This window comes from Onychomys torridus, chromosome 6, assembly GCF_903995425.1.
Source record: "Onychomys torridus chromosome 6, mOncTor1.1, whole genome shotgun sequence".
Taxonomy (NCBI): Eukaryota; Metazoa; Chordata; class Mammalia; order Rodentia; family Cricetidae; genus Onychomys; species Onychomys torridus.
The window spans coordinates 65,052,712-65,162,838 of record NC_050448.1 but is presented as its reverse complement, the minus strand read 5'-3'; the positions used below and the strand labels follow the sequence as shown (position 1 = coordinate 65,162,838).

Sequence of the window (110,127 nt, the reverse complement as noted above, 5' to 3'; positions counted from 1 at the left end):
AATAAATAAATAAATCTTAAAAAAAGAAAAGAAAGACATCAGGTGACTCAAAATCACCTGGGACTCCAGCTCCAAGGGATCCCATGCCTTCTACCAACTCTGAGGACATATACACATGCACACACATACACAAATAATAAATATATTTCATTTAAAAGTAATATTTTATGTCTATATGTGTATGCCTTCATGAATGCCATGCATGCAGGAGTCCACAGAGGTCAGGAGAGGCATCTGATCTCCCACCCCTGGAGTTACAGGCAGTTGTTAGTCACCATGTAGGTGGTGGGAACCAAACCCAAGTCCTCTGCAGAAGTACTAAGAGCTCTAAACTGCTGAGCCATCTCTTTGGCCTCTAAATAATAAATCTTAAAAGAAGAAATGAAGGCTGGGCAGTAGTGGTGCATGCCTTTAATCCCAGCACTCGGGAGGCAGAGGCAGGTGGATCTCTGTGAGTTTGAGGCCAGCCTGGGCTACAAAGTGAGATCCAGGACAGCCAGGGCTACACAGAGAAACCCGGTCTCAAAAAACAAAAACAAAGACAAAACAAACAAAAAACAAGAAAGAAAGAAATGAAGAATGCACACACACACACACACACACACATACACACACACACACATACACACACATACACACACACACACATACACACACACACACATACACACACATACACACACACACATACACACACACACATACACACACACATACACACACACACACATACACACACACACATACACACACATACACACACACACATACACACACACACACATACACACATACACACACACACACACACACACACACACATACACACACACACACACACACACACACACACACACACACACACACACACACATCCTGTCTCCTGCTTCTCTAAGGCAGATGGAGAGAAAACTCAGAGAAACTCTAAGTTCTAGAAGGATGAGGATGGAATCTACAACCCCATTAGCTCCATGACTTCCTGGTCCCACCCTGTGCAGTTCACCGCATACAGTGAGGGACCCATACAGGCGGCCAAGTTGGCAAGCTGTCCTCTGCTCTCCTCTCCTCTCCTCTGCTCTCCTCTCCTCTCCTCCCCTCTCCTCTCCTCCCCTCCCCTCCCCTCTCCTCTCCTCTCCTCTCCTCTCCTCTCCTCTCCTCTGCTCTCCCCTTCCCTTTCTCTACCCTCCTTCCTTCTACCTTCTTCCTCTACCTTTCCTACCCCTCCTCTCCCTTTTCCCTTTCTCTCTCTCTCCACTTAATTGAGATTTTCTTTCCTTTGTGTGTGTGGCACTGGGAATGGAACCCAGAGTCTTGTGTATGCTAAGCAAATGCTTGACCACTGAGCTATAGATCTCCAGCAGGTATTTTTTGTTTGTCTGTTTGTTTTTCCAGACAGTGTTTCTGTGTAATTCTAGCTGTCCTGAAACTCACTCTGTAGACCACACTGGCCTTGAGCTCAGATTCTTCATCTGTGTCTGCCTCCCAAATGCTGGATTGAAGGCACTGTGCCTAGCACAGGGTTTTGTTAATTCATTTTCTCTTTAAAAATGTGTGCAGTGGGGGGTGGGGATCTAGCTTAGTGGTAGAGTGCTTGCTTAGCAAGCGCAAGGCCCTGGGTTCAATCCTCAGCTTAAAAAAAAAAAAAAAAGTGTGCAGTGCTGGGCACAGTGGCATATACCTTTTACCCCAGAACTCAGGAGGCAGAGGCAAGTGGGTCTCTGAGTTTGAGGCTAGCTTGTTCTGCACAGTAAGTTCCAGGACAGCCAGAGCTATATAGAGAGACCCTGCCTCAGTTTTTTTTAAATTTATGTGTATGGGAGTTTTGTCCACGTGTATGTCTGTGTACCACATGAGGGTCTGGTGCCCAGGAGTCCGGAAGATGGCCTCAGATCCCCTGAGGCTAGAGCTACAGAGAGTTGTGGGTTGTCCTGTGGGTGCTGGGAATCAACCCGTTCTCTTAACAGCTGAGCCATCTCTCCAGACCCTTGTTGTGTGACAATTCGGACTGGCCTGGAGCATCTGACTTCTTGTCCCAACAGCTTTTCTCAGTAGCCAGATTATAGGACTCAATCACTAGTCCTGCCTTCAATTTTACTTTAATATTTAAAACTTGTTTGTTGTTTTTTGAGACAGAGTTTCTCTGTGTAGCTTTGGAGCCTGTCCTGGGTCTCACGTTGTAAACCAGGCTGGCCTCGAACTCGAACTCACTGAGATTCACCTGCCGCGTCCCCCCCCCCCCCCCCCCCCCGTGCTGGGATTAAAGGCATGCACCACCACCGCCTGGCCAAAATTTTTTATTTTATGTGCATGGGTGTTTTTCCTGCATGTATGCATGTATGTATGTGCTACATGTGCATGCAGTGCCCTCAGGGGCCAGAAGTGGATCTTCTGGTTGTGAGCTGTCCCGTGGGAGCTGGAAATTGAACCCTGGTCCTCTGGAAGAGCAGCCGGAGTTCTTAACTCAGCATTTTGTTGTTTGTTTTTGTTTTTTTCAAGGGTAGCCCTGGCTGTCCTGGAACTCACTCTGTAACCCAGGCTGGCCTTGAACTCAGAGAGGCTCACCAGCCTCTGCCTCCCAGGTCCTGAGATTAAAGGCTTGTGCCACTGTGGCCAGCACTAAACACATTTTTAAAGAGAAGATTTAATTTAGAACGCTCGTGCATTCTTAACGTTCTCTAGCTCCTCAGGGTTGCTTTTGATGACGGCATCAGCCTGTTTTCTGTTGCTAATAACACAATATCAACGGGACATAGTGACTCACTCCTGTAAGCCCAGCACTTGGGAAGAAGCCAAGGCAAGGGGCACAGTGAGTTTCAGGCCAGCTTGATCTTCATGGTGAGAACTTGTCAAAAATACAAACAAGACGATGACACAATTCCACAAGACTGTAATTCGTAAACAATAACAGCCCTGTTGGTTTTCAGCTCACAGTTTTGGACATCTTGGCCACATTTCATGGTAGTCTTCTTGCTAGGGAAGTCCCAACATAGCCCAGGGCATCAGATGGCAATAATAGGAACTCTGCATTTGTGTCTCCTGGAAAGTCACTCCTGGGGCTCCACTCAAGTGTCCCTCTCTAACCCTAGTTACTTCCCAAAGGCTCACCCCAAAATCCACGGTCATTGTAAATTCTGCCCTCTTCTCTGTTTCTTTGGGGGCCTTGGATTGAACCCAGGGCCTCACATTCTTCCTATCACTGAGCTATGCTTCCAGTGTCCACCCTTTTAACACCACACAGGAGGGTTAAATTGGGGCACAGAAACCCTAGCAGGATGCAGACCAGATCTAAACCACAGCAATGACTGGCCTTGGGGGACATAGCATTACCAGGTCCTACTGTAGCTAAGGGAAACATAGTGGGTACTAGGCTGTCTAGCTTCTCGAGTGGAGGCCAGAGCCACTGCCTCAAGCAGAAGGTATGAGCCGGTAAAAGAAAAAATAGTCATTTGGGAACTACAGTTAGCCACGATCTGAGCATGCACATGAAGGAAGGCCTTGAAAAGTTCGTCCCAGGCTGCCAACAGTGTCACCTGTGAGGGAGGTGGGGGCAGGCAGATTGAACTTTACTTCTGTATGAATTGCTGGAGTTCTCGATGCTGAGGCAGCATATGTACTAGCTCTTTTGTTTGAAGTGAAACAAAAGAGAAGAACCCTGGAAGCCTTTACAACAGAAGGGTTGGAGGGGCTGGGGACGGCTGCTCAGCCAGAGACGGCATGCTCAGCGAGCAGGAATTGTGGGAGCCTCAGAACACGGAAATGTAAGAATAAAAGGGTGCCGGGCAGTGGTGGCGCACGCCTTTAATCCCAGCACTCGGGAGGCAGAGGCAGGAGGATCTTTGTGAGTTCGAGGCCAGCCTGGGCTACAGAGTGAGATCCAGGAAAGGCTCCAAAGCTGCACAGAGGAAAAAAAAAGAATAAAAGGGTGTCCTACTTCTAGGGCCAGTATTTCTGGGAAATGCTGCATGATGCATCTGAATTTAATAAAAGCATTAAAATAGGTTTGAGTGTGATATCTTTGTTTTATATCTTTTGAGAGAGGGTCTCACTAGGTAGCTGGTGAGATGGCTCAGTGGGTAGCCACCTGAGCTGCATCCCCGGAATCCACATCATGGGAGAAAAGAACTGGAAGTTTTCCCTTAACTTCCAAGTGATCACCATAGCATGCACATGCCCCCCCCCCCCAAATAAATAAATATAGAAAGAAGTGCTTTGGGGGGTGGGGGACAGAGCCCCAATGTGTAGTCCTGGCTGTCCTGGAACTTACCATGTAGACCATGCTGGCCTCAAATTCTCAGAGATCCGTCTGCCTCTGCCTCCTGAGTGCTGGGATTAAAGGTGTGCGCCAACACCATTTGGTGCTTATTTTTATGTATTTTTTACATATGGAATGTTTCATGAATTTGCGTATCATCCTTGCACAAGGGCCATGCTAATCTTCTCTGTGTCGTTCCAATTTTAGTATATGTGCTGCCAAAGTGAGCACTTTATTTTTTTAATTAAAAGAAAAAAAATTTTTTTGAGACAGATATCTCTGTGTAGCCTGAACTGTCCTGGAGTTCTCTCTGTAGACCATTCTGACCTTAAACTCAATGATTTGCCTGCCTCTTTCTCCTAAGTGCTGGAATTAAAGGCATGTGTGCCAGCCTGTTGTCAAGCTTTGTCTGTATTTCAGGACCCTGCTGCTTTTAATGGCCAATACCCCACTGTGTGGACAGCCCACCTTGAGTTTATCCATTTACCAGTTGGTGGCTTTACAAATAATGCTGACATTAATACTTATGGAAGACTTTTGAAACATACATGAAAATACATGTTTTCAATATTCTTTTTAAATTTTTTTTTTCTTTTTATCTTCTGGAACTGAGGACCGAACCCAGGGCCTTGCACTTGCTAGGCAAGCACTCTACCACTGAGCTAAATCCCCAACCCTTCAATATTCTTTTTTAAAGGTTTATATGTTTTTACGTGTTCAAGTGTTTTGCCTGCATGTATTTATGTGCCTGGTAGCTGTGCAGGCCAGAAGAGGGCACCAGATCTGGAACTGGAGCTACTGATGGTTGTGAGCCACCATGTGGGCGCTGGAAGAGAACGGCTCCTCCAGATGAGCAGCCAGTGCTTCTGGCTTGTTTTCAACATACACTTTCAGTTTTCGGAGACGGGGTTTCTTTGTGTAGCCCTGGCTGTTCTGGAACTCGCTTTTTTAGACCCGGCTGACCCCAAACTCAGAGATCTGCCTGTCCTGGTCTCCTGAGTACTGGCATTAAAAACGTGCGCTACTCTGCCTGGCCTTGAGTTTTCCCGAGTGGATTTGCTGGGCTACTCTCCTATGTTTTGAGCAGTTATCAACATGACTCCCAGGAGCAGCGCACACACTGCAGCTCCTCTACACCCGCCCCCTACCCTGTGTTAGCCGTCCCCGCAGGGACCGGTGTCCTTCATCATAAGTTTGGGGTAACAGGACACTGTGGCAGGGAGAACACAGGAATAGGAGTGTCAGGTGCTGGTCACATGGTATTTGCAGTCTGGACGCAGAGAGACAAATGCTGTGTCCCTCTGTCCCTCTGCGATGGTTTTGAGCTGCGCATGCTTGGTGATTCCCGATGAACACCTCGGAAGGTACCTCCTTCCTTGCCGATGCTCTTTGGGAGTGATGTCGTTTTGTTTGCTGTTCCCCCTTTCGACACATCTCACTCTGGTCTGGAATTCACTGTGCAGCCTTGGCTGAGCACCCACAAGGAGCAATCCTCCTGCTTCTCAGGTGTTGGGGTTACAAGTGCGCCTCACTACATGGCTTTTCATTATCTTGAAAATGTCCTTCAAAGTGCCATTTTTCAGGCTGGTAAAGCCAGCTTGCCTAACCTGCCTTGCTTTTTATTTCCTAAGAAAAATTGTCATGTCAAAGTAAGGAAAATTTGTTTGTGTGTGTGAGTTTGTTCACGTGCGTGCCTGCACGCATGTCAGGGTCTCGTGTATATCAGGGTATGTAGTTAGAGTTTTCCTGCCTGGCCCAGTCAGGACAAATCTCTCTTACCCACCAGTCCCACAGTCGCTCAGACCCAACCAAGAAAGCACACAGAGACTTACATTGTTTAGAAACTGTATGGCCGTGGCAGGCTGCTTGTTATCTGCTTCTTCTCTCTTAAATTAACCCATTTCTGTTAGTCTATACTTTGCCACATGGCTTGTGGCTTACCAGTGTCTTTACATGTTGCTTTTCATGGCGGCGGCTGGCGGTGTCTCTCCCTCCGCCCTTCTACTTCCCAGAATTCTCTTCTCTCTTGTCCCGCCTATACTTCCTGCCTGGCCACTGGCCAATCAGAACTTTATTTACACAGAGCGATATCCACAGCACTTCCCCTTTTTCTTTTTTTTTAAGAAAGGTTTTAACTTTTACATAGTATAATTACATATAACAAAACAATTATCAAGCAAGAATTACAGTTACAATATTACAGAAGATATCCTATCTATCTTATATTTGTGAGTCTAAGGTTTTATATCTAACTTATCTTTTATCATAACTGAGGAAATTGTAACTATCTAGTCTTCAACCACATCAAAGACCTCAGAAGGAGGTCTGAGAACTGGGAGAAGGATATAAGCATTTTTCAGGAGTCTTGCAAGAGTAGACAGAGACAGCTGGCAGCCTAGACAGTCACCTAATGTTCCTTTGTAAAGTTGGGGCATTTGTCTTCAGCCCACAGGGCTAGAGTCTCTTGGTCACTTCTTTCAGTGTCCTGTAGAATGTCTGGCAGTTTCCTCTGTGAAGCAGGAACCTGAAGGACCATTTTGTCAAGCAAAGTTTAGTGGTCACCTTTCTATGGGTCTTGCATGTCCAGTCGATCAAGCAGTCCAGGCAAGAACAGTTTCTTGTCCAAATGGCTATTTTTGCCAAAGTGAAGATAAACTCCGTATGAAGTGTCTTCAATGCCCATCCTCCTCTCTGAAGTAAATCAGTGCTGCCAGGAGCAGACATGTCTCACTGTCCAGAAAGTCTAAATTTTAAAAATATTTTAAATGCCATATTCTGAAGGTCTTTGAAGTATTTGAAGATTACCTATCTATCTGAAATATCTCTTTGTATACCTAGAAGACTTAACTAACATGGCTATGAGTATGATTATCATAGATGATTAATTATTAATCTATTTTTATCCATTACAATTTTAAATGAGCTATACAAACACAATACCTTAAACACGAGTAGAAATATATACATAGTATAACAAAATTAACTTTAACTTTGTATCAATAGACTAAAATCTATACCAATGTAAAACATTTTAAACAAGTTGTTGCTCTTTAGAAATAAGTTCCTTCCTTAATCTACCCTTTCATCCTATTATATCTATATCATATCCCCTTTTCTTCTTTAGAAAGAGATCGCATTTATAATCAACCTGCTTTAAAGAAAAATATTGTTTTTTCTTGTCCCACACCAGAGGGCTCTTCTGATTTGGGACATAAGAATCTCTTAACCTTTTCTTTTAACAATACGTCTGGGTTTAGAGAAGGAGTGAGCCAATTCCATCTCTAAAGCCAGCTTGATAATTTTGGGAATGTGGGTGTAGTTCTTCTTACTACTTCCTGCTGGAGGGGGGCGCTGTATCTTATGGGGATACAAAGAAAATTTTAGGATTATGGAGTAGTCCATTAGGGTGAACCTCTGAGCCAGTTGCCTTGAAACCATTCTGGATGGCAGATCATCTGGGCCATGGTGTCATCGGAGACCTTTCAGGTGGTCTTGGCTGATCAAACCTGATGTATCTTAATCTGGAACAAACCCATAGCCTCTGGTTTTCTGTGGAAACAAAAGCAGAGACTCTTTTCCAAAGCAATATATCCTTATATCCAAATTTTGAAGTCAAGCTATCTTTAAAATTTACATATTTGTTTAACTCAACAGCTTTTATGATCAAATCTTTTTCTGTAGTTAAAAATCCCAAAGACAACATAAACCAGATTCTCTGTGTAATATCCATCTTTGTAAGATTGAAACACCACTGTGGCTGCTGGCTCCGCCCACCTCAGCTTCCCAACATGGCAGTGGTACAGTTTACGGCCAGCTTTGGGTCTGGAGCCATGTGTACCATCAACTCTCAGAAGCAGTTCTATCAAAGCAGTGCATAGCCCAGAAACTTTTTTTTTTTTTTTAACTAGCAAAGGCTAAATCCACCACGCAGCAGAGTACAGTGTCTCTTGTAGATTCCTCATTCCCGCCACACTGCAGGTCAGACGCACACGCCAGGAACCCGCCACAGTAGCTCAAACCTGTAGGCTGCCGCTAACTTGAGAGAGACAACTAGGAAGCTGTTTTTAGCTCTGTTTTAGAATCTTTTTTTCTCAGGTTTTAGGTGGAAATTCTTGCCAACACATTGGGCGCCATTTGTAGTTAGAGTTTTCCTGCCTGGCCCAGTCAGGACAAATCTCTCTTACCCACCAGTCCCACAGTCGCTCAGACCCAACCAAGAAAGCACACAGAGACTTACATTGTTTAGAAACTGTATGGCCGTGGCAGGCTGCTTGTTATCTACTTATTCTCTCTTAAATTAACCCATTTCTGTTAGTCTATACTTTGCCACATGGCTTGTGGCTTACCAGTGTCTTTACATGTTGCTTCTCATGGCGGCGGCTGGCGGTGTCCCCCTCCGCCCTTCTACTTCCCAGAATTCTCTTCTCTCTTGTCCCGCCTATACTTCCTGCCTGGCCACTGGCCAATCAGAATTTTATTTACACAGAGCGATATCCACAGCAAGGGTAGCTTTGCACTTGGTATGTAGTTAACACAAACTTTTGATTCTCCTGCTTGCCTAGCAAGCACAAGGCCCTGGGTTCGGTCCTCAGTTCCAGAAGATAAAAAGAAAAAAATTTTTTAAAAAGAATATTGAAAACATGTATTTTCATGTATGTTTCAAAAGTCTTCCATAAGTATTAATGTCAGCATTATTTGAACACCTGGTTTTATGCAGTGCAGGGAATCAAACCCAGAGCTTTGTGTTTCCTAGGCAGGCTCCCTACTGAGCCCATGCCCAGTCTGTTTTCTTCTAGAGTTTCTTTCTTTCTTTATTCATTTAGATTTCATGAACCTTTGAGTGAATCCCCCCACCCCAACACTGGGGTGGCTAAGGCAGGAAGACCACAAGTTCAAGGCCAGTATCTGCATATGGTATAAGACAGGGGCCATTTTTAGAAAAGTGTGAATTTCTGGTTTTTCTCAGGACCACCTACTGAAGTCACCCACCTTTCCCCATTAGTGCTGAGGATTCAGCCCAAGACCTTGGGTATAGTAGACAATGCCCCTCTGAGTTACGTCCTTAGCCACTGGGGCTTGAATGTGGTGTGTAGCCAGGGCTGACTTTGAATATACTGCCTCTACTGTCCTGTGCTGAGATGCCTGGATTAGAATACTTTTTCTGCTTGCTAGCACTTTATATTTAAATTTCTGATATTCCCACCCAGAGGCTCAGCCCCTGTATCTCAAATTGGGCCTTGGAAGTTGGAAAGGACATTGATTAACTTGAGTTTATTAGGGATTGTTACCAGGTGAAGGAGTGTGGGGTGAGTGACATGTCTCAAGGACAGATGCAAGGGACTGCCCTGATGGAGTCCTGTGATGACCTTTACAGCTTAGCTACTGTGACATTTCTCCATGTGGTATGTGTGGCTGAGCTTGTGACTGTGTGTGTGTGTGTGCACGCACACACACACAAGCTCACTGGTCCTGCAGCAGGATAACATCAGAGCAACTTGGTGAGTGTGAGATTTTTAATGACTGTGCATGCATAGAAACTAGGATCCTGGTATATGTCACTGTCACCCAGCAGCACTTGAAGTTTTTACTGTGACATGTTAAGGGGGAAGAGGCTCTGAGTGAGATTGAATGTGACAGCAAGACAGATACTGAGTGACAGAATGGGATGGAGTAGAAGCAGGCAGGCCGTGCCAGGAAAATGTGGGGGCCCAAGAGATGCTGTGGAATGTCAGGCAGGTGTCTGCTGTCCCCCTCCCCCATTGCTTCCTGAAAGCAGAGACGCTTTCTCCATGGCAAGGGGACTTGTGGCTCAGATGTTATGTCCAGGCTTAGGCACAGCACCAGTGGGAGCTGTGTAAATGGGTGGATGGAGTCTGGACTGGGCTCGTCTCAGCCTGAGCTGCTAGAGTAGCCAATGGAAACAGAATCAACCTAAGCATTTTTCCTTCTCTCTGTCCCCCAGGGTGAGAAGAAAGAAATGCCACATCCTCCACTTGTACAAGCCTGGGCAGGCAGGCATAATGGGCATGTGCCCACGGCAGGTAGAAGGCTGCCGAGGGATACACCCCCAAGTTCTCTGAAACTGCACCCCGGAACTTGAGGGCTGTACCACAGGAGATGACACAGGGGTTAACAGATGTGGGTTAACAGCTGGCTTTATTGAGAGGAAGTTTAGAGGGCAGAAAGGGCAAGAAGCTGGAAAGTGTGGGGTGGACAGAGAGTGGCCAAGGCAGGCCTGCAGATCTATGGGAACCACCTGGAAGTCAGCTCTGAGGTGACAAGATGGTAAGACTGCCTTTGTCCTGCAGAAAGCCGAGACAATGAGCTCTCCCCTGCAGCCAGGAGCCTCCCTGCTCAAACCCCAAGAGACTTGAATATAAGGGAGAAGAAAATGGAATGGACATTAGCCTGGAGGTGGAAAGGAGAACTCTGAGTTCAAAAGTCAGAATTAAAACCATGATTAAGGCTACACAACAATCAGGCTAGAATAAATACCCCACTGACACATACATATAAGAAACAGACCATAAATGAAGGAATGAGATTTGAGGTGTGCATCTAGCTGCCATGAAAGACACCAGCAAATGCTGCACTCGAGTCAGAGATGTGAAGAGGAGAGCTTGTGGGGAGCACAGCACAGAGGCCCTGGGCTGTACGGACAGCAATGCCCAGGGCTATTAACGGGAGGCAGGGCACACAGCCTGACCCTGGCTTGGGAAGTCTGTGGAAAGGAAGGGAGACAGGTTGTTCGGCAGTGCTGCAGGGACTTGAAATACTGGGATGAGCACTCAAAGGCTTTTCCAGGCTTCTGGGTCACAGAAAAGGGGCCAGATGTGTGGGAAAAGCCACACAGCTGGACCTGGAAGCAAGGCCCACTTCACCTGGGTAGAAACACTAGTGTTTGTAGCCAAGCAGGACAAGTCCTCTTGGGCAGGAAGGGTGGAGAACCGTGAGTCACGAGCAGGCCTGAGCCTGGTCTGCAGGAGCACAGCAGGTTAATGTTAGGGCCTAGCAGCAGCCTGTCAGCTAAGAGGCCGGGCCAGGCAGCGCCACCGCTGCCGCCATCACTTCCGAAGGAACTTCTTGTTGAGGAGGAAGATGAGGAGGTTGACATTGACTTTGGCTTTGTTAAAGAGCTTCATGACAGCCACACCCTCATACTGCAGCTGCAGGAGGTCCTAGGAGGGAAGGGACAGGGAGGGGGTATGAGCTTCTGGGAGTGGCCCAGCCAGCCTATGAAACATTGTCGTGAAGCTGTGCAGCTGCCAGGAGCACTGGCCACTGGGGCAGGCCGTGGAAAGAAAGCCCACTCTGCAAATGAGAAAAACAGGCCCACTGACTTGACCAAATGCCAAGCCAAGGGAGCCAGGACTTGAAACCAGGTTTCTCGTTCACAGGGCAAACAACAGAGATCTGTACTGAGAATCACTGCTCTGAATCAGGTTGTGCTGGCACACACCTGTAACTCCAGCTCATGGGACAATGAGGCAAGGGGATAGTGACAAATCCCTGGCCAGCCTGGGCTATAGAATAGGACCCTTTCTCAGAAACAAACAGGCAGAAAAACAATAACAAGGTCTGGACAGATGGCTCCTGGTGAAGAGCACCTGCTGCTCTTGTAGAGAATCTAGGTTTGATCCCGGCAGCCACATCCAGGTGGCTCACAACCATCTGTAACTCTAGTTCCAGGGGATCCAACACCCTCTTCTGGCCTTCCTGGGCATCTGAATGAGTGTGCACACACATATATACAAATAAAAAATAAAATAAATCTTAAAAAAAAAAAAAAAAAAAGAGCCAAGCAGTAAACAGGGCTGGGCATGGTAGCACATGACTTTGTTGTTGTTTTGTTTTTCGAGACAGGGTTTCTCTGTAGCTTTGGAGCCTGTCCTGGACCCGGCGGTAGTATATGACTTTAATTCTAGCACTTGTGAGGCAGAGAAGGCAAAGCTCTGTGTATTTGAGGCTAGCCTGAGCTACAGAGTGAAACCCCATCTAAAAAAAAATAAATAAATAAAGCTAAAACCAAGCAATGGTGGCGCATGCCTTTGGTTCCAGCACTCAGGAAGCAGAGGCAGGTGGTTATCTGAGAGTTCGAGGCCAGCCTGGTCTACAGAGCGCAGAGCGATATCCAGAACAGCCAGGACTACACAAAGAAACTTTGTCTCCCCCCCCCCCCCCCCCGCCAACAAGAAAGCTAAATAAATAAATAATAAGATAAAACCACTGATTCACTGGATGTGGTGGCACAAACCTGTAAGCCAGGAAGCTGAGACAGGAAGGTTGCTTTGAGTTTAAGACCAGCCTGACCTACAGAGGGAGATTTTACCTCAACAAACAAACAAACAAACAAACAACAAAATATGGACTGGAAAGATAGCTCAGGAATCAAGAGTACTTGCTGTTCAGCCGTGAGGAGCAAAGTTCAGATCCCAGCACCCATGTCCCACAAGTGCCTATAACTCCAGCTGCAAGGGATCCATCTGATCCCTCTTCTGGACTCTGCACACACACAGGTGTAGACACTCCTCCTCCCACAAATCAATCAAATACACTTTTAAAAAAATAAGGGGGGGCTAAGGGTGTGGCTCAGCAGAGAAAGCGCATGCTGAGTGAGGACCTGAGTTTGGATCTTCAGCACCCGTGGAGGTGTGTGCTATATAAATAACCCTGGCACGGGAGGGCCGAGACAGGTAGACCCCAGAGGCTCACTGGCTAGCCATTGTACTCAAAACGGTGACCTAGCAGGCTCCAGGTTCAGGACCCTGCCTCTTTAAAAAAAATGGTAGAGGAAGACTCCAAATGTCAACATCTGGTTTCCACATGTGCATGTGAGTACACCTCCACACATGCAGCCCCAAACCCCCTGATAACAGCAACAGAAAACAGGGCTGGATATAATACAGTTGGCAAAATGCTTGTCAAGGACCTAATTTGGGTTCCCAGAACCCATGTAAAAATAATAATTTCTTTAAAATACGGGATTGGGGCTGTAGCTCAGTTGGAGTAGTACTTGCCTAAACTGTGTGAAGCCCTGGTACCCCAGAAGTCAGGTGCTGTAGTGCACACTGTAATCCTAGCATTTGGGAGGAAGCAAGATAAAGACAGTCATAAATTGAAGGTCACCCTCAGCAGCGAAGGCCATTCTAGGCTACAGGAGACATTTCAAATAAAAATGAAATCACTGCTTCCCTGAGCATTAGCTAGGACTGAGGTCAGCTTCTTTACCTTTTCGCCTCAGAGCCTATAAAACGGATAAACACTGCAGAGTGGCTAGGGATTAAACAAGGCAGTGCAGAGAGCTGCCGCCTAATAAACGCCTGGGGGGGCGCGGCAGTCGGGGCGCGGCAGTGGGGGGTGGGTATTCTGTTTTTCAGTGTTGGGATTTGACCTAGGGCAAGTACTCTACCACTGAGATGTATTCCCAGCTCTCTTTTTAATTTAATTTAATTTTTTTTTTTTGAGACAGGTTTTCTCTGTGTAGACCAGGCTGGCCTCGAACTCACAGAGATCTGCCTGGCTCTGCCTTGCTAGGATTAAAGGCGTGCGCTGCCGTCGCCTCTGCCTGGCTTCTCTCTTTAATCTTTCACTTGCACCTTTATTTTGACAGATTCTCATGATGTAGTACTGGCTGGCCTGGAACTCACCTGCCTCTGCTTCCCAGAACTGGGATTAAAAGAGTGTACCACCATCCCAGCTTTAATTTTTGTTTTGAAACAATGTCTTATTAAATTCCCCAGGTTGCTCTTAAACTCTGTAGTTCAAGTTTGGCCTTAAAATGAAAAACATTTTTTTGTTTTAGATTTATTTACTTAATTATATTTGTGTATGTGTGTGTGTGTGTGTGTGTGTGTGTGTGTGTGTGTGTGTATGGTCACGCACACCACAGTACATGTGCAGATGTCAGAGGACAACCTGCAGGACTCAGTTCTCTACCTCCACCATGTGGGTGGACCTTAGGGATCAAAAGGCAAGTCACAGGCTTTTGTGGTAAGTGGTATCATGAGCTGAGCCATTGCCAGCCCTGGGCTTTGAACTTTTGGTCCCTCTGCCTCCAGCCTCTTAGGTGCTTGGATTACAGACCTCCAGTAGGGGCTGTAAGCATCTCACCTGGTAGTGGAGTTGAAACTGCTCCATGTTCACACCCAGGAACTTGGCATTTACGGCAAACCTCCCTGCCTCATCCCCAGGGGTGATGTCAAAGATGACGTTCCTGAAGCTGTAAGGAACAGGAGTGAACACAGGGCTCCTCTTTTTAGAGCCCCACCCCCACTCCTGTAGATGCTCATGGTCGTGTGCATCACTGACAGTCCCGGCTTCTCCTTGTGCCCCATTCCTGGGGGTCCTGCTCTCTGTCTTCTCCTGGTTTGAATTCCATCTATTTAATCTCTTCTTACTTGCCTGGCCCTCCCAAGCTGGCCTCACCTCCAGGAAGCTTTCCCGGTATCCTTCCCAGTGCTAGAACATGTCTACTACCCTCCCCTCTGCTTGAAGATGTCCCATCTCCCCACCTTTTTTCCAGCAAGCAACACCTCCTTCCTTCCAACCCGGTTCCCTGCTCAGAGCTTCATCCCAGCCTTGTCCCTCCCAGGAGACAGGAAGGGTCTGACATTCTGCCCCCCAAAGACACATACTGAGAGACAGGGAGATCTTCAATTTCCACCAAGACGCCCTTTTCCAGGAGCTGGGCGGCTGTGTAATGAAGACACGGCTGCTTCTTCCCCTTCCCAGAACTCCTGTTTAAAAGAAGGCCCCAGACAGTTTGTCCGATAAACTCTCAATACTGGCTGCCAGCTCTTGGTGGCTGGCAGGAAGATGCCAGGCCCCGAGGAGCCTCTCTGCTGTGGAAGGTGAGGAGGGAGCCACCAACACCAGAGTTAGCAGCAGGCAGTGCTGTATTGGGGGTGATTCCTAGCAGGGTTGGGAGACAGCAGGACCAAGGTGGACAGAGAGTGGTGGTGAGGGAGCCAGGGGTTCGGGTGGGGTTCACAACGCCTACTTGGCTTTGGGGGCCAGGTGGTCGAGGCAGGCCTGGATGTACTGGTTGTAGTAGTCGCCCTGTTCCTCATAGAAGGTGGTTTTTGCATCCAGGCCCTGCAGTGTGGCCCGGAGTCTCAGTATCTCTGCCTTCCGCCGCTGCCGGTGCCTGCGCTGGTTGCAGATGTCCTGCAGATGGGGGTGCAGAAGCAGGTCAGCAGCCTTCCCTAAGTCCTAGAACACCCCCCTAGCTCTCAGTGAAGACGTCTGAGAAAACAGGAAGAGGGCCTGGGGCCGGAGTGGCTTGGGGTAGCATATTCCATTCCTAGTACCAGGAACGCTGTTTACCGGAGACAATCCAAGGACACCACACCTAACACCCAGGGCACAAACTCAGCGCTTCTTCCCAGGCCTACCATATCTGTTTGTTGCTGGTTTTTTTTTTTTGTTTTTTTTTTTGAGACAGGGTATCTCTACGTAGCAACCCTGGCTGTCCTGGAACCCAAGTGCTGGAAAATTAAGGCATGTGCTACTACGTCTGGCTAAGGCTACTGTGCTTTAGTGGAAGAGAGCTTGGAGAAAATCTGCCCACTTAACCTTAGGACCATTCCTTGAAAAAGAACCCTGGGCCTTCCACAAATTGGTGGCAATTTGAGGTTGGCACCCCCCAGGGAAAAGTCTGCCTTTGTAATGCCAGCACAGTGGCTTTGCATTTGGCCACATGTAGTCCTGGCCTGGGTTATCACCTTGGCCAGCTCATCCACCAGTCCCTGATAGCAGTCACTGGCCCTGACCAGCCCAAGGCCCTGTAGCCGACGCAAGTTCCGCAGGACACGTCGCTGCTTCTCTGCCAGTGGCAGGAGGGAGTGTGACATCATCGAGTGGTGTCGTCCAAGTGACTCTGGTTTCTGGGTGTCACACGCCTGACGCCAACACATCAGCCGATGATGGGCCTCTTCCTGGGGAGGGCGAGTGGGCAGAGACGCTGAGGAGGTCCCAGGCCCTACCATCCTACTGCAAACCAGGACAAACCCCAGAGCTTGGGGGTCCTGTGCACACTCCTGTGTGCTGTCAGAAAAGGTGCCACCTTCCCAGCCTAGCTTCTGGGGGTGGGGGCAGGTGGAGATCACACAGGCGATGACACACGGAAGTGCCTTGTGGATCACAGGTGGCCCCAAAGGACACATACTTTTCCCTGGGGGGACCAAGGAGTCTCTGGCTGCTGACAGCCTCCCAAACCCACCGTGGCATCCTATGGGCATGAGGTGTGTGTGGGGCTTGCCTAGCTGCTTTGGGACACGCCTCTGCATGTCATTGCCACCTTTACTCAGGGGACTCCTGGCTTTGCCCTTATTCCAGACCCAACAAGGAACCCACCTGTCATCCTTTCTTGCCTCCAGACCCTCCAACATGCCCTGTCTCCAGAGCAATTCCTTTATGTGGTTCTCAGAACAGACTGCCCCTCAGCACTGTCCTAACCCCAGCATGTGGAGGGCAGGAAGAGAGCGGCTGTCTAGGCTTTCCCCTCAGCCTGTGGCCTCTGGGGTCAAGGTCAGAGGCTTGGCTTTATGAGCCCCGGGGCCTCTGCAGCAGGCTGAGAGGAACAGGCAGTGCTGAGGGAGAGGGGGGATACAGACTCAGCTGTTACGGGCTGTCCTGGGTACTCACCTGCTCTCTGGGAGCAGAGAAGGACAGGATCTCCTCAAGGGAATCCCCAGGGTGGAACTGGATGAGGTCAGCCAGCATCTGTTTGGTGCTACAAGGGAGGACAGGGTGAGGCTCAGGAAGGGTCCAGACATGTGGCCAAAGAACTAAGGGGAAGTGGATCCTGCCCCTGGGCTGTTAGGGATGCCCAAGCTGAAATGTGAGAAGCTCCAGGGGAGGTGCTAGAATACCTTCGGTCAAGCTGGCCTCCTCTGATCCTTCAGCCCAAGTATTCACCTCCTCCTGCTAGCCCCCATGACTGATTCTCCAGGCACCTGACCCCTCCTCTGGGTAGCTTTCTGCTTATGTTACCCACTCTAAGACCTTTGCTGAGGGAACAGGCGCCTCACTGACAGTGTATGAATGAGCGGAGGAGCTGCCTAGGGGATGGTGCCGCCGGCGCCGCCGGTGCCGCTAACTGGCCCAGGTGACCAGCCCGGCCCTGTGTGGTCTTCCTGACTGGTTTTTGCAGAAGTGTGAAGAGTGAGTCCCTGGCCTGGGTTGGTAAGATGGTTGTTGTAAAGGCCCTTGCTATGCAAGCCTGTTGAGCTGAGTTCCGCCCCCAGAACTCATGTGAAGATGGAACTCTTTAGAAAGAACTGATTCCACAAAGCTGTCCTGAACTCCATACATGTGTCATGACATGTGCTCCCCCATTCATGCACATACATAACAACAATAAATAAATTAGAGAAAGAAGTTTCAGCTTTTCTTCTGACCATCATTAGAGCAGGCCTGACAATCTGGTCCCACCTCCCACGGGCTGTGGACTTTGGGCTGTGGACTTTAGAGGAGACTTCCATCTGAGCCTCCTCCTCTCCTGGAGTAGCCTGAGCCCAAGGTGAAACGCTAACCTAAAAAGCCTTTGGTCAAGCCACGCACGGTGGCTCACGTCTGTAATCTCAGCTAAGACAGGAGAATTACCTGGAGTTTGAGGCCAGCCTGGACTACAGAGCAAATCTAGGCCTCGGGAGGCTACAATGGGAGATCCTGACAAAAAGGTAAATAAACCAAAGCACTGGGGCAACAGCACAATCCGCAAACCTCTGCTGCCCCAGGATCCCGATCATCCCTGTGCCTCCAGCTGTGCCTCCAAAAGATGACGGATGCCATTCTCAGTGAGACCAATGTGACTGGGCTTCAGGGAGAACTTTGAGAGGAACGGGGTGGGTAGGGCAATGAGAAGGTCTGATGGCCATCTCTGAGTGGGACCACTGTATAGGCAGCAGGGATACTGAGCCCTGGGAGAGCCCCCACACCCACCTCAGAAGCAGGCTTTGGTTGCTGGTGTGGTCAGTATCTGCCTCCAGCCCTTCGAACTTGTTGGTGAGGGTCAGGGACACTTCGAGCCTGCTCAGATCCAATTGCCCATCTGTGCCTATGTTCTCACCTGAGATGGGGTAAGAGATGAGTGGGACAGGCCCACGAAGATGGGGGTCACAGCACAAGTGGTCCTCTGCAAACATCTTTCAGGAAGCCCTCCCACAGCCAAGGGACCACACCATGCCCCCAACCTTGACACCCATGGAAGGACTTGAGTTACTACTACTGGGATTCTGTATGATCTCAACCTGGGTGCCAGCTGGGCCTTGCAGTTTAGGGGTCCTGGCACCCCGCCGACACTGCCCTCCCACTGCCAGAGCTCTAGAGCTAGACATCTAGACCTAGCAGGACCCCAGAGGCCCTCTCCCGCCGCATCTCTTGTGTATGACTGCACTGGTCATTGTCATAGTTTGGTCCCCTCAAGCATCAATATCTGTGCACTGTCCACACAAGGCCACAAGGCTGTGTCCATCAGAGTCACAGAGAACGACAGAGGGGTCCCCCGTGATGAACTGCCTGTCGACAGTCATCCTCGAAAGGCCTAGCTGGCTCCACATGCCAACAAGGCACACACCGATGAGGTCAGAGATGGTGGGTGGCTCCCCAAGGTCCTCTAGGAGCTGGTGCAGAGGGTCTTGGTGATCCGGGGCCAGTTGGTCTTGGTGTTCCAGCAAGAGCTATGGATGGTAGACGGAAAGAGGTGCAGGGTTGGACCGGGCCTGGCTCTGGGGGTCAGGGATCTTCTCGGACTGTCAGCCTAGCCCTCCAGTGCTGACCCCTTACCTTGTGCGTGCTGATCAGCTCCCCTACAGTGATGTACACCACAGGTTTGGCCACAGCTACCATATCGGAGTACTCATCTATGGCGAAGCGCTCCTCTGGCTCTGGTACCCGGCAGGCTCTGTAGATGAACTTCCTATCCCAGAGAGAGGGTAAGTCAGAGTGGACCAGGACTAGCCCACTAGTCCATCTCCTGCTCGTCTCAGTCCCTGCCCTGCTTTTATCTGGTCCTCCCTCTGTCTCCGTGTGCCATCCAAAAATAGCTTTTGATGGTCTTCTCTGTCCCCTGGGAGGCCCCCAGGCTCCCTATTCCCTGTACCTCTGGGTTTTTCTCCCTCAGACTCTAGAGAGGAGAGCAGGATGTGAACCATGAGGAGTGGAGAGTGGGTCAGGGAGGGCCAGGGTGCCAGGGCTGAGACCTGAATTTGAGGTGCATGTCCTCCAGGTAGGCATTCAGGACTCGAAGGTGTTGGCTCTCCCCGGAGAGGACCTTGCCGGCGGCAGCATGCTGAAGGAGTTGAGCCACAGCCCCGAGGGCATGGCGCTGTGGGGCGGCCATCGGGCTGCCTGCTGCCATGGCCACAATGTCGAAGGCGTCAGGGGCTACCACAGCTGGGTTCAGGAAGCGGTAGTACAGGAGGTTCCCAACCACCTGAGTGCAGAGGAGAACCTTCCAGAAAGTTCTAGAAGCCACCTTGTCAGCCATAGCTCCACAGTCCACAGTGGTAGGCCAGGCTCTGTTCACAGGACAGGACCCACTTCTTTCTTTGGATGTTTATAGCATAGATTGTCATCCTGTCTGTCTGGGCATCACCAACAAAATTGGGCAAAGGAGGGTCTTGGAGGTGGTAGGGGACACCACACTTGCCTTATAGACTTCACTCTCCGTGGCACTGGGGAACTTCTTCTCCAGGGTTGTCTTCAGGACTTTGGCCATATACCGCATCCCATACCTCAGGAACAAAACAGGCACATGTGGCCCTTCCCGTCCCTGTCCCGTCTCCCGGTATGAGAGCCTGGCTGCCTCTCCCCGTCTCAGCCACACCAGGACAGAGCCCACACATTCCCTCTTCTTCCTGGTGCTCCCTGCTGCGGGCCTCACCCCTGGGCCTTTGCCCGTCCCCATCCTGGTGTCTAGAGCAGGTTCAGGGCCCTGCTGGCCCCTTGAAGCTCTCCCTGTCTCCAACGCCTCATTTCTGAGACAGGGTCTTGCAGTGCAGTGCAGTGAGTACATGCATGCCTCAAACTCAGGATCTCAACCTCTGCCTTCCAAGTGCCTCTGCTACAGTTGTGTGCCAGCACATCCAGCTCAGGACCCTTTCCTCTGAGGCCCTCTTGCTCCTCACAGACCACCTCCGCTTATCGTAGTCCCACCTTCTCTACAGACACACGTTCTTCTGTCTCTTGGGTACCTGACGGCCCAGGAGGCTCCAGGGTAGCCAACTTTGCCAGCTCCCGGAGGTCCTGAGTAGCGTGTCTGGGCTGGGGCAGGGCCTGCCTGTCTGCCTGCCTACCAGAGACCCACTCTCAGCCATTTCTTTCCCATCTATAAATCTGTCCTGGTAAAAATAAAAGCTATTTCCGCAGGGTGGGAGAGATGGCTCAGCAGTTAAGAGCACCGACTGCTCTTCCAGAGGTCCTGAGTTCAATTCCCAGCAACCACATGGTGGCTCACAACCATCTGTAATGAGATCTGGTGCCCTCTTCTGGCCTGCAAGGACACATGCAGGCAGAATACTGTATACATAATAAATAAATAAATCTTAAAAAAAAAAAAAAAAAAAAAAAAAGCTATTTCCACTACCAGCGGCCTGCAGATTTATCACTCACTGTGTATCTCCTTCTTAGACATCAGACAATCTTCTCTTACTCCCAGTAGCCAAGCCTCAGTCCAGCTCTCCAGTTTGGGGTTGTTTCCCCTTTGGTTCTCAGCTGCCCTCAGCGCTGAGAACGGAGGCTGGTGGCTGGATGCTGGATCTAGAGGACACCTACATTCTCACATTTTCATTAGACAAGGTTTGTTTGTTTGTTTGTTTTGTTTCGAGACAAGGTTTCTCTGTGTAGCCCTGGCTGTCCTGGAACTCACTGGATAGACCAGGCTGGCCTTGACCTCAGAGATCTACCCACCTCTCCCTCCGGAGTGCTGGGATTAAAGGCGTGTGCCACCACCACCTGGCTTCAGATAGTTTTCAACAAAACATTTATTCAAGGACTTTTGTTTGCTTGTTTGTTGTGATACAGGGTCTCAATAGGCTGGACTCAAACTGAGAAGTATAAGGCTTGTTTATAGTTCTGACCACCTGCCTCTACCTCCAAGTTAGTGGCCAGTTAACAAAGTTAAAAATCTTTCTTAAGAAAGAAGAAAACTGGGGGCTGAAGAGCTGGATCAGTGGTTATATGTGGCTGCTCTTACAGAGAAAGATTCCCATTGCCCACAAGGCAGATCACAACCATCTGAGTCCTGCCTTAGGGGATCCATTGTCCTTTTCTGGTCTCTGAGGCCATCCGGCACAAACACAGTGCACAGATATGCATGCAAAACACCATACACGTTTAAAAAAAATCTTTACAATAAAAAAGGGCCAAGCCAGGAGATTGTGGCACACACCTTTAATCCCAGCACTCAGGAGGCAGAGGCAGGTGAGGCTCTGAGTTTGAGGCCAGCCTGGTCTACAGAAGTGAGTTTCAGGACAACCAGGGCTACACAGAGAAACCCTGTGCCCCAAAATCCAAGATAGACAGACAGATAGATAGATAGAAAGGAAGGAAGGAAGGAAGGAAGGAAGGAAGGAAGGAAGGAAGGATGAATTAAAAAGGGCCAGGCATGGTGGTGCATCCCTTTAATCCCAGCGTTGGGGAGGCTGAAACAGGTGGATCTCTGTGAGTTTGAGTCAGCTTGGACTACAGAGCAAGTTCCAGGACAGCCAGGGCTATGTAGAGAGACCCTGTCTAAAAAAAAAAGAAAGAAGAAGCAAGCAAGCATGGGAGGAAGAGGAAGGACCGTAATTACGAAGTACTGTAGTCTAAAACATAATATTACCCGTTTTTGGCTTTGTGGGCCAAAGAGCCCTGTCCTTTCTTCACTTGCTCTCAGACAATAGTATTTGTCACCACTCTGGGTTTCTCTTTGACCAGTGACCAGCCACACAGACCCGCCTGTAGCATCCCAGCTCAGTTCCCTGGCAAGGGCTGCAACACATCTGACCACGACCTACCGGCACCTCTGTCTCCTCCTCGCTATCCCTCCCCTCAGAGGTCACTTGTTCTGCTCTCCCCTTCCAGACTGGCCTAGCCCTGGGGGGGGGGGGGGCAGGGACACCTACGGGATGTGATCCACGGATGAATTGATGGCGACAAAGAACTTGTCAGTCATGGCGAGGAGATTGCGTAGGGAGATGTCCAGCCGTCTCTGGACTTCAGCGTGGCTCAAAGCCTGCTCAACAGTGACGTCGTAGGGGAGACAGCTGTGGGCAGAGAGAGATGGTAAAGCTGGTGTCCTCTTTATTGTCTCCTTCCCACACTTCCCGCCAGCTCCTCTCAAACTATACGTTCTCCCACTGCGACGCTTGAGACACGCCCACACACCAAGAGAGGCTTGAGACACACCAGGGCACCAAGAGAGGCTTGAGACACACCAGGGCACCAAGAGAGGCTTGAGACACACCAGGGCACCAAGAGAGGCCTGAGACACACCAGGGCACCAAGAGAGGCCTGAGACACACCAGGGCACCAAGAGAGGATTGAGACACACCAGGGCACCAAGAGGAAGGGCCAGAGAAAAGGGCAGAACCTGAAGGACTGCAGAGGTGAACACACATGGAGTGGGGGGATGGGGGTAAGACTACAGCAATGGCCATACGGTGGTGGGGGATGGAGGACGGGGGAGGACTGCAGCCGTGAGGACACACAGGGGAGGAGGACTGCAGCCGTGAGGACACACAGGGCAGGACTGCAGCCGTGAGGATACTCGGGGTGGGGGGGGGGGGGGGGGGGGACTCAGGAGCCACAGAGCAGCTGGAAAAGTGCAGGGAGACATGCCAGGCTCAAAAGGAGATAACAAGGTGCTACCATGAAATCATCCTTGGCAGCTGGGGTGAGAGAAAGCCAGGGCCTGTGTCGTCTCTGCATAAGTCCTGTGTATGTCCCCTTCTAACACACCCAGGCTTCTGATCAAAGCATGTGCTCCCCACTGCTGGCTCACCTGCGCTGCCCGGTCTGGGCCTCCTCCTGGTTGATCCAGCTCTTATAGATGTGGACAGGATCTGTGTGGACGCTGACTGCCCTGTCTTCCAGCACATCCTGGACAACCTTACCCAGGATCTCCTGCAGAGCGCTCTGTCCCCGCTCATTGCGATAGAACCTCACCACCAGCCTCACCACTGTCGGGTTGCCTGTCACCACATCCTGGGGCCGTTCCACCTTTGACCTGTGGGCAATAGGTTACTGGCCTCCTACTTTAAGGAGGATGTAGCTGTCTTTCCTTCTCCAGAGTTTTGTCTTTTCAAGCCTACTCTAGTATCTAAGGGAGGTCCCTGTCTGGGTGTCGTCCTGCTAGGCCAGCCCACACCCTTCCACCATGCTGTTCCAGAGCTGTCTTACATTCCTCCTATAAGCTGAAGAGAAGAATGGCCTTCTGATGCCATTTTTTTTTTTTAAGGATTTATTTATTGTGTACACAGTGTTCTGTCTGCATATACACCTACAAGCCAGAAGAGGGCACCAGATCTCATTACAGATGGTTGTGAGCCACCATGTGGTGGCTGGAGATTGAACTCAGGACCTCTGGAAGAATACCCAGTGCTCTTAACCCCTGAGGCATCTCTCCAGTCCAACCTGATGCCATTCTAAGGTGTATACAGCTGCCATCTCTGATGGATCCACCCTCCCTATCCCCACCCCTGCTCCTGAGTCAGGAGAACCTACTTGATTTCCTCCTGGAGTGCCGTCTTGAAGAGCTGGAGTAGAAGGTATGCCTCCCGGCGGTTGGAGGCATAGTTGTACAGACTGAAAATCACAGCCTCCATGAACTTGGTGGTTCTGTTCTGAGGCATCTGAAAAATCAGCTTGGCCAGATAGATGGGCTGAGTCTGCGAACAATCGGGGAGACAGGGGACTGGGAACGGTCTTGGAGAACTAGCGATCAGATCAGTTACAAAGGTTTTCCTGACATGGAGAAAATATCACCCTCCCAGGGCACTGGAAATATTCCATACAAATGGGGAGAAGTAGGCTGTCCCTGGGGACGGCATGACCCAGGGCATGGAGCAGGGCAAAGAGAAGGCCTCAAGTTCAGGAGGTGATGGAGACTTCTTGGCTTTTTAAGTTGTTTTTTTGTTCCATATCCTCCCCCACCCCCCCACCCCCCCGCCAGTGTTGTGTGTACAAGGAAGGCAATCTACCTTCTGCGCTGCACCTCACCAAGGCCTCACCTCGGCGAGGCCTGCTCACCTGCAGTAAGTAGAAAAGGTGCTGGTAGGCTTCCAGCTTCTGCCGTTTCTCTCTGCTCAGGGACTTTAATCCCTTCTGTTTGTCCAGGATCATCAGGTCTGACAGTTGCTCCTTATTCTTCTTCGTCAGCTTCTTGCAGTGGGATACTACCTCCTGGATGCAGAAGCAAGGGCAAACAGACCAGTCCAGACTGGTACCAACCATGAGGTGTATGGTCCAGACTCAGTCTGGAAGAAGCAGGGCTCACGAGAGGAGCGAGCCCTACAACTCCATCTGGCACCTCTGCTTTCATATGTGGAGAGGGCAACGTTGGTGCCTGTCCTGGATCTCGCTCTGTAGACCAGGCTTGACTCCAACTCACAGAGATCCACCTGCCTCTGCCTCCCGAGTGCTGGGATTTTTTTTTTTTTTTTAGGTTGAGGATTGAACCCAGGGCCTTGCGCTTGCTAGACAAGCACTCTGCCACTGAGCTAAATCTCCAACCACCCTCAACAGTAATTTTAAAAGGACATTTGTCCTTAAATTATCTAAAGAATTCGGCATCCCACTTTCATGCTACTAGATTATGTAATGTCCGATTAAGTTATATAGCCACATTGACACCCACAACTTCCAGAAACCTGTCAGGGCACATAGCTGAGACTCAGTAAGTATACAGTAAAAGTGAACCAATGGGAGCCAAAGTTCAAGAGTTTTCTGTAAGTCGCTCACAGGGTTTGGAGACCAGCGAGGAGCAGTGTGTATTTCTGCAACCAAGTAGTCAACTGAGCGCTCCATCTGCCTACCTCAATGGCCGGGCATGTGCTCGGCTGCCCTCAGACCCTGGGTTCCTGCCAACTGAGTCTCAGCCCTTTTTTTTTGTACTGAATGTTTATTAAAAAAGTTAGCATATTTCTATAGTGAGTAATCTGATTTAACTAAGAATTTTTAAAATTACACTCATGATATTCATTAATTACACTCATGATATTAATTACATTTGTGGTATTCATTGATTACACTCACAGTATTCATTCAATAACTACATTTATGATATTCATTAATTACATTAATTGTATTGATTTATTACATTCATGATATTATGTCCTGATACTACTGTCCATTTGTGGGGCTTTTCTATCACACAAAACAGAAATTCTGTACTTAGGAAATCTTTGCTCTATATTCCCTTCTTCTCCATCTTAAGGTAACATCTAATCTTCCTGTCTCTATGAATTTGTATATTCTATATATTTCATGTAATACAATTCTATAGTATATATATATATATATATATATATATATATATATATATATATATGCTATATACATAATAAATCTTTAAATTAAAAAAAAAAGAACCCGGGTTCAATTCCCAGCAACCACTTGGAAGCTCAACACTGACTGTAACTCCAAGATATCTGACATCTTTATACAAACATATATGCAGGCAAAACACCAATGCACATAAAAACAAAAAAAAAAAACAAAAACAAAAGCAAAAAAAAAACCCCAACAACAAAAACAAATGTAGGGTACTGCAGGGTGGCAGTGGTTGGATTTCTCTCTCTCTCTTTCTCTTTCTCTCTCTCTCTCTCTTTCTTTCTTCCTTTCTTTCTTGGTTTTTCGAGACAGGGGTTCTCTGTGTAGTTTTGCGCCTTTCCTGGATCTCACTCTGTAGCCCAGGCTGGCCTCAACTCACAGAGATCCACCTGCCTCTGCCTCCCGAGTGCTGGGATTAAAGGCATGCGCCACCACTGCCTGGCTTGCTAATATTTCTTACTGACGAATGTACAATCTTGGGGGTGGAGACACCACAGCATCATTGGCCTGCTACTCCTTATCTGAATGTAATTTATAGAGCTTTCATATCTGTCTCTGCATTCTCTCTGTGTGTGTAGGGGGGGGGGGGGCGGCAGTGATTCTAACTCCTTATTCCAGCGAGCTAAAGAGGAAACAGACTTCAAGGCTAACTGATCACCTACAGCCCCTTTGATAGAAGTCAGCAGAGCCAGTCACTCCCATCCTCCCCACAGGCTCTGCACGACACACATCCAATGATCACAAGGGCACGGGGACCTGAGCCAGGTGGGACCTGACACATTTGGGAAGGACCGCATTACCAGTTGAAGAGCGGTAAGGACTCTCTCTCAGGAGCAGCTGGACTGGGAAAGAGGTGGCCTGGGGGCCTCTCACCTGCAGGGTGATCCGGTTCTTGACCAGCAGGCCAATCTTGATGTCCATGAGGTTGAGGTCCTGCTCCAGGCGCTGATTAGTCCGGATCTTCCTGACCACATCTTCCTGGAGCTTCAGCAGCTCTGCTTCAGCTGAGTAGTCCTCCTGACTCTGGTTCAAGAGGTGGGCGAACTTGCGGACCACACAGAGGGGAGGGTGGCGTGCGTGCACTGCCGGGAAGGGAGATGTTGATCAGGGGCTATCTGTCATAAAGCCTCTTGGCCAGTACCTGCCCCACGAGGATCCCCTGTGCCCGATCCCAGCCTCCTCTAACCGCCAGGTCTGTCTCTGGGCTCGTCTCCCACCTAGGACACAGCTGTCCCTCTCTGTCCCTCATGCACCCCACATGTGGGCCTCCCCAGTGACTTCCCCCACCAAAACCAGGTCCCCCTGCACTTTTTTCATGCTCTTCGAAGGCATCCTCATTCTATCTCGCCCATTCCTCTTCCTGCTGGGCTGACCTGCTCCTCATGCCATGTCAGACACAGCCCTGACAGCTTTGTGTAGCATTTGTGTGGAGTGTCCACGGCTGGGATGGGGCATAGGTAGCTAAGGTGGTCACTTTATAATGGAGAGGTCAGAAAAAACAAAACCCCCCAAAGAAGCCTCTGAGCTGAGCTTCATGGAAACAAGACAAGACATGTAATACCGAGACAGGCAGGGTTCCTGTGTCTTGTTGCTGGCTTGGTACTGCTATGCAGCCCAGCCAGGATACCGCCCCCCCCCCCCCCTTCCCAAGTGCTGGCTTACAGGCAGGTGCCACCAGGCCCCAGTCTGAGTGTTTTTGTTTTGATCTTATTTTATGTGTATGGGTATGCATATATGTCTGTGCACTATGCAAAAGCCAAAAGGCATCAGATCCCTTGGGACTGGAGCTACAAGAAAACATGAGTTCTCTTGAAGAGCAGCTAGTACTCTTAATCACTGAGCCATCTCTCCAGCCCCAAACCTAAGTGGTTTGTTTTTTGTTTGTTTGTTTGTTTGTTTTAAGTCAATGGGTCAAACACTATAGAATCCAGCTTACCGGTGAGCTTCCAAAGGCAGAGAGAGGGCAGGTAACTTGGCCTGGGTTACTCAGCTGGTTAATGACTGAAACAGTCAGATTTGGAGGCTAAACAAATCTAGACCCTGTGGCTAGGGGGAATCTAGTTAGGGGTCTCGGCAGATGATGGCTGTTGCTTTGAGAGGGGCAAGCATGAGGGATCTTGGGGAAACAAAAGTGGCCCCTACTCCTACAGGACAGCAAAGAAACACTGCCAGAGTTGGTGGCCCCACCTACGACCTGGTGAGAGGTGAGAAAGGGCAACAGCAGAGGTCAGGAGAAGCTCAAAGTGCCCTGTGGCTGCAGTAGGGCACAATGAGGGCAAGCTTGCTTTTTGTAAATTTGACACAAGCTAGAGCCATGCAAGAAGAAGGAACCTCAACTGAGAAGACGCCCCGCCAGACTGGCCTGTAGGGAAGTCCGTGGGCGTTTTCTTGACTAATGACTGATGTGGAAGGCTCCCATCTACTGTGGGCAGGTGGTCCTGGGGTATATAAGTAACCAAGTGAGCAAGCCAGTAAGGAGCACTCCTCCATGGCGTCTGCTTTAGTTCCCACCTCCAGAATCCTGCCTCAGGTTCCTACCATGATTTCTCTCAATGCTGGACTGTGGCATGGAAGTGTAAGCCGAAATAAACCCTTTCCTCCCAAGTTGCCTTTGGTGATGGTGTTTATGATAGCCATAGGAACCTAATACAAGGTGTGAGAGTTCCGGGCATCGAGGGCAGAGGGGCTGGAGGGTGCTGTGGCTGGACCTCAGGCAATGGGAGCCACAAGGGGTTAGTGGAAGAGACAAGAAACAGAACTGCTCAGCTGGACAGCCCACTCCAATCGGCACCGAGGAGCAGGACCTCAAACCAATGGACACCAAGACCAGCCAATGAGAATCGGCTTAGACTCGGGATTAGTAGATTACAATGGCCGCAGAAATGATGGCAGGTGACAGTGTCTCTGATGGGAAGGAATCCTCAACACAGAAGCCACCAAGCCACACAGGAAGTGGCCGATTCTGGGGGCCGAGGAAGTCGGAGGAGGCACTGGAAGAATACTTCCCCCAGAAACACTAAGAACCGAAGGGAAGGAAGAAAGATAAAGGGCAGGCAGAGCAGTGAGCTCAGGGTCACAGAAGGGCGGATGGTCGGAGGGAGGGAGGGAAGGAGGGAGGAGAGCAGCCTGTGCTGACTGCCAGAGGCCACTGGCCAGAGGAGGGCTAAGTAGTGGGAAACTGCTCCAGGAATCCAGAGTAGATGAACATGGAGATGGACCAGTGTGCTAATTCCCACACAAGGCTGGGACTCCAGACTTGCAGGACAAGGACTAGACGGGGAAAGGACTCTACTGGAAAGTTCTTGCTGCACACACATAAGGACCTGTAATCTCAGGCTGGGAGGTGGAGACAGGAGGATCCTGGGTGCTTTCTGGCCATCAGGCCTACTCAATCAGTAAGCTCCAGAGTCAGCGAGACCCTGTCTCAAAAGATAAAGTGGGGAGCAATAGAGGAAGACACCTGACATTAATCTCTGGCTTACACACACACACACACACACACACACACACACACAGACGCACGCACGCACGCACGCACGCACGCACCCCTCCTTAAGATTTTACATGTGTGCCCAACTATAGAAAACAGAGGGCAGAAGCTGGTGACCCTCTGCTGCTCCAGCAGAAAGATGGCCAGGCCTGTGTGCCTATGCTACAGAGGCCAAGAGGTGGGAGTTCAAGGCAAACAGCACAGCTGGAAGCTCGGGGAGGGAAAAGAACCTACCACAGGGGGATGGAAATGCTAGGCCTGCTCAGAAAGCACCTGGTTAGAGGGGTCTTGCCTATGACAAAACTATCTGGTACTGGGAGGAGGGGGCTCTGCACACCTCAGACAACTTGTGACAGCCTTGCCCTTGCCTGCATCCCCCAGAGGGATCCCCCTGGACCTGTCTGGCTCCAGGTCTCCATCTCCTCCAGCATACCTAACATCCTGTAGTCGTCACGGGCTTTCCTGGCTCGGAAAAATGCTTGGATCTTCACAACAGAGTCAACCTACCATGGACACAAGAGAAGAGGGTGGCTGTCCTAGTCACTTTGTTCTGATCTGTGAGTAAAGACGGGAGGGGGGGGCAGCACTCACATTCTTCTGGAAGTATCGAAGGCGCCTGAGGTATTGCCTCCGGGCTGCCCACATTCGGGCCCAGGCCTGGATCTGAGAGAAAAGACAAGAGACCCACCCTCAGAGCCTCGCTGATGCAATCAAGTCCAGGGTGAGGGAAGGGAAGACAGAAGTGCTCTCAGGATCCCTCAAGAGGAAGGAACCATCTTGACCGCGATCATTACCTTGATTATCGCAGCCAGGTTTGCTTTAAAGAACTGCAGCCACTCCTGGTAAGTCTTCCGTTGTCTGTGACCCCGCCAGTGAGCCTGCCAAGCAGAAGAGGGACGACTCCTTCACTCTCCCCCGATGGTGACCACGGTGCCAATAACTGGTGCTCATGTCCTGCTTTTCTGTACAGAAACACTCTAGACATTGACTTACTGAACTGTCCTTGCCACCTTGTAATGTAGTACTGCCATTCCCATTTTTGGCGGGGAGAAGGGAGTAAACTGAGGCACGAAAAAAAAGAATAGCTTACAAGGCCACATGGCTAACAGGTCAGGGAGTTGGGCTTCTAACCACAGCAGTCTGGCTACAGAGTCCACACCTTTCATCGCTATTGCTCAGAGGTCCAAGAATCATCCCAACCCCACCCAGGGGAAGGGAAGGAGGGGGACACCCTGTGTTTCCAATCTTCTCAGGCATGGGGAAAAGCCAAGGCTGCCACCTGAATCTTGATGATGGCTGGGAGCAAGGTCCTGAGGCAGTGGGAACGCTCAGCAAACTTCTGGCGGACAAGGAAGCCCCGGAGGCGGGCCTGAAGCTGGATGATGAAGCCAACATTGGCCTTCCAGAGCAGCTGGCGGTCACGGGCGGCAGTGACCTTGGTGATGACCGCCTGTGGAGACAGGAGTCCTTTGGTGTGTAGAAGCCTCTCCCCACGACGCACCATCCCCGACCCTGGCAGGAACCCTGCCAACCTGGATCTCCTCCCAGGTTAGATGGGAGGTACTGAGGTGGCAGCTGGGAGGATGCGCCCAAGTGCCCTGGAAGGTCTGCAGATGGAAGTAGTAGGCCGTGCCGTCCTTCATGTCGTGTTGGACCCAGAAGGCTGTGTCCCCTGAGTAGAAACTCAAGTCAGCCAGGAGGGCTCAAAGGAGGCCAGAGGCAGCCTAGAGGAAGGTTGTCGGTCGGGCCAGGGCCCTTACCAGGACGGCGCTTCTTCGCCACCGCTTCTTCCAGAGCCCGCTGGTAGCTGTTGGCACAGTCGGGAACTATCCCTCGGAGAGCCACGTTGGGGTTCCTCAACACCCGCTCTGTCTGGGCTGCCTTGCCCTCCTTGATGGCCTGATTGATGGCAGCCACGCCCAGGGCTACTGATGGGCATCAGGAGAGAAAACTCAGTGCTCTGGAGTCCCTCCCGTGAGCCCTGCCCTGTCCAGTGGGGTCGGATTCAGGAGACACACAGCTGCCATGGCTGCTGGAGGGCACGGGGAGTGTCAAGGGTGGCGCAGCTGTACTCGGGAAGCAGCAGCAGGCAGCTGCACTGAGGAGAAGAGGGGGCAGTTAGGACGGGCTCCTGTGGGAGCTAAGTTCTAAACTCTTGAGTACTGCCTGTCCAGCTGTGTGCCAGGAAATCTACCCTATGGTCAAAGAACCCTCCTGCTCCAGTTCTGTCCTGCCCCGCTGTGCTTACTGGTTTTGGTCAACTTGCCATGAATCTAGACATATCTGGGCAGAGGGAATCTTAGTTGAGAAAATGCTCCCACTGGGCTGGCCTATGGGCAAGCCTGTAGGGCATCTTCTTCTTCTTCTTTTTTTTTTTTTTTTTGAGCTGAGGACTGAACCCAGGGCCTAGTGCTTGCTAGGCAAGCACTCTACCACTGAGCTAAATCCCCAACCCATAGGGCATCTTCTTGATTAATGATTGATGTGGAAATCCACGGTGGACCGTGTTACCTGTGGGCTGCTGGTCCTGGGGTATGTAAGAAAACAAACTGAACAAGCCATGAGGAGCAAGCCAGTAAGCAGCACTCCTCCATGCCCTTGGCTTTGGTTTGTCTTGAATTCCTGCCCTGACTTCCTTTGATGATGGACTGTGGAATTGTAAAAATAAACCCCAGGGTGCTCTCAGCCTCGGTGTTATCCAGCAATAGAAAGCCAGCAAAGCTGCTTCCTATGGCTAAAGTGAGGCAGGGGTGGGGCTCCACTCTGCCCTGCCAGTGCCCAGCTGTTTACTTCTCTGGGCTGTGCTTGTGTCATCATTGGCTCTGGCCACTCCCTGGCGGATCTCCTCCAGCCACAGTACAGCCTCAGGATCTCCTGTCACCTGGCAAATTAAAAAGGAAGATGAAAAAACATGAGATCCCAAACTGCTATCTCCAGGCTCCTACAAGCCCAGCAGGGAACTAAAGTAGAGGAGATACCAGACATGGCTGGGAAGGCTCCCTTCTCCCTCCCCTGTGGAGTCATGACCCCCATGGCCCCTCATCTGGCTGCCAGGCTCAGAGGCTCTTTTCTTACCCTGCTTTCAGAATCAGCATAGGCTCAGCATGGCCTCTGGGCTCTGGGCAGCCTTAGCTTCCACGCCCTCGGTACTCAGCACCTTCTGAAAGCTCTATTGCTTGTCTTTGTGCCTCAGCCACGCCTGGGGACACCTACCCTGCAGCCCTCCCCATCTCCCTCTACCTCAGTTCACAGCCCTTAGCCAGATCTCTGACTCTGTGGCTCCTGGCTACACATTTCTTGTCACCAAAAAGTAGTAGGAAGACTGTGTGCACAGGTCAAGGAAGCCTGTGTTTGCTGTGGTCAGTCTGAACCTAACCCAACTCAATGTGCTCTTCTCCTCATCAGAAATGGACTCTGAGCTGGGCGGTGGTGGCGCATGCCTTTAATCCCAGCTCTCGGGAGGCAGAGGCAGGTGGATCTCTGTGAGTTCGAGGCCAGCCTGGTCTACAGAGCTAGTCCAGGACAGGCTCCAAAAAGCTACAGAGAAACGGTCTCAAAAAAAAAAAAAAAAAAGGAAATAAATGGACTCTGTAAACCAGCATTTTATGGAGCACTGTGTCAGCTGCCTGCCTGCCTGCCTGTCTTTTCTTTCTAACAGGGTCTGTAGGCCAAGCCAGCCTCACACTCACTGCAGGTGTGAGCTATTAGGTATTGTTCCTAGGACTTTTCATGTGAATTAATTTAAAAAAAATTATTTATTATGTATACAGTGTTCTGCCTGCAGGCCAGAAGAGGGCACCAGATCCCATTACAGACGGTTGTGAGCCATCATGTGGTTGCTGGGAATTGAACTCAGGACCTCTGGAAGAGCAGTCGGTGCTCTTAACCTCTGAGCCATCCATCCCTCCAGCCCGTGAATTGATTTTTTCAAAGGACTTTATTTTTAGTTAGGTGTATATGTATGTATCTGTGTGGAGGTGTGTACATGGGAATGAAGTGTCCTGAAGAGGGGATCCGATCCCCTGTATCTGGGGTTGTGAGCCACCCGAGGCGGGTGCTGGGAACTGAACTCAGACCCTCTGGAACAGCATCAAGCCCTCTTAACCTCTGAGCCATCTCTCCAGCCTCAGGAATCAGTACCTGTGTGTGAGGCGCATCAAGCAACCCCGGGCAGAGTGAAGACTCAGAGTGCTGGCTAGCACTCCGGCGGCCATGGTACCTGACTCAACCCCCACAGCTGTGAGGGAAGCTCGTTCCTGTCACGGGTTTGCGGGGGGAAAAGGCAGCACAGGGAGGCTCGGCCCAGGGTGTGTCAGTTCGAACCCCCTGCTCCACTGTTAGCTCACGCCGCACGGGGTACAAGGGCGGAACATGTAGAGCTTTACAGATAAGGACACACACCCCAGGGATACTGAGGGATTGCTCAAGATCGGGTGATCATTGGGGATCAGAGTGGGGACTCCAGTCTTTTCCCCCACTGTCCTGGAATGAAGTCCGCACTTTCCCGTGACAGTCAGATCCTGCCTGTGCCTCACCTGGTTCAGTCTGTATCCGCGAGGCTGAAACAGTCTCAGAGCCCACGCCGGCAGTGCCCTTACTGTGGTGTCTAACCCGGCCATCTATCCCTAACCTTACCTTGGCTTTCTTCCTCTTGGCTGCCGTGAGGAGGAGATGATACCGAGGTGCGACATGGAGGCTGACGTCTTCCAGGCCAGCTGCTGGAAGCAGCAGGGCAGACAGAGTTTTTTCAGGACAGCCCTGGTCCAGAGCCTCGTTGATGAGGCTGATGGCGAGGACCTCTGAGGAAGACAACTAGGTGAGCAGCAGCCCCAGACTCCAGACGGAGGGCAAAGCGGTCTGAGGGGGACTCACGATCCGTTTCCTCCTGGACCTGTGCGTTGACCTGGCACACGGCGGCCTGCAGGTCGTTCCAGCTCAGGAAGCCTCTGCCCAGTCCTCGAAGCTGCTGTACCTTCACCAGGGCATCGAAGTAACTAGCAGCAGAGAAGAGCGGTGTGAACAGCGATGTGGGTGGTGTGGGAGCAGCCACAAGCGGAGAAGCTTTGAGTAGGCTCCTCCCCGGGCCACCTTAATTTCCATGGGGGCTTCTCCCTTTGCAGGCTGTTGAGCCCCCTGTGTGGAACGTGGAGTTCTTCAAGCTTCAGCCCTCTTCTCCCTCTGTGCCCTCACCCCAGATCTCGGCCATTCGCCAGGCCTTTCATGACTTACACTAACGAATCCCAAAAGCATACTTACATCCCTCATAGGCCTCAGGGACTGCTGAGGCTGTCTCCCTGAATGCCAGACAGGGTCTCAAACACACCAGCTCATATCTGAACTCCCCATCCCCTCCGCCTATCTTTGTGCCTCGGCCTGTCCCTTCTGGATAAACATCTGTTGATTCATCTCCCCCTTGTTCCCTCTGCCACCGAGTCCCATCAATTCTGCTTTCAGAACACATTCACATTGCTGCCGCCTTCTCACTCCCTCTACTTCCCCCTTGGTCTAGCAGCGCTCCTAAAAGGCATCCCCACTGCTCTGCCCTGGCCCGGGCCCCATGGTGGAGTCTCAGCACACAGCCAGAATGATCTTGGTAAGCAGGTCTGATGGGCTCCTTCCTTGCTGAACGCCCCCTAGCTTCCTTCCATGCTTTAGGACATGGGCTCGTCTCTGCTAGCCCACTCCCTTCCCATGTCACTCACTCCATTTGGCCACTCTGACTTCCTGGTAGTCTTCATTTTTAGTTTTTTGAAACTTTGGGAAGTTAAACCAGAGCCTCAGACATGTCACACAAGCACTCTACCACTGAGCTCTTCCTAAGCTCTTCCTGATGTTCTGTGAGTGCGTCAAGGATACTCTCCTGTCCTGACGAGCGTCCTGGGAATAACTCAGGCTCCTTAGGTCCTTCTCCATATGAACCTCTCTCTCAAAAGCCATCTATAACTGCATCATGTGACTAGGAAAACTGCCCCACCCCACCCTGTCCTGTTTTCAACACCTAGGATGGCATCTGGCAGCGTGTAGGCACTCAAACATTTGCTCTGAAACAGTGGAGAGGAAACGGGATGACCATGTGCTCCCCTACTGGGGAAGAAGCACAGGGGAGGCAACTGTGGACATGACTGGGGGCTGGGACCAGAATGGGTGCCGGGCAGAAGGCTGCTGTCCGGTGTCAGCCACACTCCTCCACTTCTGACATGTGGCTCACCGTTGAGCATTTTCTTCTTCGACCTGGGCCAAGCCAGTAGCAGGGTTCACTAGACTGGCCCAGAAGGCACAGGCATCTCTAGTCTCCAGAGCACGGTTAATCAGAACCACAGCTGAGAGCATCTCCACAGCCACGAAGAGCTCCTCCTGGCCCAGCTCCTGTAGAGGAAGAGAGCTGGAGGGAGCTGGGAGACTCCTGGCGCCAGCCCACCCCAAACTCTCCAGTGTCCCATCTCCACTCCTAAAGTTCAGGAGCTCCATTTACTCCACAGCACCATTCATGTCAACACCTGGGCCACATCTGGGCCACAGTCATGCACCGACACCACTCATGCTCAGCACCTAGGAAGCATTCATTCACCAACGTTTATTCTTTACACCCGGGGACGTTACTGTGAACACAACCATGAAGACCACACACAGCGTTGTCTTAATGTCCGTGACAAAGCCAAATGAGGTACGTACCATCGATAGCCCCACTTCCCAGCCAGGCTCATAGCTAGTAATGTGGGTTAAACAGTGCCGCCCAACTGCAGAGCCCACACTCAACATGTGACCCCTGCCAACAGCCTTCTGGTCCCATGTCCTATCAAGAAGTGCATGAAACCAGTTGCAGGGATGAACGCCTGTGGTTCCAGTACTCAGGAGGCAGAGGCAGAATAATCAGCTCCATGGCAAGTTCATGGCCAGCATGAGCTAAGAGCCTATCTCTCAAAAAGCCCAGAAGGAGAGAGAGAGAGAGAGAGAGAGAGAGAGAGAGAGAGAGAGAGAGAGAGAGAGAGAACTGCACAGGGCCCCAGGCAGAGCAGACCAAGCGGCCATCTCACAGTATGCTGCACACCATGCGGCCCTGGCCCCATTTTTCAACCACTTTCTTTCTGGCTTCCCTTCAAATATCTGCTGGACTGTTCCCTTTTCCTGGAGCATTTCTTCCTACATTCTACAAGTAGAGCTGCAAACTACAATAATGACAGCTAAAACTTACTTGCTAGGCACTTCGCTAAGCAACATATCCTAACTCACAAGTCCTTGAAACAGTCCTGTGAGGTTGGTACCATTTATGAAGAAACGGAGAAGCAGAGAAAGTAATGAACCACAATGTCACATATCTAAGAAGTAGCAGAGCTAGATTTGAACTCAGGCCTCTCCGGTCAACCTTCAGTACTATGCTTTCACCTCATATTTCTGTGGTGCTATCCTGTGCCCTTGCTGAGGACAGTGCTGTGTGCAGGTCATGTCTGAAATTAAGTGTTCTATAAACACCTGCTGTTGGGGGGATTCACTACGGAGTCTCTTCCAGGAAGCCTTCCCAGACTTCCCCCAGCACTGCTGGCTCCATTTTCCTGGTCACTGCTGCACAGTCTTCTTCAACCTACATCATCTGCTCTTCTCTCCACCTCTGCCTGGCCCCACCCTTGGGTGGACTCTGACTTCTGCAGCTGACAGGCTGACCTGAAGCAAAGCTCATGCCTCACTATCAGAAGATCTGTGTGGACAGGAGTGAGGTGGGGGGCAGCCTCGTGGTTAAAGCCTGTCCTGCCAGTGTATTCAGCTCTGAATTCAGCCACAGCGCTGCCAGTCAGCTGAGCAGGCAAGCACTCAATGTCTGCGACCCTCTTCTTACCTCCAAAGTAGAAAACCAGCACTTACCTGGAAGGGCTGCTGTGTGCGGTGCTACTGGCTGCCATGATGCTCCTAAGGAAGCAGCCCTATCCATTCTACTGTCTGCCCCCACCTCCACCCCAGCTGCTTGGGAGCCCCGGAACTTACCCCCTGCTGCTGCTTCTGGAGCACAGCCAACTCCTGCTGGTACACAGCAGCGGCAAAGGGATACACTTGGGGCAGCTGAGCTTCTGGGCACATGAGCTCCTTCACAGTGTCTGTGGCCACCCCCCTCTGGATGGCTCTGTTGATTCTCCACACTGCCTGGAGCACTGCAGAGGACAGCAAGGAATCTCACAGGCTGAGTGCTCCCTGTCATCTCTGCCCTCCTTATCAACCAGGCTCTGCTGGGATCTCTAAGGGAAATGGCTTGGTAACACTTCTAGACCACCATTCTACTAGATCAAAATGCATTTCTTTCTTTCTTTCTTTCTTTCTTTTTTTTTTAAAGATTTATTTATTTATTATGTATACAGTGTTCTGCCTGCATGTATGCCTGCAGGCCAGAAGAGGGCACCAGATCTCATTACAGATGGTTGTGAGCCACCATGTGGTTGCTGGGAATTGAACTCAGGACCTCTGGAAGAGCAGTCGGTGTTCTTAACCTCTGAGCCATCTCTCCAGCCCCAAAATGCATTTCTAAACGTTCCGGAGGAAAGGTGGATGGGGTACTTTAAAAGAGAGGCTCTGGCTAGGCCGTGGTGGTGCAGGCCTTTATCCCAGCACTTGGGAGGCAGAGGCAGGCAGAGCTGTGTGAGTTGGAGGCCAGCCTGGTCTACAGAGTGAGTTCCAGAACTACACAGTGAAATTCCATCCTGAAAAACTGAGAGAGAGAGAGAGAGAGAGAGAGAGAGAGAGAGATGTTCTGTGAAAGGCAATGTGTTGGGCCCAGAAGTTGCGTGGGTTAGAAAGCAGCAGGAAGTGGCTGTCACCGCAGCGGTGAGTTCCTAAGGCAGCGAGCACAGATTGACAGGTGGTAATGGTGCATAACTCCGATGAAGTAAGTCAAAGGGCTCTGGGGACCAAACCTTGGTGACAGTGCAGAGGAACAGAGCCAGCTCCGTTTACACCAGAGTGGGTAGAGAAAGCTAAAGGGCCATAGCACACAAGTGCGGTTAGTTGACATACTCTGGTAAAGTGCCATCAGAGATGGACACCCGCTCCGAGGAGCACAGAACCATGTGGGGAGGACACGTGGAGGCCTACAGTGCCCAGCTGAAGAGGCCCCACCCAGCTATGGCAGTGCTGAGGAGGGGTTCTGCCTGGGAGCAGGCAGACAGCTTTACAGAGAAGCCTTGGAGACAGCTCTGCAGGCGTCTCCACCTGCTTGACAGGTGAAATGTGGGAGGGATGTCATTCAGAGGCCTGGAGGCCAGGGGCTGGGAAGGGAGCAAGGAAGTGCAGCCTGTGTGGCTCGGCAGCAAGGGGGGATCACCCGGAAGGCCTCACCTGCCAGGCCCAGAAGGTGGAACCAAAGTGTGAGGTAAAGAATTAAAGAGCCAGAGCTGGAGAGACGGCTCCGCCGCTAAGAACACTTGTTGCTCTTGCGAGGGGCGGTTCGGTTCCTAGCACCCACACAGTGGCACATAGTCACCCATAACTCCACTTCCGGTCTCCCTGGGCACTGCATGCATACGGTGCAGACAGACACGCAGGCAAATCACTCATAGACTTAAAGATATAAAAAAACAAAATAAGTAAATCTTGGTTGTTTGTTTTTCAAGACAGGATTTCTTTGTATAGCCCCAGCTCTGTAGACCAGGCTGGCCTCCAACTCACAGAGATCCACTTGCCTCTGTCTCTTGAGTGCTGGGATTAAAGGCCTGTGCCATCACCGCCCGGCATAGACAAATCTTCAAAAAAGAACGGAAGAGCCAGTTGGGTGTGGCGGCTCACACCTGTGACAGAAGCACTCGGGGTCAGCCCTCGGGAAGCTAAGTAACTATCACACTGTGCTCCAGGCCAGCTTGAGCTACACAGTAAGACCCTATCTCAAAAGACAAAAACAAACCAAGAGTGGAGAGCCGAAGCTTTTCTACTAAGAGATCTGCACCAAGATCACTCTGGCAACAACCATCAGACATGAAGTGGGCTCCCAGGGCAGGCAGCAGCCGGGAGCAGTCCCAGGAGGCTTCGACTGACCCTGAAGGCTGTTACTCAGAGGTAAATGGTGACTGAGTGACTTCGCACCTGACACGGAGGCCAAACTACAGACCCAGGAGCTGCTGCCCCAGGACCCTGTCTTCACCCACACCCTGAATACACAGTTACAGTTGCATATCATTTTTTGTTGTTGTTGTTTTAAGTTTATCACCCATGTAGGATTGTTCTGCCTGTATGTGTGTGTATCACACATGTGTCTCATGCCTGCAGAGGTCAGAAAAGGCTTTGGATCCCCTGGAACTAGAGTTACAGATGATTGTGAACTACCATGTGGGTACTAAGAATTGAACCCGGGACCTCTGCAAGAGCAACAAGTGTTCTTAACCACTGAGCCATTACAGCCTTACATACAATGTTTTGTTTTGTTTTTTGATTTTTTGAGACAGGGTTTCTCTGTGTAGCCCTAGCTGTCCTAGAACTCACTCTGTAGACTAGGCTGACCTGGAACTCACAGAGATGAACCTGCCTCTGCCTCCCAAGTGCTGGGATTAAAGGCGTGTGCCACCACTGCCCGGCTTATATAATGTTTTTTTAAAGGACACTGAATTAGAATGTGTTTTTTGTTGTTGTTGTTTTTTAACCTGAGAAATCACATTTCAAAGCCAAAGAAATATAAACAGGCAGAAACAAAATTACAGGCAAACTCCCCAGAAGGAGCCTGGCCCTGACTGGCAGCAGGACGTCACTATCTTTCCTTTGATGCGTCCCTCTAAGTGTGCAGAGGGCAGAGGAGGTGAAGGGTAAAGTTCCTTGTTAGGCCTGCTACTGGATGGCTGTTTGCTTCATCCAATACATATGCCAGTAAAGGAGCAAAAAATATTCCCAGGAGCCCCGCATGACTTACTGGCTTGCTCTTGGTCGTCCTTCTCATTGGCTGCAGCCACCCCGGCCTGGACCTCCTCCTTTTCTAGAAGCCTCACCAGACCCAGCTCCTGCAAGAGGGCAGAGGTGCAGTAGAAGAGAGTCCCCAGGCCATGAACGTGCATCAGGAGCTGCCAGGACTCAGTCCTGCCTCTCCCGTCAGGTGGAAGGACCTGGCCTACCTTTCTGTCTTTTTCTTTTTTTTAAAACCCAGCATATGTCTAAAATAACAACAGACTAGATATGAGTATAAATAACATCAAACAGAAAGTCAGCGCATTAAGGGCTAGAGATGACTCCCTGGTTAAAGTGCTTCCCATGTAAGCACAAGGACTGGAGAATGGATCCAGAACCCATGCAAGTCCTGCCTGTAATTGCAGCCTTAGATGCAGAGACAGTCCCAGATCAAGCTGGATAGTGAGACTAGCCATCTTGGTGAGCTCTGGGTTCAATTAAGAGAACCTGCCTCGGTGAATATGGTAGAGGAGTGGTTTCAGGTGATTCTTTTTTGTTTGTTTGTTTGTTTTTGTTTTTCGAGACAGGGTTTCTCTGTGTAGCTTTGTGCCTTTCCTGGAACTCACTTGGTAGCTCAGGCTGGCCTCGAACTCAGAGATCCGCTTGCCTCTGCCTCCCGAGTGTCGGATGATTCTTGCTATCAATGCTGGACCTCTTATACACACGCTCACCCGTGTGAACACATAGGGACATACACTTATACCACATATGCATGAAAAATGCAGGAGGAGGGGGTCAAAGTATTGAAAATAAAGTTGATAAATCAAGACCCCAATTCAGCAATGAGGAGGATATTGTTACCTAATGGACTGGCCTGATCCTTCCCTCCCAGTTTGAGACTCTAAGCAGACCAGACAGCCTGGTCCACTATGCTTTGGGGGATGATTCAGCCATTTAAACATGGAGTCAGTGATGAAATGCACATAAGAGGCCATTTCCTACCCTGCAGGCAGACAGGTGCTAATCAGAGCCTGACCTGTGACTTCTGCTCTCTGTCCGAACTCAGCTGTTCCAGGTACCAGTCAGCCAAATCTCTTCTCACCCCTTGCAGGGCCAGGACAGGGTCCTGAAGAGCCTCAAGCAAGGCTCCAGGGCTTTGTCTCTCCAGAGCATCATCAACAACTTCTAGAGCCCCTTGGACTGAAAAACAGCAAAACTCCAGGTGTGTGAGAGCTACCTCGTACCATCCCCAGCCAATCCTGGGAACTTGCCTTCTTCCTGCCTCCCAAAAGTTGCCTCTGTCCTTGACCTCTGACACAGTGAGCTCCTGTGGTCCAGCTTACATCTTCCTCCCATCTCACGGTTCCAGACCCTGAGAATACCCGGATCCTGGCAGGCAAACGGCCCCTCGGTGTGAGGCTCTGTCCACCACCTTCCCTACTCCATCTATCCTCATACTTCCTTCTGTTCTTCTACCTGCTTCCTTTTCCTTTGAGAAAGTCTCACAAGATGGCCCTCTGAGTCCTTGAACTCTTAACTCTCCTGCCTTAGCCCCTGACAGCTGGGATCACAGGTGTGTGGTATTACTCCCAGCTACACTTCCTTCTTGAAGGACCCTAATCCAAATCTCCACCCCAGCCCTGGGAGCTGAAAGGCCTGTCCACTTGCCTCTGTCTTAATAATTTTCCGCTCCCACAGGAGCTCCCTGGTATGAACCTCTTTGCTGTGGCCAGAGCAGGGCATAGAATCCCTGGCCTATGAGTTTTCCCTAGGGCAGGATCTAGCTCACACAAGGTCACGGGGCTTATTAAAGCAGCCATCTCCAAGCTTCCCAGGCTCTCCCAGTCATCTCTTACCATTGGCAAGGTTGATGTGGCCCTGGATCTCTGCCTGGGTGAGGCAGGACTCATAGATGTCCTGTTCTTGACCATCATCCTGCAAAAGCAAGATGGAGAGACTTGAGACACTTCCCATTCTTCCTCCCCATCCTTGTCACACTCACTTCTGCAGACAACGGCCAGACCAAAGACCAGTCTAGGACTGAGGAGCCCTGGGGGCTAAGCCCTGGCACCAACAGTTAACCAGTCAGCCTGTGGACTCCCCAGGCTAGGCTCATCTCGTGTTTCATTCCAGAGCCAGTTCAGCCATCCAGACTCTTCTCCAGCCTTCTTGCTCGACAGACATCACTCCAGGCTCCTCCCTACTTCTCTAAGTCATGGGCGTATCTTTGGAACTCAAGGCAGGACAAACCGAGTCCTCGTTCGACCTGACCCTCCCCAGGCCTCTCAACTTACTCCCCCTGTATCCCAAGGCTTCTGCTTACGTGGTTCCTGGCATTGGCAGCCTTCTCCATCTTGGCTAGGGCCAGCAGCTCTTGGTAGACAGCCGCCAAAGGTTCCCGAAGATTCCCCAGAAGAGCATTAGGATTCTTCAAGGCAGCCAGCGTGTCCTCCACCACCCCTCGCTCCACTGCATCGTTGATGGCAAGAACAGCTGCGTGGACTTGGAGGGGCAGGACGGCAAAGTGAAGAGGCCAGAAGGGACCCAAACCAGAGCACAGCTGTAGTGCCAGGGAGCCTGACCCTTCTGCCCGTGGATACAGGAGATGCCAAAGCCCATCCAAGGGCTACGAGCCTTGTCACTGTCCCATCCCATGTCCTACTCTAGGGCAGAGCCCTACCTGCAGCCTCATCGGCTGAAAACTCATTGGCCAGGATGCCCCCGATCTTGCTGAAGGCTGGTAACTGGAGGCCATATTTGGCCAGTTCAGAGGCGATGTTGCTGAGTTCCTCAGCTGCAAAGGTACCAGAGGTGTTCTTCATTAGGCTCAGAATCCCCATGCCCCTGCTTAGTCTATGGACCAGAGGAAGGAGCTGGCTTACCTGTGAATTTCACCTTCCCATACAGGTCATGGATCTGAGGGGCCAATCCCAGCCGGAAGAGGAAGAGACTGGAAAGAACGGAAGGATAAGGGCACACTGGGATCTCCTGACTTCCACACCTTGTCCATAACAGGTATGTAAAATTGCAATGGAGACCAAGAGGTGAAGAGCACTTAGCGCTTGCCCCTAGTCACTCTAGCACACAGGGAGAGCCAGCCAAGACAAGAGCTACAGAATGGGGCTGGAGAGATGGCTCAGAGGTTAAGAGCATTGGCTGCTCTTCCAGAAGTCCTGAGTTCAATTCCCAGCAACCACATGGTGGCTCACAACCATCTGTAATGAGATCTGGTGCCCTCTTCTGGTGTGCAAGGATGCATGTAGGCAGAACACTGTATACAAATAAATAAGTCTTAAAAAAAAAAAAAAAAAAAAGCTACAGAATGGAAATAAGATGCCACAGGGAGCTCTGTCACTGGGATGGTTCCACAGAGGACACACTGCAATAGAACGTCACAAGGTGGACAAGAGGAAGAAACAGTAAACAAAGCTGCTGAAGCCAGGGATGGAGGTGAAGAAGGCCATGGGAAGGGAAGGGATAAAGAGATGACACAGTGGACACAGGAACTGGACGCTCCCATCCTATGATTCAGCCAACTGGTATACCTGCCTGTGAGTAGCACCAAGTAGCCTTCCCTACTTGTAATAAGTGGCTTGCGTGTGATGCTCTTGATGGGTCCTGGTTCTGAATCATTCATGTCCCAGTCACAAACTATGGACTTTATCCTGCTGTTCCTTCATTTCCAAGGCTCACATGTGAATGTGCCCACAAACATACATGTGAATGTAAACACCCATGCAGATCCAAAATCTCACCCTCCCCCAAGCTGCTCTTTTGGCTATTCTCCCTTTCTATTATATTTATTGCTATTGATTGATCTACCTAGAGCAGTGGTTCTCAACCTGTGTGTTGTGACCCCTTTAGGGGTTGAATGACCTTCTCACAGGGTCGCCTAAGATGATCAGAAAACACAGATATTTATAATTCATAACAGTAGCAAAATGACAGTTTTGTAGCAACAAAATAGTGTTACGGTTGGGGGTCACCACACACGAGGGACAGGATTTAAAGGGCCGCAGCATTAGGAAGATTGAGAAGCAGTGACCTAGAGGAACCTGGCTGACTAAAGTCAGGGGTGTCTCACCTGAGAGCATGAATGCAATAGATCACCCGAGGCATATTCTTCTTGTCGTAGATGTCCGTGGTCTCTGGGAGGAAGATCTAGAGGAGAAACCAGACAGTGGCCGTACAGAGGAAGGTAGTGCAGTAAGGCTTCCAAGCTGGTGCAGGACAGGAGGTTTGGGCTGAGCATTGCATCTCTCTCTCCAACCAGAGCTGTGAGCACCCACAGCCCAGGCTTCTAAGCCAGTTTCTATAACCATCCCCATTCAGTCCAATGTGAAAAAGGCTTACTGGGCCAAGACACAGCCAGTGACATAGTCATAGTATCCAGGGTTAGCTGACCACTAGGTGAGACCTCAGGGGCTATAGGATGCAGGCTACAGCCTCCAGGAAACACGCCCCAGGCACTCAGTCTCCATGAACCCGGTCCTTGACCTGAGATTTCCACCACATACATGATGTGCTGGGGAGTTGACAATGCTCCCAGGGAAGGTCCAATGAAGCATGGATTGCCAAGGCAGAGGTCTCTGATCTCTAGACATCACTTTAAGAGCTGAAACCTAAGCTCAGCACATCCTCCACTACATTCAGTGCTGGGATTAAAGGCGTATGCCACTACCGCCTGGCATTACTTCAGCTTCTTAACAAGGGACCAAAGCCAGAGAGTTGTCCCAGGTGCATCAACACAGAAGCAGTGTCCTCCATTGCTTCTGTCTCCCACCAAAATGTCGGTCTCTCTTGCTTTTAAAAAACAATTTAGCTGGGCGGTGGTGGCACACGCCTGTAATCCCAGTACTCGGGAGGCAGAGGCAGGTGCATCTCTGGGAGTTCGAGGCCAGCCTGGTCTACAGAGCTAGTACAGGACAGGCTCCAAAGCTACAGAGAAACCCTGTCTCGAAAAGAAAAAACAACAACAAAAAAAAATTTTTAGATTTATTTCTTTTATGTGCACAAGTGTTTTGCCTACATGCATTTATGTGCACCACATGCCTGCCTGGTGCCTGCGGAGATCAGGACAGGGAACAGGGGTTTCTGGAACCAGAGTGTAGATGGTTATGAACCACTATGTGGATGTTGGGAATTGAACCTGGATTCTCCACAAGTACAGTAAGTACACTTAACCTTTAAGTCATCTCTCTAGCCTCTCACTTTTTTTGAAATGAGGTCTCACTGTATAACCCAAGCTGCCATCAAATTTGAATAACCCAGGTCCTATTGGAAACTCCCAACTCTCCTGCCTTGCCCTCCCAAATGCTGAAAGCAGAAATACACCACTGAGCTCAGCTTTTTTCTTTTTTCTGTAAAACTGGGAGGAGTCCAGGGTCTCACACAGCTGAGCAAGGGCTCTACCACTGAGCTACATCCCTGCCCTAAACTGTCTTTTTCTTTTCCTTTTTTTTTTAAAGATTTTTTTTTTAAATGTGTATGGGTGTTTTGCCTGCATGTATGTTTGTGTATCATGTGTGTCTGATGCACAAAGAGAGCAGAAGACAGCACTGGGTCCCTCTGACTGGAATTACAGATGGTTGGACATCACAGTGTGAGTACAACCCAAGCTCTTGGGGAGCGGCCGTTGCTCTCAACCTCAGAGCCGTCTCTCCGGTCCCTTTTTCCTTCTTGTTTGTTTGTTTGTTTGTTTGTTTTAAAGATTTATGTGTGTTTGTGTCTGCTTGTCGGGTCCCCTGGAACTGGAATCACAGACAGTTGTAACCTGCCATGTGGGTGCTGGGAATTGAACTCAGGTCCTCTGGAAGAGCAGTCAGTGCTCTTAACCACGGAGCCATCTCCCCAGCCTGTCTGCTTGTCTGTATGGACATCATCTGTATGCAAGTGTCCACTGAGGGCAGGAGAGGGCACTGGATACCCTGGAACTGGAGGTATAGACAGTTGTGAGCGCCCTGCTGTAGGGGCTGGGAATTGAATCTGGATCCTCTGCAAGGGTAGCCATGCTCTTAACCCTTCTCTCCCCCTTCCTTTCTCCACTACATGACAGTGCTGATACTTCTCAGCCCAGGATCCACGGAAGGTGAAGGCGGAGACTGAGCAACCTGGTTCAAGGGCACAGAAGCCCCAGGAACGGTGCCCTTAGAGCAGACAGATAATCATCTTGGCACCCCGTTTTACCGAAGGCAGGCCGATGTGCGCTAGTGCAGAAAGCCAAAAGTTGATGTTGTCTGTGTGACGGAAATGCAAGCCCGTTGCCTGAAGGGAGAAAAAGAGACTGTTTCTACAGTTCTCAGGGTTCCCTATGGGTGGAACCCAGATACCAGTTCAAAAATTCATGGGGGAAGGGTAGACAGAGCCAAAGGACCCCACCCTGTGGATCCCCCACCCAACGGAACAGAAAAACAGCAGAAACCACCAGGAATGGGTGAGCCAGCTGGATAATGGGAAGGCTGGCGTAGGGGAGGGCCGTCCATACATTAAAGGCTTCCAAGGTGGCATAGGATAGGAGCTTGGGCTGGCTAGAATACAGAAAAAGGACACATGCCCAGAAAGGCCCTTCAGGGTGCACCATTTGCACCTCAGGGCATCTTAAGGCCCATGCAGCGGTACCTCTTGCTGCCGGCAGAGTGACCCTGGCGAATACCCACTGCTCTGCTACCATGACTTATACTTATTTTCAGCCTCAAAAGTGGTCATGTACGGACTCTCAAGTTACAGGGTCACTAAACCCTCAGAGCTGTGAGAAGAGCATCTTGGGGGGGAGAGAGGGCAAGGGATCAACTACACTGTGCCCACCTGGTACCGCAGCTGTTCCATGTCATAGATCTTCTTCAGGGGGACCACAGAGGGTGCAAAACAGTGGCCCAGCTTGGCCAGTAGCACTCCATTCCGGAGGCTCTCCTCCAGCTCTACTGGGGCAGGAAGCTCCTCCTTCAAGCACACCTCCATCCAGCTGTGAGCAGGACAGCCATTCTTACCCACTGGCAGGCCACAGGGACTTGGAGGACCCGCCCATCCCTCAAGTGCCCTGGTGCACCATTCCTTCCCTACCCAAAATTCCCCTCTCCCCCTCTTGCTTCACTGCTCCCCACTTTCCCCAAGCTGCTACAGATGCCCAAACAAGCCAACCTTGGCCTCATTCATCCTGGGAAAGTCTCCCTGAGTGGCTTCCACACCTGCCTGTCTTCAAGGAGGTGTAGCCAGACTCTTACCCTGTTGTGTAAGGGAACCCCCCACTGTCTGGCTACATACCCAACTCAACCCAAATGGAATCTGCCACCCCTCTCATTCGGCATGGTTCTGAAAACTTAGGTGCAGAAAGCTGTGTCTGATGGAATGATCTCCACAGTTCACAGTTCAGTTCTGAGGATAACAGGGGCATTAGGGGCCCTGTGGGTTGATGGAACAGCACATGGGACAGAAAGGCCAGACCTCTTAGAATCAGACTTTCCAACCCATCCCCCTCACTTTGACTCTGAGACTCAAATGCATTCGGCAAAATGAGGCCAACATCACTGGAACTGCCGGCTTCAGTGGGCAGCTGCCAGGATCAATGAGCTGGTATTCTGAGCACACTTTGAATATAAACGTATTTTACTGCTGGTGGCTATACAGGGCAGGCATAATGACTCCTTGGGTAGAATCTCCAGATACTGAGGTCTACAGATATGTTTCCAAAGAGAGCCAAGTATACCTTGCTTCACGCTAACCCTGCTGGACACCCGATTTATTTATTTATTTGGTTGGTTGGTTTTTCAAGACAGGGTTTCTCTGTGTAGCCCTGGCTGTTCTGGAACTCACCCAGCCATAGGGAAGAAAAAAAAAAAAAAAGGGCGGTGGTGGCCCACGCCTTTAATCCCAGCACTTGGAAGGCAGGGGCTGGAGAATCTCTGTGAGTTCAAGGCCAGCCTGATCTACAAAGCAAGTTCCAGGACAGCCAGGACTCTTAAATGGAGAAACCTTGTCTCAAAAAAAAAAAAAACCAAAAAACCAAAAACCATAATAATAATAATAATGATAAATAAAAATAAATCTTAAAAAAATTTAAAGGAAAAAAAAGGGACTGGGGAAATGACTCATTACTCATTAGGTCAGAGTGCTCGCTACATAGGCCTGAGCTCAAATCCCCTGCACCCACATAAAACCCCAGAAGGTGGCTGGGGTGTGCTGGCCACTAGACTAGCTCCAGGTTTAGTTTTGTCTCAGGGAAATAAAGTGGAGATAGACACACCAGGACATTTTACATCCTCTTCTGATGTCTATACACACCTCACATACATACACAAACACACAATAAATCACACACACACACACACACACACACACACACACACACACACACGAATTTGTCATGCCCTTCCTTGGTAAAATGAATCATAAGGTAAGCAAACAGCCCTCAGATGATGAAAGAATAAAGCTGCATGTGTGCTGTGTGGTATTTAAGTGTGTGCAGGGATGCATAATACAAATCTCTACATAAGCAGAGGCCAGAAGTGTACTGGGTGTCTTCCTTTATTGCTCTCTGCCCTATTCCCTGGAGCCAGGGTCTCTCACTGAACCGGAAGCTGACTGTTTCGACTAAGCTGCCAGGCCAGTGAGCTCCTGGGATCCACCCACCTCCAATGCCTCATTGCTGAGGCTAAGGCATGCATAAGCCGTGTCTGACTTTTTGCATGCTGTGTCCTCCTATTTTCATAGCAAGTGTTCTTACCCACTGAGCCACCACTCCAGCCTGGGAAGCCATTTCTCAAGAAAAAACTTCAGCTAATTAATGAAGAAGACATGAGAGCATTGGAAAATAGTCATTTTGTTTTGCATAAAGCCCTGGATTCTATCTCTAGCACTGGGGGAAACCAAACCAACAAACAAAAAAACCAACAGGCATATCTTGCATCCTCAATAACGGGCTCCAATGAGGGCCAACAAGAAGTCACGTGGTGAAAGCTGATGGGGAGATTTGTGAGATAGAGATCACCATCACATGAACTCTCACATGAGCTTTGAATTGCTAGAGGCAGCATAAGGAGGTGCCATATTCCTCCTGCAAGGTGTGATGTGAAGCACATGCTACCACCAAGAAGTCTGCCACTGACCCCGACACTAATCAAGCCCTAAGAGCCAACATCCATTATAGGAAATATGGGGCTTGGGGGCACAAGCTGAATGACGTAGGAAGCTAATGAAGCCAGAATGTCAGTGATCCAGTTTCTTTCTTTGTTTTTTTTTCTTTTTTCTTTTTTTTTCTTTTTTTGGTTTTTCAAGACAGGGTTTCTCTGTAGCTTTGGAGGCTGTCCTGGATCTCGCTCTGTAGACCAGGCTGGCCTCCAACTCACAGAGATCTGCCTGCATGGCAGGGCAGGGACCAGAGAAACACGGGACTTCAGGACCGGGTGGGACTGGAGAAACTTCTGATACAGGTGGGGGTGCATTTTGAGACAGGGCTTCTCTGTGTTGCCCTGGCTGTCCTGGAACTCACTCTGTAGACCAGGCTGGCCTCGAACTCAGATTATCTTCCTGCCTCTGCTTCCCGAGTGCTGGGCTTAAATGGATGTGCCACCACCGCCTGGCTAGACTCTTCTTTTTAATTAAACAGATTTACTTCTTTTTAATTTAAAATTTCCACTTTACACAGTCATTGTACATGGTACTTTATTACAGAAAGACAGGTTTTTCTTCTTGACAATGAGTGAAACTGGAAACGGCCTGGTTCCTGATTTCTCAACAGGTAATTTAGTTGAGCATTATGACAGTGTGGTAGGTAAAGAGGTACCCAAAGACTACAGAACTATATATGAAGGATATGGGGAAAGACTGTAATAGTTGGGCCTTAAAAAACAGAAAATGCTATTTTTCTTTTCTGTCTTGTTTTGAGACAGGGTTTCATGAAGTCCAGACTGGCCTCAGGCTTGCTAAGTAGTACAGGCAGACTTTGAACTCTGTGTGTGTGTGTGTGTGCGCGCGCCTATTCACATAGGTACACACTGCAATTGTGTGTATATGCATGCAGAAGCCAGAGGCTGACATAAGGCATCTTCCATGATTACTTCCCATCCCTCTCATTTCTCTCCTTTGAACCCAGAGCTCACTGATTGGTTGGGCTGGACAGCCAAGGAACGCTACAGATCTGCCTGCCTGCCTCTGCTTCCCAGCCCCGGGATTACAGGCACGTGTTGTTATACCTGACTTTTCATGTGTGCTGTGGGTCTGAATTCAGGTCTTCATGCTCACACAGTGGACATTTGACAACTGAGCCATCTCCCTGCTGCTGGCCTTGAACTTTTTACTCTCTTACCCTCTAAGCACATGAGATTGCACCATCATGCCCGGCATGACAGAATGTTTTTCGTTTTCTTTTTTTTTTTAAAAGATCAATTATTTTCTATTTATTATGTATACAGTATGCTGCTTGCAGGTATCCTTGCAAGCCAGAAGAGGGCGCCAGATCTCATTACATGTGGTTGTGAGCCACCATGTGGGTGCTGGGAATTGAACTCAGGACCTCTGGAAGAGCAGTCAGTGCTCTTAACCTCTGAGCCATCTCTCCAGCCAGACAAAATGTTTTAATGTGCCCTTCCCCACAGCACAGCCCCTTGTCTGTTTGCATTTGCTCTGGAATAGGAGAGGTAGAAAGGGGGACAAAAGGAGTCCATTTTTCTGGACCCTGCTTACCGCTTGGCTTCCTCCAGCCGGCACAGGTACTGATAGGCAACATTCTGTCGCCTCTGCTCGTCCATCTCCTCGGCCGTGAGGCGTTCATCTAAAGTGTGAGGGGACACAGTCAAGGAACGCAGCCTCAGCTAGGGATCCCAGCACCCACACTGGGCAGCTCACAACTACTTGTAACCAACCGGCTTCAGGGAAGCCAACGCCCTCTTCTGGCTTCTGTGGGCACCCACACACACAAGGCATATATACACACAGACACACACCCATAAGTAAAAATAAATCTTAAAGAGCAAAAATAGACAGGAACCTGAGCTCTGAAGCTGTTTTTGAACATACCCCCCCAGGCAGCCCCTCTCAAGCACAGAAGCACTCCCTCTCCACGTCCCAGTTCACCCATTATCAGGGAGCATCCTTCTTTGTCAGAGACACCTCCTTTCCTTTGCAGCCATCTTCCTGTCTTTCTCCCCTTTCCCAAGTCTGCCTCAAGAACGCCCTTCAGTGCCACCAGCAGGGCTATCCAAAGCCCTCCTCAGCTGGGACCTTAGCTTCGAGTCTTACCCTTCATTACATGCTAACTTCTCAAAGACATGCTGTCACATGGGCTCCCTTGGAAGTATGGCTAATGCAGTCAATGATTAAGCACGGTCATTCATTCACTCAATATCTTTCTGTCTGGCCCTGGGCTAGTGAACCTCTACTCTTAAAAAAATACAAGCCTGGTGTGGTGGCACGCCTTTAATCCCAGCACTGGGGAGACAGAGGCAGACAAATCTCTGTGAGTTCAAGGCCAGCCTGGTCTATAGAGCTAGTATAGCTATGTCTACATAGTGAGAGCCTTTCTTAAAAAAGAAAAGAAAGATAAAGATGGGTGCTGGAGAGATGGCTTAGCAGTTAAGATCACTGACTGTAGCCGAGTGGTAGTGGCATACTCCTTTAATCCCAGCACTTGGGAGGCAGAGCCAGACAGAACTCTCTGTGAGTTCAAGGCCAGCCTGGTCTACAGAATGAGATCCAGGACAGGCACCAAAACTACAGAGAAACCCTGTGTCGAAAAACCAAAGACAAACAATCAACATCAAAAACAACAACAACAACAAAACAAAAAACAAAGGAAGAAAAATACTGCTCTTGCAGTGGAGTTGGGTTAAATTCTCCACACCAATGTGGTGTCTCACAACTGTCTGTAACTCCAGTTCCAGGGACCTGATGCCTTCTTCTTGCCTCCACTGGCCCCAGGCATTCTTTCAATATAAAAGATAGACGCCAGGCAGTGGTGGTGCACACCTTTAATCCCAGCACTCAGGAGGCAGAGCCAGGCGGATCTCTATGAGTTCGAGGCCAGCCTGGGCTAAAGTTCCAGGAAAGGCGCAAAGCTACACAGAGAACCCCTGTCTCGAAAAACAAAAAACAAACCAAAAACAAGATATGCATGCAAGCAAAACATCATATTTACTGAGAGAGAGAGAGAGAGAGAGAGAGAGAGAGAGAGAGAGAGAGATGGAGGAAGGGGATGAAGGGAAGAAGACAGAGAGAGAACACAGAGACAATTATTAGGAGAGAAAAAACCATGTAAGTAAGTAACTCCAACCCAAAGTGAGGGGTGCAGTTATAGCCTTGAGTAAGATCTCGGGCTAGCAGAGGAAGCAAACTGTTCTGAGCTTCGTAGCATGACAGGCAGGTTGAAGAAGATCAGGCGGCCCAAGAGAGGGATCCAAGCTATACATGAGATTAAGGGAAGGACAAAGGGAATTTTAAAAGACCACACAGGCACCATCACTATCCTTTTTTCTACAGCTCACCGAGGAGGAAAGCAATCTTCAAGCTGAACAAAATGTAGACAACACTCTGCCTCCAAACTCAACAACAGGGAACGCCTTAAATGGGAGAGCGCTTCTTTTCTGCCTTAGCCAGTCTCTAGCTCTCTGTTTCTCATGGGGAGCACAACACCAAATTAAACAGGGTGAGCGAAAGCTGCGTGCATGCACGGCAGAGGAGCCTGGCGGACATGCAGGAGACAGCTTGGTGGGCTTGTCTGACTGGGCAGTAGTCATTTCCACTCTTTATCCTATTTCCTCATCTTGGAGAGCCTGCTGTATGATTTCAGGAAGGGCTGGGCTTATTTGAATTGGCAGTTATAAAAGTTCAACCCCACAGGCACACACTTCCAAATACAGATTTGAAAGTACTGGCCAACGGCAGAAAACTCATGAATTCCTCGGAGGGAATTTACAAGGAACAAGAGTTGGCTGTTCGAGAATGGAAAATGAACCGGTAAGTGAGTGACATCACCTCAGAGCTATGAGTTGGGGACTCAGCAGGATGGGATGGGCGGGGCCTTAAGCGCACACGCGTGTGTACACACACACACACACACACACACACTCAAAAACAACAGCCATCACAGAATGGTTTTTCTGGAACTAGCATTTCCTCATGAGGTGAGTGGACACCGATTTTGCTCTTTGTGTCCTAGTGGTGATGGGGTAAAGAAAGCAGGTTTTGTTTTTCATTCCGCTGATCCTTCCCAGGAACCTGGGTTTCTCTCCAAGTGAGCAGTGTTTCAGGTAGCCCACGCCGACCTCCAAGTACTATGCAGCTAAGAATGGCCATGAACTCTTGACCTCCACTTTCCAACTGCTGGAATTACCGGAGGGAGTGCGCCACCAAGCCCGCCCTCCAGGTTCTGCATTTTAAACAAGTGGCCAGGTGATCAGGAAGCAAGAAGTTTGAGAGGGGGTGTCTCAGTGCGGAATCCCATCCCGTGACACCCTTTGGCGAGTATGGTAACTGCAGAATTTTAAGGGGCCATCTAGATCGTCTACATCCCCCGACCCTGGGGCCCCAGAACCTGTAAGGGAGAGCGCCCTAAGAAGGTTGGGCAGCGCGGATACCCCGCGCACACCGGCCCACTCCCACGGAGCCCAGCTCCGGGCAGCCCCTCCCGCGAAGGCCCCACCAGCAGCACCCCCGCTCCACTCCCCTCAGATCCCTCTCGAACTCACAGGCTGTCCGAGCCCGGCCTGCCGCACACGGCTCCATGTTCCTTCTCCTGCCAGTTTTGAATCTCCCGCCTCTGGGACACCACCCCTCATCGCGGTCACACCGGGATGGGACGCTTCCGGTCCTGCCGCGGGGAATCCTGGGTTTCGTAGTTTCTCCCAGGTGGGGACACTAGGGATCGCTTTGGGGCAGTTCCTGGATTTGCTCTTTCTACAAGGCCCCTTCTCTACTCAATTGTCTTTATCAAATAGTCCCTGCCGCTGCCCTTTCTTAGTAGGTGACAAATACAGGTGTATACATGCTCTCTAGAAAGTGCTGTTATAACAAGTGTTAGACACAGTCAAAAAGCTTGGAGGTCAGTGCTGCACTGAGGGAGAGAACCGCTGGGTGGAAAGCAGAGACCTTCCTAGTGGAGGCTGCAGCTGATCTTGAGGCAAGATAGAAAAACAGATCTAATTAAAAGGGCATGGGTAGGGAATCGTGTTGTAGAATATTAGCTGAAGATGTGTTGTATTTGTTTATGCTGTAGAACGTTTGTTTAATGATGCAAAGATGTGTTGCATTCTTTTTCCTTTTTTTTTTTTTTTTTTTTAAGCTTAGAATCAAACCCAGGGAAGCGCTCTACCACTGAGCTAAATCCCCAACCTGTGTTGCATTCTTTTATGTTGCATTTGTTTAACTCTGTGAAGCTGTGTTACTTTGCCTGACTAAAACACCTGATGGTCTGATAAAGAGCTGAACGACCAATAACAAGGCAGAAGAAAGGATAGGCGGGGCTGCCAGGCAGAGAGAATAAATAGGAGGAGAAATCTGGGAAGAGGAGATCAAGGAGCAAGAGAAAGAGAGAAGGATGTTGGGATTGGGGCCGGCCACCCAACTACACATCAAGTCATGGAGTAAGAAGTAAAGAAAGGCCGGGCGGTGGTGGCGCACGCCTGTAATCCCAGCACTTGGGAGGCAGAGGCAGGCGGATCTCTGTGAGTTCAAGGCCAACCTGGTCTCCAAAGCGAGTTCCAGGAAAGGCACAAAGCTAAACAGAAAAACCCTGTCTGGGGGGTGGAGGGTGGGGGGGGTGTAAAGAAAGGTATATAAAAGATGAAGGGAAAAGCCTAGAGGCAAAAGGTTGACAGAATTATTTAAGAAAAGCTGGCTAGAAATAAGCCTAGCTAAGGCCAGGCATTCATAGGTAAGAATAAGCCTCTGTGTATTAATTTGGGAGCTGAGTGGCAGGCCCCAAAGATCCAAAAGAGTAAAAAAAATAAATAAAAATAATTAAAAAAAAACCTACAAATGGGGCACCTCACCGTGGAGTCTGGTTGAAATCTCTCACCTGCTAAGAGTTAAGACTTCCTACCTGGAGCTGAAGAGATGGGTCAGCAGTTAAAAACACTGGCTGCTCTTCTAGAGGACCTGGGTTCAATTCCCAGTATCCACATGTAGCTCACAATTGTCTGTAACTCCAGTTCCAGGGGATCTGACAACCTCACACAGTCATACACACAAGCAAAACACCAATGCACATAAAATTAAACTAAATAAATCATTAAAACAAAAAGACTTCTACACAACTAACAAAATTGATGTGAAGACTACCTACAGAGATAATATTCTTTTTTTTTTTTTTTTTTTAGATGTATTTATTATGCACACAGTGTTCAGGAGTGTATCCCTGCAGGCCAGAAGAGGGCACCAGATCTCCCTACAGATGGTTGTGAGCCACCATGTGGTTGCTGGGAATTGAACTCAGGACCTCAGGAAGAACAGCCAGTGTTCATAGCCTCTGAGCCATCTCTCCAGCCAAGATAATATTCTTTTTATACAGAAATATTTCAAGTAAGAATGACACAATATGAGGAATGAACTGATCACAACACATTATATACATATATGAAATTGCCAAATGGAAAAAAAGAAAAAAAGAAAAAAAAATCTTTAAATTCCAGTGAACCATGATGATTAAGACCTAAGCATATGTGGGTCTTCCAATCTGGCCTTACTCCTCCTTTTCCAGATATGTACCTGCAATGTGGAGTGAAGCATTCCCCAAGTCCCTTAGGGATCCCATCCTGTGGTGTCTTTGGTAAGTGCTGAATTGTAAGGGGCATCTAAGTCTACATTCCTCTGACCCTGGAGCCCCAAAACCTGGGAATACAGGAGAGTGCCCTTTGAAGGCTCTGCAGCTCAAGACAGCAGGCACGTTTGCCTGCAGACTCCCACAGAGCAGTGCTCTGGGCAGCCCCTGCCACAAAGGCCAAGCCCCTTTTCTGAGAATCTCATAAATAAGAATATGATCATTGTTTACAGTAAAAAATAGTTCAACTGTCTTGTGCAATCTTCATGTCTGCCTATGGCTTTCCCTTCTCCATGTGACCTTGTCCCATGCACCTTGACAACCAACCTATGATCCCTTAGGTTCCTTGGCAACCTTAGGTGTAACTTCAGAAGCCATCGAAATCTGATATATGGTTATTACAAAGGCACAAAAAGCATGACTCCCCAGAAGCCCACGCCCATGCTTGGGTGTCTACTCTCTCTTTTCCCTATTAACAGCTGTGCTTAAATTTATGTTCAAAGCTCCTATTAATAAATCTCCAATTCTGCTTCATTCTGACTCGTCCTGAAATTCTTTTCTGCAGCAAAATCAGAATCCTGGCTTCACCTGGTAGAGGTCTCTGAAACGAACTCAGGCTGCTACAGTGGCAACATGGCGCTGTGCCTCTGGCCCCTGATAATTAAAGCTGAAAGCGGAAGAATTTACCAGATTCAAGGTGAGGGGCGTCCCACACAGTGGAAACAGCATGGGCAACAATATTTAGGGACCTTCAGCTTGTCTTAGTGATGTGGAAAAAGGTCATGGAGGGAGAAGGGCATGTCCGTAGGCACCTTGCCAAGGCACGGAGATCACAGCTGGTGAGCAACTACCAACCCTTTAGACACAGGTCAGAGCAGCCTTATGCTTTAGAAAAGATGACAGCAGGGGCTTGGAGAGAGGGAGACTGGGCAGAGACTAATTGGGAAGCTACTTCGGTGGCACAGAGGACAGATAATACAGCTTCACTAATAAAGACAATTATAAGAAAGGGAGTGGGCGGGCATAGCGTGTGCTAGGCTTCTCCGACCTACATTTTCTCCCTTCTCCACATGCCAGGCAAACAGCGGTGGCCGAGCCTCAAAGCCTCATGGCAGACGTTTGAAAAGGCTCTATGGTGGTTATTGTTAAATGTCAGCTGGGTAGAATCTCCTGGAAGATAGGCCTCTAGCCGTGCCTCTGGGGGTTGTGTTGATTATGTTAATTGATGCAGGAAGACCTTTTTAAATTGTAGGTGGGACCACTCCCTGGACAGGGGCTCCTGGACTGCATAAAGCGGAGTTGAGCAGACAGCCTTGCATTCGGCCCTTACTGTTTCCTGACCATAGACGCAGCTACTTCCAGATCCTGCTGCTCTTTCAGACCATGATGAACTGTACCTTGAACTATGAGCTCATATAAATCCTTTCTCTCTTCAGTTGCTTTTCTAAAAATGATACCTATGAATGCTTTCTTGAGATTATGATCACATTTCTCCCTTCCTTTCCTCCCTCCAAAGCCTTCCAAATGCCCCCTTACTCTCTTTCAAATGCATGGCCTTTTCTTTTACTAATTGCCATTGCATTCATATGTTTATGTACACGCATGTATATTCCTAAATACAACCCACCCAGTCTGGATAATGTTCTCTATGTGCTTGTTTTCAGGACTGACCATTTGGCACTGGACGACCGATTGGTGAGCTCTTCCCTGGGGAAGACCGTCTCTTGCTCTAAGCTTTCCTTGGTTGCCTAGTTTTTTTGTGTAAAGGTGAGGCCTCATTGTTAGTATATATGCGGCGCTAGGAACACGTCCCGAACACGACAGAACCACTGGAGAGTTTTATTAAAGAGGATAGAGGTGACAGGCCTGTGTGAAACACACGTGGGGAGAGAGAGACAGAGAGAGACTGAGAGCCTCGCGCAAGATGGCGCCGGCTTTTTAAAGGTTGGGCCGCGCATGCGTACAGGGACTCCTGTGGGTACTCCACGCATGCGTGTAGATTACATGGCTGCGCGCGCGCTTTACGCAACCACGTAAGGCCACAGAGTCCCGGTCCCACGAGATGTCTGACCCGGAGATGGCTATTCTACACCGGAAATAGTTAGGCGGTCCCCCGGGCAAGCCCAACCGTGTAATTGTCTATCACTCATGGCCTTTTCCCCCATCCATTTTGGTATGCCCATTGGTGTTGTCTGTGTTCAGCTCATGTTTGAACAGTTACATTGGTGAGATTTTATGGGTGTAGCTTCTGACATTCCTGGGAGACCCAATCTGACAGAACACTCCCTGAACTTCTGGTTCTTGCAGCCTTTCTACCCCTTCTTCTACAGGGTCCCCTGGACCTCTTCCCAACTTCTCGTGTACCCCCCCCATCCCTAAAGAGCCCCCTCTTTCCTTTCCCTGGTCAGGTCACTTGTACCCTGCTGTTCCCCTCTCTCAACCCCACATCCCCACCCCTATCCAGGCAATGGTCCTGCTCTACTCTCCAGGTTTCTGCAATCACGTCAAGCAATGTACTCACATCTGAAGATTTGGAGCCAGGAGCCTCGAGAGAGAGAACATAATACATTTGTCCTTCTGGGTCTCAGTTAACCTCCCTCAGTAAGATCTTTTCTTGCTCCATTCGTTTACCTGCAAAATTCATGATTTCATTTCTCTTCACTGCTGAGCGGTAGTGTGTATTCCATAGTGCGTATGCAGCACATTTTCATTATCCATTTGTCATTGAAGGACAGTAAGGTGGTTTCCGTTTCAGCCATTGTGAACAGAGCAGCAGTAAACGTGGCTGAGCAAGTGTCTGGAGAGTATGATGTGGAGCCATGTGGGCACATGCCAAGCAGTCACATAGCTCTGTCATATGGTCGACTTAGTTTTAGCTTTTTGAGAATTCTCCATGCTGATTTTCATGGTGGCTGTAACAGTTTACAATCTCGACAACAGTGAATGGGGATTGCCTCTCCCCTCCTGCTCTCCAGTGTTTGTTGTTTGTGTTGATATTTGCCATTCTGCCCGGGGTAAGACGAAATCTCAGAGATGTTTTGATTTGCATTTCCCTGATTATTAGGGACAAGGAACATCTTTGAGATATTTCCTGGCCAGTTGTTCTCCTTCTTTTTAGAACTCGGTACTCAAGTTCCAGGTCTGTTTCTTGAGAACGTGTCATTTGGTTTTTTCACTCTTGTTTTTGAGTTCTTGGTATATGCTAGCTATTAACCCTCTGTCTTAGCTGGAAAGATTCTCTTCAGTTCTGTGAGATTCTCTCCTTAGTTGTGAGGTGTTTCTTGGCCTTAGCTTCCTAACTTGTCTGATGTTGACTTTAATTCCTGGGCAAACGGAGTCCTGTTCAGAAGGCCTTTCCTGCTCCTCTATCAGGTAGGTACTGCCTATGTATTTTTCTAACAGCCTCGGGTTTCACATCAAGGTATTTGTTTCATTTGGAATTTATTTTTGTGCAAGGTGATAGATATGAGTCTAATTTCATTCTCTGCATGTGGAATTCAGTTTTCCCAGCGCCATTTGTTGAAGATGCTTTCTTTTCTCTAGTGTGTGATTTTGGAATCTTTGTCAAATACTAAGTGGCTGAAGTTACCTGTACCCATGTTTGGGTCTTCAACTTTTCTCCATTGCTCTGTGTATCTGTTTCTGTACCAGCACAATGTTGTTTTTGTTATTATGACTCTGTAGTATATCTTAAGATCTAGAGTGGTGGGTGACCCTGCCAGCATTGTTCCTTTTTGTTTGTTTGTTTCGAGACAGGGTTTCTCTGTGTAGCTTTGGTACCTGTCCTGGATCTTGCTCTGTAGCCCAGGCTGGCCTTGCATTGTTCTTTTTTGCTCAGCATTGTTTTGGCTGTCTGGGGTCTTCTGTGGTTCCATATAAATTTTAGTATAATGGGCAGTAGTGGCGCATGCCTTTAATCCCATCACTCTGGAGGCGGATCTCTGTGGATTTAAGGCCAGCCTGGTCTACAAAGCAAGTTCCAGGACAGCCAGCACTGTTGCACAGAGAAACCTTGTCTCAAAAAAAAAAAAAAAATGGTCATTTTCACAATATTAATTCTATAAATCTGTGAGCATGGAATGGATGCATTTCCATTTTCTAGTGTCGTTATCTCTTTTGTCAGAGGTTTGAAGTTTTCATTGGAGAGGTCTTTCACTTCCTTAGTTAGGTTTTTTCCTAGATCCTTTATTTTCTTTGAGGCTATTGTGAATGGGAGTGTGTCCATGATCTCCTTCTCTATATGGTTGTTGTTGGTGTGTAGAAAAGCTATTGACTTGTGCGAGATGATTTTGCATTCTGCCACGTTGCTAAATTTGTTTATCATTTTTCTAGAAGTTTTCTGGTAGAAACTTGGGATCTCTAATGTATAGTATCATATCATCTGCATATAGAAATGGTTTAACTTCTTCTTTCCCTATTTGTACCCCTTTATTTTTTTTTCTCTTGCCTGGTCGCTCTAGCTTGCACTTCTAGTGAAGTTGAAAAGGAGTAGGCAAGTGAACAGCCCTGTCTCACTTCTCACTTCAGTGGCATTGCTGTACACATTTCTCCATTTAGGATGACGTTGGCTGTGGGTTTCCCATATATAGCTTTAATTGTGTTGAGATGTGTTCCCTCTAGCCCTGCATTCTCTAGGACTTTCATCGCAAGACATGTTGGATTTTGTTGAGTCCTTTCTGCATCCATTGAGATGATCATTTTTTTCTTTTCTTTTGGGGGGGGGGTTTGAGACAGGGTTTCTCTGTATAGCTTTGGAGCCTGTCCTAGAACTCACTTTGTAGCCCAGGCTGGCCTCGAACTCACAGAGATCCGCCTGACTCTGCCTCCCGAATGCTGGGATTAAAGGCATGTGCCACCACCACCCGGCCATTTTTTTTCTTTAGGTCCATTTATGTGACATGTTACATTTAGGGACTTGCATGTGTTGAACCGTCCCTGCATTCATTTTAGGGATAAAGCCAACATGGTCTTGGTGTAAAGTCTTTTATATATGTCTGTATTCTGTTTGTAAATATTCTTTGAGTATTTTTGAGTCTGTGTTCATCAAGGCTATTGGACTATAGTTTTCTTTTTTAATTGTGTCTTTGCCTGGTTTGGATATGAGAGTGATACTGGGTTTATAGAAGTCTGGGAGTGCTCCTTCTGTTCATTTGTTTATTTATTTATTAATATTTAAGAAGGACTGGCTGTAGATCTTCTTTGAGTATAGTAGTATCTTTTGGTAGTATCTGCTGGGAATCCATTTGGCCTAGGACTTTTAAAATTTTTTAGCTCTTCTTACCTTTCTAGCTTTTGGGCTGCATTATGAAGCCATTTATTTGTGCTCCTCCTGATGCTTTAAGCCAACACTTAGAGCTGTAAATTCCCCTCGCAGGCTGCTTTCAGTGTCCCAGACTTTTCATTGGTTGTGCTTTCATTTCATTTAGTTTCAGGAGGTTTTTGCTGTTCTTGTTTTGGTTTTTTGTTTTTTCAAGACAGGGTTTCTCTGTGTAGTTTTGGTGCCTGTCCTAGATCTCGCTCTGTAGCCCAGGCTGGCCTTGAACTCACAGAGATCCGCCTGACTCTGCCTCCTGAGTGCTGAGATTACTGCCAGTCCCAGTTCCAGGAAGCTTTTTATTTCTTTCTTGATTTCTTCTTGACCCACTGATCATTCAGTAATGAGCTGTTTAGTCTCTAGGAGTTTGCATATTGACTAGAGTTTTGTTTTTGTTTTTTGTTTTTTTTGCTTTTCAAGTTTTATTGCATTGTGTTCAGATAGGATACAAGGAGTTATTTCAATCTTCTTGACTTTGTAAAGTTTGTTTTGTGTCCCAGATGTGGTCTACTTTAGAAAAGCTTTCATGTGCTGCTACTCATGTATTTTCTTTGATGTTTGGGTGAAATTGTAGATATTTGTTAAGTCCATTTGATGTATGATGTCCATTAATGATGATGTTTCTCTGTTTATTTCTTGTCCAGATGACCTGTTTATTGGAGAAAGTAGGGTACTGAAGTCACCAGCTATTAATGGATTGAAGTTAATTTGTGTCTTTAAGTCCAGTAGTAGATTTCTTATGAAATTGGGCACCCCAGAATTTGATGCATACATGTTTAGGATAGTAATGTCTTCTTTTTTTTTTTTTTTCTCTTTCCGGAGCTGAGGATCAAACCCAGGGCCCTGCACTTGCTAGGCAAGTGCTCTACCACTGAGCTAAATCCCCAACCCCAGTAATGTCTTCTTGGTTAATCGTTCCTTTGATTAGAATGAAATGTCCCTCTTTATCTCTTCTGACTTGTTTTAGTTTGAAGTCTGTTTTGTCAGATATCAGGACAGTGATACCTGCTTACTTGCTGTTCTATTTGATTAGAGTACTTTTGTCTATCCTTTTACCCTAAGATGGCATCCATAGTTAAAGCTGTGTTTCTTGGAGGTAACAGATAGATGGATTTTTTCTTGATTAATTCAGTCTTTTGATTGGAGAATTGAGGCCACTGGTATTTAAGTTATTACTGAAATGAACTTGTTGATTGTGACCATTCTGTTGTTTGCATCCTCAGGGGTATTCTGTGTTTTAATAATTACAGAGGGAGTTGCAAGGATGTGGTGGGCAAGCCAGAGAAGGAACTGAACAATGGTTTGGAAATGACCTTGGTTACAGGGAGCTCCTTCGAGACCTTGGCTAAGAGCACTTTCAGGCCCTGCTCCTCCCCAGATTATCCTCCTGAAGGGAAGCCTGCTGAATATGGGATTTGTTGGTCTAATAGGCCTGGGCTGCCTGTGCTAGCACCTCTGAAAGCCCAGGCCAGAGCAGAGGCTTCAGCCTGTCTGGAGCACAAATATGGCACCGGGTACCAGGCCTGCTCCAAACACTGCATTGCAACTGTGCTCGGCACAACTACTTCATGAGTTTGTTCCTGGCCATGGCCTTTCTTCTCCAAGAGGCTCTTCCCTAGGCAGTGAGGACATCTACTTTCAGATGCAGCCATTGATGGTGGGTTAGGAGTTGGTGGGTTGGTGAGTCCTGGTTATTGTGGGGCCTCCTGTCCTCTCATTAAATAGAACCTGGAGGTTAAAGAGTCCAGGGACAAGGAAGTTCTTCTATTCTTCAGGCTTCTTATGATCATCACCTGCCATCCTGTTACCAACTGTAAAAATGCCATTCAGTGCACATTTATGTATGCATGTGAGTGTGCGTGTATATGTGCACGTGTGTATGCAATTATGTATGCAAGGTAGTATGTAAACACATGAAAAGGTCCACTTCTGGAATAGTCTATGCCTCACTAAAGCTTATAGTCATACTGTAGCAGATGGAACTCTTTGGCCTATCACCTCCTCTTTGAAAGGGAGAGACTGAGCAGGGCATGGTGACACCTATCTGTAATCCCAGCACTCAGGAGCCTGAGGAAAGAGGATCATGTGAACCTACTTTAAAATGAAAAATAAATATAAATTAACAAGAAGAAGTGGGAAGAAGGGATAGATAATCTTTGTGGCTATAATTGATTAATAGTCCCCCGGTGCTTTGATTATCTGAAGGAACTCAGGGTGTGTCTGCAGAAGTGGAGCAGCAGCTGAGCAGGAAGAGGAGTAGGCCTTAGCTGGCTGTGCCTGAGCACCATCAAATTCCTGCACTAAGATAGGCCACCACAACTGTCATTCAAAGGATTCCCCGGGAGCAGAGAGCAGCACCCAGGTGTCTGGTAACAGAGCTCTGAGCTAAAAGCTAGTAAGAAGTAACCCAAGCCAGAGGAACCATTCCAGAAAGCCAACCGCAGAGGGAAAAGCTCAGAGGTGAGAAGTCTTGAGATGGGTCCCCAGGACTGTGTGGGCACAGAGGGAATGCCTCGAGGCTGGCGACACTGCCAAGTCAGGCTTTCATGTGTTCTAGAAGTAATGCTCCCTCCTTCCCGGCCCCCTGGATTCCATCCTCTCTCCCTCCCCCCTCCCTCCTTCCCTCCCTCCCTCCCCCCCTCCACCACTAAGCTAAATCCCCAGTCCTGGAGACAATTTCTTTGAAGAGAGGCTTGCCTTCTGCCTCATATGAAAAAAGATGCAGCAGCACACAGACCATGAGAGGGCAGCTGTGTGCACAGGTGCAGTGAGAAGGAGGCGGGAGGGTAGCCCTGTGCATGCTGTTTGGTTTTTAGTTGGCTGGGTTTTGTATTTTGAGAGTGTCTTCATACGTAACAAACTGAGCAAACCAGGCTGGCCTCAACCTCACCTGGATCCGCCTGTCTTTACCTTCTGAGTGCTGGAATTAAAGATGTGGGCTGCAATGACATCATTTAGTTTTAATGGAAATGCTGGGGTTCAAACCCTGGGCCTCAAGACTACTAGGCCAGGAGGCTGAAAAGACAATTCAGAGTACTTTCTGCTCCTGCAGAGACCTGAGCTCAGTTCCCAGCATCCACATCGGGTAGCTCATAACCACCTATAACTTTAGCTCCAGTGCAGTTAAAGCCTCTGGTGCACCTACCCACATGCACACACATATACATAATTCAAAATAACAAACAGAAATTCTTTAGAAGTTGACCAAAGGAGATGAAAACCCCCTAGGAATGTTGGATGATGGCTGCACACTTGAATTCATGTAATGTCATTGAACTGGACTCTTGACGATGCTTTTAAATTGTATATATATTGGTTTTTCAAGATAAGAGTTTTTCTGTGTAGCCCTGGCTGTTCTGGAAGACCAGGCTGGCCTCGACCTCAAGAGATCTGCCTGTCTCTGCCTCCCAAGTGCTAGGATTAAAGGCATGCACCATCATATCCGGCTAAAAATATTTATTTTTAAAATTGTGTGTGTGTGTGTGTGTGTGTGTGTGTGTGTGTGTGTGTGCCTGCAGAAGCCAAAGAGGGAGTCACAGAAGTGACTAAACCAGAGGCTTTGGACTCCTGGAGCTGGAGTTACAGGTAGTTGTCAGCCACCACCACGTGGGTGCTGAGGACCAAACCTGAGCCCCCTGCAGGAACAGCAAGTGCTCTTAACTGCTGGGCCATTGCTCCAGCCCCAACCCTTCAGTACACTTTAATTAATGTAATTAATCTAATTGCCTTCCACTTGTTCCCAGGCTAGTGGAAGACAAGAGAGTCAACCTTGCTAACCCTACTGTGTGATAAATGAGGCCAGTGGTCCAGCGCAGCGGCAGAGTGCTTGTCTGGAAGGCTGGCTTCAATCCTCAGTTCTGGGGTGGGGTTCGGGGGAAAGCTTTGGGAGAAAAACCCTATGGAATTATAGAAGTTTGCAGGGACTTTTGTTTGTTTGGTGTTTGGTTTTTGTAGCATGGGGGATTGAATTGACGGAAGGGGGCTTTCAGGAAGCGGCCTTCGCTTGATCTGAGTGCTGACAAAGAACACAGGAAGCGTTCTTTAAAAAGTAGGAGTCACAATGCTGCCCAACGGGACACAGGAAGCAAGGTGAGAGAGGTCGGAGGGAAATCCTTGGTGCCCTGAGCTCAAATTTCCCTTAAGGGATCTTCCTGGAGGGGTGGAGGGGGAGAGCAAAGGCTGGCATGCTGACCCCTCGGTTCTCTGGTATCAACCCTAGGTCTTCCCCTGTCCCCAAGGATAGCCGCCTGAAGCTCAAGCCTGTGCCCAAACCTTCGAACTGCAGGAAGAAAAAGGAGAAAAGGAGGCAGCTGCAGCAAGAAGCTAACATCCACAAAGTCGACATCCAGACCCTCACCAGGGCTGGCCTCAAGGCCTTGCAGGCTGGGCAGACTCAGGAGGCCTTGGGCAGCTTCCAGAAGGCCTTCTTGCTGGCCTCCAAGGTTCCGTCCACCAGAGATAGCCCTGTTCTTCGAGCCTGTGCCTTCAACCTGGGGGCTGCCTATGTGGAGACTGGGGACCCGGCCACAGGACTTGAGCTGCTTCTGAGAGCCCGTCCTGAAGGGAAGTCCAAAGGCTGGTGTCGGGGTGACCAGTGTTTCAATGTGGCTTTGGCCTATCATGCCCTCGGTGAATTGACCCAAGCTTTGGACTGGTACCGCAGGGCTCTGGGCCATTACCAGCCACAGGGGATTCATGGGGAAACACAGGCAAAAATGGGAGCCTGCTACCAGGCCCTGGGATGGCCTGAGCAAGCAGCCTACAGTTTACAGGAAGCAAGCCGGGCCTATGCCCATGCAGGCCAGCTCTGGGATGCAGCCCTGGCTCGGTTGGCTGCAGTAAGATGTATGCTGAGCAGTGGGCAGCATGGACTGAGGGAGGTGCTGCAGGCTCTGGAGGAGAGCCGTAAGCTTGCTGATGCTGACCGGAGCACTGACCAGGGATTGCTGGGTGAGCCTCAGTAAAGAAGGTGTAGGGTCTGAGGATGTGCTGAGCCTGAGTCTGGTGGTGCCCTGAGTGCTGGGAGGGGGCTGGAAGCTGGAGGAGCGGGTCAGGTGCTGTACCTGTACAGCCTTCATCGTGGGTCATTTGAGCGCCGGTGACTGTATTCTGCAGGGCCACTCTACAATGATCTGGGCATGGGTTACTTCCAACTTCAAGTCTTCCCTTTGGCAGCAGAGGTCTTCCTGCAGGCCCTAGCCCTGTGTCGACAGCCGGCAGAGCAGGCAACTGTGCTCCAAAACCTTGGAATGACCTACAACGTCCTGGGCAACTATCAGGAAGCCCAGGAGTTTCACCGGAAGGCTGCCGATCTGCATGGTGGGTGCCTGGGGTTGGGGAGTGGAGCCAGACTAAAGGATTAAGAAGAGGTTTCAGGACTGGGGATAGATGCAGCTGGCGTGCTTGCCTAGTGTACTCAAAGCCCTGGTTTGATTCCCAGCACAACATAAACCAAGTGTAGCGCTACACATCTGTGGTTTCGGTACTCGGTAGGCGGAGGCAAGAGACTCAGAAGCTTAAAGTCATCCTTAGCTACACATCAAATTCAAGGCCAGCTTGGGTTACATGGTATCCCATCAAAAAAGAAAAAGACTAAAATGTTTCCAATGGGACTGGTGGTGTCCTGAGGGCTGGGAGGGGCCTGGGGAACCTGGAGGAGTGGGGTCGGGAGCTGTACCTGTACAGCTGTACACCCAGGGGCCGTGGGTGGATGGATCTTTGGGATCAGTGGGGCTGTGGATGGATGGATCTTTGGGATCAGTTATTGTGCTGGGACACCTGAAGTGGGAGGAGGGAGGGAGCAGAAGGTTGTGGGCTCATTGGCCTGAGACTAAAGATTAAAAGAGCAGAAGCAGCGGGGCAGTGGTACATGCCTTTAATCCCAGCACTCAGGAGGCAGAGGCAGGTGGATCTCTGTGAGTTCGAGGCCAGCCTGGTCTACAGAGCTAGTCCAGGACAGCCTCCAAAGCTACAGAGAAACCCTGTCTTGAAAAATCACACACACACACACACACACACACACACAAGACTATGAGGGGCTGGTGAGATGGCTCAGCAGGTAAGGGGACTTGCCGCCAAGCATGCCGGCCTGAGTTCAGTCCCCAGAGCCCATGTGGATGAAGGAGAGCACACCTATTCCCGGAAGTTGTCCTCAGACTCCCACCCATGCACACTCACATACCTATAAAACTAAATGTGGAAAGAAAAAAACAACAGCTATCTGGGGGCGTGGCTCAGCGGTAAAGTGCTTTCCTGGCATACACAGGGCCCTGGCTTCCATTCCCAGCGCTACAAAAACAAACAAATTAAACATAGCATCTACATCACATAAGTGGGACTGTAACTATGACCCGGGTGCCTAGTGCTAACTAACTTTTTCCTGCTGGGTATGATGGAAAACCCCTGCTTCAAGCCTAACTCTAGAGGTAGAGACAGATCTCTGTGAATTCCACCAGACAGTCCTATATAGTAAGAATTCCGCCCCCCCTCTCAAACTAGTAATCGAACCTTGACTGACCCACTGGCTCCAACTGGCCAGGGAGGCATTTGGGGTAAAACTTGAGGTGGGAGAGGCTAAACCTGGACAGTTTAGGCCTTTATGGGTCACCTAGAGCCTCTGAGGCTGGGCTCTGGGACCCCTGGGACCCTCCCTTGTTGGGGGCAGGGTCTCGATGCCCCAGCAACCAAGTCTCCACACAAATGGACGTGTTCTGGTTTCAGGCTCTGTGGGCCAGCGGTTGGAGCAAGGTCGGAGCTTTGGCGGTCTGGCGTTTTCATTGAGCCAGCTGGGGGACCACAGGGCTGCTTTGGAAAGCTATTTGCATGCCCTGCAGGCTGCCCAAGACACTGGTAAGAATGAGGGGTTTAGTGTGGAACCTGGAGGGGCGGGATGCAAGGGTGCACAGTGCTGGAAGGGTCTGGAACAGGAAGATCTTTCAAGCTCTCTTCCTTAGGGGACACGAAGGGACAGTGGCAGGCCTGTGAGGGCCTTGGAGCGGCGGCAGTCAGACTGGGTCAACATGACCAGGCCTTGAAATACTATAAGCAAGCGCTGGCTCAGTGTCAGGTGAGACCCTCCATGCCGGCCCCTGACTCTTCCCAGCTGACACTGCTGCCCTTGTTCCTTGCTTCCTCCTCTTAGTTACTGACTAGAAACGCCATCCATCCCAGGTCCCAGAGGAAGAGGCAGTCTCCCACAGTTCTAGGCTCGGGGGCATAGGGGGATGGGGGCATGTGAGGATGGGGGCATGGGAATATGGGGGCATGGCACAGAAAGAGGCAAGTGGAGTTCTTTCTTGCCCTTTCCTTCTGTCCCTTTTTCTTTCTGTAGACTGCACAGCCCTGTCTGTTCTCATCCCCCCCCCCCACCGTGCCCCCTCTCTCCAGGATGAACCAGGTTCTGTACGAGAGCGGCTTGTGGCCAAGCTGGCGGATGCCATGCGGACCTTTTTGGCTCAGGAGAGGCTAGCCCAGGCTCATATCCTGGTAATATGACGCCTGAGACCAGGAAGTGGGAGTGGGAACAAATTGCTCAGAAAGGATTTCTCAGGGATGCTACACTTAACTGTTCTTGTGTTCATCTGCCTCTGGGCTTGCATGAGGGATGCATGTATATCAGGTTGGGGCGGGGGGGGGGGGAGGAGGTGGGCGGAGATTATGTCTGTACAAGGGCTGTCCCACAACTTTGGCTGAGTGCCAAAGCCTTTTAGCCATGTATGTGAAGAAGTGGATCCTTGGCTGCAGTTCCCTGAATGGCCACAGGAGGGGGGTGGTGCTCCAAGAAAGCTCCAGGAGCTGCATTGGTGGGGATGCGCCAGGTTTTCCCTAGACTCAGCCTCCAGTTCATTTTGCTTCCTAGTCTCTGTCCACAGGTCATGGGCCCTCCAAATGCTTTCCTCCGTAGGAAACTTCCTCTCACCCCAAGAATTGAAGTGTATGCTTTATTATAGGGACTGACTGGGTTGAATGCCCTCTTGTTTTAAAGACCAGGACACTGTACAATCTTTGAGCACAATTAAATTCACCTGAAGCCGGGGGTGTGGCGCAGTGGTAGAATACTTGCCCAGCCTGTGTGAGACCTGTTGTTTTTCCATCGACACAGAGGCTGTTTTAGTTAGCAGATGTGGCTGTGCAGTTACTGGCCTGCTTCTCTGGTAGTGGTCCGGCCGCTCAGGCTGTGGCCTGGTGGGGTTCTGCTCCTACAGGCACTGGCTCTGTCATTGCTGCCAAACAGAGCTTTTAATTAAATCTCTATTGTTCTATTTATCAGCAAGACTCGGGAGTCAGAGGCTGGGGTGAAAACCTGCCAGCTCAGAGAGGTTGAGTAGCGACTAGCTGACCTTCTCTCTTTTCCGGTGTCTCTGAGGGTGTCCTTCTGCTCTGCCAAAACAGAGCTGCAGTAAGTCCCTCCCTACTGCTTCCTGTGCATCTCTCTCTCTCTCTCTCTCTCTCTCTCTCTCTCTCTCTCTCTCTCTCTCTCTCACATAGACACCCTATGATCTCTATGATTTTATCTAATTAACACAAACTCAGGGTTCATAGTGTGTTCTAATATCCCACAGCAGAGGCTCTAAGTTCAGTTACCACACTGCGGGTTAGGGGTAGTTATCCTGAACCAGGCAGGGGCTTGGATTAAAAGTCAAAAGACTTGGGCTCAGCCACAGTCTTCCACCAACTCTGACAGTACCAGAGAGGCTCTAGGTGTCACAGGGCAGTGCTCAGGTTATGATCCGGTCAGCAAACCCAGTTTGTAACCTAAGATTTAGAAGATGGACCTTTATAGAGCAAAGGACCTCACTCCAGCATATGATTCTCAGAACCCTCCTGGTTTCTTGAAGGCAGCTGGAAGGGCAATGTGATAACTAGGTGGGCATTTTCCCCATGCCACACTTTGTACTCCCTCATTCCCAGACCTCTGCTCCTGGAAGGCTCCAGGCCAAGTGGAAGGCCTCCCTGGTGGCAAGGACCTCTGCCAGGGTACAAAGCAGTGCAGGAGATACCCAGGACAGGTGAGCCAAACAGGCCTGGGTAGGTAGAAGAGGGGTCACTGTGGGTCAGGGGTGGGGAGCTGGCCACTGGGGTGTCCCACAGCTGGGCCACATTCAGTCCTCTGTCCCTGAAAACCTTTCAGTAGTTGGGAAGATGACGAACCAGAACAGGGCCATGAGGAGAAAGAGACGGAGGGGCTGGTGAACATGACTGCTTCGGTAGACCGTGAGTGGAGGGGTTGGGAGGAACATGCCCCACCTGGAGTCAGAACTCTCGTCTCTCTCTCCCCGTCCCCCACCCATGCCTGCCACCCACCCCCTGGCTCCCAGGTTGCCTTCCACATTCCTGCTTGTCCATCTCCTCCAAGCCCTTCCCAGGTGTGTGTGTCCCCTCCTGTTCTGTTTTCATTTCCTAACACCTTAAACTTAGAGCACAGGGTTTGTGGAGTGCCCGCTCCATGTCAGGCACTGTGCCAGGCCTTGATTCTGATCAGGCTGTCCCAAAGGCCTTGCTACTTGGTGAGCCGGCTTGAATCACTGACATGTTCTTTTCAGTGTGTTCCCTTCTGGCACAGGAGCTCATACCAATGCCACTGGGTGGCCCGTGTTTACCAAGTACCTGGCCTGTACAAGGCATCCTTCATGAGTGACCAATCTGTGCCTGGACGTCCACCCCACTGTCCCCGCCCCTTCTTCCTCTTCCCCACTGTGCTGTCCTGGTTATGAAGAGGTCTGGGATGAATGTACCCAACCCTCTGCATCCAGGCTTAGTGTGTTCTGGAGGCCTCAGACCCAATGGAGTGGAGCACCCTGTCATCACAGCACCCAACCAGCTCCAAGTCAATAGGTAGGTCCTAGGGAGGCCTGCAGGGCAGACAGTGCAGGTAAAAGACGCAGCTTATGGTGGTTTTGAGTGAGCGTGACCACTATCAGGTTGAGGGAAGGAAGGCTCCTGCTGTATCCCTGCAGGCCTGGGGAAAACAGGATCCTAAAGAAAACAGGGATGAGAAGTTGTAAACAGGGAGACCGCCTCCTATGCTTCCCCAGTTGCCCATGGCAGCCCCTCTGCCTCTTTTAGGCCATCCACATGGACCAAGGAAGCCCTCAAGAGGAGCCCCCAGAGGACATGTACCCATTCTGGCTTCTGCACAGTCATGTGACCTATAGCTGCTGACCACAGCCCTTACCTCTGCAAGAACTTCCCAATATATGCATTTAGGGGCTTTGGGGGAGGAGCCTCTTCAGCTGGGTATGGACATAGCACTCCTGAGCAGGCAGGCCAAGGGCTGTGCTGGCTCAGCATTGAGATTCTCTTTGCTCCTCTTTGGGAGTCTTTAACTCAGTAAACAAAAGACTGGAAAGTGAATGGTGAACCTTTGCTTCTCTGGAATAGGATGTCATTATTGCTAAGGCCTTTACTAATTCTAAAAATGACTCCCTAGCTCAGGTGACTTTGGGACCACTGACTTTCTCCATGCCCCCTTTTCCATGTGAGAGACAGGAATGTCATACATAGAACAGAAGATATGAAAGAACAGACATCACCGCCCCCTACAGGACACTACAGGTCACAGCAGCAATAATGATGTGACATTTATTAAGCCTACTCCAAACCCTAAGCACTTTACAGGTATTTCCTTACAAGAGCATGTGAGAAAAAGAGAGAGCTGGGCATGGTGGCACAGGCCTATGGTCCTGATACTCAGAAGAAGGCAGGAAGATCACTTTAAGGCCAGCCTGGGCTACATAGTGAGGTTTATCTTTTTTTTGGAGGGTGGGGGTGGGAAAGCACCTGTAACTAATCAGGAGATGAGAAAAGAGTAAGCATGGAGACACTGAAGCTACTGAATACAAGGACCAGATCTGTTGTTGCCCATTACCTGTGTGTGCAGACAGAGCTCTGACCTTAGACCTTTCCTTTCTGTGCCCAGATCCTAACCATGTATTTCACTTTATAAGATTCTAATCATTTTAAGACATGGAAAACCTGCTTTTCTCCTCCTCCTCCTCCTCCTTTTTCCTTTTCCTTTTTTCTTCCCCCGACCCTTTTTCTTTTTTTTTAAAATTTTATCTGAGACAGGGTCTTACTTTGTACCTGTCACTAGACCAAACTGGTTTAGTACCCACAGAAATCTGATTGCCTGAGTGCTGGGATTAAGCATGTTTACGATCAAGTGGGCTAAAATCTGCCTGCCTTTCTTTCTTTTGAATGCTGAATGCCGATCGATTATTGAAGGAGGGAGGAGGTCTTTGGTTTTCAAGACAGGGTTTCTCCGTGTAGCTTTGCACCTTTCCTGGAACTTGCTTTGTAGCCCAGGCTGGCCTTGAACTCACAGAGACCCGCCTGGCTCTGCCTCCCGAGTGCTGGGATTAAAGGCGTGCACCACCACCGCCCAGCTGGGAGAAGGTCTTAAATACAGGCTTACAGCACAATGGGAGAACCCTGAGGGCAGAAGTTCACTTCTGTTTGTTTGTTTTTTTTTTTTTTTTGAGCTGAGGATTGAACCCAGGGCCTTGCGTGCTCTACCACTGAGCTAAATCCCCAACCCCGCTTCTGATGTTTTACGAGATTTATCTTAAAAAACAACAAAACAACTAGGGTGTAGCAGGCTTTCTTGGACTGCCAGCCCCTAAATCATGACATGGAGACTTACTATTAATTCTGAATGCTCAGCCTTAGCTTAAAACGCAACTCTAGAACCTAAGGGTGAAAAGAAGCCTTGCTCTACAAAGCTGAGTTGGATCCTTAAAAGGCTCATTCAACTTAAGTCACTGTTCTGGTTGCTTCTGTTTATTTCGGTTGCAGTTAGGGACCCAGGGCCTTTGCTAAGCAAGCGCCGGTTCCAGGCCGGGGTTCATCACTTTGAAAACCTGCTGTTGAATTGGATATAAGCAAGGAGGGTTTTACAAAGTGCCTCAAACCCTAAGAGTCCAGAGTAATCTGACACCCCAATTGCAAAATGGGGTGGAGGGCAGTTGGGGAGATGGTTAAGAGCATCTGTTGTTCTAGAGGACCAGGGTTCAATACCCAGCATCCACATGGTGACTCACAACCATCTGCAACTCTAATTCCAGGGAATCTGAGGCCTTCCTCTGACCTGAAGGCATCAGGCACACATGTGATTCACAGACATAAATGTAGGCAAAACACTCATACACTTAAAGAAATAAATCTAAAAAGAAAAAATTATTTTTAAAAGAAGTGAACTGGAAATTGTGGGTGACAGGTAACTGTTAAGGTTTATACAAAAAAAAAACATGAATATGACTAGGTGGAGTCATAATCCCAGCACAGTTTCATAGAGAAACATGTATATTGTTTTCCCCTCTAAGACAGGGTGTCTCTTTGTGGCCCTGGATGGTCTGGAACCATCAATGTAGACAAGGCTGGCCTCAAAATCACAGTGACCTGCCTCTGCCTCCTGAGTGCTGGGATTAAAGGTTTGCACCACCATGTCCATCTTTTTTTTTAATTCATATAATATTTTCTGATCATGGTTTCCCATTCCAATTCCCATGTCTTCTTCCAGACCCTTCCCACCCATTCAATTCTGTATCTTCTTTCTCTCTCAGTCAAAAAACAACACACAAATAAATAAAAACAAAAAACCACGCATGCACACAAGCCCCATAAAAACACAAAATTGGAAACCATAATTTATAAGCAAAAGACAAGTAAGGTGAAAAAGTGTCCAAACAAAGCAATGTAAGACAGAAAGTCTACAAAAACAGCACTGAGTTCATTTTGTGTTGGCCATCTACTGCTGGGCATAAGGCCTGCCATTAATAAATCCAGTGAGATTCCACTGGAGAAAACTAATTTTTCTTTGCAAGTGTGGGAGCCCACAGAGGTTTCCTAGTGAGATCTGAGCTTGCTTTCCCCAATAGGACTGCATAAAAGGATAATTGGACCATGGGCTTGGGTACCAGGTGTTTGGAAGGGTCTACAATTGGCTTTATCTCACAAGGGGAAAGTCTTTTGCCTTGCCCCTTGGCATTGTTATAAAAATCCCTTTTGAATAAAGTTCTGGGCCATTGGGTATTGACCCAGGTCCTCCTGAAGCTATGCTGTGTTTCTGTCTTTCCTCTCATTGGGTAGGCATATCATTCTATCTACAAGTTCCTTATTCCTCTCTCCTCCCCCATAGGAACCCTGGAAAAGGTGGGAGCTGGTCCCCCACATGCAAGTAGTCGTCAATTGGAGATAACATCTTGATTAGGGATGGGAGATCATGTCCACTTCCCCTTCTCAGCACTGGGGCCCTATCTGACTTGAACCTGTGCTGCACACTACCAGTCTCTGAGTTCACATGTGTATTAGTCCTGCTACATCAGAAAGACACTGTTTTCCTTGGTGTCCTCCATCAACTCTGGCTCTTACCATCTTTCTGCCTCTTCTGCATAGGCCCTGAGGAGGGGGAGTTGATGAAGACATCCTATTTAGGACTGAGTGTTCCAATGTCTCCCATCTACCACAAAAGGAGAAGCTTCTCTGATGATGACTGAGCAAGACACTGATCTATGGCGATAGCAGAATGTCATTAGGAGTCATCTTATTATTGTATTCCTTAAACAGTATGATAGTATTTGGTTTTCACCTACAGCCATGGCCTATCTAGTCTCAGTTTCTTGGTCTGAGCAGTGTCAGACATAGGTTCCATCTCATGAATTGGGCCTTAAATTCAATCAGATAGTGGTTGGTTACTCCCACAATGTTTATACCACTATGACGTCAGAGTACCATGCAGGCAGTACCAGCACTGTAGATGGATGGTTTTGTAACTGATTTTTGGTGGTTATCTTTCTTCTCTGGTAGCATACAGAGTACCTCCTAGTACCATGAACACTAGTCAGTAGGAGTGAATGCTCTACGGAGGCACCTAGCATCTAGTTCAGCTTCTCTGTGTTCAAAGAAATATGTAAATGTTGTGCATTGTGGGATGTTCTGTATGTTAAATGTGTTGTTCTGATTGGTTAGTAAATAAAACACTGATTGGCCAGTAGCCAGGCAGGAAGTATAGGTGGGACAAGCAGAGAAGGGAATTGGGGGAAGTGGAAGGCTGAGGAGGGAGATACTGCCAGCCACCACCATGACAAGAGAGATGTAAGGTACCGGTAAGCCATGAGCCACGTTGCAAAGTATAGATTAATAGAACTGGGTTAATTTAAGATAAAAAAGGTAAGATAACAAGAAGCTTGCCACAGCCATACAGTTTATAAGTGTAATAAGCGTCTGAGTGATTATTTTATACGTGGGTTGTGGGACTGTGAGGGCTTGGCAGGGAAATGGAGGAAAACTCCAGCTACAGTTATGTTCAGCAATAGGTCCTTACATCAGTTTGTGGAGAGCAACAAATATCCTTGACGAAAATCCAGGTTGTTTGGGGGGTTCCATGGGCTTTGGCCAACAAGTCAGTTAGATGTAACCCACTCCTGGTGCTGAAGGTTTCAATTGGTGGTAAAAGGTGTCTGGCTGGGGCCTTGTCTCTCCTTCTATTTGGTGATTCCATTTAGATTTCTTTCATATATGTATGTATTTAAGAAGCTTCTGCTCTCATTGGGTTCCATATGACAACTCAAGTGACCCCTGGGGTTAGCTGTCCCCCCCTATAGTCTCTCCCTTCCTCTCTCCTACTGCTTAATCCTCCTGTTCCTGCCCCGCCCCCAGTCTCTCTCTCTCTCTCTCTCTCTCTGGTTTTTCGAGACAGGGTTTCTCTGTGTAGCTTTGCACCTTTCCTGGAAACCCACTCTATATTCCTGGCTGTCCTCGAACTCACAGAGATCCACCTGGCTCTGCCTCCTGAGTGCTGGGACTAAAGGCGTGAGCCACCACTGCCCGGCCAGTCTCTCTCTCCCTATATATTCTATTCCTCCTTCCTTGGGAGATCCTTCCAAGAAGAACCTCCCCTCCCACCTAGTTGCTTACTCTATGCCTAACCTCTGTGGTTATACTGATATACTTATTGAAGGCTTAAAAGCTAACACCCACATGTAAGAGAACACGTATGTGGTGGTTTGAAAGAAAATGGCCCCCAAAGGGAGTGGCACTATTAGGAGGTGTGGACTTGTTGGGGGAGGTGTGTCACTGTGGGGCAGGCTTTGAGGGCTCTTTCTCAAGCTTCCCTCAGTTTGTCAGTCAGTCAACTTCCTGTCGCCTGCAAGATGTAGCATTCTTAGCTCAAGCTCCATGATGCTATGCTCTCCTTCATGATCATAATGGACAGAACCTCTGAAACTGTAAATGAGCCACCTTCAATTAAATGTTTTCTTTATAAGAATTGCAGTGGTCATGGTGTCTTGTTGGTTGTTTTTGCTCTTTTTTAGGGGGCCCACCACCCAGCTCTCACATAAATCACACACGGAGGCTTATTCTTAATTATAAATGCCGGCCTTAGCTTGGCTTGTTGCTAGCCAGCTTGTCTTCACTTTAAACTATCCTGTTTATCTCTTGCCACTCGACTTTTATCTTCTCTGTTCCTGTATACATTTCATTATTTCTTACTCCACAGTTGGCTGTGTAGCTGGGTGACTGGCCTTGAGGTCCTCCTCCCCTGGTTCTCTCATCTTCTCCCTTTCTCCTGGATTGCTCCTATTTCTTCTCCCTGCCTGCCAGCCCCGCCTGTCCTTCCTCCTGCTTCGCCATTGGCTGTTCAGCTCTTTATTAGACCACCAAGTGTTTTAGACAGGCAAAGTAACACAGCTTCACAGAGTTAAACAAATGCCACATTAACAAAAGTAATACACCTAAAAATAATATTCTCCAACAGTGTCTCCTGACAGAAACAGTAAACCCTAACTAAGACAACATACCTAAGACGACATACCTAAGAAGACAACATACCATGTTCGGTTTTTGGGGGTCTGGGTTACCTCACTCAGGGTGATTCTTTTCTATTTCTGTCCAATTACCTTCAATTTTCATATTTTAAACAGCTGAATAATATTCCATTGTGTAAATGTACACTTTCACTATCCATTCATCTGTTGATGGACATCTAGGCTCTTTCCATTTTTTGGCTATTATGAGTAAAGCAGTAATGAACATAGATGAGCAAGTGTCTCTGTAGCAGGATGTAGAGTCCTTTGGTATATACCTGAGAGAAGGGTTAAGCTGTGATTTACGTGTTTCTGTAACTGGTGAATACAGGATAAGTCTTCCATATAGACTGTAGGTCCACCTGATGAGACCCCTGCTCCCAACATCACTTTCACTGGGCAGGTCACGCTTTCTTACCTTTGGAATGGGAATAATAGGTTTGCTGTGAAATGAGGTGGTTCATGTTAGCACCTGGCATGTGTAAGTGGCCAACATGCTAGACTATGTCAAATAAACACGTTTCATGTTGCATTTTCAAAATGAGTCTTCAGAATCACCAAACTTCAAGCCAGTCATAGTGACCCAGACCCAGAATCTCAGCACATGGTAGGTGAAGTCAGGAGGGTCAGGAATTTAAGGCCATTTTTGGCAGCATCAGTTCAAGGACAGCTTAGGCCACATGATACAGCTTGTAGCTCCAGAGGATGTGACTTGTGGGCCCCTAAGCTCATGTGCACAGACCCACACTCAGAAACACTCGGGGGGGGGGGGAACAAAACAAAACAAAAACAAACAAACAAAAACCCAAACGACTAACAACCAAAGACCAAATTAATTTTCTTCGGCAATTCTGTAAGGAGTGGAGTAACATGTAAAAGTGAGCCCCCTTACATGCTTAGTGAGGTCAGAAGATAAAGCTAGTGAGGTCCTGAATAAGACCTCGGAACCTTGGACTTGAAGTAAAATTAGAAGAGCTATCTAAATCCAGCCACTATCACTTAGAAATTCTATTTCCTACATAAGTAAAATAGGCATGGCAGGGGCCCACAAAACTTCTCGGAGGGCAAGGGCACTGGCTGCCAGGCCTGACAACCTGAGATCGATCCCTGTATCCCACATGGAGGAGAGACCGGACACCCACAAATTGTCCTCTGAACTCTACATGTGCACCAGGGCATGTGCACGCCTCCTCACCTCCACCACCCCCTCGCCACATTTTTAAATGTTTAAAAATAAAAAATAGGCATAGTGGAAGGTCAAAGATATGCCCTAGAAGAGATAATTCTCTTATAATTAAAAAAGAGCTGGGCATGATGGTACATGCGTGTGATCTGAGCCTCCCACAAAGGAGGCTTGAAGGTAGAACTGCTTGAGTTCGAGGCCAGCCTGTGCTACGTAGCAAGCGAAGCCGACTTCTGTATAGAAGTGTGAACTCCTGCAGCGCTGGGGAAAGGCGAGAATGCAAGGCGGAACGGAAGTGCGCGGTACGCGCAGGACTCGGAACCTAAAACTCGTTGCAATCGGCGCTGGGGCGGTCGGGCGGGCGGGCGGCGCTCTGCGTGCCGAATGTCCGGGCTGCGGGCGCTGCTCGGGCTCGGGCTGCTGGTTGCCGGCTCGCGCCTGCCCCGGGTCGCAAGCCGGCAGAGCGTGTGCCGTGCAGGGCCTACGTGGTGGGGAACGCAGCGCCGGGGCTCGGAGACCATGGCGAGCACGCCGGTGAAGCTCCTGAGGTACGGCCGCGCTCTCCCGCGGGGGCGGGGCGGGGCAGGCCGCGCCCCCGGCACCCAGGTGGCGGACTCAGGCCAGGGCTTCCCCCAGCCAGGAGGAGGCGCGGGCCGTGGACGAGGAGCTCTTTAACGAATACCAGTTCAGCGTGGATCAACTCATGGAGCTGGCCGGGCTGAGCTGTGCCACGGCCATCGCCAAGGTAGGTGGCGCGGTGCAGAGCCTTGGTGGGGAACGGGCGGGGAAGCCTCCCGCGGTGGAGCAGACAGCAGTGACTGCCAGACCCTTTGCGCCTCTGCCTTCAGGCGTATCCCCCCACGTCCATGTCCAGGAGCCCCCCTACCGTCTTGGTCATCTGTGGCCCCGGGAATAACGGAGGGGACGGCCTGGTCTGCGCGCGACACCTCAAACTTTTTGTGAGTATGTGAACCGAGGCTTCTTGGGAAGGTACATGGAGTTTGGGAGCAGAAATTGAACGGCTACTTTCCTTTTCAATTAGGGTTACCAGCCAACTATCTATTACCCCAAAAGACCTAACAAACCACTCTTCACTGGGCTAGTGACTCAATGTCAGAAAATGGACATTCCTTTCCTTAGTGAAATGCCCCCAGAGGTAGGTGGCTTGATCCTTCATCTCCCCAGTAAGTACTGCCTCTGCCCTTCCCTTCATGTTTTCAGACCAAGCTAGCCTGCCTCCTGTCTGCCTGCCATAAAAGCTGCTCTCTGAATAGCAGTGGTACAGGAGCTCCTCCACATTGAGTGCTTCACGGCTTCCCAACACAGCTCTAGGCACCCCTATTCTGCAGACACCTGTCTCCCCCAACATGCATTTAACACTCATCTGGTCCTCAGAGAGACCCTAACCCTTTACTGTAGACGCACGGATTTGGGGGTGGGAAATCTGAAATTTAAAAAGAGAATTAACTTATTCTATAGATGAATGCAGAGAAATGGTTTGCCCCAAATCACAGAATTGGAGCAAGGCAAAGCTAAGACAGAATTGGTCCTTTCTGGCTTTCAGTCTCAGGCTCCTCTACACGGTCAGTCCCTTTCTCCTTTCTCCGCAGTGGCAGCAAGGTGGGCAGGCAGGCACTCAGAAAAGGAATGACCTTACTCTGTACCTTAGGAAGCAATTATATCCATGCCTCTGTGGTCTGTGGGTGCAGGGACAGCCCTCCCTATGTGACAGCAGTTCCTGACATTCTTCCTGCTCCCCCCACAGCCCATGATGGTGGATGAGCTATATGAGCTGGTAGTGGATGCCATCTTTGGCTTCAGCTTCAAGGGTGACGTTCGGGAACCGTTCCACAGCATCCTGAGTGTCCTGAGTGGACTTACCGTGCCCATTGCTAGCATCGACATTCCCTCAGGTGCTGGGACCCAGATGGTTGGGGGACTCGAACCCAGGGGACTGGATTCTTGATCCACAGTATAGACCAGGTCTAAACTAATCTGAATGTACCTTTCCATGGCCCACACTAGGGCTGGGGAGCGAGGTTCATGTTGGCCCTGTGGGAAAACCTGAGCCTGACAGTACTGGGACTGAGCTTCCTTCTTCTCTAGGACTGGGCCTTCTGTACTTCCTCATACTACTTTCTCTCTTCAGGATGGGATGTAGAGAAGGGAAACCCGGGAGGAATCCAACCAGACTTACTCATCTCACTGACAGCACCCAAGAAGTCTGCAGCCCAGTTTACTGGCCGATATCATTACCTGGGGGGTCGTTTTGTACCACCTGCTCTAGAAAAGAAGTACCAGCTGAATCTGCCATCCTACCCTGACACAGAGTGTGTCTACCGTCTACAGTAAGAGAGGTGGGCGGGCAGGTTTCTAATAAAGACTTGGTACCTTCTCTCTGCAAACTGGAATTTTCTGGCCTTAATTATCAGTGGGTTACACTTTCTTTGGGGAAACAGACGAGGCATTTGTAAGCAATGGGAAATAACTCCATCGCTACATCAGGTATGATAGATAGCCTTTATCTAGGAATGCTTCCTTATTGTGATAGAGACACAGAGAGGTAGATGGTACCTCCAAACAAACTCAGCTTAATCTTCACAGTATTTAAAAATGAAGACATGCGGGTATGGTAATACAGGCCTTTTATTCCAGCACTCTTGAGGAACAGGCAGGTGGATCTCTGAGTTCTAGGAAAACTAGAGCCATATTAGAGAAATCCTGTCTCAAGAAACCAGACAAAAGTCTTTTCACGTAAGTACATTTTCAGACTTAGCAGACACGTCTTCAAATGAAGGCTCCTCTGCCCCGATGCCTCTTCCACCATCCTTTAGCTAGCGAGCTGCTAGGCACACCAGGGCTATACATTTTGAACGGGGGACGTTCACCCCCTCAGCTAGCATTGAATGCTTTGGCTCTCCTCAGCAGACTGGTGCTCCTGAGCTACTTGCAGAGTGGTCTGAAGAAACCCTGCCCAAACCCAGGCTGCCCCGGAAAAGGAATCAGCAGAGCTACACTGTAGGGCTTCTGTCCCTCTTCCGCTTCTTCTTTGTGGCTCTCTCCTTTGGTGTGGCTGGCTTCTCTCGCCCTTCATTCTCAGCTTCCCCGGTCCTGCCATCATCACCCTTATTGCTTACATCCAAGACCGCCTCCTCACGACACTGCTGTCTTTTCTTCTTGCCTCGTCTGACCCTTCTCTCTCCTTCCATTAGGCCCTCCTTCCCTTCTTCATCTTGGGTGTCCAAGTCCTCCCCACACTGCCATGGCTTCTTGCTGCTTCTCCACGGGTCTGTGCCTGCTCCACTGTCCACTGCCTTTGGCCTGCCTGTCACATCTCTGCCTCCTTTATCACAGACTTGCATCCTCCCCTCTTCTTCAGGGTGTCGCCTCCTCTTTTTCTTCCTTTTCCTAGGAGACTGATCCGATTGCTCTGTGCTCAGTTCTCCAGGTCCACTTGCTCCTTCAGCCTCTTCCTCCCTACTTCCTCCAGCCATTCCCTCTCTCTCATCTTTCTGTTTCCTCCTCTTCTTCTTCCTGCTTTTCCTAACGTTCTGGTCAGTGTGTTCTAAGAGCTCCTCGTCTACGTTCTTTTCAGTTGTTGCAGCCTCTTCCTCCTCCTCCTCCTGCTTCCTCTTCTTTTTCTTTTTTTTGGAGGGCTCCCTCTCAGTCTGTGGTTGAGAGGTGCCCACATCCTTTGCGCCTTTGAGCCGAGCCAGGAAGGCCTGCTCTTGGGCCTCCAGGCGAGCAAGCTTAGCCTTCATTGTGATTCCAACCCGGGCAGCCCTAAGAGATGGGTCCAAATCAGTACGGGTATTACACAGAAAGCTGGGGCTAGAGGGAGGGAGCTGCCTGACTTCACCCATAAGTGTCAACAGCAGGATTACCCCTGGAATAATGAAAACAAGTGGGAGCGGCACAGACTGTTCTAAAGCATAGGCAGAAAAGGAGACCCAGAAAGCGACCACAACTTACTTGTGTGCTGTTCGCCCCTCACAAGCTTTGAGTAGCATCTCATCAGTCAGACTGTAAGGGCAGATGACAAGTCACAGATGGTGAAAAGGCTTGATCCTTTTTTTTTTTTTCTGTCTAAAAACGTACATCTTCACTATTTCTTGTTCATAACCTGGCACTTTTTGAAGTTCTAAGAATATAAAGATTAACAGGATCTAATTAATTCTACAACACCCTCTGAAGAGCCCAGTCAGGCATTAGGTTTCCTTGTTCATTCTCTTACGATCCCAAGGCATCTCCTCCCACATGCCCTCACTTCAGAATAAAGTCTCACATCTTCGGAGGCGTGGGCTCATGATCGTCATCATCACTGCTGTTCTCCAAGTCTCTGTCTGGCTTCTCTTTGCCTGAGGTTAGTGTGGCTGTCTAGAGGAAAAGGATCGCGGAGATGGATAAAGCCAACCCAACACCATTACCAACTCTCCTCCCTTTCAGAAGCCCCAGGAACTCACTGCCCAAGGCATGAATCTGACAGCCTTCGCCACGGTCCCTCCCAGAGCCCTGCAGCCTGCATATTTCAGTTTGGGCAGGAGATGGGCCAGTTAGTGGGAGTGGGGCAGCCAGGGCTTCTCTGGCCCACAGCGGCTGATTGTAGAACAAGTAGGGAAAAGGGTTCTGAGTCAAGTTCTCGTAGTGGAGCGGCGTCAGTAATGACAATGAAGGCCGAGCTCCTAGTCCCAGTGTCTGCTCAGATGAGCAGAACGCAGGGTAGAGGAGAAGGACAGACTGAGAAATGGGACCAGGTGGGGAGACAGCCACACTTGCCATGCAAGCAGGAGAACCTCAGTGCGGATCTCCAGCACCACGTAAATGTTGGGCAGGCATGGCTACCCACCTGCAGTCCTAGCAGTGCAAGAGGTGGAGAGGGAAGCAAGCTAGCCAGGTAACTAAACTAGACAAACTGGCGAGTGGATTCAAGTGAGAGACCCTAGTTCAGTATATAAGGTGGAGAGGAAGAAAGATACCTAATGTCAACCTCTGGCCTCTATATGCATACACCTGCATGAGCATCTGCACACATGTGTACCATATATATGAACATGTGTACACGCACACACAAAAAAATGAGATGGGTCCAGTCCAGATGTAATTACATGGGCAGTTAGGATGAATTCTGCCTTTCCAACAGATAACTCAGGCCAGGGTTTGGGAGTGGTTTCTAGAAAGTGTTTATATATAATCTCAATCTGAAAGTCAAGAAATGGTTGGCAGGTAAAGGGCAGATGGGAAATGGGAAAGCACAGCCTTTTTTTTTTTAAGATTTATTTTTTACGGATACAGTGTTCTGCGTGCATGTATGGCTGCATTCTGGAAGAGGGCGTCAGATCTCATTATAGATGGCTGTGAGCCACCATGTGGTTGCTGGGAATTGAACTCAGAACCTCTGGAAAAGCAGTCAGTGCTCTTAACCTCTGAGCCATCTCTCCAGCCCAGAACACAGCTTCTTGAAGGAGAAGAAACTGACCTGCTTCTGTCCCAGAGAGAACAGGTAGAAGCGAGACAAGAAGCTTAAAGGACCATGGAAGCCAATCTTATTAAAAATTGGGGGGGGGGGGCACACAGTAGTACTGCACGCCTTTAATCCCAGCACTTGGGAGGCAGAGCCATGTGGGTCTCTGTGAGTTCAAGGCCACATTGGAAACAGCCAGGCATGGTGCCACCCCAGGGAGTGGGGGCAGAAAGAGAAAGATTATATAACGTGTAAAGACCAGAAACTAGAAGCATTTGGCTGGTTCAGCATTTGGCTGGTTAAGCATTCAGACTTTTGAGCAGCAGTTCAGCTGAGTTCCATTTGGATGAGGACTCAGAAGCTTCCAGTCTGAGGAAACAAGACCATCTGAGGAACTGACGAGGTGAGATGGCTGTGGCTTGTTCTGTGTCTCTGATCTTCCAGCGTTCACCCCAATACCTGGCCTCAGGTTTGATTTTATTAAAAGACCATTTAATATTCCTGCTACAAGAATCCATCTCGGAAAACAAAAACAAAAAGGATCATGATATAATTTGTTTCAGAGAGAAGCCTATGGGTGTTTTGTAGAAGGTCAGCTGACTAGGGTGGAGAATGAGAGCAGAGACAAAGAGTTTCTGAGAGAGGCAAGGACTGCCTGAACTAAAATAGTAGATGCCAACAAACGGAGGAACTGGGAAGGATTGCTAGGTAAACTTTCTGTGCTAGAGTGGAAGAAGCTGAAAGCCTGGGCTCTATTCTTTTACCTGTACTAGCCAGCTGTGGGTTCTTTAGTAGTCCGTTTTTCACCCTTTTGTTCACATATGTAAAGACAGACCAGGTGACCTCTCAGGACTCTTCTGGCTTCTAAATCTTCTTGAATTAGACACCAACACATCTCACCAGCAGCTCCTATCTAAATGATGGCCCCCTGCCACTGTTCAGTGCTGCCTCCCCAGCAGACAGTAGGGTCCCTGGAACCTTCACATCGCAATTCTGGATGGAGGCATGGGCCTTAGTTTAAGCACAGCACAGTTGGACACAGGATCTCCATGTGCTAGGATATCCTGAGAATTAGTTGGGCACACAAGGCAATTGATCAGGACCTGGGGAAATAAGGGAGCAATAAAGGGCTGGATCTCTCACTCTGGTACCTTCACAAACTTCTGATACAGCAAACTGGGCTTGGTGTGATTACGCCGGGTGGTCTCCTTGGAAAGGCGCCTTATCTGCACTCCGTCCTGTTGGATAGCATGGGTGAGAAAGCTGGACCTCCCTGCCCTATCCCAGACAGACACTCACTCATCAATCTACATGACAAGCTCATACCTTCCCTGTGTCCACTACCAAGCTGGCTGCAGTCTTGTTGAAGAGATCACTCCACCAGTGGTTTGTAAACTCCTTGGCAGGGTCGTGTCCCACCTCCAGGTAAGTGAGAAATGAAAGTCACGGTCTAAGCACCGCCCACGGCCCCCACGGGCTCTCTCCCACTCATGCCGGTCACTTCCCAGGCTTACCCCATGGGTATCTTGCTTCAGTGTCACCTTGAGGGCCTGAGTGATGCCATTCTCTCTCCGGCCCAGGCCCTTGCCTGTAGAGGACAGGGAGTGATTTATTTTGTAGCCTGCCCTGAGCCCTCACCAAGTCTTCCTGGGCTAACTGCCATTTCTTTCAGTGATCACTGGGTAGACCATGTACCTTTCAGAAATCTACCTCACTCCATTCTTTCTAGTACTGCTCCACAAGTCTGACCCAGAATGATCTTTTTTTTGTCTCATTTCCTCCTGACTGCCTCCTCCAGTCTGCCCAACTACTTGTCCCTCATTATCCTCCATTATCCAAGAATGAGAATTCACCCATTCTTCCCTTTTCCAGATAGAGCAGAAATTTATGCTTCTGAAGTTTTCCCTTTAAACTAGTTTCTCCTCTGGTTGAACTGACACAGGGTAGAGGAAGAGGGGATTGTGAGGGTATGGAGGACCCCAGAACACCTTGAGTCCATCCATGTTTCAGCAGCTGCTCTTCAGCAAACTTCATCCCACGACTCTTAACCTCTGGGGTGACACTCATGGTGGGCAGAGAGGCTCTGTCCTCAGGTTCTCACCAGGGAAGAAGATGTGGCATCATCCTTTGAATAGGGAAAGGAAGGACCGGAGATGCACCTTAGACAGCAGAGTGCCTGTGTAGTACACATAAAGCCCCAGTTTCAACCCCCAGCATCATGGAGCACATGTATAATCCTAGCATTGGAACGTGGAGACAAGAGGATCAGAAGTTCTATCATTCGCAACTGTAAAGAAAGGTTGAAGCCAGTCTGTGCTATATGAGATCCTAAGTGAGTGAAAAAGAAAAGGGAGGTAGTGTGGATCTATCTTAGTAGGCAGAATGCTTGCCCAGCCTGCATGAGGCCCTGGGTTCAATCCCCAGCACCGTTCACTGGCCTTGGCTCCTAGAGTATAGGAAGTTATGGCTAGAGAGATAGATCAGTGGGTAAAGATGCTTCCTGCCAAACCCATGACCTGTGTTTGATCCTAGAGACCTACTTAGTGGAAGGAGAGAACTGACTTCCATGGGCTGTCTTTAGACCTCCATACCCATGCATGAGCGAGCGCGCGTGCGCGCGCACACACAAATGTAAACTATCATGAGTAGCTTGCTAGAGGTCACACAACTAACATGGAGAACTTAAACCAGGAAGCCTGTCTGCAGCATCTGTACGATCTCCCCAAATATATTACCACGAAAAAAAAAGCTATGAGGTATCTAGTAACTTGAGCTAGCAACTGTTATTTAAGAGAGCCTACCATCTGGCCGGGTGGTGGTGGTGGCGGCCCACACCTGTAATCCCAGCACTCAGGAGGCAGAGGCAGGTGGATCTCTGTGAGTTCGAGGCCAGCCTGGTCTACAGAGCTAGTCCAGGACAACCTCCAAAGCTACAGAGAAACCTTGTCTCAAAAAACAAAAACAAAAACAACAACAACAACAACAAAAAGCCTACTATCTATGGTGCAGCATTTGTACTGTCTTGATGTGGGAACCAACCTTCCTCCCACATTACTGCTGTGGGATGTCCTGTACACTGTGAATATGTGATTCTCTCATTGGTTGGTCATACATTTGTTTTGGTCTATAGCCAGACAGAATAAGGCTGGCCTGAAAGCCAAACTGAGAATGATGGGAATAAGGAGGGTGGAGTCAGAGAGTCACCCTCCAGATACAGAGGAAGCATGATGAGAATTCCCTATTAAGAAAAGGTAATGCCGGGTGGTGGTGGCGCAAGCCTGTCATCCCAGCACTCGGGAGGCAGAGGCAGGTGGATCTCTGTGAGTTCAAGGCCAGCCTGGTCTACAAAGCGAGTCCAGGACAGCCTCCAAAGCTACAGAGAAACCCTGTCTCGAAAAACCAAAAAAGAAAAGGTAACAAGCCACATGACTAAACACACATAAGAATTATGGGTTAATTTAAGTGTAAGAAATAGTAACAAGCCTGAGCTAATGGCCAAGCATTTATAAATATTAAGCCTCTGAGTGATTATTTGGAAGCAGCTGTGGAACGGAGCAGGACAGAGGAAAGCCTCCGTTTACACATTACTGGTTTAGTTCAGGTTTCAAAAGCTTCCCTTTAAACTGTCCAGCTTAGGAAGGGGATGCTAACTGAACACTAAAGAAACAAAGATGGGTATTCTTATTGTTCGTTTTTTGCTCTTTTTTTTTATAAAAGATTTATTTATTTATTATGTATACAGAAGAGGGTGCCAGATCTCATTATAGATGGTTGTGAGCCACCATGTGGTTGCTGGGAATTGAACTCAGGATCTCTGGAAGAACAGTCGGTGCTCTTAACCTCTGAGCCACCTCTCTAGCCCTGTTTTTTACTCTTTTGGGGGGCCTGCCACCCAGCTCCCAAATAAATCACACACAGAGGCTTTTTCTTACTTATAAATGCCCAGCCTTAGTTTGGCTTGTTTCTTGCCAGCTTTTCTTAAATTATCCTCTGGGCTTTTCCTGTTCTCTTACATCTGTAAATCTTACTCTTACTCCATGGCTTGCTATGTAGCTGGGTATCTCCCTGGAGTCCTCCTCCTTTGGCTACCTCTTTCTTTCCTCCAAGATTTCTCCTATATATTCTCTCTGCCTGCCAGCCCCAACTATACTTTCTCCTCCTCGCTATTATTGGCTGTTCAGCTCTTTATTAGAACATCAGGTGTTTTAGACAGGCACAGTAACACAGCCTCACAGAGTTAAACAAATAAGACATAAACAAAAGTAACACTCCTTAAAATAACATTCTACAACATGGTGTCATACACTATCACCTCATTTATCATATCAAATCACCTCATTCTACTTCGTAGATAGTCCTGTTCAATAGGTAGTATCCTCATCCTACAAGTAAGAAAAAAAGGACCCGGGTTTCAGGCAATTTGAACACTAGCCCAAATTGCATGATTTAAAGTACTGCATTTCTTTACAGTAACTCACACACACTTCCTTTTGGACCCAACTTGTACGCTAAAGAATGGCATATTCAACTCGTACACTAAATTTGCCTCCAAAACAGTTAAGATGGCACATCACACCGAAAACACAGACTACCAGTGTCAATTTGTGCTAAGATCATTTGTTATAGGCGTAGGAGACCACTGCTTTTTGTTTTTGTTTTGAGACTATGTATCCCTCATTAGCCTGAAACTCTCTATGTAGACCAGGCTGGCCTCAAACTCACAGAGATCTGCTTGCCTACCAAGTGCTGGGAACAATGCTGTACGCCACCACCCTGACTACTGGGGTAAAGCTGGAGCTTCTTAAAAATTATATATTAGGTTTAAGAATGATGAGCAGAATTTCTAGCCAACAGAAGGTGACAGGTAACATCCAGGCACAGGTTGTCCAAGTCTCCCAAGGAATAAACTAGAGAAAGGTGTTTAATAAGTATAAGATGCGGGAGACACCTGAATGTTTCTATCTATAATAGCAAATTGAGAACTTTACAAAGTAGGAGAAAGAAATCCAGGGTCTGATCTGGGCGCTTCCTACTCCTAGTGAGCAGTAGCCTCAGCACCAGATAGTAGGAGCCATGGCTCAAGAGAGAGGCTTGGAAAACCTGCGCCATACTACAGTAGACACTTGAAAGAGCAGAGTGAGACAGAAACCACACAAGAACACCTCAGTGGGTCCTGAGGTGCCAGCAGGCACTGCTAGAACAGCTGTAAACACCATTTCAAAGGGGCTCCTTCTTGTGGATGCACTCTTGGGACACACACACAGTAACACAGCAAGTGACAGAAGAGCTTCCAGACTTCAGGGAAAGGTCTTTGACTCATTAGTCATCGGTGTGGAAACTTGGTGGGACCAGAATCTGCAGGGGAACTTAAACACGCATGTCCAGCAATGCTGATGAAGCAGGAAGCATACAGGGCAGGCCCAGCACTTGCAACTGGGAACCTGAAGGAGGTGTAAACTGTACCTGAGACTTCACCTGTGAAACACCGCCCAGACCATGATTGTAACACTGGCTCCCAAGGGCTGACTTCTGGGATCCTGAAAGGAACCTAAAGAGACTCAAACTCAAGACTGAATCAGGAAGCCAACCAAAGGCCAGACTGCTTTCACACTCTTCCCACTAACATTCCTCTCTCATACCTGGTGTTAATTCAGCCAGCTCTGTCCTGTTCTCCTCTCTCCCAAGTCTCTCCAAGCCTCCCTGTGTTTCAGGCTCCTGGGAGCTGGGACTGTTCTTGGTTGTGATTGTTTTTCTTTTCAGGCAGCCTTACCCCCTGGTAGGGCCTCACTCTAACCCTATCATTCCTTCTTTGATAGGTTTCCTTCCTTCCTCTCTCTCTGCCAACCCAGGACTAAATCACACGTTCTACCCCGAGATTTTCCCCCATGCACACTGTTCCGTCACTTCCTAAAATGATTGGTGCTTCCGTGGCTGTGACTGTACTTCATACGAGGCCTATTCTTTGATGCTGTTTGTGCAGAGAGTATTCTAATTTCAGGGGAGCAATGGGGATCAGGATGGATGTCCTGATCATCAGTCTAGCATGGAAAACAACACTTCAACCCTAGAACAGCCTAGGTCCTCTTGAACACTGTAAACACTTCTGAAAGAATAAAGAAGTTTTAAAAAAACAATTCTTTGAACTTTAATTGTATGTGTGTCTTGCCTGTATGTATGTGTACCATGTGCATACAGTATCCTCAAAAACCAGAAGGGTGTTAGATGCTCTGGAATTGGTATTATAAATGGTGTAAGCCACCATGTGGGTGATGGGAACTAACTCAGGTCCTTTGGAAGAGCAGTGAGTACTCCTAACCCCGACCATCTCTCCAGCCCACTATATAAACTCCACCAATGACCCAACTCTCTGAGGCAGAAATCTCAAGGAACACAAAACACCAAAGCAACATAACTCCTCCAAAACTGAAGATACCAGGATAAAAGGTAAAATGTGGTCAGGAGTTTAGGACAGGACTTTAAAAGCAACACTAGCATGTAAAAAGCCAGGCACAGTGGTGTGCACTTGTAAGGGCAGTGCTGGGAGATGGAGATAGGAAGATCTCCAGGGTTTTATGGCCAGCCAACCTAGCCTAATCAGTTAGAGGCTGTCTCAAAAAACAAGTGATTAATTCCTGAGAAATTCCACCTAAGGTTGACCCCTGACCTCCATATGCATGAACACCCAAACACACGTGTACATGCCCACACATGCATGCATGCACTCACACACACATGAGGAAAAAAAAAAGCCCTAGAGGTTGGAGAGATGGCTCAGTGGTTTTGAGAACTGAGTGCTCTTCCAGGGGACCTGGGTTTGATTCCCAGCAACCACATAGCAGCTCACAACCTTAAGTTCCAGGGTCCCAGGCACCCTTTTCTGGTCTCAAGGAACCCAGGCACACATGTAGCACACAGACATACAAGCAGGCAAAACACCCATACACATAATTTTTTTAAAATAATTTTTAATTATTTTAATTTTATATGCTTTTTTTTTTTTTTTTTTGCCTTCATATATGTCTGTGTGAAGGAATTGGATCTCCTGGAACTGGAGTCACAGTGGTGAGCTGCCATGTGGGTGCTGGGAGTTGAACCCTGGTCCTTTGGAAGAGCAGTCAGTGCTCTTAACTGCTGAGCCATCTCTCCAGCCCCCATAAATTCTTTTTAGATTTATTATTTATTTACTGAATCAAGCCACTAAATCTGTGGTGGTTTTTTACATAGCAATGAAGCTGATGCATGGGATTATGACTGACTAGAGGCTGTTAGAGAAGATGAAGTTACTGATATGTATAAAACGAAAAGTTTAGGAGCCTGGAGAGATGGTTCATTGATTAAGGCACTTGCTGCTCTTGAAGAGAATAGGGGTTTGGGTCCCAGCAAGCACAGGCAGCTTACAACTCCCAATACCCTCTTACAGGCAGCAGCATGGACCAGATGCACATACATGCAAGCAAGCAAAACACTTGTACACATAAAATAAAAAATAAATTATGAAACAGTTCTGGCAGACCTGTGTGGTGATGCACAGGAAACAGAGACCAGCTGATCTCAGTGAGGGAGGCCAGCCCAGCTACATACTGAGTTCCAGGCTGCTAAGGGGGACACAGTGAGAAACTATCTCAAATAAATGAATGTGGTTCTCACAACCAGGCCAGTAAAGGGGGACACAGTGAGAACCTATGTCAAACAAACAAACAAACAAGCAAACAAACAAATAAATTTGTTTCTCAAAACATGACCAGACCTTTGGGGTGAGACGTTTCCCGAGGACCATGAGGTCAAACTCTTTTCTCAGAAATCCTCCCATGTTACTTTACCTCTCCCTGTCTTTCTTATGACTGCACAGACTGTGTGGTTCCCAGGTACCACGAGTGAACACTGCTCTGTGGAGAGAATATACACTGTGTAATCTAGTGTCTAGGAACATTCCCCAACTTCTCCTGCATAGCTAAAAGCCAGCAAAGCTCACAAAACTTTTTTTGGTGGTGGTGGGTGGTGGTTAGCAGGCATCTCAGGTGTAAGGAGCACATTCAGGACAAACCACCTTTCTATCCACCTTTCCACTAGGAAGGATGATCCTATGATACCCAAGTGATACCTGAATCAGAACAGCAACAGAAACACAGAGTGAAGTGATCCTACCCTCACCTCGAGGTGAGAGATCCACCTGCTTCTCTCTTCCGAGTGCTACCTTGCTTCTTGATATGGAAACACAAGTAAAATTTAGATACTGAGGTCACCTTAAAACAACCACCTCTCAGTAGGGCGGTAGTGGCGCAAGCCTTTAATCCCAGCATTCGGGAGGCAGAGCCAGGCAGATCTCTGTGAGTTCGAGGCCAGTCTGAACTATAGAGTGAGATCCAGGACAGGCACCAAATCTACACAGAGAAACCCTGTCTCGAAAAGCCAAAAAGAAAAAAACTACCTACCACCTCTCAAAAATTCTATTTTAACAGTAATAATAATCATACTCCACACTTGTAGTGCATTGACTCAACACCAGCCTGCTATTAACTGCTTCACAGGGATCATCAGTTTATGCCTGACAACAATCTTTATTGGGTATTACCTATCCAAAATTTATGAAGAAGAAATAGGGCACTGGTAACTTTACTCTCTGAAACCAAAATGGCAAGTAGCAGATCCAGGACTGGCAGTGAGGAATCCCAGAAGCCGCTACTTCTGGGCTCTTACAGCGTGTGCTCTCTATAAGATTCTCATTCCTATTCCTCCACACAGTAATTCAAAATCACACTCCCCGGAAGTCGGAGACAAGTTTTATTTCCCAGCCCTTGACAATTACAACAAGAAGGCGTTCAGCGTTTCTGGGTTGAACTGAGTGACACCGTAGAAATCGCTTTCATGCACTTGCAAAGGGCAGGCGTGGCAGCCGCAGCCAGATGTGTGAGGGCTGCCAGCACACTCCGCGGCGCTGTCTCCACTCCAGCCAGTTGCCGGTTTGCAGCCGCCTAGAGGGCCGGCCGCAGCCTTTCCCTCCCGCTATAAACCCAAGCCCCACGGCCGCGGTCAGCAGGGTGGAACTACTGGCGGATCTTCGCCTTTGCTCCCACCCCTGAGGAAAACGAACCCCTTACCTTCAGTCCGCGGTCCTCTCCGTGGAAGCACGTGTCACATCAGACTTGGGTGTCTCCATCTTCCCGGAAGTGCGCTTCGGTCCTTCTAGGACGCGGAAACCATAGAGATGCCATGACGGAGGCAACGCTCCCCGATGGTTGCTACGGTAACTAGGTTCCTGGCTGAGTGCAAGCTTCCCCCTTCTCTCAGTCGCTGGAAGCGGTCTGGGTTCTAACCTCTGTTTCGGGTCCCTCCCGGAGCCAATCGGAAGCACCCTCGTTAGCTCTTAGAGGCTCAGGGGAGGACCGCTCTGTCTCATCTTGAGACTTGCCAGGTCGATGGTTCCGGGAGCTTCCCATACACCCGCAAACCTCGAGAGTCCCGGGAACTCTCCCCAGCTCCTGCAAGACTTGCTCAGGTGGAAGTTATGAGAACTTTCCACAGCCTGGGAGCCCCTGACTCCTAAAATATATACTTGTCTGGAGACGGCCCTCCTACTTTCTAGGCGCTTTTGGTCTATCGGAAACCCAAGGAATGCCTCCAGGTGGCTGTGTTACCTGGTTCTGCACCGACCATGGATTCCAAATCACCCTAGTCTCTCTGTGGGTTAACCTAAAAAAACTTCCATTTAGAAGACCTAAGATCAGCAATACTTGTTCGACTCCTAGTCCAAATCTGGTCTCAGTATACATTGGACAATGGCCACCACTGGCCCAAATGTGAAATTTTCGATTTTAATATCTAAGCTGATTTAGATAAATTCATAAGACAGTGTGGAGAAGGGTCTCAGACCCTTCCCACCACATAACTCCAGCTCATCTTAACCCTTCCAATCCCTGCTGTTCAGCTTGCTCAGCTTGCAACCTCTCCCAGAGCACGAACTTTATTAAGTTCCATCGCCTTCCCCCAAAAGGCTCCCCAAATCCTTGGGAAATAGGCCATAAAGTCAAGAGTATGTCCCAGCTGGGTCAGCTTGTCCAAAAGGCAAACAGTGACTGCGGAAACCATGGAACCAGAAACGCAAACAAGGCAGACCCCCCTCCCCACTTCTCTGTCCCCACGGAGAACCCAGGCATTTTAGCAGCCTTGACAGCCAGCAAGTCCAGGACCCAGCCACAGAATGGTCACGGAATGCAAGGCAAATTTTTTCATTTAGGAAAAGTCCCTGGATGTACGGCTTGGAAGAGAAACTTTCTTGGGACACCTTTTTGCCTTATATTGGTCTGCCTTTGTTTCTGACCACCAAGCATGGATACTCTGGCTTGTATTTTTATAGTTTTCTGTTTGATGGTCTGCAGGTTATCTACTGGCAACTTGATATCCTCATAAGAGAAAAAATACTTGTGCCTCCATCTGCAGACACAAACTGATAATGGATGAAAAAGATCCTATGTATTAAAAAAAAATCACTCAATAACTATAACACAAATTCCTAAATGGTCTTAAAATAAAAACCCAGACCCAGATATCAGATGAAATCTGAAAGATCAAAGAAGCAGAGCAGCCAGCCACCACCTCTTACCTCACCAAATCCTCAGCCTGAAAGAGCCTCTAGATGAAAGGGATGCTTCTGCCGAAAAGCCTTTAGTTCCTGTCTCCTCACGACTTCTATACCTTTCTCTGCCCAGTCATCACTTCCTGGGATTAAAGGCATGTGTGCTTCCCAAGCAAAGGCATGAAATCTCAAGTGCTGGGATTAAAGGTGTGTGTCACCACTACCTGGCTCTGTTTCTCTCCTAGACTGAGTCAATCTCATGTAGTTCAGGGTGGCTTTGAACTCACAGAGATCCAGATGAATCTCTTGCCTCCTGAGTGCTAGAATTAAAGGTGTGTGCCACCACTGCCTGGCTTCTCTGTTTAATCTAGTGGCTTGTTCCGCTCTCTGATCTTCAGACAAATTTTATTAGGGTACATAATATATCACATTTCCCTTTTTTTGTCTAAAATAATAAAAGAAGGTTATAACTAATATAAGAAAAACTATATACAACAAGTACAATAAGTATATACAATATATACATTCAAGAATTACACTAACAATGTCCAGTCCATTAACATTTGACAGATTCAGAGAAAATATTCCATTATTTATCCTATTTTGATGAGTCCAAAATGTTGTACCTAATTCACTTTCTATCCTAACTTGTATTACCAAGCCAAAACTATCTTTTGATATCTTTCAAACTTATACATTTTACACCTCTTCAGTGTGTTTATTTTCTGAATTTGTTAACAAGGAAAACAATAGCTATCTAATCTTCAACTCCCTCAGAGACCAAAGAAGGAAGTAATATTAACTGAGTAAGCAGGAAGTGCAAGCAAGCAACTTCCAAAAAATGTGAGAAATGACAGAAACATCTGTCTGCCTGGACAGTCACCCAAGGTTCCTCTGCAATGTTGGGGCATCTATCTTCAGCCTACAGGCCTAGCATGTCTGACAGACTCATCTGTGAAGCAGGATTTTCTGAAGGGCTGTCCTACTTTGTCTTGGCAAGGTTCAGCAGTCTTTTCTTTTGTGTCCTGCTTGTCCATTTAGACAGCACACTCTCAGTAGTCAAAGCAAGGGTACTTTCTTTCCCAGTGGCTAACTTTTGCCACAAAGTAAACTCCATAAGGAGTTTCTTAGATGCCCATCATCCTCTCTGAAGTATATTGGTGCTGCCAGGAGCAGACATGCCTCATTGTCATAAAAATAAAAAGAACTGTGTTATTAAAACATCTTAAATGCCATATTCTGTAGATCTCTGAAATGTTTGAAGATGACCTGTCTATCAAAAATATATCTGCTTGACCTTGGAAACATACCTAATATGACTACAAGTTTGGTTATAATAGGTGACTAACTACTAACTTGCATTTCTTTATGTCCTAATTAGTTGGTAATAACTTTCAAGGACAAGCAATTTGCATTACATTGTTAAATGAACTGTATAGGTACAATACCTTAAATGAGATCAGAAGTATATATACAGTATATCCTAACAAAAATAATCTCAAATTTGTATCAATATACAAAATTTGTATACAATATACAAAAATCCAATCCAATGTAAAATATTTAAAACAAGTAGTATTGTTCTAAAAGTAGATTCAACAATCTACTTTTTTGTCTTATATCCATATTCTCCCTTTTTTCTTTTTAGAGTAGATTCAATAATCTATCCTTTTATCCTATTATTTCTGTATCTTTTTAGTAGATTAAATAATCTAATTTTTATCCTATCATTTCTATATAATACATTTCTATATCACATCCTCTTTTCTTCTTTTAGAAAGAGATTGACTATGACCAATCACAATTTATAACCAAACCCTAAACAAAGACAAACACTATAATCCATTTTTCAGGAATCTGGACATAGTTTTCTAGGATACATCCTGCTGATTGGGGACACTGGTAGTCTTATGGGGACACAAAGAAAATTTAGGATTATGGTCAAGTCCAGACTGGAGTGGTCTGTGAGGCTGTATTATCTCAGCTGGCCATCTTGTTATAGTCCTGAGCAATTTGTAGTCCAAAGTCAATCTTAGGGTAGAATATGTTAGCTTAATGGTATTATCATCGTCCTGATGGAATCGTGGTTGTGGGTCCCATTTTCTTTTTCAAGACTTCAAAGTTGCTGTTAGGTGAGGTCATGGTTCACTTCAGAAAATCTTTTTCTTGGGACATGTTTTTTCTGGATGATTTGTCCCTTTTCGTCAGATGTCTCATTTGTCCAGTGTTCTTCAGATTCCTTAGCTTTCAGTCTCCTGAAAGACAAAAACAACACCCTTCCCCAACCCTAATTTTGGGGAGGTTCCAAATTTAATCTTTATCAATTTTGATTTATGGTTTCTAATTAAATTTTTGTTTTACTTTTTAAAGGTGTCCTATCATCCAGAGCAGTATGGTTTCTTACAATAGTCATTAGGTCCTTTAATTGCTCTGGGAAGGAGTTTCTTCCATGATGACAGGAAAGGACTGAACCAAATTTGACCTGGGGGCCTATGAGAGGTTCCTCAGCCGTTTCCCCATGGTAAATGCAAAGGATTACCTTGTTGATCTACATTTCTTGGTCCAATGCTGCCTTTGCCACACTTTCTGCATGATCTAGAAGGGAAGGGCATCCTGTTGGGATTATTCCTTGAAAAAACATTGTTTCTAGGAATGTCCTGTTTACAGTCCCATCTTTGGTGACCTGGTTTACCGCAATTAAAACATCTGATATTACTAATTTTCTTCAAACCTCTGGAGATCACCTCTTCCTCTCCAAGTATCATCAAGGTTATGAGATTCAATATTGACTCTATCTCAGATCCATTCTTCTATGGGTGCTGATCTTGCCTTCAATGGCCTAATTATCCTTCTGCATTTCAAAAGCCAGAGATTCAATTATTATTGGTCTAGCTTCTGAATTTGGTATCATTCTATTTACTACTGAAGTCAGTCTTTGTAAGAAATCAGTGAAGGTGGGTTGGGGATTTAGCTCAGTGGTAGAGCGCTTGCCTAGCAAGTGCAAGGCCCTGGGTTCGGTCCTCAGCTCTAAAAAAAAAAAAAAAAAAAGAAATCAATAAAGGTTTCTTTTTAGGCCCTGTATAACTTAAATGACTCAGTTTTCTTTCCTGCTTCTTCAATTCTGTCCCAAGCATTCAAAGCTGCTGCATGGCATAGAGCCAGGATGTGGTCATCATATATAGATTGTCTTTGTGCATCAGCATAACCACCCTCTCCAAGAAGTTGGTCTTAGGAGATCTCCATACCTCTAGCCCTACTTCTGTTCAATGGTGTTAGCCTCTTCTTACCACCAGGTCCTCCACTGGCTCCCAGACTGCTGTAAACAAGTCTTTCCAGTCTTGAGGGATAATTCTATTACAAGTTGACCACAAGTTTAACATCTGCTTCACTTTCTTCAATGTCCTTAAATCTAACATTTGTACAGGAGTCCATTCAGCTCTTACACAGCCTTGGGGTTATTTATCATTTGGCAGTTTCTGTAAGGTTACTGGATAAATTAAAGTTGGTGTTTGAAAACCTTAGGCTTGTTCCTCTCTAACCTTATAATGCAATGCTGAGATTGGTTCTCCTTTAAATTCCTCTGTCTGGGTCTGAATAATTCTATGATCTATTTTAACAAGTTTTTCTAAAACTCATATCTTAGCACTCATGCTAACCAACTTTTTAGTGATAAAACAAAAATGGTAAAACTAATGTTTATAATCTACATTACATAAATCCCATCTAAATTAATTATCCTCTCATTTAATTGTTCCATTTTCAAACCCTCCAGCGTATTATCATACAGAGACCTAAGTCCCTCCATTGTAATAGTGTTTCCCATTTTTAATGTGGGAAAAACTCTCTCTTTTAACTAATTCCTCCCTTTAAGAATTTCCAGTTGTCCCACCACATGTGCAGATGATGATGATTCAGATGACAGTGAAGTGCGGGGCTGACTGCTCTGCATAAAACAGTAGAATCCAGAGCAGGTGTCAGGCAACAGCCTGAGGAAGGGGTCCAGGGAACAACCCACAACTCACCAAAAGAGGGAACCCACTGTCTGAAAAACACACACAGGGGATCATGGGAAAGAAACACGTGCGGTGGAAACTGCCTAAAAGCAGAGCTGGCTGGTGGTGAGGGGCTCCCTCTGGCAGTGTATGGAGCCCACATGCCTGTGGAGTTTGTTGCAGAGAGGCTGCCAAGGAAAAAAATCCCAAACTCGCTCAGAGGCTTAGGTAGAAAACAGGGAAACCTAGCTGGTGGGGGACTGACTCCCGCTGCGTGCAGCTTCAGCTTGTGCTTGTGGCTGCAAAGCCACAGGCAGTGGCTTCTTTGTGAATTCATGCCCCAAAGTTGGATGCCAGGTGTAGGGTGAATTCTTTTTTTCTCTTTCTTTCTTTTTGTTTTTCGAGACAGGGTCCTTGATCTCGCTCTGTAGAACAGGCTGGCCTTGAACTCACAGAGATCTGCCTGGCTTTGCCTCCCAGGTGCTGGGATTAAAGGCGTGCACCCCCAAAAACCTGGGGGCTGGAGAGATGGCTCAGAGGTTAAGAGCACTGACTGATCTTCCAGAGGTCCTGAGTTCAATTCCCAGCACCCACGTGGTGGCTCACAACCACCTGTAATGAGATCTGGTGCCCTCTTCTGGCCTGCAAGGACAGGGGCTGAGCTCCTGTCTCTACCTGCCTTTCTTTCCTCTCTCTGCCCAGCCAGATCACTTCCTGTCTCCTGTCTATACATACCCCCAGACCTGTATGGTTGACTAGTGGCTAGCTCCACATTCTGATCTTCAGGCAAGCTTTATTTGTCAGAGCACAAACAAAATACAAACAGACTAATAGCTCAAAATTGTAACATAAAATTCTAATCTCATGGATTGGGGATTTAGCTCAGTGGTAGAGCACTTCCCTAGCAAGCGCAAGGCCCCGGGTTCAGTCCTCAGCTCTGACCAAAAACAAAAACAAAACAAAACAAAATTCTAATCTTATGAGAATTCCTGAAGATGATTAAGACAAAAGTTAATGGTCAGTTACCTTATAAGTGATCAAATTCTTTAATATGCTGAGAACTATGTTTGTAGTCATGTTAAATATGAATGTAATTCACTTACAGAGACAAGCTTGGAGGATGTGGTGGCTATTCTTGGTCATCAACTTGACCATCTAGAATTAAGTGAAACCCAAGCTGCTGGGTACACCTGTGATGGATTTTCCTTGATTGGATCATTTGAGGTGGGATTTAAGGGGGAAGACCCACCCTATGCCCGGACCTTGCTTCCGGTGCCAGCCACATAAGGGACGTGGAAGAAGGAAGCTCTTGCTGCTCTAACTGGCAAGTTCACTCCTTCACTGGCACTAGCACCTACTTCTCTGGCATACACTGAAGAGCGGCTGAGATGTCCAGCCTCATGGACAAATCCACTAATGGATTCTTGGACTTCCCATCAGGAGACAGCCACTGTTGGAATAGTCAGACCACAGCCTGTAAGCAACTTTAACACACACACACACACACACACACACACACACACACACACACACACACCTCATTTATATATTCATTCCATCAGTTCTGTTTCTCTAGAGAGCCCTGACTGATACAGGTTATTTTGACTCACAGTTCCAGTTGCAAAGGGCGAAATACATCGTGGTGGGTAAGTGAAGGCAGCGGGAGCATGATGCAGCTGCTCACATCGCACCCACAGTTAGAAAACGAGACTGGCCTGGCAGTGGTGGTGCACACCTTTAATCCCAGCACTTGAGAGGCAGAGCCAGGCAGATCTCTGAGTTCAAGGCCAGCCTGGGCTACAGAGTGAGTTCCAGGAAAGTCACAAAGCTACACAGAGAATTCCTGTCTCGAAACAAACAAACAAACAAAAACAAAAAGAAAAAAGAAAACCAAGACATATATGTACATACAGTCCCCCCACAGCTACACCCAGAGGCCCATCTTCTAGCTCATTGATTCTAGATCTCACCAAATTGGCAACTAAGATTAATCACAGGCACCCTCATCTCAGTCTGCTAGATTAAACCCATTTTTCAATGCCCAAATAAGTTTCATGACCATGTTCTCCACAGACCTTTGGAAACAAGCAAAATACAAGTGAGTCTCCAAATAGGCCTCTGGGATGAGAGCAGGGTTCCAGGTTCACTGGATTTCTGTGTTAAAATTGGGAAGGTTTCTTCCTCTGCAGGACTTCTCAGGGTGTTCCACCCACTCATGCTCATTAGGAATCCTCTAGAAGAAGCAGGGCATCTCAGCATGGCTGTTCCTTAGGAGCACCCGTCCCACCCTTTACTATCTGGATGGAATAAGTTGCATGTGAACCTCATTACAGGACAAAATGCATGGGGAAATCAGACCTTCCAAAAGTCTAACCAGATCTGGCTGTACAGGCAAAACCATGAAAACCTTCTCCTCACCTATAAGGAAGATGAATTGTCTCTCATGACGGGGATAGATTCTCTTGCACAGTGGAGGATCTCAGAGTTTGCAACCATATCCCTAACTGTCTCAAACAACAGAGAAACAAAATTACTCTGTTGTTGGTGTCTCCTAAACTGACATATGGGGATGCTGTGAACGAAGGAACCTTATACATAAGCCTACCACCTGACTGGTATGCTTGTTCAGTAAGGTGAATGCAGTATACAACTGGCTGGACCATGCACCAGAATTCCATAGAAGGATAAGGTAACTAATTAGCTGTTAGACTCTGGCATAAGAAACAAACACCAGGAAGCTCTGGCAGACCAGCATGCTAGCTCACTTGGTCACACCCTTTACCCTGGCTTTCAGTTCTTCCTATTAGCACAACCTAATTTCAGGGTTCACACTAACCACCCAGGGTCCCTTATTAAAGGAGGCTTCCAGGTGCACCACCACTAAATTCACAGCTTTTGAAAATTATTTAGAATATCCAAGTGGTGTTTTTGGACTCTTTGCTAGCTAGTCCTATGAAACTGACTCAGTAAGATTGTATTTCTCTGTTAAACTGTCAGTTAGATGCTGAATTTAACTGACTTCCTTTACAAAGCTTCCGGGTTTGTTCCTTATGCAGGAGTCTAACAGCCCATTACCTTTATGTTTCCCACAAGGCTGTAATGGAGGAGACCCAGTAGATGGTTCTGAACTGCGCTGGCTAGCGGAAACTGTCTCAGGTTCTTCCACCAAACCAATGGCCTTGTGCCTCGGACTGGATCTCAGCTAGACCACCAGACCGAGGGAGAACGGGGTGAAGGTACGCAGGATAAGTGGGATTCGGCGAGTGACAGACAGCCACAGACACTGCTGCAATTTTACTCAGACCAAGCAGTGAATTTTATACAGTTACTTGAGGAAACATGGCAATCGGCCAGTAAGGTGATAGACATAGAATCAACAATGTAGTCACACACTTTTCTCAGAATGATTAACAGATCTTAGGAGTACAGCCTTTACTTTTTCTTTTGTGGGTCCTCATCCGGACAGAGAACATTACGGCCCTAGCTGTAGTTTTCCTTCTACACCTTTGTTCTGTATCAAAATTAAACCCTTTCCATCATTGTTCTAACCATGGTTTCATTTGTGTGAAAAATATTTTAACCTTTGCCTGCGGGTGAGAAGGCACCAGGGGGGTCGGTACCTAGCTAATCTTTCCATGAACTTATGCCATTCTGTTTTCATATCATTATGATTCACACATCGGTTCCCATGTACGTCATAAGCTCCCGTAAAAGGTAATGGCTCTAAATAATTATTATATCTAAAATTAAAGTTAGGGGGTTGCCACCATCGACCCTTGATGAGAAACTCTATTTGTCCCTGAATAATTCTTGTAGGAATGGCTAATTCCTGTAACTGCTTCCTTGCAGCTGCTGTCGGCTGCGCGTGTGGATTGTCCATGAGTGCCTGAACCTTTACTTTCATTCTCTCTGTGTTAGAGTCTTCATCCTTCTGAATCATAAGTTCTTTCTGCTCTAAATCATTCATGAATTCCCCCAAACTTTAGGGACCCTCTTGAACTGTTTGTCTAAGAGCTTGAATTGAACTGTTTGTCTAAGAGTCTGAATCATAGGTGGGGGTATTGAAGCCACTTTTGAGGAATCATAACTCTCTTTATGGGGCACATCAGGAACATTAAGAGTTAACTTCTTGGAATTAATACACAAGGAAACAGCAATAATTACAGCTGCAAAGAGAAGAAGGCAGAGTGCCAGCCAGCCTCTGCAAGCAGATCTGCAAGGTTCCGTGTAGCCTGGCACCTTGATTTGGGCAGATTGATGAGGGGTCGCCGGGGGCATAGACCCAAGGGCCGCGAGCCCCCCTTTCCCATGTAACTACCTCATCCAAGGCATTTGTCACATGGGCGACACTGTCGTGGGCGTGGCAGCCTTGCATCTTGTAATGGACGGTGACAAAAATCATCAGTCTCGCTAACACCTGTGACAAAGCCTGCCAAAGACTGCCTGTTCTTTTCCCCCACTAAGGACAGAACTGTCCTACTTTCTCAACCATATGCTCAGTAAAAATTATAGCAGCTCTAACAGTTTGTCTCACTTTTTATATATTACAGACACTGCCTCCCTTGCACAGTGTGACACACTGTCACCAAATGGCTAGGTTAGTGTGAGCCCTGAAATTAGATTGTGTTCTGGACCTCTGTCACCTGTTAAGTTTTATTGTAGCCCCTTGGAGGGACGCTTCTGTGAGGCCCTTTTTATTGGATGGAAACAGTTAAGTAAGATCGGTACCCCCAAACCCCCTGAGGCAGCTCAGGCGCCCTCTGACTAACTGGTTTGAGACAGATCCCAAAGACACAAGGACCAGACAAAAATTCCACCACTAGCCTCCTCCTACATATGGGCTTTTGTTCCCTCCCACTCTGGCACCTCCCCGGATGACTCCTTCCTCCTTATTACCCTCATACTTATGTTTTCTTCCTGTCTCTTAAATGTTTTCCTTGCTGAACTTCCCCCAGACCCAGACAAATGTTCCACAAGTTCTCGGAATGACTCTCATCCCCCAACAGCTCCGTTTGTTCCTGATCCACCTGCAAAAAGACCTTTTAGATGCTGTGGAGACTCTGGATGTGGTGGACCTTCCCAACTTTCACCCCAGGCCAGACACAGTTCTGTACACTAGTCCTGTGTTTCCTCCATCGCAGACACAGTTCTGTACACTAGTCCTGTGTTTTCTCCTGTCGCAGACACAGTTCTGTACACTAGTCCTGTGTTTCCTCCATCGCAGACACAGTTCTGTACACTAGTCCTGTGTTTCCTCCATCACAGACACAGTTCTGTACACTAGTCCTGTGTTTCCTCCATCGCAGACACAGTTCTGTACACTAGTCCTGTGTTTCCTCCATCGCAGACACAGTTCTGTACACTAGTCCTGTGTTTTCTCCTGTCGCAGACACAGTTCTGTACACTAGTCCTGTGTTTCCTCCATCACAGACACAGTTCTGTACACTAGTCCTGTGTTTCCTCCATCACAGACACAGTTCTGTACACTAGTCCTGTGTTTCCTCCATCACAGACACAGTTCTGTACACTAGTCCTGTGTTTCCTCCATCACAGACACAGTTCTGTACACTAGTCCTGTGTTTCCTCCATCGCAGACACAGTTCTGTACACTAGTCCTGTGTTTTCTCCATCACAGACACAGTTCTGTACACTAGTCCTGTGTTTTCTCCATCACAGACACAGTTCTGTACACTAGTCCTGTGTTTCCTCCATCGCAGACACAGTTCTGTACACTAGTCCTGTGTTTTCTCCATCACAGACACAGTTCTGTACACTAGTCCTGTGTTTTCTCCATCACAGACACAGTTCTGTACACTAGTCCTGTGTTTCCTCCATCACAGACACAGTTCTGTACACTAGTCCTGTGTTTCCTCCATCACAGACACAGTTCTGTACACTAGTCCTGTGTTTCCTCCTGTCGCCTTCCTCCCAATGCTCTGTAGCCCACACACACACACACACACACACACACGCACACGCACACGCACACGCACACGCGCGCACACACACACACACGCGCGCGCACACACACACACGCACACGCACACGCACACGCGCGCACACGCGCGCGCACACACACACACACACACACACACACACACACACACACCATACTCCTGCCAGCTCACTTTGGCTTGCATTCCTGGCAGTGGGACTAGTGTCTGTCACTCTGTCTCTAAGTCACTATGCTACTGGTCTGCATAAAACTGATCGCTAATAACCACAAGGCAGAGTCAGTACTAAGCTGTCTTGAAATCTCCTCTGCCAACGCCATTAGTCCAAAACTCTTCAGTTTATCCTCAGGCAGATTTTTTTGACAAGGGCAAAAAGCAGCCACATTCTTCACCAGACACCAGAATTGTCTCTAGGCCACTTACTAATGTTCTTCTCCTCTGAAACCTCTGGGCTGAGTTGTCACATCTACCCTGTTTTCAGCCCCACTGTCTGCCCTGCTCCTACTAGCATGGCCCATTTAGCCCCACTGAAAGTGTTCAACTGCTTTCCTAACCCAAAGTCTCAAAGTCCACATTCCATCAACAAACAGCAGGTCAGGCCTGTCACAGCAATACCCTGGAACCTGCTTCTGTCTTAGAATTTCTATTGCTGTGAAGACACACCATGACCATGGCAACTCTTATAAAAGAAAGCATTTAATTGGGGCTTGCTTACAGTTTCAGAGGTTTAGTCCACAATCATCATGGCAGAGGGCCTGGTGGTACACAGGCAGACATGGTGCTGGAGAAGTAACTGGGCATTCTACATCCAGATCTGCAGGAAGAGAGATCCACTGGGCCTGGCTTGGGCTTTTGAAACCTCAAAGCCCACCCCAGTGACACACTTAGTTAATGAAAGTAAAGGCCACTGACCCTAATTTTTGGTTAAGTTAAGCAAGCTTTATTCTGACAGACAGACTATCTCCCTAAAATGGGGCTTGAGATAATAGCCCCAAACACAGAAGAAATAGGTTTTTTTATAGCCCCAAAACTGCAAGGCTAGGGGGTTTCCAAGAGTTTCTGATTATGTAGAAGCTTGGCAGAATATCTAATCTTCTCAGGGTGGAGGTCAGGGTGTAGGATTTGATGTCAAATTCCAGAAAATGTGTCAAAATATGGTCAAATTTAAGTTTTTACAGGAAACAGCAATGAACTTATTTTGACCTTGTAACAAGATGGCTTCTAATCCTAAAATGGAGTCAGGTTGGTCCGTCAACTTCCTCCAACAAGGTCACTCTTCCTGGGCGATCTCTCAGTTTCCCTCTGTAAGCAAATCATTTCTTTTCAGCCCACTAATGATCGTTTCTCAATAGTTTCCCCAGGAATGCATGAGGGCCACCACATGATCCATCACAGCTGATTGAGTTAAAACTCTCCTCCTGCTAAATGACCAGAGGACCCCTTCCCCATTCAACAGACCCTCAACTAACCCCTCCCCAAATCATCCTCCTTACCATCGAGACTATGCCTATGGGACAGTCCTATCCCACCATCAGCAAAAGCAACTCCCCACTCAAAACTCCAGCCCTACTCCTGGAACTCCATTCCTCCCTGACCCATCATTCTCTCTCTCTCTCTCTCTCTCTCTCTCTCTCTCTCTCTCTCCAGTGTTTCTTTTTGTGTAGCCTTGGCTGTCCTGGAACTTGCTCTGTAGACCAGCCAGGCTGGCCTTGAACTCACAACAATCTACCTGCCTCTACATCCCCAGTGCTGGAATTAAAGGTGTGTGCTGCCACTAAGCAATCTCTGACCCATTCTCTATCTCTTAAGAGTTGGGACATGTTATAATAAACCCTGAACAAACTGGCAGACTCTGACCAGAGCCTTGTTGACACTCCAGGCCCTCCCTCCCCCTGCCACTGCCATTGGCTAACTCAGTCACCCACTGTCACCTGCATCCTGACAGCAGGGCAAGGCAGTTTCTAAAGGTAAAATGGCTTCACATGAACAAACAACTCCAGAAACTTCAGGCTTACACTGTAGCCCCATCAGCTACCTTAATTTGACATGCTCCAAACCCCCTATATAAACTCCAAGTATCCCCTTCCCTCTTTGCAGATAGCACTTTCCCAATGCATTAGTCAGGATTCTCTAGAGAAACAAAACCAATAGAATAGACTGTATATATACATATATATGATTTTTTATTATATTATTTTGTCATACATATATATGATTTATTAGAGTGCCTTACAGGCTGCAGTCCAACAATAGCTGTCTCCAACGTAAAGTCCAAGAATCCAATACTTCTTCAGTCCACCAGGCTAGATGTCTCCACTGGTCTTCAGTATACATAGGCCCCAATACCAGTGAAGCAAAATCAAGAGCAAGCAGGCAAGGAGCAAAAGCTTCCTTCTTCCATGCCCCTTATGTAGGCTGTCACCATTAAGCATGGCCCACATTTAAGGTATCTTCCCACTTCAGAAGATCCAGATTTCAGATGGCTCTTTGTAGGAGAGTGCAGGCATGACCTGATGGCACACGGTGCTTCTAAGTAGGAAGTGTGCACACCACACTCCTGAGTATTCCCAGAAGTCAGAACACTGAATTATGAAGTGGTGTGTGTAGCCGACAGCTGGCCAGCTGACGAGTCTGCAAGCTCCATGCCTCCTTTATGTGCTTCTTCCCACAGAGACCCTGGGGACAGGAGCACACGATGTCCATTCCGAGGCAATGTGCTCATCAATTGCAGCCTATAGGCTTCCCCTAAATAAGTTGTTGTTCATGTGCAATAAAGCAGACACTGTTCCCTAAAACTGTCTCCGTAGGTCATCTCTATGTGCTTTACTGACCCACGAGCATTGCAGGGCTTCCCACTTTAAATGATTCAATCAAGAAAAAGTCTCTCATAAGTGTACTCAGCTGTTTGGGTTTTAGTTAATTCCATGTGTAACCACGAGACAAGCAAGAATAGCCATCACCCCACGGTGTCCACCCCTCACAGTTGTGAAATAAACAGTCCTGCTTGCTGAGGTGGATTTGCCTCTTCCAAAGAACATAGAGACAGAGAAAACACACGGGGTCTGCTTGTTTCCTTTAGCCGTTCTGTTTGGCCCAAGAATGGAAGCATCACACTGGCAGACCTCACTTCTGGGTGTAAAACTGACCCATGTGACTCTGGACCCATGTGCACTGACAGGAAAGATAGCCGGGGCCTGAGATGGCAAAGCTGGGGTAGTGTCTCAAGCCTGCAGTCCAGCTACTCCCGAGCCTGCACTAGGAGGATTTGGAGGTTAAGATCTGCCAAGCTACAGAAACAGCGAGCTTTGAGGCCCAGGAAAATGAGGTGGTCTGAAGCGTAAATCTAATTAATCTTATCAATAAACACCAGGAGTCTGATATCGGAGGAATAACCTGAAAGATCAAGAAATAGAGGAGCAGCCACTAGTGACCTTTTGGCTCTCTGGATCCTCCAACCAAAAAGGCCGAGGCCCTGTCTGTCTCCACTTCCCAAGTGCTGGGACTAAAGGTATGAGTCACCACCGCCCAGCTTCTGTGGTTAACTAGTGGCTAGCTCTGCTCTCTGATCTCCAGGCAAGCTTTATTTGTCAGAACACAAACAAAATATCACACAACAGTAGTCTAACAGAACAAGGGGTCAAGATCTTAATATCTACAGGGGCAGTTGGGCAAAAGTTTGCTTTCATGGCCCACTTAACACAGCAGTGGACTGTTGCCATCAGATGGTGGGTGACATGATTATTCAGAAGCAAAATTCAGTCATTAAATCTTCAACAGCCCTGGGAAGAGCTCCTGGACTTCTCAGGCCTTTGCTAGTTGGGGTGAGGGCATGATGTCAGAAAGGATCCCCCGTCAGGGAGCTCTTTCCTCCCACAGCCTCCTCCGGTTCTAGGTTCTGTGCAGGTATTGGGGGACTCCTGCTCAAGGGATCGGGGAATGGAGAGAAGGTTGCTGGACCCCAGCCAGGACTTCTAGGCTGGCAGGGCAGCAGAGGACCTCCTGCCGGGGCCCTAGCTTCTGTGTAGACTGCAAACGGAGTCTGCAAAGGGAGCCTGAGGTCTGGCTGTGCCGTCTCTCGCCTTCTCTTTCTTTTCTTCCCTCCTTTCCACCTGAGGAGGTGTCACCGTTGCAGACTACTGGGCTCAAATCTCTCCATTGTGGTGTCCGTGTGTCCCCTCCCCCCATCCCCACCTTCTCCTTTTCCTATTTGAACCACTTGGCTAGGGCTTTAGTTTTTTTGAGCTGAGGATCGAACCCAGGGCCTTTTGCTTGCTAGGCAAGTGCTCTACCACTGAGCTAAATCCCCAACCCCTTGGCTAGGGCTTTTAAGAGTGGAAGTGTGATGTCCTCATTCTCAGGTTCATCCCTTAGTGTGGTGAGATCCAGCCGCCTAGAGAGGACCCTGGATGCAACTGTGTGAGAGTCACTGAAATGGAGGGAGCTCTGCCAGTCACACCCACCCCTCACTCATACCCCTACGGGAGCATCCTGCCAGCCTCTCCAGCAATTCCTGTGACCACCTGGTGGTAAAATGGGACCAAGCTTGACTTGACCACGGCCACCAACTTGGAAGCTGCTGTGGACTGGGAGTCTTGAGACCAAGCCTCTCCTGGAAAGCTGCTAGACCTGGGAAGAGATGCTCACTCAAACTGGAGCACTCCTGCTTCCTCTTCATAGCGTCCAGAGTACTGAACTGAAAGTAGCCTTGAACACACAACCCAGAGGTTCATCGGGTGTTCTTTCCTCAGAGGCCTCCTTCTGCAGCTATAGTAGTTCTGAGGGGCCAAGCTTAGCCCTTCCATGCTGGAGAATCTCCGTACACAGCTGGAGAGGAGCCAGCCCACTTCCATGCTCTAGACTTGCTCTAGACTCAATCTTCCTCTCCTGTTTGCCTTGGGAGGAAGCCAGTCAGACACACAGGATCAGGCTGCCCTGAACTCTGAGACAGGAGGCTAGTTGTCTCCTCACTGGGGGCGGGGAGGTCCCAGGATGAGTGAAGAGTTTAGCAGCAGGATTGGGGGTGGAGGGTGGGGTGCTTAGAAAAGGACAGTCAACCTGGCCCTGAGGAGTGTAACCCACTGGACCTCCTGTCAGGTGTCCCCAAGTCACATTCTGGGGGTTGATCAGGCTTAGGGAGACCAAGAGAGGAGCAGAAGGGGTAGCAGAAAAAATGGAGGGCTGGAAAGATGGCTCAGTGGTCCAGAGCACTGGCTGCTCTCCCAGAGGACCTGGGTTTGATTCCCAAAACCCACATGGAGGCTTACAACTGTCTGTAACTCCAGTTCCAGGGGGTCTGATGCCTTCCTCTGACCTGTGCAGCCAGCAGACATGCATGTGTTGCACACATACAAGCAAGTGAAACACCCACACACATTTAAGAGGGGTGGGGTGGGGGCTGGCTGGGTGTGGTGTCACATGCCTTTAAGCCCAGCACTCAGGAAGCAGAGGCAGGTGGATCTCTGTGAGTTCAAGGCCAGCCTGATCTACATATTAAGTTCCAGGCCAGGCAAGGTTACATAGTGAGACCCTGTCTCAAACACCAAACAACAAAAGGCAGAAAATGTAAGTCATAACTCAGCTTTGGTGGGCAGTGTCATCTTTCTCATCTCGTCAATGTCTGGGCCCCTCTTCTAAAAGGACTCGAAGATCTTGAAACTACCAGGTGAGGTTGATCAGCAGAGAAAAAGACGTCTAAGAAGCAATCCGAAGGGGCTAGAAAGATGGCTCAGTTGGGAGCCTGAACTGCTCATGCAGAGAACCTGAGTTCTGTTCCCAACACCCACATCTGGGAGCTCACAACTGCTTGTAACTCTAGCCCCAGAGGACCTGACGCTTCTGACCTCCTCAGTAGCTCACCTGCACTTACCTATACACAGACACATGCATGACTAAATAGTAAAAAATCTTTTATTTTTATTCTGAGACAGGGTTCTGGAACTTGCTATGTAGACCAGATTGGCTTCAAGCTCCAAGAGAAC

At 48.5% G+C, this 110,127-nt stretch overlaps 4 protein-coding genes and 1 non-coding gene across 9 annotated transcripts; 2 read left to right on the top strand and 3 right to left on the bottom strand.

The window, feature by feature from the left end:
* Positions 1 to 4,376: 4,376 nt before the first annotated feature.
* Positions 4,377 to 4,483, bottom strand: LOC118586406. Its single transcript, XR_004945301.1, has one exon. It is a non-coding gene; the product is annotated as a U6 spliceosomal RNA (small nuclear RNA).
* A 4,430-nt stretch (positions 4,484 to 8,913) lies between these two features.
* On the bottom strand, positions 8,914 to 92,786 carry Iqgap3 (IQ motif containing GTPase activating protein 3). Its single transcript, XM_036190233.1, has 38 exons — positions 92,729 to 92,786; positions 50,802 to 50,889; positions 46,929 to 47,085; positions 46,311 to 46,388; positions 44,209 to 44,285; positions 43,007 to 43,074; positions 42,805 to 42,918; positions 42,448 to 42,626; positions 41,981 to 42,059; positions 41,161 to 41,324; positions 40,153 to 40,240; positions 37,254 to 37,417; positions 35,485 to 35,642; positions 34,149 to 34,270; positions 33,912 to 34,075; positions 32,067 to 32,157; positions 31,037 to 31,204; positions 30,809 to 30,948; positions 30,556 to 30,726; positions 30,071 to 30,154; positions 29,868 to 29,939; positions 29,710 to 29,779; positions 26,660 to 26,868; positions 24,485 to 24,637; positions 23,960 to 24,123; positions 23,238 to 23,462; positions 22,360 to 22,500; positions 19,905 to 19,989; positions 19,456 to 19,688; positions 19,040 to 19,172; positions 18,831 to 18,933; positions 18,197 to 18,323; positions 16,898 to 16,985; positions 15,976 to 16,188; positions 15,252 to 15,418; positions 14,887 to 14,988; positions 14,363 to 14,471; positions 8,914 to 11,430 (listed from the first exon to the last, which is right to left on the bottom strand). The coding sequence occupies exons 2-38, from the start codon at positions 50,864 to 50,866 to the stop codon at positions 11,317 to 11,319; spliced, it is 4,839 nt and encodes a 1,612-aa protein (XP_036046126.1). The 5' UTR covers positions 50,867 to 50,889; positions 92,729 to 92,786; the 3' UTR covers positions 8,914 to 11,316.
* Positions 63,541 to 71,851, top strand: Ttc24 (tetratricopeptide repeat domain 24). The gene is made up of 11 exons (XM_036191333.1): positions 63,541 to 63,643; positions 65,138 to 65,272; positions 65,403 to 66,133; positions 66,299 to 66,502; positions 67,904 to 68,032; positions 68,137 to 68,249; positions 68,570 to 68,668; positions 70,094 to 70,191; positions 70,314 to 70,724; positions 70,823 to 71,017; positions 71,249 to 71,851. Exons 2-11 carry the CDS (start codon positions 65,244 to 65,246, stop codon positions 71,328 to 71,330), a joined length of 2,091 nt encoding a protein of 696 aa, XP_036047226.1. The 5' UTR covers positions 63,541 to 63,643; positions 65,138 to 65,243; the 3' UTR covers positions 71,331 to 71,851.
* Naxe (NAD(P)HX epimerase) lies at positions 78,518 to 80,574 on the top strand. Of its 2 annotated transcripts, XM_036190238.1 has the most exons (6): positions 78,518 to 78,717; positions 78,806 to 78,914; positions 79,018 to 79,128; positions 79,212 to 79,325; positions 79,935 to 80,082; positions 80,319 to 80,574. In XM_036190238.1, exons 1-6 carry the CDS (start codon positions 78,554 to 78,556, stop codon positions 80,519 to 80,521), a joined length of 849 nt encoding a protein of 282 aa, XP_036046131.1. In that variant the 5' UTR covers positions 78,518 to 78,553; the 3' UTR covers positions 80,522 to 80,574. The 2 variants fall into 2 exon arrangements, with proteins under 2 accessions (XP_036046131.1, XP_036046132.1); XM_036190239.1 differs by lacking the exon at positions 79,212 to 79,325.
* Positions 80,869 to 92,794, bottom strand: Gpatch4 (G-patch domain containing 4). 4 transcript variants are annotated; one of them, XM_036190234.1, is made up of 9 exons: positions 92,729 to 92,794; positions 91,451 to 91,516; positions 85,619 to 85,755; positions 85,145 to 85,218; positions 84,957 to 85,049; positions 84,782 to 84,868; positions 82,455 to 82,546; positions 82,142 to 82,192; positions 80,869 to 81,952 (listed from the first exon to the last, which is right to left on the bottom strand). In XM_036190234.1, exons 3-9 carry the CDS (start codon positions 85,695 to 85,697, stop codon positions 81,181 to 81,183), a joined length of 1,248 nt encoding a protein of 415 aa, XP_036046127.1. In that variant the 5' UTR covers positions 85,698 to 85,755; positions 91,451 to 91,516; positions 92,729 to 92,794; the 3' UTR covers positions 80,869 to 81,180. The 4 variants fall into 4 exon arrangements, with proteins under 4 accessions (XP_036046127.1, XP_036046130.1, XP_036046128.1 ...); XM_036190237.1 differs by lacking the exon at positions 91,451 to 91,516 and adding an exon at positions 89,094 to 89,178 and having other exon boundaries at positions 92,729 to 92,778; XM_036190235.1 differs by lacking the exon at positions 91,451 to 91,516 and having other exon boundaries at positions 92,729 to 92,790.
* Between the last annotated feature and the right edge of the window lie 17,333 nt (positions 92,795 to 110,127).

Excerpts from the sequence above, each read along its gene's own strand:
- Iqgap3 (XM_036190233.1), bottom strand. The coding sequence starts at position 50,866 with ATGGACGAGCAGAGGCGACAGAATGTTGCCTATCAGTACCTGTGCCGG. Across the intron at positions 44,286-46,310 it reads CGCACATCGGCCTGCCTTCG|ATCTTCCTCCCAGAGACCAC; the intron begins GTAAAACGGGGT and ends TTTCTCCTCTAG. Across the intron at positions 42,919-43,006 it reads TGGGAAGGTGAAATTCACAG|CTGAGGAACTCAGCAACATC; the intron begins GTAAGCCAGCTC and ends GTACCTTTGCAG.
- Ttc24 (XM_036191333.1), top strand. The coding sequence starts at position 65,244 with ATGCTGCCCAACGGGACACAGGAAGCAAG. Across the intron at positions 68,250-68,569 it reads AAGCGCTGGCTCAGTGTCAG|GATGAACCAGGTTCTGTACG; the intron begins GTGAGACCCTCC and ends CCCTCTCTCCAG. Across the intron at positions 68,669-70,093 it reads TAGCCCAGGCTCATATCCTG|ACCTCTGCTCCTGGAAGGCT; the intron begins GTAATATGACGC and ends CCTCATTCCCAG.
- Naxe (XM_036190238.1), top strand. The coding sequence starts at position 78,554 with ATGTCCGGGCTGCGGGCGCTGCTCGGGCTCGGGCTGCTGGTTGCCGGC. Across the intron at positions 79,129-79,211 it reads CGCGACACCTCAAACTTTTT|GGTTACCAGCCAACTATCTA; the intron begins GTGAGTATGTGA and ends CTTTTCAATTAG. Across the intron at positions 79,326-79,934 it reads TTAGTGAAATGCCCCCAGAG|CCCATGATGGTGGATGAGCT; the intron begins GTAGGTGGCTTG and ends CTCCCCCCACAG.
- Gpatch4 (XM_036190234.1), bottom strand. The coding sequence starts at position 85,697 with ATGAGTGTCACCCCAGAGGTTAAGAGTCGTGGGATGAAGTTTGCTGAA. Across the intron at positions 82,193-82,454 it reads GAGCCCACGCCTCCGAAGAT|TCTGACTGATGAGATGCTAC; the intron begins GTGAGACTTTAT and ends CTGCCCTTACAG. Across the intron at positions 81,953-82,141 it reads GAGGGGCGAACAGCACACAA|GGCTGCCCGGGTTGGAATCA; the intron begins GTAAGTTGTGGT and ends CCCATCTCTTAG.